The following is a 144,179-nucleotide window of genomic DNA, read 5'->3' on the forward strand; positions in this document are numbered from 1 at the left end:
TGGTTTGGTGCTGCTGAATTCCCTTAGCTTTTGCTTGTCTGTAAAGCTTTTGATTTCTCCATTGAATCTGAATGAGATCTTTGCCAGGTAGAGTAATCTTGGTTGTAGGTTCTTCCCTTTCATTACTTTAAATATATCACGCCACTCCCTTCTGGCTTGTAGAGTTTCTGCTGAGAAATCAGCTGTTAACCTTATGGGAGTTCCTTGTATGTTATTTGTCGTTCTTCCCTTGTTGTTTTTAATAATTTTTCTTTGCTTTTAATTTTTGTCAATTTGATTACTATGTGTCTCGTCATGTTTCTCCTTGGGTTTATCCTGTCTGGGACTCTCTGCACTTCCTGGACTTGGGTGGCTACTTCCTTTCCCATGTTAGGGAACTTTTTGACTATAATCTCTTCAAATATTTTCTCAGGTCCTTCCTCTCTCTCTTCTCCTTCTGGGACCCCTGTAATGTGAACGTTGATGCACTTAATGCTGCCCCAGAGGTCCCTTAGGCTGCCTTCATTTCTTTTCATTCTTTTTTCTTTATTCTGTTCTGTGGCAGTGAACTCCACCATTCTGTCTTCCACTTCACTTATCCGTTCTTCTGCCTCAGTTATTCTGCTATGGATTCCTTCTAGTGTATTTTTCATTTCAGTTATTGTATTGTTCATCTCTGTTTGTTTGTTCTTTAATTCTTCTAGGTTTTTGTTCTTTAATTCTTCTAGGTCTTTGTTAAACATTTCTTGTATCTTCTCGATCTTTGCCTCCATTCTTTTTCCGAGGTCCTGGATCATCTTCACTATCATTATTCTGAATTCTTTTTCTGGAATGTTGCCTATCTCCACTCCATTTAGTTGTTTTTCTGGGGTTTTATCTTATTCCTTCATCTGGTACATAGTCTTTTGCCTTTTCATTTTGTCTATCTTTCTGTGAATGTGGTTTTCATTCCACAGGCTGCAAGATTGTAGTTCTTCTTGCTTCTACTGTCTGCCCTCTGGTGGATGAGGCTATCTGTGCAAGCTTGTGCAAGCTTCCTGATGGGAGGGACTGGTGGTGGGTAGAGCTGGGTGTCGCTCTGGTGGGCAGAGCTCAGTAAAACTTTAATCTGATTGTCTGCTGATGGGTGGGGCTGAGTTCCCTCCTTGTTGGTTGTTTGGCCTGAAGCGACCCAGCAATGGAGCCTACAGGCGTTTTGGTGGGACTAATGGCAGACTCGGGACTCCAGGAGGGCTCACACCAAGGAGTACTTCCCAGAACTTCTGCTGCCACCGTCCTTGTCCCCGTGTGAGCCACAGCCACCCCCCACCTCTGCAGGAGACCCTCCAACACTAGCAGGTAGGTCTGGTTCAGTCTCCTATGTGGTCACTGCTCCTTCTCCTGGGTCCTGATGCGCACACTACTGTGTGCCCTCCAAGAGTGGAGTCTCTGTTTCCCCAAGTCCTGTCGAAGTCCTGCAATCAAATCCCACTAGTCTTCAAAGTCTGATTCTCTGGGAATTCCTCCTCCCGTTGCTGGACCCCCAGGTTGGGAAGCCTGACGTGGGGCTCAGAACCTTCACTCCAGGGGGTGAACTTCTGTGGTATAAGTGTTCTCCGGTCTGTGAGTCACCCACCTAGTGGTTATGGGACTTGATTTTATTGTGATTGCGCCCCTCCCACTGTGTCATTGAGGCTTCTCCTTTGTCTTTGGATGTGGGGTATCTGTTTTGGTGAGTTCCAGTGTCTTCCTGTCGATGACTGTTCAGCAGTTAGTTGTGATTCGGTGGTCTCGCAAGAGGGAGTGAGCACATGTCCCTCTACTCCACTATTTTGAACCCAACATCGGGACATTTTAATTTTAATTTTGTATTTAGGTTATACATTCATAGGTTCCAAATTCAAAAACTACAAAAGGGCAATGAGAAGTGTTCCAGCCCTGCCCTTGTTTATCTCCCTAAAGACAACTAAATGTTTCTAGATTTTTTAATACCCTTAAAGAATATCCTGTGAAAATAAGAAAAAAAAATATATATATATATATATCTGTATGTGTATTACCCCATTAGAAGCGCACCAAAAACTCTTTGAAAAGATATCATTATTACTCTCATTGTACATGATGAAATTGAGACTTGGAGCAATTAAGTGACTTATGTAAGGTCACACAGGTGGTAAATAGCAAAACTCAGGTTTAAATCGCCTAACCACTACAAGTATTGTCCCAAATTTTGAAAAAGAGGAAGTGGAATTAACCTACTAAAAAGAAGGCATATTTCAGGTATCAAAGAAGCAGGCACCCACATTCCCAGCTCATCTGGAAAGCTCAACTTGCCCCAAAATATCTCCCCTTGTCATAAGAAATTCCACCTTTTCAGATTTTTACTTAGGAGCTTAGAGTGCTCACCTCTTCTCCTAGGGCTCCCTAATTAAAACAGAAATAGAAATCCTGGAAGGCTAAATATATGCTAACACTTGGAAATTTGTTGGCTCTCCTTCCTAAGGCAAGGCACTGAAAGGGAGAGTCAGATGGGGTGGGCAGGGGGCATCCTTGAGGAGTGGGGACAGGAAACTGAAAGGCAAGACAGGACGTGACAAAGAAAACCACCTCATGGTTTCTCCTTGAACCTGCCCTAACTTAGGTTTACTAGGTTCAGCCACTGATCACCATCAGAAGACCAGTCAATCTGAGTTGTTTTTAATATGATGACGAACATCAGTTTCATCCTTTCATCCAACATTCTCATCTGGCTCTTCTTTCGACCAAGGACATGCAAATTGCCAGGAAGAGTGTGGGCAGTTAGTTCTCCCGCTCAGGAATCTGACGGTTCTGAGTTACCCAGGATCACCCACCTTAACACCTGCCAGTTTGTATCCTGAGTCCTAAGTAGCACTCCCCCTCCCCCCATGCCTCAAGTTCTGGATATAGCACAGCCTTGAACACAGCAACATCCAGCCCTCCAGCAGGAAAGTCCCAGGTATCCAGAGGCAAGAAAATGCGAAGATGAACTCAGGAACGATGAGCCGAATTGTGTTTCTGTTTGAACAAGGATATTAAGGGCTGCACTCAGGTTACATCAGAGCCAATCCTCAGAATCAAGAGGAAGCTCATCCCTAATACACAGAAGTTATAAGACGGAGGGAAAGGAGAGGTCAGGCCTCACCTTGGTAAGTGCTGATGACTGGCTCAGTATGGTATAAAATATTTGTTCTGAAGCCAGATATTTGCCTGATCATTTGGACACTGCTTGCACAACCAGAAAAATCAGTTAGGAAAATGTGTTGCTGTGTGAGGCTTAGAACTCAGTTATCTAAAATTGCAAGGCAAGGCAAAATTTTCATCCAAAGTGAGTGCCTTTGTTTGTCTTGACTGATTATTCTAACATCAACAGCCTCTAAATAAAGTGTTGAAGATCATGACATAACTCCATCTTTCTCATCCCTCCCATACGGTTTCAGTTGCCCAAAGTCCACCATTAACAACTCTTCCTGCTGAAATCTGGCTCTCTGAGGAAGAGCATCCAGAAACAGAAGACACAGATCAGGGAGTTTCCTCCTACTAGAACTGCTGCTTTAGTTTAACTTGAAAAAACCCACACCCAGTTCCTAATGTAAAACATCTGAACCACCAGGTCTTCCACAAGCAAGACGGTGCTTATGCTCTCAGCGCGCTCCATCCTACATGCAACCAACAGATTGCTTGCCGAGAAACAGAGCCTGGCTGCCAGGAGAGCAACATTCCACCAGACCCTGATTTAGCAGGACATTTCTATATCATACCCCCAACCAGCTGGAAATCTTCCACTGCTTTTGTGCAAAGATCTAACTCATCTCGCTGAATTTGCTGATTTAAAAGTCTAATTCATTGCACAAAAAGTGTGACAGAAGGAAACCAAGCATACCAGCCTTCTCCTGCCAGATTGCCCCAGACTAAAGCTCTTGCATGTTCATTCTGTAAAAAATGGTCCAAATATGCTCTGCAGGAGATGCTGGTCCATTGGTCATCCTCCTATTCTTGCTGCAGAACCTTGGCTGACGGCACTGGAGGAAAAACAAGTTTATCAATTACAAGAGCAACTAAGCTCACTCCTCCGTGAAAAATATTAACAAGCCTAATGTCTCTTAAGCTTATGAAATAAGCACTGAAAATCACAAAGGACTCACAGTTTTAAAATGTGACATACTTTCTCTAAGCAGTAAGCTACCTAGAGATGCAATGTTTACATTGCAAACCCTCCCAGAGCAGGGGTCATGAGGCTCAGCTGTCCTTCAGTGTTCAGGAATGAGCCATTAAGTGCAATGGAGCCTGCCAGGGGACAGTAACTTGGAGAAGAAGCCCAGGGAAAAAAACGAAGTGAATCCATCTGCTAATTATAAAAATAACACACACATACATGTAGCTATACACACACATTTTTTTTAAATATGGCTTTTACACACGTAATCGGCCCATAATGACTTCTCCTGGCTAATCATCAAGGCAAAAGTCTTCTCTTTTTTCCTGCACCTTTCTAGGCTCCTTTTAAAAAAAATCTTCTTCTATATATAAATGATCAATTCATTTTCTGTAATTTGTAGTCCCCTCCCCATTTCCCCCACACTATCTATTTACACCATTGTCTGCCACAGCTCCTGCGCATCCTCAAACCCCACAGCTTCTCTCTTAGGTTAGGACAGGCGTGTCCGGTAGGCACCAAAACCTCATCCCTACTGCTTTAGTTTTTTTATTGCCTCTAAGAGAAATCTCAGGATCGCAAACTAGAAGGAGGCAGAGCTGTCTCCACATATCTCAGTAGGAAGAGAATATCATATGAAAAAAGATTATACTACGAGTCAAAAGGAACAATCCTTCTGATAACAAATCATCCTCTAAATGCACTTAGGTACCGATTGGAAGTGTACATGGGAAAATGATCCAACAGCACCACTTACAGTAAGAGCTGTTAAGTGCAACACTGTTGGTCCATGTCAGCAAAGAAAAGCAAGCCAGCTCATCAGAAAGGTTGACCTCCCCCATTCTCTGCAGAAAGACTGTGCATGGGACAGGAAGCCAGTGCAATTAGTTTGTCATCATTTGAAGGGAACACACAGATTCCAGCAAATCCTGGGGAGGAAATGTTCTTATCAGGCTCTGCTGAAATGACTCCCACCTGAGACAAAGTGATTTTCACCAAAGGCTCCTAGTTCCTGGAAAGATAGACCAGGGAATCCTCTATTACATCTGGTATATATAAATAAAGCATTTCTTCCTTTGTAATCAAGGCTCTCCCCAAAACTCAAACCAATCCAGACTTTATGAACTGCCTCTTCCAACTTGCTTTCAGGGTCTCCAGTTCAAAAAGAAATATAGCACAAAGATGCTTTCTCCTGAAGGATCATACATAAATTCACTCAGTCTGTTTCTTTTCCACATAGAGCAACAAAGCCATAAAGACTTCCATCCACTCTTTGGCTCCTTCTTGGTTAAGGTAAGATAAATCTTAGACCTCTGTCTGCATATGGCAGGTTACAGGCGAGTGAGGCTTGGCTAGGGAGATTTGACTTGGAAAAGTCCTCTCTAGGCCTCTGTATGCAAGCAAGCTGGCGTGGAGAGGTGCAAGCAATTATGGCTGCATTTCAATTCCCCAAACCCTACAATTAAGAAGAGGGAGGAGATATGGGGATATAGGTATATGTATAGCTGATTCACTTTGTTATAAAGCAGAAACTAACACACCATTGTAAAGCAATTTATACTCCAATAAAGATGTTAAAAAAATTTTTAAATAAAATAAAAAATCAATTTGATAAATAATAAATTATATTGTTATTCTTAAAAAAAAAAGAATGGAAAATTTTGTCTGTCCCTTCATATATGTGTGTTGATGAAAGAGAGAGTTCCAACTATCCTTTTTATTGACTACATTGTTTAAATTCACCAGACAGTGACTCCATCTTCACTTTGCCTGGATAGACCCAATTCAGGACACATTTTCAACAGCTTTAACCTCCTCAAATCAAAGAGAAGAATCAGCAGTATTATTAAGTTCAAAGTTCAGATAAGGTCTTTTCTTATCTCATTTTTATTTGTAATGCGCCCATTCCTCCAAATGCCATAATCAGGTAAGATCACAAACCCTGACTGGGCAACCATATTATTAGAAAATGCAATTCTTACAATTCAGTGTGTAACTACACTTTTAATAAGCCCTCCACTCTTCCCCATGTATTCTCCATTAGACACCCCTTCTCAAATTTAAAGTCATAGATACGAAAATGTTATGCCTTTAGAGAGTCTAGTGACTGCCCAATCCTGTAATTTGATGGGTGAGAACACTGAAGCCCAGAGGAGGTTGTCATTTGTTCCCAAAGCCTTAAATAAATAAAAGGGAAGATGATCAGTTGACAATTCCCATTTGTGTCCAAGGGCAGAGGCCTGCCCTTGGACATGAGTCCAAGGAGAGACTTAAGAAATACTGATACCTGGGCTCCACCTCCCAGAGATTCTGGCATAAGTGTCTAGGGTTTGACTTGGCCCTAGGTATTTTTTTCAAAAGTCCTCAGCTTATAAAAAGCTGGCAGGTTGGGCTTCCCTTGTGGCACAGTGGTTAAGAATCCGCCTGCCAATGCAGGGGACACAGGTTCGAGGCCTGGTCCGGGAAGATGCCACATGCCACAGAGCAAATAAGCCCGTGTGCCACAACTACTGAGCCTGCGCTCTAGAGCCCGCGAGCCACAGCTACTGAAGCCCGCATGTCTAGAGCCCATGCTCTGCAACAAGAGAAGCCACCGCAATGAGAAGACCGCGCACCGCAACAAAGAGTAGCCTCCGCTCGCCGCAACTAGAGAAAGCCCACACACAGCAATGAAGACCCAACGCAGCCAAAAATAAATAAAAATAATAATTTTTAAAAAGCTGGCAGGTTATAAGCGAGCAAAGCCTGTACAGCCTGGTTTAAGAAAGAGGAGTCTAGATCAGTGGTTCTAGAACTTTAACTGCCTCAGAACTATCTGGAGGGCTTGTTAAACTACAGATGGCCTGGCCCCACCTCCAGAGTCTCTGGTTCAGGGGATCCTGGTGGGGCCTGAGTATTTGTATTTCTAACAAGCTCCATGCTAATGCTGCTGTTCCAGGGACCACATTTTGGGAATCCCTGCTAGTTAGACCATACGAGATCAAAGCTCAAACTCATTCCAAGAAATTTTCTGGACCCATAAACAAGCTGGAGTTAAAGCAAGCACCTTAAATATGAAAAAAGTTTAATTATGAACACTTAAAGTATTTCGTCTGTTCCCTCATATACTCATATTTTTCTCAATGTATAATACTCCCAGCTTGCTTGTTTTCAGCCTCATAAATAACTTTTCCATCAGAACAAGTTCTAAACATAAGCTGTAAAAATATCTTGGGATACAGCCCCTGGAAAAACCCTGAGGGAGTCTGGCTCTCGGTTCCAGTCCAGATGGGCGGGTTGCAGCCATCCCTGCTTGTGTGAAGGGCGCCCCCTGGAGTTCTGCCACAGATGGTGCCCGGCATCTGACAGATGGCGGAAAACACAGCCTCTTTGCTTTCCCCTCAGGAAGCCACCCCAAACTGCTCTGAGGAATCCCTTGAAACCCATGTTACCTCTAGGACAGCAGGTTTTCCCAAAAGCACTTTGCCTTTGCATCAGATTTATTATACAGCAACAAAGAAAAGAGCAACGCCTAAAAGATTTCTCTCTTTTTAAATTCATACTCAATTCGTAGCACACTGTCGTTATCAGTCTGTGCAAAGCCTCTCTCGTTTTATTTTTTCCCTCTTATTTCTGATCCTCACACTCATCCTCCCTAGTTTTTAGGCAACCTCTCTAATATGTTAGAGATATGTCCTTCAATATGCATGTATCCCTGTAGAAATGAGTAGGGCTGCTTTGTATGTGTATGTGGCTTTAAATTACATAATGGCATCGTAATAGAAATCTCATTTCTTATCGTTACACTCAACGTCATGTTTTTAAGACCTACCCATGTTGCTTTGTGTCCACCTAAGATGCACCCAACCACATTTTGCTTATTGAGAAGTTGCCTTTACACATGTGTTTCTCACAGTGAAATCAGGATGCTGTTGAGTCCGAGCGTTTCAGACCAAGCGAGATCGTCTGCTGGGGTTAATCTAACACCAGATGCATTTATCCCTGTTTTAGGACTGTAACTAATTCCTTTCCGCTCCATGTGGTCCTGCTCTCTAGCTGGCATCACAGGTGTCTTCTTTGAAAAGAAAAAGATTGTGTCCCTTGGTTTCCTGTCAGTCTCTCACTTTTTTTTTGGACGGGGGCTCTTTTTCAAAGAGTTTACACCAAAAAGCATAGAGATGGACTCCTCCGAGGGAAACGTCTCTATCATCTACAACTTATCCTTGCTTAAACAAGATCACTCCAGCCTATGGAAATCGTTTTCTTTAAATAAGAAAAGTTGCCTCAATTTTGGATTACAGGTTTCAGATCAGAATGAAAAAAGAGTCAAATAGCTAATCAGAGAGTCTTCTGTTCTTACTCTGCTTACTTACTCCTCTTGCAGATGTAAGTAGTAAATCCAAAACCAAATTCTCTCTCTCGAGATGTGAACTCCCACCAACACCCATGAGGAGGCAACTGGGCTCACACAATAGCACTTAATTAAAGTCTATAATTTCCACATGTACGTGAGAGATTAAAAAGAACGCATCTTTGGGCCTAGTTCCAGCCCAGGCCTTCAGAATACGTGAACTTGTACTTCTTTATCAACTGGACCCCATAAAGTGATAAATATAAAGTACCAAGATTTAAAATGCCAGTAATACTTTCCTCAAGACTCTGAGATGAGCCCTTCACAAGTTTGTAGTAAAAAATATTGAAAATAACTACCCTATATTACGTGTTTATAACGTGCCAGGCACCGTACTAAACATTACTCGTGTGTTTTCCCATTTACTCCTCATAAGCCTATGACATAGATTCTTTTTAATCCCCATTTTCAAGATGAAAGACCTAAGATTCAGAGATGAAAGAAAAAGAAAACTTTAATCCCATTATGCGAGATTAACTCATTCCCCTGAGCCAAAAAATACATCTCCCTTCTCCTAAAGAAATATTGTTTAACTTGTTTCTCTCTCAAGCACCCATCCTGTCTCTCCTCCCTGACTTCAGCCAGCATCTGGAATCATTTGGGGCGCCCATCTCCTCCGTGTTCTCTCCTCCCTTGCAGTCTGGGTGCCTCTCACGCAGTGACACAGAAAACCATTTCCTTGGTCCACAACTAACTCAGACTCTGAATCTCTTTGAACCCTTGGCCGCCCCGTGTTTTCAATCCTCTCCTGCCTTGATTTCTCTGGCGCTAGATGGTCTCAGTTTCTTGTGTCTCTTTTCACATCTTCTGACCATTTTGCCAATTCTTCTTCCTTTGCCACCCTCATGCAACAAGGCACAGCACAACTCCTGCCTCTGCCTGTTTCCTTAGTCCCTGCTGGTGTCCCAGGAGCTCCCCTTGCCCCCAGACTGGAGCCTGTGTCTGGGGTAGTTCCCCTCCCCACCCAAGAACCCTCAGCCCCTGCCCGCCCGTGGTTACCCCAAGAGCCTGCCAATTCCTCAAACTCTGCCCCTTCCACAATTTCCCTGTGTTGGCCGTTTATTGCCTGTGTGAACCTAGGCCTCAGTTTCCTCCCATATAAAACAAAGAGCGTGAACTCAATGATCTCTAGTGTCCTTTCTAGGTGTGCCCTTCTTGCATAGTTCCTCTCCATAAACAGAGCAAACTCAAGCCTCTTCAGCCTGGCATTCAATGCCCTCCACTCTCTGCCCTCTCCTCACCTGTAATACCCTAAAGGTCTCTCAGCCTTTCCCTGAAACAGACCCAGAGGTGCTTCTCTGCCGGTAAGCTCCCTTCTTTATCTCCAATATCTGCTTGCCAAAGTCCCGGGTCAGCTCCAAAAATCTTCAATCCTCGAGCAGTTCTCCTGGTTGAAAACCATTCTGCTCGCACTGCACCTGAGAGTCCACCGCAGCACTTGTGACGGTGTACGTAGTTTCAGAGCCCGGTGAATGCGTGCATGGCCCCGCCATCTACCTGCAAAGCTCCGAAGGCAGATTAGTCTCCAGACCTGGAGCCAGACAGCTTAGGTTTGTTTTGTATTTGCTCTTTATTTTCTGAATATTATGATGTTTTGACATCTTCAAACACCTTTCTAGTTGAGGAGAGACTGCTCCTCCCAGGGTCAGCCAGTTCTTAGAGATGACAAAGGGCCCAGCCAGAGCACACTTTTGATAGGCACACTAACCAATCCAGAGCCATCCTTTTTCTGTCTGGCCCTTACAACCCAGGAAACAATATTCCTCTGGCTTAATCATCCCAGGGCCAAGTACCAGGCAACTGGAGACCCTCTAGAGCCCAAAGCCCACCAAAACTTCTCCAAGTAGCCAGTCATAGATGGGAACCCCAATAAAAGCTGTGGCCTAAGCTCTCCCCTCGCAGCTGCCTTCTGCTTCTCTGTACTATGGAGGCCGGTGAAAGCCTCTCTCATAAGGGGATTTTTGACAGAGATTTGAAGAAAGTAAAGGAATGCCACTTGGATATCCAGGCAGAGGGATCAGCAAGTGCAAGGGTCCTGAGGAAGAAGAGAGCTTGGCATGAATGAGGGACAGCAAGGATAGCCTGGAGTCTTAAGAGATGAGGTTTCTGGTGCCCTTTGACTGCTGCAGAGAGCCGTGCCCTCTATCACACAGCCCCGGCAATGCTAAAACATACCTATGCTAGGGATTTGTCCCCAGATTTCCTTTCATCACGACTTATCTTCCGGTATCCTACCTCAGAAAGCAAACATTTCCTGCTTTCTCCTAATAATTACTAATCCAGCTCCTTCCCAAAATGTAAGGCTAGTGAGGACACAGACTACAGCTCCTATTTCAGGGCTGGAAACCAAACAGGCCCTCAATAAATATTTATTATACAGATGAACTGGAAAACCTAGCCCTGTGACATGGTAACGAGGCAGCTGACCCTCTTGAAGGCAGGAGATTTAAGTTCTAGACGTGTTGACACAAAGCAATAAGGAGACGACCTCTAAAAATCACACATGTCTCTGAGCCTCACTTTCCCCCGTAGAACTAGAACTGGGCCTGGCAAAATCCTGCTGCAGGTATGACCACGCCCATCCATGTGCCCTCCCATGCCCAGCAGACTCTCCAGTGGACCATGGCTCTCTCTCTGTCTAGACAAGACATCGGAGTCTTTTCTAACCCAATGCTCTTAGCAGCCACTACCAATTGGCCAGAGACGATCCTTACAATGAACCCAATTTGCCATCCTTCATAAGATTCCTTTCAGCTTTAACATCCTATGATTCACATTTAAGCAAGTCCCTTTCTTTGGCCACACGGAGGCACACGTTACTGCAAACACAACCAGTCCTGTACTGCAAGAAATCACACTGCTCAGGGTCAGGTGAGCCCTGCTGGCTCCCTACCAAGGCTCTTCTCAAGCAGAAGCAACCAACTGGTAGTGCTTGCTTTAATTCTAGCAAATATTTTTCACCCAAAAATTCATTCAATGCTAGCTTTTTCAGACTCTTTCAAGGCTGCCAGGATTGATCCTTTGAGTAAACTGAGCGCTGTGGTTCCCCTCAAATCCTATCCGATAGGGATTCATAAATACTCCACTCATAAATACTCAAGCCCTAAGGCTGAAAACCAGAATAGCCATCTTTGAGCCTTTAAATAACTCTGTATCTCTGGCCAATAAGAGGGAGTTGCTGGGCTTCCCTGGTGGCGCAGTGGTTGAGAGTCCGCCTGCCGATGCGGGGCACGCGGGTTCGTGCCCCGGTCTGGGAGGATCCCACATGCCGCGGAGCGGCTGGGCCCGTGAACCGTGGCCGCTGAGCCTGCACGTCCGGAGCCTGTGCTCCGCAACGAGAGAGGCCACAACAGTGAGAGGCCCGCGTACCGCAAAAAAAAAGAGGGAGTTGCTGAGGTCCTTGATTTGGTTGTGATCTTCTGGGTCCCAAACCCTTTGGCCTGACCTCTCCTCCTCAGGCATCCATTCCTGACCTGCCCCTGACCTCTCTTCCTGTGCCCTAAGTTTCCTCGCCTCTCATCTGACTTGGATGTTCCTCTTTCTTACAGCATGCACTTGCCTCTCAGGATATGTCATCTTTCAGCCACTCCGGGTGACAAGTCCAGCCCAATCCATCCTGACCTCATGCAGACCCATGACGATGGCATTTCTGCTGAGGGAGAGAAATACACAAATATCCAGATACAGAGCAGGACCATGAAGGTCCCCAAAGTCACATAGAGGAACGTGGAAGGCAGAGCACACCTCTTTGTCTCAACTTCCTCCCAAAACCACCGAGGAAAGTGTTTTAATGACTCAGACCCATAAGGACAAAGAAAATTGGAGAAGAATCAGCAGCAGAGACATTAACAAAATTTTAAAAGCTGAAGATGGATGAACGATAGCTGTCTTAGTCAGCCAGAGAACATCAGGTAAAATAAAGCTTTATTACATGGGCCCTGTAACAGGGGACTTATAAACATTATGGAAAATGTCTTCAACTCTGTTTTCTAAAAAGTCACCAAGACCTTGGTCAGATACTTGTTATCAAAACAACTTCCTTTTCATTTGTTCTACCAAAATGTCTCCATGTCATCATCAATGACTCTATACTCTTCTTCTTACTCCATTTCTCACAATGAGGGTGCCTTGGGTGCCTGAGGGGCTCTAAACCCCTATAAACTCCAGGGACCCACTGCCAAAGCCATCTCAAATAAACACACAATGGAAATGAAAATGGTGTGCTTGCTTTGCAAGCACTGCTCCAAGACAACTCCCAACCCTCCAACCCTTCACCCCAAATCACCATCCTAAACATTTCTTCCTTCTGTACAAGTTTTGAGCTGACTGCTGGGGCCTCAGCCACTGATTCTTACCCCTTATTATTCTGCCTCAAGATTGCATTCTTTCCTCCTTTGAAAATAATTCTCATGCCTATTCTGAGGAATCATGCTTTCATTCTTTTTTTTTTGTCCCTGGACCTTGTTAAAAGCTGTTCCTCAAGCTCCCAGCCCTTTGTGCTACTTGCTGCTACCTGGTAATACACTTTCAGAGCTAGCTCTCGATAAAATGGAGGGCGTAACCATAATAGTTATTCTTATGAAGGCTTTTCTGGAGTAATACGTAAGATAACCTCAGCAGAGATACAACTTCTGAGGCTATAGTTTAGCAGAGACAGGGTTTAGGGAAGCTTGAGCCCTTGAAAGTTAATATACCCATGAGAGGGTCTTTCTCAAGAGAGTGGTGGCTGAGGGCTTGATGCCATCAAAAAGCCTAAATGCTGCTGCTGTAGGGTAAAGAGGAAGCCATGAACATTATTCTCAGATACATATATGTCACAGCTGATATTTTGGGAGTAAAGTCTTGACTCCAAATTGTACTGATTGCCCTGAGTTTATGCTGTGTGATGTAATAAAAAGAGCAAGAGTTGTGAATTTTTGATAGGGGTTTGAAGCCCAAGTTTACAAATTACAACTTGTGTGATCGTCCTTAGTCTTTCTGGACCTCAGTCTCCTCAGCTGCAAAAGAGAGGTGATGGTAATACCAGCCTCACATGCTCGTGTCAAGAACTGCAAGTTCTCATCAGGAGAAAAAAGAATTGGTAACTACGTGTGGTGATGGATGTTAACTGGACTTACTGTGGCGATCATTTTGCAATATATACAAATATCAAATCATTATGTCGTACACCTGAAACTAATATAATGTTATGTCTCAATAAAAAATCTAAAATAAATTAAAAATGGAAAATATATATTGGTCTTAGGGGAAAAAATGTTCCACATTTAATAGCAAGGTAAAATAAAAGCTTTCTCTTACTTTTATGTGGCTTCCATGTAAATTGTCACACTGATAATGGGTTCAAACTGAAACTTTAAAGAAAAGAATTTTAAATAATGTACGTAAAAGTGTTTCCTATGATGCTCGTTACACAGTTGCCCTTCAGTAAGTGATGAGTATTGCTTTTATTCTCAGTTGGACAAAGGCCCATTTCATTTCCACGTGGATGTGAGCCTCAAGAGCACCTCTGCTAAGGGCAAGGTTTTCCTCATAATTAGTTTAAAATCTTCCCATACACTTGAGTAAATTTTGATTCAATTGAGGTCCTCTGTTATAACAGAGAAAAGACAAAACGTTTGAAGAACAGGAGTTACTAATCAATGCCTTATCAGATCAGAGAATCTGATTTCTATGTCTTCATGGGACCAACCAGGATGAGTTTCATGCAAAATGTGCTCCAACAGAAAAGATAAAACGATGATTTTTCAACCCTGGCTGCACATAAAAAATCCAAACAATTAATTTAGAATTGCTTGAAATGGAGCCCGGCCTCAGAGTATTTTCAAGGGCCCTCCAGTGACTCTAGTGTATAGCCAGGATGAAAAACCACCAGGATTTTTTTTTTAATGACCTATTGGATGGAGGGCAAGAGTTTACTCATGTAAATATTTGAAATGTTTTCCAAACCACCTGAATCTCAGCATAGTTGCCGTTAATCATTTTCTGAAAAGTGGCCAACAACCTGGAAGCAACCAAGATGTACTTCAGTAGGATGGAGGAATAAACTGTGGTACATCCAGACGATACAATATTATTCAGCACTGAAAAGAAATGAGCTATCAAGCCATGAATGCGTATTACTAAGTGAAAGAAGCCAATCTGAAAAGGTTATTTACTGTATGATTCTAACTATATGACGTTCTGGGGAAGGCAAAACCATGGAGACAGTAAAAAGATTAGTGGTTGCCAGGGTTTAGGGGGAGGGAGAGATGAACAGGCAGAACACAGAGATTTTCGGGCAGTGAAACTACTCTGCATTACACTATTGATATAATGGTGGATACATGTCATTATAGAGTTGTCCAAAACTATAAAATATACAACACCAAGAGTGACCCCTAATGTAAACTATGGACTTTAGGAGACAATAATGTGTCAATGTAGGTTTGTCAGTTGTAACACAGGTACCTCTCTGGTGGGGATGTTGATAATGGAGGAGGCTATGCATGGGGAGGGGAGGGGGTATGTGAGAAATATATGTACTTTCCACTCAATTTTGCTGAGACCCTAAAACTGCCTTAAAAAATAAAGTCTGTTAAAAAAAAAGAAAGAAGAAACCAACAGTCCGATGCAAGAGCCTTTAGGTCAAAGTCATGAAGATTGAGATCCCAGGAAGTACCAGGATGCCCCAGGCATAGTTGCTCATTACCTGAGCCCAAAAGAAGAAGTGGGTTTGCAGGTGAAGAAGCAGGTAGACTAAAGCTCCAAAAAGGAGATGGAGGAGAAGCAACAGGAAATCTGGAAGTGGAGCAGCAGCCAATGTGACAGCAAGACTTGAAGATGCAGAGCAAGGTCGTCACTGCATGACCCTAGTGGGTGCACGTGCAGCCACAGCTTCCCTTGACCTTCAGCCTGAGCCCTCCTGCTGGAAGGCTTTCTCTGGATACCAGCACGTCAAGCAGATGCTGACACCATGAGGGTTATTTTTTTTTTAACATCTTTATTGGAGTATAATTGCTTTACGGTGCTGTGTTAGTTTCTGCTTTATAACAAAGTGAATCAGCTATACGTATACATATGTTCCCATATCTCTTCCCTCTTGCGTCTCCCTCCCACCCTCTCTATCCCACCCCTCTAGGTGGTCACAAAGCACCGAGCTGATCTCCCTGTGCTATGCGGCTGCTTCCCACAAGCTATCTACTTTACATTTGGTAGTGTATATAGGTCCATGCCACTCTCTCACTTCGTCCCAGCTTACCCTTCCCCCTCCCCGTGTCCTCAAGTCCATGCTCTATGTCTGTGTCTTTATTCCTGTCCTGCCATTAGGTTCTTCAGAACCAATTTTTTTAGATTCTATGTATGTGTGTTAGCATACGGTATTTGTTTTTCTCTTTCTGACTTACTTCATTCTGTATGACAGACTCTAGGTCCATCCACCTCACTACAAATAATTCAGTTTCGTTTCTTTCTATGGCTGAGTAATATTCAATTGTATATATGTGCCACATCTTCTTTATCCATTCATCTGTCGATGGACACTTAGGTTGCTTCCATGTCCTGGCTATTGTAAATAGAGCTGCAATGAACATTGTGGTACATGACTCTCTTTGAATTATGGTTTTCTCAGGGTATATGCCCAGTAGTGGGATTGCTGGGTCATATGGTAGTTCTATTTTTAGTTTTTTAAGGAACCTCCATACTGTTCTCCATAGTGGCTGTATCAATTTACATTCCCACCAACAGTGCAAGAGGGTTCCCTTCATGAGGGTTTTTTGGGGTTTTGGGGGGGTTTTTTTGCGGAACGCGGGCCTCTCACTGTTGTGGCCTCTCCCGTTGCAGAGCACAGGCTCCGGATGCGCAGGCTCAGCGGCCATGACTCACGGTCCCAGCCGCTCCGTGGCATGTGGGATCTTCCCAGACTGGGGCACGAACCCATGTCCCCTGCGTCAGCAGGCGGACTCTCGACCACTGCGCCACCAGGGAAGCCCCATGAGGGTTATTTTTAATTGCTATGTGTTGGTTGCCTTTCTAACAGGCATAGAGGACAAAGGTACTTCCTCACTCCCTTTGAAGCGAGGCATGGGCATGTGATTTGATCCGGGCAATAAGATGTAAATGAAAGTGAGTGGGCTCTTCCAATGGAAGCTTTCAAAGCCATCACACACTTACCATGCCTCAGTCAGTGACTAAGGGTACCTCGTGTTAGAGCTAAAATTAAACTTTTTTAGATTAAATCACAGAGATTTGGAGGTTGGTTATTACTGTGGTATGACCTGTATCTATTGATTAATATGCCACAGTCTGGGTTTATGAACGCAGCTCTTCCAGCTCAGGGTTTCTCAACCTCAGCACAATTGATGCTTGGGGTTGGATGGTGTATTGTGGGGGTTATTCTGTGCACTGTAGGGTGTTGAGCAGCACCCCTGGCACCCCGTCCCCAGCCGTGACAATCCAAAATGCCCCCAGACAGTGTGACTCCACTTTCGGGAGGTACCTAGTCAGATACATAGAGACAGACAGTAGAATGGTGGTTGTCAGGGGCTGGAGGGAGGAAGGCATGGGGAGTCATCGTTTAATGGGTACAGAGTTCCAGTTTTACAAGATGAAAAGAGCGCTGGAGCTGGATGGTGTGGCTTTAACCACAACAGTGTGAATGTACTTAAAGCCACTCAACTGTACACTTAAAAATGGTACCTTTATGTGTGTTTTGCCACAATTTTTTTTAAATGGAGGGAAAAAAATGTCTCCGGATATTGCCACATGTCCCCTTGAAGGCAAAATCACCCCTGGTTAAGAACCACTGTTCTAGCTGCAGGGGCACCTCATTGAAATGTCTGTGTGAAAACGCAGGGCTAGGGCTCAGCTTGGTTTTACACCATAAAGGGTTAGAATTTCAGCCCTCCTCAACTGGCTTTTATCTGCTCTGATTTTCAGCCAGGATCTCCACAACAATTAAATAGTTTGATCCAGAAAAGGCTCCTCCCTATAGACCCAAAAGTGATGTGAAAGAAATAAGCCCTGTGAAAACTCTTACACTGTTTTAAGCTTTCCCCTCCGTTTGATAAATCTTAGGGATTTTATTTGGACTAATTCTTCCTAAAACCTACTGGTTCCTCACGCAGACTCTAAGGTTAAAGGGCAAAGGGACATCGAAGCAAAAGAATGGGGAGACTGGAGGGCCTCCCCAGCAGGTGTGTGACTGTCATTCGGAAGTGCTCATGGGTTTCCCTTCTCGAGTTCACCTTGAGCAGTAGTCCTCACGTCTGAGAATAAACTAAGGCCAACACAGGGGTCCAAATGGTGATTGGCTCTGCTCTCCGTGAACTGAATTCCATCTGACACTGAAGCAGCAGAGGGCTTCTTATGTCCACCCACACTGCCACCACCCTGCCTGATTACCACGGAGAATCCTCTTTGTATCTCAGCACTGGGACTTCATTCTTACCCCTCCATCCTTTTCCATAATGACTCCCCCCACATTGCTACAGTCTAGAGCCATGACATAGAGGGCAACCTCAGGGCCGGGCGAAGACTTCATGTCAAAGTCAGGAGTGGGCACCCTTGATGGCAGGGCTTCTCTCTCCGGCCTTCAAGGACATTGTCCAGGTTGACACTGAAACCGCTCCCCCAAAGCTCTCTAATAGGCATGAACAGATTACCCTCCTCTTCTTGGTTCCCATGGCCAGAATCCTTAACTAATCCTCTACCCACAAAGTAGGGCTAGTTTCACAAGCTGTTGTTTCAGCTGCTTACTTGGACATCTGCTCCTCATTTGCTTACTGAACACCTCCTACACGCACGGAGCCACAGCGTCCCGCTGCGTCCCGCTCAGCTTTTTGCCCCCTCCATCCTCGAACACATCTGCATGTGCACACGCCTGCCCCACTCGCTCCCACCCCAGGGCTGCACACCATTGATCCATCCCCTCAGGGGCTTGCACCATCAACTCCTTGCTCTCAGTCCGGAATCTAACCTTCCCATCCCCAGGGCGCCTTCATTTATTCAACACAGGTACATGTTTAAGCCTCTCTCATCTTGGAAAAAAAAAAACATCCTCCCTTTATCGCCATCTCTCTCTCTCCAGCTTTTTTTAAAATTGTTTTATTTCATTCATTTTATTAAAAATATTGAAGCAATCATAGCAAAGTGTAAACTATCAATAAAGTAGTAATCGAATTTTTTCATTTCTCAAAATAAAAGAAAAAACTTTCATTAAGAATGCTTCAACATGCCGTTCCTAGCTATATTACATCATTTTTATAGGGAAAACCCATAAAATTCATTTCTTCATTACTTCCACGGAATACAAAAGTCCCGAAGGACTTTGTCTAAGTTCATGCTAAATATCAGAGAAACAGTTCCCTCTCTAGGTTCTGAAAGCAGAGTCTGTAATATTCTTTGCTACTCATTTACCCCTGTACTGAGTTGATCAGTGCTCCCCACAAAATTCATGTCCTTCCCAGGAACCTCAGAATGTGATCTCAGTTGGAAATAGGGTTGTTACAGATTTAATTAGTTAAGTAAAGGATCCAGTGTGACCAGTGTTTTTATGAGAAGAGTCGTCACAGACAGCACACAGGGAGAAAGTTGCACGACAGTGGAGGCACAGATTGGGGTGATGTGCCCCCAAGCCAAGGAAGGCCAAGGGTTGCGGGCAGCACTGAAAGCTAAGAGAACGGCATGGAACAGATCCTTTCTCAGAGCCTTCAGAGAGAGCACGGCCCTTCTGACACCTTGACTTCAGACTTCTAGCCTCCAGAACTAGAGAAGATAAATGTCTGCTGTTTTAAGCCACTCAGTTTGAGGCACTTTGTTAATGGCAGTCCTAGGAAACGAAGACACCCCTTAAGTCACCGTGGTTTTCCTTCTGGCTTCAGGATTCTTCTGCACGTGACCTGCTAGGGCCAAATCCAGTCTTCATTGTATGTGACCTTCCTGGACTCAGGCTACTCATTTATCCCCTGCCGGTGCTCTTCCACATCTGTAACATCGCTGGCCCTTGGCTCTCCGCTGCATCCTTCTCAGCCCCTCGCTGCCTCCTACTCACTGACGAGGGGCATCCCTGGGTTCACCCCCTCTCTCTTCCACTCACCCCCTGTTGCGATCTCATCCAAATGCCAGCTCTCCTCCCGCCTACAAGCTGAGGACGCTGCACCCCTGCCTGCCAAACCGCTCTCCTGAGATCTAGCTTTTAATTTCCTACTGCCTCCTGGACATTTCCACCTGGCACTTGTAAACGTACCTCAAATACTACACAGCTAAGATGGAAGTCATCGTCTAGAACTCCCTTCTCAAACAAGCCTGTTTCTCCTCCTCCAATGTGTCCACGCAGGGGCACAGGTCGGACATCAGACGTCTTCCTGGACCCCTACTGCACCCTTCACTGTGGTCATCAAGGCCAAAGGATGTTGCCCGTGAGGGTTTGGGGACTCCATGCCCTCTGTCCATCCCTGCCGCTGCTTCGGCTCTAGCTCAGACTGCCACCATCTCTGTGACCAAATCCCCCTTTAAGGCTGCTCACTGGAACTGCTTTCTTATGCCACCTTGAGGTAAGTCACTTCCCTGGTCAAATGCTTCAGAGGCTCCTGGTTACCTGCAGGACAATGCCTTCAGCACACCTCGGCTTGGAAAAATAAGGCTTCTTAGCACTTGGCTCTCAGAAGTTAGAGTGAAAGGACTCTAGATTCAATTCCAAAATGCACCACGTGCTTGCTGTGTGGCCTTGGGCAAGGTATTTAACCTCTTTGTGCCTCAGATTAGATTTCTCATCTGTAAAATGGGTATAATAATAGTACCTATCTCATTGCGTTGTCGTTGTCGTAAAGATTAAATGAGCTATGCTTAAAGTGCCAGAACTGTTTCCAGCACGTGGGAAGTGAGCACTGAACATTAACTGCCGTTGCTATGGAAACTGCGTTCTTCCTCCTTTCCTCCCAGCTCTGCATGTACCTTGTTCTCCAGCCAATCAGAATCACTCCCTCATCAGTCCCTCATGTGTTCCTCTGTCAGAGCACAGATCATACTCAATCATAACAAACTGTCTCCTGCCTCTCGGTTAAGTCCTCAGGCAAGGCCTGTGCCTTATTGATCTTGGCAATGCCAGCACCAGGCATAAAGCAGCTCGATAAAAGCTGTAGAATTAAGTAATGAGTAGTGCAAGGCGGAGTAGAGGTGCGGTACACATATGTCCTAGGCCTCCTGGGATGGTCCAATTTAGGCGATGGTCCTGACATAATTATTAAAGCACCCCCTTTAACGCTTAACAGTGTCTCCACATGCATAATAAATTATAAAGTCATTCTAGGTATTAGAGCTGAGATTCTCTATCTGACCCAGTACTCCCTTTGTCTAACGACTATTCTGGAATGCCCCACGTACTATCCTTAAATAAAATTGATAGATAATAGAATCTGAATAGAATTTCCAAATAATTGATGCAATGCCCTAGATAGCAGGTAAAGAAGACTTAAAATGAAAGTAGCTTAAAATAAAATTATATGTATTTTGATGTAATGTAATGATATATGTAATGATATAATTTTATATGTATTTATAAAGTACATACAAATATGTATTTATAAAATACATAAATAAATACGTATTTTATACATATAAATATGTATTTTATTTATACATATTTGGGTAAATGACTTGCTTCTGGCCAAGACAGTAACAGAGACCAAAATTACCCTCCCACCTCAAAAAACTAAAAAACTGGACAAAAGGCATGAAACAATGGTCTTCAAGACACTGGAATTAAGCAACAAAGGACACTAATCCCCCAGATTCAGTAAACAAATGAGGTGAGCTCTTCCATTGTCCCCGTTTACTGCCTTGTGGGGCTCCCTGGCCACAGCCCAGGGAGGGGGATGCAGACAGAGCCCAGGGGTCTCCCTGAGGGCGGAGGGCAGACCTGGGGATCTGGGAAGGCCAAGGTGGCTAGAATTCACAGAGCAGGGTACTGTGGAGAAGAGCGCTGCACAGAACTGCAGGGAACACTCATCCCCCTGTGCACCTAGCAGAGTACTGACTAGAGCATCCATGGGAGAAAACTACCTGAAACTGGAGAAAGAATGACCCATGAGGGAAAAGCACTGAGTGCTCACATGCGGCCATGAAGAGTGCCTGGTGCCATCAGTTAGAGTAGGAAACCTCAATTCATGAGGCAAGAGTAGAGGATGCAGATGGGTTTTGCCTCAGTAGGGGGCAAACAAGCCCTAGACTAAATGCTGTTCTTACCACCTAATAAAGCCAGATCTGAAAGGATCACACCCTTTCCAAGTAGCTTAACGCTGTGACAGAACAAAGCTTAAGAATATTTATAGGAATACACATTTATCACATACCCAACAAGGTAAAATTCACGATGTCTGTTATCCAATCAAAAATTCTCAGGGCTGTGAAGAGGCAAGAAACTATGACACACAAAGATCAATCAAAACCAATCCAGAAATGACACAAATGATACAATTAGTATACAAATATATTTGAACAGTTACTGTAACTGGATTCTATATGTTCTAGAAGCTAAAGATTTAGCATTTTAACCAGAGAAATGGAAGATATAGGAAAAGACTCAAATTGACTTCTAAAGATGAAGACTATAATGTATGAGATTTTAAAAAATACACTGGATGGGATTAATAGCGGATTAGACACTGCAGAACAAAAGACAGGTAAATTTTAAAACACAGCAACAGAAATTACCCAAAATGAAACAGAGAGAAAAAAATACTAAAATAAATTAACAGAGCAGCAGTGAGCTGTGGACAACTTTAAGTAGCCTAATATATGTGTATCTGGAATCTCTGGGGGGGAGAAAGGACAGAAAGAATAGTTACAGAAATAAAGGTTAATAATTGTCCAAATGCTCAGGTAAGACCGTGAACTAGTTACACGCTTACGTTTAAACACGTAGATTACCATGACAGCAACAGCTACAAATGCAGACCATTGCAGAAGGTGATTCAAACTCAAATACCATGAATGGTTTTTTGCCTTGGGTGGGACCCTCCGGTATATTTCAGGATGTTCATCAACCCTAAACCTCACCCGAAAAAATGTCAGTAATGCCTCCCAATCACTGCACCCAAAACACAAGAATCCCTCCCTAGAGTGAGGTGGCACTTCTCTGAGGGCCATTGGGCTACAGTAGACAAGGACCAGCAAACTATGGGCTGCATTTGTATGGCCTGTGACCTAAGAATGATTTCACATTTTTTAAAGATTGTGAAGAGAAGGAGAAGTACGAACAATAGTAGAAGGAGGAAGAGATGAAATAAAGGGAAAGAGACAGATTATAAGTGGCCCAAGAAGCCAAATATAAGATTTTGCTGACCCCTGGTCTAGACTCCAGAGGGAAAAGGACATCACATGGCCCATTCCTGCAAGGCGTTTATAACCTAATGGGGAACGCATCTGTTAGGATTCAATCCAAGAAGCAGAACCATGATAAGCAATATGCAATAAGGGATTTAGTACAAGGATTAGACTTTGTGCAACTGTGGGAGCTGGTGAAGAAGCCCATAGCAGGCTGATGCCTTCGTGCCCAGTGAAGGCCGGAGGTCACTGCAGGTAGACAATGCATCCATCTGGAAGAAAATCTACACGCGATGTTGGGGAAAGCAAGGACAAACGGGAACCCACCAGAGCCAACTGCAACCGATGCAGACAAACTAGAATCTGCGTCTGTCTCTCTACATGTGCTAATTCTATTTTTTTTTTTTTTTTTTTTTGGAATGGCTCACGGGCCCAGCCGCTCCGCGGCATGTGGGATCTTCCTGGACTGGGTCACGAACCCGCGTACCCTGCATCAGCAGGCGGACTCTCAACCACTGCACCACCAGGGAAGCCCGCTAATTCTAATTTTTAACGTGTTGTGATGACGCCGTGTTATTATGCGGGGCTTCATTGACAGGCAAGAGCATTTCTCGTTGTAAACAAGGAGAGTTTGCCCAAAGGCTATGTACTTCACTATGCTGGTCCTTGGGAAGCAATGGTGTACATGCTTGTCCCTCACACCAGAAGGCTGAGCTAAGCTAGCAGGAGACCTACACTGGGAACCTTCCAGCAGGAAAGAAACCGCATGCCTTGTACATCACCCATATGAGGCAGGAACTACAGGACGCCCACCATGTAAAGACTGACCAGGACTCAAGAAAGAGGGTATCAGGGAAGGTTCCACCGATACTTAGGGACACATTACAGTTATTATCATCACTAAATAATAGCTGACATTTATAGAGCACTTAGTCCGTGCCAGGCTAACCATTCACATGCATTATTTCATGTAGTCTTTACAATGAAATCTATAATTATCACCATTGGATAGATGGGGAAATCGAGACTTTGAGAGGTTGTTTGTCCAAGATTGCAGCAGTAGTAAGAGACAGAACTGGAATGCAAACCAACACACTTTTCATCCAGAGACCCAATTCCTCACTACCATCTATCCTTGGAAACTGGGCCAGTCCCTGAGAAAACTTGAGTCTAAGTTTTATTTTAACAAACAGAAGCTGTTTCCCTACAGTAGGTACTTTTTTTAAATTGGGGTATAGTTGCTTTACAATGTTGTGTAGGTTCTGCTGTACAATGAAGTGGATCAGCTGTATGTGTACATATATCCCCTCCCTCTGGGACCTCCCTCCCACCCCACCCTCATCCCACCCATCTAGGTCATCACAGAGCACCGAACTGAGCTCCCTGTGCTATACAGCAGGTTCCCACTAGCTATCTATTTCATACATGGGGGTGTATATATATCAATACCAATCTCCCAATTCATCCCACCTGCCACCGCCCGTGTCCACATGTCCATTCTCTCCCTACAGTAGGTGTTTAAATGGTTTTAGTAAACATGGGAAATCTACTCCAGGATTAAAGTTTCAAAGCTATTGAATATAAAATATATACATATATTTGTATATGTCATATACAGATATGATATGTGATATCATATTAATTAAGTGCTGAATGCTGTGAATCTGGAAATTCAGACAAACAAGAAATACCTAACAGCATCATATAAAACACCAGCTGCTTACCAAACAGGTGTTGAATGGTTAAGAATGTGACCTATTCACAGGGATATGAGCTGGGTGCTTTGTGACCGCCTGGAGGGGTGGGATAGGGAGGGTGGGAGGGAGGGAGACGCAAGAGGGAAGAGATATGGGAACATATGTATATGTATAACTGATTCACTTTGTTATAAAGCAGAAACTAACACACCATTGTAAAGCAATTATACCCCAATAAAGATGTTAAAAAAAAAAAAGAATGTGACCTATTAATTAAGGTATTAGAATATCCAAATCTAGTTTTACCTAAAATCTCTATTTGTTCTAGGCAAATAATACTTTTTGAACAACTATAATTTGAATAATATTTACATCAATCTAAACTTAAAGCAGAGCCCAATATATGTACCCCCCTTTTACCCACATCAATATTATAGATACAATAGATTCAAATTAATTTCACGTGTAGTTTTGAAAACGTGCTGGGAATTGTTTGAGATACAAAGATGACTAGAATTTGGTCTCTACCTACATAGGATTCCAGAGATTGGGGGACACAGAAACTTCTGCAAAGAACTGCAGAATGAGACAAATGGTAATAAAAGCCCAATGTACAATGGAAGAATGGAAATGGAAATTGAATTTAGTACGCATACTCATTAAAAAAATAAGGAGCCCCCAAAGTCGGCTACTTTTAACTTTTATTAAACATGGTTCTTACATTAAAGTGAATTTTTTTTCTGTTCAGTCTAATTTCTTTCATATCCTAAGTCTGTGCGATTTAGCGTTATCCTAAAATGAATTTTCTTCTCATGAGCACATTTATGAGATTTAATGTTACCACTTTTCGTTCTCAAATATGTAACAATATAAAACATAAATTTTTTTTTTTTTTTTTTTTTTTGGCCATGCGGTATGCAGGATTTTAGTTCCCCGACCGGGGTTTGACCAGGCATCAAACCCGTGCCCCCTGCATTGGGACCACAGAGTCTTAACCACTGGAGCACCACGGAAGTTCCTAAAACATAAAATTTTGCAACATAAAATGTCTTTGGAACTTCAATTAATATTTTAAAGGTGTAAAGAGCTTCATTCATGCCAAAATAAGACTAGATTTAAATTTTTAGATGAAGTATTTGATTGGTAATTTTATATTTCTATAGATACATGGGAAATAATCTCATTTTTAAAGTTGTAAGAAAATGTGATCTCTACATTTAGGAAAAAATTACAAAGCTTTCCCAGATCCATGCTTACCCTAATAATATAATATTTTCTCAACAGCTGACTCTTAAAGGTATCTTAACTAAGCCCTGCCCCTCTACAAACAATATTATTATCAATATTTGCTAGTATTCAGAAGTCTAAATAAATTATCCCCGGTAATATCTTTAAATATCATAAAAATATTGCTTGTAACCACAAGATCAAGAAAGTCAAATTCTTCCACCTAGAGGGGTGGGATACCGAGGGTGGGAGGGAGACACAAGAGGGAGGAGATATAGGGATGTAGGTATATGTATGGCTGATTCACTTTGTTATAGATATAGTTATATAACACACCATTGTAAAGCAATTATACTCCAATAAAGATGTTTTAAAAAAAAGTCAAATTCTTGAAGATAGTCCAGTTTCTTCAACAAAAACAAAAATACAATTTTAAAAAGAGGATTGATGAAACCTAAAAGGAAGAGACTATAAGAGACTATATCAGCCAAATATAATGTGTACCCCTTATTTTCATCTTAATTCAAACAAGCCAACTAATCAAAAACAGTTTTGAGAGAATTGAGGATATTTAAGTATAGCCTGGATAACTTGATCCTATTAATGAATTACTTAGGCGTGGTGATTACTTAGGTATGGTGATATTGTGGTTACATCAATGGAATTCTTATCTTTTAGAGAATTGTTCAAAAATATTTGTGGATGGAATGATAAGATATCTGGGATTTGATTCAAAATAATCCAGTGGGAGAGGACTGTCAGAGGGTAAAGATGAAACAAGATTGGCCTAACCAAGGGGTACACAGAGGTTACTTATATTAATCTCTTTACCTGTATATATGTTTGGAAGTTTCCATTATAGTAAACTTTTTAATAAAGGAAAAAATAATCATTGCTTGAAATATAGCACAATATCTCTTATACAACAGATACCTTGAATAACATAATAATACAGTCACCGTCATTTTAAGAACAAATGGTCGTAAGCATGGCTTTGAATACAAACATAGCTATAGGTATCAAAATGACAGTACCTGAAGAAAAGGAACTCTCTCATGCTTAATTTAATCTCATTGTTCTCTTTGCCTGGAATTGGGAATAGAAACTGCTTCGCTGGCTGAATAAATCATAACTATCCCCAAATAGTCTTCATTACTGATTTCAATAAGCATACCCCTGCATTCTAAGGACAAACAAGTAAAGGAAGTTTATAACCAAGTACTTCTTTTATAAGCATTCATTTTAACATATAAATCTTGATTATGTTAAGGTAGCTGAGCAGCAGGAAACCGGTGTTAAACTGATTTTCAGACTGGGTCTTCAAAACCTTTTTCTTTTCTGTCACCTAATTTTCCTGGGTTTTTATTGGGGGGGGGCAAATTTTGGTATTAATAGATAAAAGCTATTTAAGTTCTTTGCACCTAGTGATGTATATGACATCAATGAATGTTTAAACCAGAGAATAATTTCAGTGCTGATATGAAAATTAGGCCATTAAGACTAACCAATTTTTGTAGAAATTACAAGAAGGTGACATTAGCAATTAGAGTAGGATTACAGTTTAGACTGGAATAATATGTTAACGTGGGAAGACATTTCTGAACATTCTTACTAAGTGCTGGGGGGAATGAGAGCTAGGAGTTCCCCACACAATAAAATGTGAAGGACGGGTGCAAATTCTTAGAAAACAAAACTTGCTCTACCTCCCTCCCCCAGCCTTAGTTAAATCTTATCATCGTTTTGATTCTATTTATCCTAGCGTCTGCTGTGTCTCTAGATTTTCTGCTGTCAGTTATGGCATCCAAGTCAAAATGAAAGACAGGGGGTGTCCGGTTTAGGCAGACAGGAGATGAGAGAGGTTCCTGAATCACTGGCTACACTCCACTGAATACACAAGAACCATACAGCCGATGTACGCAGGAACAGGGCCAAAGTCGTGTTACCGCGGTGCCAGATCGCACCTGCGCGGGGCGTGCAAGCCACCGACAAGCGCCCAGGCTTGCAGCCTTCGACCACCTCGGGGGACTCCAGTCCGCCCGACCCACAGACGCCCTCCCTTCTTCTCTGCGAGGGTCCGCACCTGCACTCCAATTCCTGCCGGCTGGGACCTTCTAACCAGATGGTGACTGAGGGCTGGTCGTTCCTCAGTCCGGCGTCCCCCACCCCTCCCTCGCCTCTCCCCAGGCCGGTGGCGCCCAACAACCTGGGCACATCAGGGCCCCTTTCGCGCCGCCAGGATCCAGTGCCCTCACGGGGCGCGAAGCAGAGCGCAGGGTCCAGATTCCGGAGAGGAACTGTGGTTGGGCGCTTCGCGGGGCAGGAGGGAGCCCACCTCCACCGCCAAGGGCGGACGGCAGGGAGGAGGCAGCGGCTCTGGGCCTGCAGGCGGTCGGGGTTCGTGGTACCGCCGACGCCTATGCGCAGGGGTGCCTGGGCTGCTGGCGACCACGAGGGGAAAGAGCGAAAGAGGGAGGAAAAACTCACTCTCAGGACTCTGCTGACTCCTCACGGGCGACCTTGGGTTAAGCGAAGTCCTCGAGTTTGGCGAGGGCCGGTGCACTTGCCAGGGCCGGGCCGGCCGTGACCTTCCCGTCGCTCCGCTCAGGCGCTTCCTAGGGAAACGCAGAGCGGAGCCGGAGCGCTGGGCTGAGGATATGACCGTGCGCGGCCTTGGGGCGTCCGAGTCTTGCGGAGAGAAACGCGCTTCCTGGCGCGCGAGGCTGGATCCGGGAGCCCGGATGTACGATCTGTGACCGCGGCCCTCTTCCTGCCTCAGCCTCGGCGACCCACTGGAAGCCCAGGCATAAGAAGGTTGCTGACGCCCAGGGGGCTAGTAGTTGAGAAACCCGACAGAGCCCGGTGCCACCGCCCAAGGTCCTCGGGCGAGTTTCTTAATTTCTCCAAATCGCAAATTTCTTATCTGTGTAATGGAGATTCCATAGTGTCTTCTTCATTGGGTGCTGGGAGGGTTAAAGGGGAATCCATTGCCCCGCAGAGAGCAGGAGATAAGGATTAGCCGCTATTGTTACTATTATTAGTGTTATTATTAGCGGGCTGGACCTGAGGGACAGTCACTGTTCTTTGTTTCTCCTTCTGCCCTCGCCCGGCCTGTCTGCGCCTCCCAGCTCCTTCGCACTCCGCTCGAGCCCTTTAGCTCCACTACTCAGGCAGCTCTGGACGCTTCCAGTCAACCCGTCCTCAGGAAGACGATCCCGAGCGTAGGAGACGACCCCTGACCCTCTAGTCCTTTGCGTAACTCGGAAGCGCCGTGCACGCGGGGGTTTAAAATGGACCAGCGTTCTTATCCAAGCCTGGGGCCGAGGCCAACCGCGGGGCGGACAGAAGCCCCAGACCCGGAAGGTGTCCTGACGCCCCTACTCCGACCCCCCGGGGCCTGGGAACCAGAGCTGCGACCTCGAGCTCGACGCGGTACAGGACGCGGCCCGACCTGCTCACCGTGCCGAGCACCACGCGCCCTCGGCCCATTCCCGCTCCCGGCCGCCCCTGACCCGGGCGCTGCGCCGCCACAAGGCCGGCCTGAACGCGCTAGCCCGGCCCCGTAGTAGCAGCGGCACCAGGCGCCGGTCCGTTCGGGCGAGCCCCAGTGAAGGCCGGAGCCCTCTGCGCGGTCGCGGCGCTTCGTGCAGGTGGACCCGAGCGCCACGTGCGCTAGGAGAAGAACGTTTAATTTATTCTTCGACGGAATCGATATTTTTCTTGAAGATTGATCGTTCGATATGGTTTCATTCGGTAATAATTAGGAGCTTAGGGGCCGGCTGGGGCCGGATTCCGGGCCGCAGTCACCCACGTTTGTGGCTTCGCTGGTCTGGCCTGGGATCAAGGGAAGGAAGTAAACGGCGTCTCCTGCAGGGGGCGCGGGAGAGAGAGCCTCAGGGTCGGCTCTGGGCTCATCCGCGGCTGTACCCGGCGCTCAGACGTTTGTTGATCGAATAAATGAACGAATGTAGGCCTGGAGAGTTTCCACACAAAGGGCAAGAGGAAATTGGAATGTGAACGGGTGTGTTGTTGTCATGAAATAGGCTCCCGTTATATTATCCCTTGTTTCCAAACTCTTAGGTGAGCCCCAACCCGCAGAATTTGCTAAAAGGATCTTAAAGCTGAGGTGATGAGGGCGAGACAGACTGAGTTCACGATTTGGCAAAGCCTAAGGAGGGAGAGGGGGATGAAGGAGATGAAGTGGGTTTGGAGGATAGCCTATAAGCCGAGGATAGGGGTCGACGTAGTCAACCGGTGGTGCTTGCCCTGCGGGCGAAGGCTGCAGGTGCAGAGCGAGGACAATTGAATCGGAAGCTCGAGAATGGCGGCTACCAAGGGTTGGGCTTGGGAACTTTCCAGAACACCCTCGGAACGAACTACTGCAAGCCAGGAGTCAGTGGGGGTCGTAGGCAGAAGTTCCGAGTGATGGGATGGAGATGAGAAGCTGGAATAAAAATGGGCCAATTAAACGGCTGTAAAAATGTGTGTTTCTATATGTTCCCTCCCTCCTGGAATGAGAAATTCAAAACTGGGGCTGAGGACCTTGAGAGCTGCAGGGTCTCTAGAAATTTGCGTTCTCTGGCAGGAGTATTTCTTGATGGACATCTTCGTCTTGTTTGCCTCCCACCCAGTCACCTGAAACCGAATACAGTGAAACCTTTCTGGTTGCAAAGTCTTTTCAGAAATTTTTTTGAAAGAGAGAGAAAGTTCTTTCTGTTCTAAAGAAAAGGAATAGAAGTTCCTAGAAGGTACCTGACCTGGGAGTTTTTAAATTGCAAATGTCCGGGATCCGAGTGCTTCATTTGATATTCCCCTTTTCTCTGGGCCCTAGTTTTGACATTTCTAATTTTTTAAATTGCCTTTTATTTTTCCCGAATAAACTTTGGCCATTACATCTAAGATTCATGTCAAATCGCCCTTCAGCTTATTCAGGAGAAAAATCAACGCTTTAGAAAGATGGAAAGTAAATGGAGGATATATTTAGATGACCTCTAATTATTTTTCACTTATAGATTTCATACATACTAAATCCCATATTTTAAAAGCCAGAATTTTTCAACTTCAAATATTCGGAAGTTTTAAAAAACATTTTGAAAATGGATTGTTTCTGACGTCTATAATAAATATGAATTGTAAAACAATTGTTTAACTGGGAGGAAAAAACTAAGTTTTAAAATAAGTTCCATTTAGAAGGCGAAATAATATAAAATAAACAATGTTGTGTAATGATTTAGCACTTTATTTAGTCCATATAGTTAGCTTTAATTTTAACACCTCTCCACGGAAGATGGCACATCAGACATACAGATCAGAAATAAATCCTCTGAAATTAAAATTCTACTCATATTACACATTGATTTCAGGAAGACAAAAAGGGCACAAGGATTCTGCACTGGATTTGGGAATACTTGCAGTTCCTAGGGAGTGAAGATGGGGGAAACGTTGTGCATTGGACGATTTATTTTCTTTGTTTTTCTTTTAACAACAGAACAAAATGCCCCACTCACGTTCATAGTTCCTCTGGAAATGTGCAAATCGGAAAAGCCTTGGAAGTCACGACTGGAGGCTGGAAAAGAAATGTTCGACGCTGACGCCATCGAACATTTACGTTCAGGTTGTCTTAAGGGAACAATAACCACTTTTCCTTTGTAAGTATTTCGCTGCGAACCGAAATTAGTGGTTGCTCCGCTGTAGGATGCAGGTACACACTCTTGGTCCCGGCTGTGGAAGGTGGAGTGCGCCAGGGCAGGCGGCGAGGAAAGCGTGACCCCGGGTGGCTCCGCCCTCCAGGATGGCTCCCTGTCCGCCCCAAGGAGTCGGGTCCAGGGCAGGTGTGGGTGCTATTCAAAAGGCCGGTGAGGTCCCCTCTCCGCCCGAAAGGGCGACCAGCGACGTCAGCCTAGAGCCCTCTACTCCAGGCTGACACCCCAGGAGCGCCGCGGTGGCGGACAGGTGCCGGCCCAGCAGAGCGCCCTTGCTGGGAGCGCAGCCGCTGGCAGAGTCCTGCTGCTGCTCCTGCTGCTGCTGCTGCTGCTGCAAAATCGTCCGGGCAGCGGATGCGGCGGCGGCGGAGACATGGAGCAAGGGGGCAGCGGCCTGAGGATGCAACAGGCACGACGGGCGCTGCAGCAGGTGGCGGTAACCCCACGGGGTCGGGGGCAGACTCTGAGCGGCGCCTGTACCAGCTCCCCGGACCCCTTGCAGGATACTCTCGATGCTAAAGGAGGTGCATCCGCCTGCTGGCCGCGACGCCGGCCCCTTGCCCTCCTCCCAAGGCTGGGAGCCTAGCGTGGGCTGCAGCGCCGGAAGGGCGCTGGGGGTCACCAGATCCGCGCCTTGCGCTTTCCTGGGCACCTCAGCGTAGGCGGGGGCAGAGAACAGCAGGTAGCGGAGGGGATGAGGATGCAGCAGCGCGCACGGGCGGCTCCCGGGAGTGGAGGCGGGATAGGCCCCCGGGACAGGCTGCGGCGGGGCCGGGGGCCCGAGCAGCATGCCCGGGTAGGGGACATGCAGGGCGGCGGGCGCAGCGGGCAGGGGGAAGGGGTGGTGCAGGTGGGCTCCCGGAGGCGGGTGGTGGCGCTTGAAGCGCTTCCTGCGCCGAAGGAAGCTGCCGTTGTCGAACATGTCCTGGGAGGCGGGGTCCAGGCTCCAGTAGTTGCCCTTGCCAGGGTGTCCCGGCTCCCGGGGGATTTTGACGAAGCAGTCGTTGAGCGAGAGGTTGTGGCGGATGCTGTTTTGCCAGGCGGGGAACTTGCGACGGTAGTAAGGGAAGCGGCCACTGATGAAGGCGCAGATGCCGCTGAGCGTGAGGCGCTTGTGTGGGCTCTGCAGAATGGCCATGGTGATGAGCGCGATGTATGAGTACGGGGGCTTCGCCGGCTGCGGGGCGCCCGCAGAGGCCGCCGCAGACCCCATCGGTGCCCCGAACTTGGGGCCAAACTCGGAGGAGTCGCTTGGGCCGCCGCCGCCGCTCTCGGTGCGCTCTCCGGGAAGCGCACCCGCGCCCGCGCCCCGCCGCGCCTTCTGCGGCTCCGGCTGGTGCAGCGGCTCTAGGAGCCGCTGGCTTCCCTCGGGTTCCTCGTCTTCCTCTTCCTCCTCCTCTTCTTCATCTTCCTCCTCTCCCAGGATATCGATCGCACCGTCTTCCCTATCGGAGCCCCGGAGGCTGCGCGGAGGTGTGGAGCGAAGGCGCTCCGCTCTTGGCAAGTTCATGAAGGAGCAGGTCTTGCAGATGCCGGAGAGGTGGCGGCCGCTCACCTGGCTCTGGGTGGGTTGGGCTGGAAGCCTGTGTTAAGAGCGTTCCAAGAAGCAGAGACGCTCGAGGTTACCCTTTTAGGTGGTGTTCTTTTTCTTCTGCCGATTTCTCCTTTCCTATACCATCCGGCAAAGATGCACTTTGCCTTTTATTGAGGCTTCTTCTGAGTCCTTGTGTGGTGGACTCCCCCGTCCCCCTTTATACCCTTTCTTGCCCTACCTCAGAGCGCTCTTCCTTCCTCCCGACGCCGTCCAGTGATGAGGGTCCTTTGAGCATTACCCGACGCGGCAAGAGCCTTCAGCTGGCCCCCTCCTTAGCCAGCAAGGAAGGTGCTTCACTCCTCAGGCTCAGCCAGCCAATTGCGCCAGGAGTTGCATAGGCTCTGTTAACGCACTTTGAAAACCGCGCAGATGAAAAAGGGGGTAGGAAAATATGTACCCGACAATCTAAGGCCACCTCCATATTCAGGCCTCTCCTGAAGGATAAAAATAGGAGGTGGGAGAGGGCACTAAAATATACACGGTGTTTGGCTGTAAAAGAATGTGTAACAGTAAATATGTTTTTGTGTTTCATAGCTGGTTAGTTACCCACTTTCACTGGCGGATTGTGTCCTCCACTCAGAATGAGGGGCTGAAATATTTTTAATGTTCTCACTACTTTCCGGAGCTCAGAGTGGAGTGTGAGAGGGTGTGGCCTTGTCCCTCCTACCCGCCACCTCAGCTTCCCAAAATGCTTTCCCTGACCCAAGTTTTCAGAAAAGACTGAAATGTCCTGTCATGAGGTTGTGGAAGTTCAGGGTGGAGAGAAAGCAGGAGGGCTAGAGAGAAGTCCCCTTCCGGCAGTGATTCCCAACTTCTTTGAACATTTAACCTCAGTATGAAGTAAATTTTACACCACGATCTTGCATAGACTTATGTAACTAAAATGAGTTTCATAAAACAAGTGATCACTGATATTCTTTCATTTCTTTTTTAATGGCCATGACCAACTAAACTGATTTTGCTGCATACCAACCAGTACAAACCCAGTTTGAAATATCCTTTTCACAAAAATGGCCCAACAACTCAAGTATACACCCAGTCTGAGACTCCATCTTTCTCTCTCTCCCTTCTTCCTTCTTAAAAAAAAAAAAGCCAACATTAAGCATTTTTTCCTATAATAATAAATTCTAATCTTGAAACTTATAGGAGGCAAAAAAGGGCTGCAGTTTCAGTGTCTTAAACTAATTCACCAGGTCATCATTCCTTTCTCACACTAGAGAAGAACAAGATGACAGAGACGCTCTGTGTAAGTCACTTGACATCCTTGGAAGTAACATGATTTTTAGATTGGCTTCAGTTAAATTAGTTCAGAGAATAAAGTAGCAGTGCAGTGCAATATCATTTAATGTGTGTTATATCACTAGGTATCCTATGGTAAAATACTAACAGTATATACTCATAATTTAGTACCTACCTACTTGTGAAAAGAATTTGAGGTGGCATCTAATAAAAATTCAGCATAAAAATATTGTATTATGCCATTGATTGTTACATAGTAAATCTTCTATTAGAGTTTGTAAAATGACAACAAATTTTCAGTGAGAAATCAGAAGCCAGCTAATATAACAAAAAATAGCTTAAAGGAGTTAGTTTCTTCAGGATAAAATTTTGAAAACAGCTTTCTTACAAGTCTTTTTAAAGTCTTATCCTCTATTTCTGAGGTGTTTACCCTCTAAGGCTTCTCAGTTGTATGTAGTTTGTTGAAGTAGAACAAATAACAGAAGTTTTCGAGCCTAACAGATTTGTGTTTGAATCCCAAATTAACCAATTACTACTTGTGTGACCTATTAAACTGAGCTTCAGGAGGGCTGGGACAGGTGTCTTATTCAGCCTTAGATTCCCAGATGCCTCCCCCTCAACCCCCTGTAGGTAAGGCACATTTCTTCCATCAGCATAGGAATCCGATTACCTGGGAAAGGGAGCATTGTTAGTTTTCCTACAGTCAACTTCTATGGGGATTTGGGTTATTTAAAAATGAAAGGAGAAAAGTAAGGGCACTAAATAAAAAAAAAAAAAAAGGCAAAACCACCCCCAATGATGGAAGTATGTCAAAGAGGGCACTGGGAGACAAGAAAGAGCTGCCAATGGCCAAAGCTGGGGCAATTAGAGCATCAAAATATAGTATTAGATTATTAACCAAAGCATAAAATATTCATGTGTCTATATTGATAAAAAATAGATGACTGAGTAAATTAATACATGGGGGAAAGAGGCAAATCTCCCTTGCAGAAAACTTCCAAATACATTATGTAGATATTCCACCCGCTAGGAGGTAGAGCATAACCCCCCAGTCTCTTACTGTGGGCAATGCACAATGACTTCCTTCCAAAGAGAACCATATGAAGTGGGGGAAGGGGGAATAAGTTACCGTGGAGAAACTTGACAAAGGTTTCAGCCAGGTGTCAGGTAATCAATGTCAACATCAACAGTCATAAATCAGGTTGATAGTATGTACCCTTGATATGAGGTGATAAAAATGGGAGACATGACTACCCATGTAGTCATGGTGGGGGGGTGGAGGAGGGTGGATGGATATGGGAATTCCCTTCTACTATCTGCTCTGCTCCATTTTTCTGTAAATGTAAAACTGTTCTGAAAATTCTATTTTATCAAAAAATTAAATGGGAGAAAAAGGGCCTAGTAGCCAAAAAGTAGAAACTCAAATGTCTATCAACTGATGAGTAGATGAACAAAATGTGGTATATAAATAGAATTTTATTCAGCAATAAAATGAAACAAAATGCTGATACATGCAACAACATGGATGAACCTTGAAAACATTACAGTAGAAGAAAGGAGTCCAAATAGGCAAATCTAGAGACAGAAAGTAGACAAGTAGCTGCTGGGGAACAGGGGCAGGGAGAAATGGGGGTTAACTGCTAATGGGTACAGAGTTTGAGAGCTATGAAAATGTTCTGGAATTACTGATAGATAGTGGTACTGGTTGCCACTACCTGTGGATATACTAAAGCCATGAATTGTATACTTTAAAGGGTAAATTTTTTTGCTAATTATATCTAAATAATATTAATATACAAAATATATCAATGTAAAAATAAATAGCTGTATCAAGGAAAACTAAGTTGAGTTCTTTGGAGATACTCCATTATGGCAAGTAATTCCTTAAGGAAAAAAAAAGGGTGGGGGGACTCTTTCTGTCCCACCTGATTAATTCTTTAATGTTGTGTTACTTTGTGCTCATGAAACACTAAAACATTTAACATGGGGTCCGGTGCATAGTGGGCACTCAGTAATATTTGGAGATTACTTCTTTCCTAACACTGAATAGGTTTTTTTTTCCTGAACAAATCTATCAGGGGGTCATAAATGCCATCCATCCCACTTTGAAAAACCAACCTCTCTAAACTACTGTACAGTAAAGAGGATGTCTGATCTCTCTCCATTTTGCTCTGAAAGTTAAAGGCAATTCAGTTATCAACCAAGTTGATTCTAATTTTAAATAAGTTGATTCTAATATTAAGACTAATTCTGAGAAAAAAGTCTAGTTCTTCTTTCTCATCAAAGTAGGGCAAGTTGCTAGACATTCAAAGACAGAATTCACTTCTTTCAGTATCACCTCCACAATGTATGGCATTTCTAGAACTGGGAAAGTCCTTTCAAAGAAATCTTAAAATATAATTTTCCACCTATATTACTAATCCAAAGGAGACATTTATTCAATTTGTAGCAAGCAACCAAGCCCACAAATGTTTAAAAGCCTTTTAGCTTTATTTTGTTGATAATTCCCTTCAAACTTCATAATCTATTAGGAATTAGAGACCCTTTCAATCCCTGGCCTTCCCTCACCCCCTGGGCTGACCCTTCCCACAGCTATCTCACACTCAGTACTAATGTTCTTGCCCCTTTCACTAAAAGCTGGAAAAGCCTAGGAAAGAATCATGTAAGAAGCTGTGCAGAAGCTTGAATGTATTATCAAGTCTTGCTGGAAAAGGAGAATTTACATTTACTGAAACTCGATAGTCAGGGTACTTTAAATTTAATCCCTGAGAGATTTGCACCTGAACTTTATGAATAAGGAAGCAAAGGTTTAGAGAGACTTAGTAATTTATCCTACATATTACTCAGTAAACTATAAACTTACAGATGAACTATGCCTAAACCCTGATTATCATCATTACCATAATCATAATACCCTGAAAATTTTCTATGCTTAGCAGAATAATGGCCCATGTTATTTATTTGTTAGTGATCTCCATTATAAAAATAAAATCTTCTCTCGAGGATATCTATTGGAGGTTCCAAACCCCTCTGAAGTACAGGTTAAACTGGTAATGTCTCTGATCACTGAAAAATACTTCATTTTGGGAAAAATAAGAACGAAGAACAGGGCAATGCATATTTAAAAGAACTTATAAATAACATAAAAATACAGTAAAAAAAAATCTAAAGTAAAACAGTGAGATGCCATTCCATCCAGAATGGCAAAGGTTAAAATGTGTTAGCTGGGTTTGGAAAAAAGGGTACTTTCATACACTCCTGTTTTACGGCAAGAAGGTACAGCCATTTGGGAAGGCAATTTATCAGTATCTGTTAAGAACTTTAAATGTGCATATCCTGGAAGCCAGTGATTCCACCCTTACATATCTCTTCCAGAGAAACATTCTCACATAAAAACAAAGAGGCGCACATAATGATGTTCACTGCAGCACTGTCTGCAATTTCAAAAACAGGAAACAACTAGTTCATCTGCCACGGTGATCACAACCACATCACTTGTCCAGCTCAAAGCCCTTCAGCCACTTCCCAGGGCTTTCAGAATAAACCAAATATTTTGCTCTGTCCTGTAAGCAAAAAGCCCGGCCCTGGCTCACAACTCCAATCCCACCTCCTACCCTGGCTTTCAAACCTTCCACCACACTTGCCTTCTTCCTGGTCTTCCAGCACACTATACGGGTTCCCACCTAAAGGCCCTCTCCACTGCTTGCTCCCTCTGTGTAGAATCTTCTCTCTGACTTTGCATCAATGACTCCTTTTAACTCTGTTCTCAACTTAAAAGCCACCTCTGGCAACCTGGATGAACCTTGAGGTTCATTATGCTAAGTGAAATAAGTTAGAGAAAGACAAATACTGTAGGATTTCACTCATCTGTGGAATATAAAAAAACAAACTAACAAAACAAATAAATGAGCAAAACAAAACAAACCAAAACACATGGATACAGAGAGCAGAGCAATGGTTACCAGAGGGGAAGGGGAAGGAAACTAAACTGTATGAAGAAGGATGGAAACTAAATTTTTGGTGGTGAGCACACTGTAGTGTATACAGAAGTAAAAATATAATGTTGTACACATGAAACTTATATAATGTTAAAAGCTAACGTCACCTCAATAAGAAATAAAGTTTTTTTAAAAATGACAATTTTCACCAAATTGTACTATAGATTGAATTCAATTCAGTTAAAATCCTAGCAGCCTTTTTGAAGAAACTGACATGTTAATGATAAAATTTATATTGAAAACAAAAATACCTAAAATAGCTGTAACAACTCTGAAAAAGATAAACAAGATTGGAATATTTACACTACCTAATTTCAAAACTTACTCTAAGGCTAAAGTTATCAGGACAGTGTGGTAGTGCCATAAGGACAGACAAATGAAAATAATGTCCATGAAAACACACACACACACACACACACACACACACACACACACACACGCCACGTGATTTTCAGCAAAGGTGCAAAAAGCTCATTCAAAGGGCAAAAGAGTTTTCAAGACATAACGATGGAACAATTAACTTGAAATGGATCATGATGCTAAATGTTAAGAGCTAAAATTATTAAGTTCCTAAAAGAAAACATAGGAAAGATCTTTGTGACATTGGGATTATCAAAAAGTTCTACAACAGCCCCAACCCACCAAAAACAAAAAAGCCACTTCTCCTCAGAAAGGCTTTTCATGCCCACTCATTCTAAACTCAGTTTTGATTTTTATCAGCCTTCTTCAGGCACCTCGTATTTTCTCACTTATTTATATCCCTCCATTAGAATGTAAGCAATACAAACCTGGCTTTTAACCATCATGTGCAGTTTCAGCCCCAGCACTAATACTGGGCAAACTTGGAAGCTCTCAATGAATGTTTTTTTAAAGAAATGTATTCTATGCTATACTATGAATTTCTGTCCAGCAGTTAAAGACATATTTATATGCATTGTCATGGAAAGATCTAAGAGTAATAGTTTTTTTTAAAGAGCAAACTGCATTATAATATGTAAAGAATGATTTTTTATTTAAAACACACATTATAAAAATCTTTCCTTGAGGATATTTATGGCAAGTTTGTAAGTTTCCCAAAGAAATTCCTTAAATGATAGCTTTATTATTGGAATATAATTCACTTTGGGAAACAATGTAAACCATAATGTGTGCATAAGTGAAAAGAAACATCTAAAAGGATAGACATTAAACTGACAACACTGCTTACCCAGAAGTGACAGTGACTGAAGGAGAAAGGTCAGGAGAGACTGACTTCATCTGTAATGCTTGTGTTTTACAACACAAATGTAGTCATGCAATACTTTTGTAAAGAAAAATATTTAAAGATTAATACATTATAAAGAAAAAAACCAAATATTTATCAGTTTAAAACAGATTTTTAGGAGTTTAGATTAATATTACTTCAAACATGTCTCCCACAACAGTACCATTAATTATAAGCCCTTTCTCATGGCCTAGAACAGATGAATCTAAATACTTATTATTTGCCAATAAACATTATGAAGTATTATCGTGACTACATTAATTATAAAACAAATTGAAATTGTTAGGAAGGAGAAAACATTTATGCTCTGTTGTGGGCCAGGAGCTGAGCTGGGTGTATTACAAACCTATTTAACCGTCACAACAAGCTTGAATGTTTGATATTATCACTGTCCACTTTAAAGTAAGAAAACTAATCTCAGAGAAATACTTTGCCCAAGATCATACAGCCAAGAAGCAGCAGAGCTGGAATTAAAGCCCTAGAATTAAAGATCTGACTCAAAAACCATCTGACTTTCTATCAGGCAATTGGCTGCCACAAAATAAGCGTATTCTCTCAACCACAAGTTAAGAGAATAGATTCAGGAGGCAAATGGATGAACATAGAGAAGTTATATTAAAAAGGTACAGAACACAGGGGACGGGAGATAGATAATCTAATCAATTAGCCTGCCTCCAACTACTGGAACCATTCAAGATACATAGATGTAATTTTGACTTAAAGTTCTGAAAAAATATTCCAAAAGCCATTCTGACAGCCTTCTGATATTTAACAACCATTAACTCTTCTTTAAATTCCATTTAATGCCTTTCTCTTACAATCTGAATATAGTTAAGCTGACCTGGCCTTTAGCAGGAAGAAGAGAAAAGTAATCCATTGTATACTTACACACCTACCATTTATATAAAGATTGTTAAATTATCAAAAGTTAAATGCATTTACATCTGAAGTTTTATACCTTGTCACTTTTTAGTTTATATTGAAAAATAAAGAAGTTTAAAAAAAAAGATGAATTTAATACCAGTAGTAAAATCTACTTTAAAACTAAAATCTACTCTAAAATTAAAAGCTCTACAATTGAAATCTTTGAAATATATTACAAAGTGAATGGCTGAAGTTCCATTACACTGACTACCAGTAAGGCTTAGAATCTGACTAAGAATAAGAGAAAGTTTCAGTTAATTTCTTTGATTTAGGTTTCTTCCACTTACAAGTCTCTACCACTGTAAACCCTTTATTTCCTTTAATAAAAATGGCGACATTGTTTTTAAAAATGTTTGTTATTAACAATAAAATTACATCCACGCAATCAGCTGAAGTTCTAAGGGAAAATGACAATGTTGAAGTAAGTTTTCCCATTATTATTATTATAACTTCCATGAGTGAGAAATTCAGCATATGTAAACTCCAAAGCCAATTCTGCAAGATATGTTTATGAATCATCTGTCCACAAAAAAAAGTCAGAGGACAGTGTATTTTATTGTATGAATAACAAATGTTTTATAATACTGATTTACTATGTTGTATGTATTCTATAAAATAAATACTATTTTAAAGTTTACATTGGAATTCGTAAGAGAAGTAATGCAAAGAACAGATGCTTGAAATACATCCAATAGGAAACTTATTCCCAATTTTATCATCCAATCCTTTTGGTGATGCTTCTTGTGTTAAGGACAAACTTGATCTTCTTTGAAATGTGTTGTTCATTGATTTTCTGTTTCAGTCACAGTAGCTATAAATAGTTGTTTAAGAATATCCTTATCTAAATTCCTGCCTGCAAACAGAACAAAACATGGTATGAGTATATGATGCTTATTAAAATGACACAGTTTACCTATCAAGTCCAGATCATTAAATGCTTCATGAGCTTCAGAAATGTATAAAAACAACAGTAATTAATGATTCCTTCCTTAACTTTCTAATTAAGTCCCTTAGAACCAAGTTGGCATTTGGATTAATCACTTTTCTAAAATTATTTGAAGAAGAGTAAAAGGCTTAACAAGTTCTTATGATGTTATCTCATAATTAAGACAAATACATTAACCACAAGCTTATTCAGATTTACAAAAGAGGTTCAGATTGGTTAGTACTGCTTACGTAGCACATTATATCCCTTTCTCTCTCTCTCTCTCTCTCTCTCTCTTTTGCTTTAAAAATTTAACTGTCTATAAGGGAAAAGAATCTGAAAAAAATAGATATATATGTATGTATAACTAAATCACTTTGCTGTACACCTGAAAATAACACAACATTGTAAATCAACTATACTTCAATTAAAAAAAAAGTTAACTGTTTGTCACTTACCAATAAGGACCAATCGATTTGTTCTCTCACTGTCATCTTCCCAGCTCACTGGTGTCTCCTCCAGATCATACAGCTCATGGACACCCTGGACAATCACTTGTTGTGGTTTGTCTTTGATTGACACCAGCCCCTGCTCAGAGGAGAATGAGCAGTCAGCCACAGTTTGAATTTAAAAGCAGAAACCGAGCATCAATGTTCATGGATTAATTACTCCCATTTCTTTTTAAAATACAAACTCATAAAGGAGATGCTGTTAAAATTACTTAATTCCAGTTATTTGTGCATTAAAGTGTTTCCTAAATCCTCCAATTTTTGAAAAAGGCTTCTGCACACATTTTTTTAAAACAATCCCTATTTTTAATGCTAAAATTAATATATGTAATTAGGATGTTTATTCAGTGTTACCACAATGAAAACTGAAACAACCAAATGATAAAACATGTTATATCTCAAATTCTACCAATTATTCTACTTTTAAGGATTTTATACTTGTTTCACAGTTTTAGTGGGAAAATTTGAGAAGTTAAAGGATTTTGGTGATAATCTGTTTTTGAATGGGTTGTAATAAATGGAGTAGATAATGATGAAATAAAGGTAAAGAAAAACTATTATATTCATCTGAATAAAATTCATTTAACATTGCTTTGCAGAAATGAGGAACAAATTATCTGATGAACTGGCCTATGGGGATGAAATAATTTCTCTGAAATAATGTTTGTTATACATATTTATTATAAAAATAATATATATATTGAAAAATAGTAAGAGACAAACCACTGTCATTCCCACCACATAATTTTTGATGTATTCATGTATTGGGGGTACATGTTCTTCCAGTTTTCTTTTCTTGTGCAGAGTTTTGTTTTCTGCTTTTCAAATCTGAGTTTTAATATGTAACAACAAACTCCATGGACAGAATTACCTAAGCATCAATTTTATACTTGTATAAAGACTTTGAAGTTGTCAGCTGTTATTAGAGTTAACAGTTTAAACATGTTGATTATTTTCAGACTAGTATAATACTTTGTAACAGCAAAGAGAAGGAGGTCTATGAAGAGAAAGGCTGTGGTGCCTCAGATGTCCCAGCGTTGCTGTGATGAGAGGAAGGCCAAAAGAAGAACCAAGGAGGACAGCTGCAGAACAACTGTCATACACGAAGGACAAAATCCAGACTGGGATGGTGCAAGATGAGCCACTGAACTCTATACAGAGGTCTCGTTGCTGCATTAGTATAAACGCCCAAAGGGTTGCTTTTCTAGGTAACCACCCCCCATTCAGTACTAGGGGATAAAAGCAGTTACAGAATGAAATATGATCTTCCAATTAGGATCACAGAATGTAGATGGGGACACAGTCATAAAGAAGCAGCAGGATCTGGCTTAGTTCCTCTGCGGGGGAACGACTGGGGAATAGATTCAGCTGTGCTGCTCTGCAGCACCAATCCCAGGTGGAACCAGCACAGGGAGTGAAGAAATCTAAGCCAAAATAGTTTCCCGGTCACTCTAGTGGCCCTAGGAAGTCGGCTGCTAGCCAGAGAATCTAGCTACTAACAGTAATGATAATAAACAGTAATAATAAAACCTTATGCACACTTCTGGAAACACAGGAGTAGACACTCAAATGACTGTTGATTCGTTAAGCACACAGCCTAGAACCCACTGCTCCATGGAAAAAACACCTTTTGTAACATAATACCCAAATATCAAGTAATATGAAGGGATTTCCAAACAGAGCAAGAATTCTTCTAGTCCTCTGTAACACTGTCTCACAGTATAACAAATGTTTAGTGTCTGCTAAATTCATCAAGAAACATAAGGTTCAGCTGCAGCAAGATTTCTAATATTACTCCTCTGTTAATGAAGCTCTCTTAGAAAAATCAACACAAGAAAACTTTCCGTTTTCTCTGACTAACCAAGCTGTGTGCCAAGGGGAGGAGAGTTTTAACAAGTCAAGCTCATTAGCCAGATAACTGCTCTGAGCACCGGGCAGTAGAGAGCAGGGGGTAACGTTTCAAAGCACACAGGTTGTTTTAGCTGCAACACTCAATGAAGCTGTACAAATAAATCATGCTTTATGCAATGACTTCCAAAGCTTCTTTTCAGAAATGGAAATAAGGAAAAACAGACAAAGGTTATTTGGACTAAAACTAGTCCTTGTGTTTAAGACTAAATATGGTTTTGTGTAACAGCAAAGAAAGGGACTTTGTCCAAAAGTATAAAGCTGTAAGCTATGTACTGCACCTTTAGTCGTATGACCTCCATGCAGTCGTCATCCCTGTTTCTCACATTCTTTTCCCACAGAAGATTCTGTATCAAGTGACATATTTTAATAAGATCAACCACTGCTCATAGGAACAACTACATAACAAAACAATTGATAAATCATTAATCATTTAAAATTGCATTCACCTGAATATAGACATTTAGACTTTCTTCCTTTGCATTTCCTGGTACTTCGAATGTGACTGTAATAATACTCTGTAAATCAAGAGATAGTCAATAATGATTTTTTTATAGCAATGTCAAAATATTTTTTTAAATCACAAGTTTTAAGATGAAAAGTAAGGAAACATTCATGGGCATTTGTGTTGCCTTAACAACTATATTAGGTATATCTTTTTCACTATATTTGCTGATTTTTGGTATCAGCAACTCCATGTTCTATATTCTGCAGAGTTAGTCAATGGCTTAGTATTTACACAGAGAAACTCTTATGAAAGGATACTCATTGTTTAATTCATTCTTTACAAGATTCTCAGCACTAAGAGGGAGGGTAATATAGAGAGCGTATCAACTATGTACTGGACGAGGTACTTTTGCCTGGGTCACTTTATTTCATCTTTTCATTTACTCATGACAGCAATCCTGTGGATTAAAGAGAACTATTTCCATTTTATAAATTGGGGAAGATGAGGCTTAGAAAAAATAAACTACAAAATGCAAACATTTTCTGGGAAAAATAAATATAAGTTAAAAGATTCAGTTTCTCTCTGACCAAACATGTACCATGGGAAGAAGAGTTCCTAGAGATGAGAATGATAATATAATGTCATCTTTGGTTTTAGAAGGTTGACATCAACATTTATAGAATGTTAACTCTGAGATTTATTTTTCCTCCTGAACTTGATAAACCTCTCACTGTCCACTCTAAGGAATCAGAAGCTTAAGATTTCCTCTAGCTGAGCACATAATTAAAATCCAAACCTCCGTTTGCCACAGTAACCCAAAATTTCAAAATTAATGATAAAAATACACAAGGGCTAAGCATAACACAATAAAAGCGCAAACACCACCTTGGATAATAACATGCTGAAACCAAGCTTTAAAACAGGCAGGACGAACACACTAATGCACAGCTTTGCATAACTGTCCAGAACCACATATCTTAACAAATAATACTTAAAATTCCATACCAAAATGTATAGCAAGTCATACAGCATATCAAAATATACAGCAAAAGGTTGCCAAATGAAACATAAGTTGTCAGTTTCAAAAGACAGTAGTAATTCAACTTTCAAAAATGCTTAAAATGTATTTTATTCAAGTTGGATAACTTGGCTTTTAACGTTGGGAATGTCTCAGTATAGGACTCAATATAGTCTTATTCTTAGCTTAAAGAATTTTGTATCAGGAATGATTTTTGCTTTTGGCAAGTTAGAGATATGACAATATCTCTAAGGGGTACAATTAACTGCAATGTGAAATTTTAAAAATGGTTTTAAAAATTAAGACAATGCATCCTGGGGCTCAAGGAGGGAGAGATACTTTTAGAACAAGATGTTTTTCTGTACCAATAAACTCTTCTCATATTAGACAAACCCTAAAGAAAACGAAACCCATAAATGCCCAGTGCATAAGATAAGGGTCACAATGCATAGTTCACAACTGGCTCTACTAATAAGTATACATAGAATTCCACCTGGGTTTTCTCATCTACCTTACCACCTTCCAAACCCAGGTCCTCTTTATCAGGATGACCAAGAAAACCATGAAAAATAGAGAAATGCATTAAACATCACTCAGTGATAAAACTGTAATGACATACATAATATGTCCTAGGTATTACCCATTTCAAACTTCTTTTTGAACCTAAAAAATGTTTATTTTGAACCTAAAATTAACTCTCCTTTCCCCAGACACAGAAAGAAGCAGAAACCTGAGGCAATAATTCAGAAAACTGAAGCAAAATAAGGTACTGCACCTAAAATAAAATTTAGGAATAACTCCCAAATTTTTGTAGTTTGCTGTGTTTTTTCTCTAACCTACCAGGTTATTTCCCTCAGTTTTCTACTCTTTTACAAACAATACCTAATATGCAATAATTTCTATATATTTTTTCATCTGGAAAACTAAGCCCACTAACACGCTTGAACACAAAACCTCTGTCACCACACTCCACTCCTCTGCTCCTCTTTCCCTGTATCACCTCTGCTGTGATATCTTGCCATCAGGTACATAGCTAAATATTTGGTGTTTTCATCCAAATCAGTTTACCTTCTAAATTTCCCTATTTCTAGTAGGTTCCTCTTGTCTATCTAGGCTTGTTTCCCATCACTTCTCTCTCTCCTTACTGCTCACCATCAGTTACTCAGGCTATTCATGCAAGCCTGCCTGTGCTCGTTTTATACCATTTCCATTCTCACTGTAACCAGCATGGATCAGGCCCTAATCACAGGGTATCTGGACTTCTGCAATATCTTCCTGCTTGGTCTCCTGACTCCACACTCCAATCCAGCTCACCGGACACTGTCCAATAGCAGAGCATGAGTTCTCTTTGTCTGGCAAATCAAAGCCTAATCCCTTAGGTCAGGATTCCAATACCAAGCATTCACCAGGACTTCTGCACTAGAATACTGCTCTTCTAGAGCACTGTCACTTTCCCACTTTTAAAGATCTGGATTGCTCTTTCCAGTCTAAAAAACACAAAAAACAAAAAACCTCCTAGTTTAAGGCTACTTTTTAGTGTATAAATCAGAATAGCAGTTACATCTTTGGAAGAAGAAGGGTTACCAACTGGGAAGGGACACAAGGGAACTCTCTTAACAATTTTGGAAATCTTTATCTTGATCTGAGTGAGAATTACAGAGATATGTGTTCATGTGTACATATGGACAGCTATATAGGCACAAATGTAAGTAAAGATACATTGACTTGTACTCTAAAACCCTGTATGCTTTATGTTAAAAAGAAAAAAGAAAAAACTATCTTTCATGAAGCTTCAGATCCACTAAACCAAATGAGACTGTTCATGCTTCTGAAACCCATAGTCCTTGATCTGCAATATTATATTATACTCTGCCCTAGGTTTATATATCTAAAGCAGGAAAGTGCATCAGAATCTCCTGCAGAGCTTTTTTTAAAAAAATAGACATGCCCTATTTACTGGTAAAATAACTTGGTAAAATAACTTAATGTCTGGGATTTGCTTTAATACATACCAGCAAAGGTGATGGGTATTTGCAGATTCATTATACTATTCCACTTTTATTTATGCTTGAAATTTTCCATTAAAATTTTTTTTAAAACACTCCAGCAAAAGAAATGTTAGGAAGACGGATAAAATAAAATCGGCAAAATGGTAAAAGCCATTGCAACTGGGTCATCTGCACAGGGGATTGATTCATTTTAATATTCTCTCTACTTTTGTATATCTTTGAAAATTTCCATAATAAAATGTTAAAAATATACATACACATTAATTTGCACATACCCAAGGTCTACTCCTGGAGATGTGAGAGATGGGGGCCACTGAATGTCCAATATTTTTTAAAAGCCTACAAGTGATTCTGACCTACATCCCCATTTGAGAATCACAGCTTTTCATTCTTCACTGAGCACCCACCATATACCACATCCTGTGCTAAGCAATGAGGAATGTATATTTAGGAATTTATAGACTACCATAAGGGAAAAGCACTTCAACCCAAACTACAAGACATTATAAATGCCACGACAGGGGTACATTCAAGATACTGTGGGTATATATAATGGCCATGATACAGGTTCTTGAAAGTAAATACTACATATTCTTCATCTTCTACTCCTATGACTCCTAGTATGATGTCCTTCACCTAGAAGAATGTGATGTGCTTCAATTTCTTCTTTATGACTAATACTGAGTACCATAAAGAATTTTTCTAAAAATTCTACCTCTAGGGACTTGTAACTTCTCTCGTTCACTCATTTGAAAGATAAGTAAGATATACTGTGCTCACGGATTTGAAGAATTAATATTGTTAAAATGTCCATACCACCCAAAGCAATCTACAGATTCAATGCAATCCCTATCAAAATACCCTTGGCATTTTTTTTACAAAACTAGAACAAATGACCCTAAAATTTGTATAGAACCAGAAAAGACCCAAAAAGCCAAAGCAATCTTGAGAAAAAACAAAGAGGGAGGTATCACACGCCTTGATTTCAAACTATATTATAAAGCTATAGCAATCTAAACAGTATGGTACTGGCACATAGACAGACACACAGATCATTGAAATAGGATACAGGGCCCAGAAATAAACCTACACTCATATGGTCAATTAATCTATGACAAAGGAGGCAAGAATATACAATGAGGAAAAGACAGTCTCTTCAGTAAATGGTACTAGGAAAACAGGACAGCTACATGGAAAAGAATGAAACTAGACCACTTTCTTAAACCGTATAAAAAATAAACCTGAAATGGATTAAAGACTTAAATGTAAGAACTGAAACCAAAAAACTCCTAGAAGAAAACAGAAGCACTACACTCTTTGACACAGGTCTTAGCAATATTTTCTTGGATCTGTTTCCTCAGATAAGAGCAACTAAAGCAAAAATAAACTACTGTGACTACATCAAACCAAAAAGCTTTTGCACAGCAAATGAAACCATCAGTAAAATGAAAAGGCAACCTACTGAATGGGAGAAGATATTTGCAACTGAGTTGTCTAATACATGATTAATATCCAAAATATACAAAGAAATCACACAATTCAGTATCACAAAAAACCCAAACAATCTGATTAAAAAATGGGCAGAAGGTATGAAGAGACATTTTTCCAAGACATACAGATGGCCAACAGACACATGAAAAGATGCTCAATATCACTAAGCATCAGGGAAAAGCAAATCAATCACAATGAGATATGACCTCACACCTGTCAAAATGGCTATTCTCAAAAAGACAACAAATAAAAAGTGTTGCTGGAGATGTAGAGAAAAGGGAACTCTCATGCACTGTTGGTAGGAATGAAAATTGGTACAGCCACTATGGAAAACAATAATGAAGCTTCCTCAAAAAATTCAAAATAGGACTACCATACAATCCAACAATTCCACTTCTGGGCATTTATCCAAAGAAAATGAAAACACTAAATTGAAAATATATATGCCCCCCAATGTTCATTGAAGCATTATGTATTTACAATAGCCACAATATGGAAACAGTAAGTGTTCACCGACTGATGAATGCATAAAGAAGATGTGGTATATGTGTTGTGTGTGTGTGTGTATGTGTGTGTGTGTGTGTGTGTGTGTATGTATACCAACAATGATTACTCAGCCATAAAAAGACTGAAATCTTGCCATTTGTGACAGTATGGATGGGCCTAGAAGTATTATGCTAAGTAAAATAAATCACACAGAGAAAGACAAATATCTTATGATTTCACTTATATGTAAAAACTAAAAAGCACAACAAACAAGCATACATAGCAAAACAGAAACAGACTCATAGATAACAGAACAAACTGGTAGTTGCCAAAGGGAAGGGGCAGGGGGATAGGCAAAACAGGTGAAGGAGACTAAGAGATACAAAGTTCCAAACTGTAAAATAAATAAGTCACAGGGATGTAATGTACAGCAGAGGGAATATAGTCAACAATACTGAAGTAACTTTGTATGGTGACAGATGGTAACTAGACTTACTATGGTGATCATTTCGTAATGTATAAAAATACTGAATCATTACGTTGTACACCTGAAACTAGTAATATCTTATTCTGTAATAACACTGTAGGTCAATTACACTTCAATAAAATAGATAAATGAAGATGAATATTCTATTAAAAGTTTTGCAGAGAAAAATGCCACAAACATGGTAGTATAGTTTCCATAAATATGAGCCAAAATGAAGACAAATGAACAAGTATGCTATTATCTTGGCCCTATTACAATTAATGACTCAAAAAATAAGTAACAGTCTCAAGATAAAGGAGAGAATGCCAGGCACACTGCTCACTCATATGCCCCTTTTTCACCGTGTTTTAAGAAGTTACCCTTTTTTTTTTCCTTCGATTCCATATATATGTGTTAGCATACGATATTTGTTTTCCTCTTTCTTCTTTTGCAGTACGCAGGCCTCTCACTGTTGTGGCCTCTCCCATTGCGGAGCACAGGCTCCGGACGGACAGGCTCAGCGGCCATGGCTCACGGGACTAGCCGCTCCACGGCATGTGGGATATTCCCGGACCAGGGCACGAACCCGTGTCCCCTGCATCGGCAGGCGGACTCTCAACAACTGCGCCACCAGGGAAGCCCTGTTTTCCTCTTTCTGACTTACTTCACTCTGTATGACAGACTCTAGGTCCATATACCTCACTACAAATAACTCAATTTCGTTTCTTTTTATGGCCGAGTAATATTCCATTGTATATATGTGCCACATCTTTATCCATTCATCTGTTGATGGACACTTAGGTTGCTTCCATGTCCTGGCTATTGTAAATAGAGCTGCAATGAACATTTTGGTACATGACTCTTTTTGAATTATGGTTTTCTCAGGGTATATGCCCAGTAGTGGGATTGCTGGGTCGTGAAGAACCTAGGGGTAAGACAGGAATGAAGACACAGACCTACTAGAGCATGGACTTGAGGATATGGGGAGGGGGAAGGGTAAGCTGTGACGAAGTGAGAGAGTGGCATGGACATATATACACTACCAAACGTAAAACAGATAGCTAGTGGGAAGGAGCTGCATAGCACAGGGAGATCAGCTAGGTGGTTTGTGACCACCTAGAGGAGTGGGATAGGGAGGGTGGGAGGGAGGGAGACACAAGAGGGAAGAGATATGGGAACATATGTATAACTGATTCACTTTGTTATAAAGCAGAAACTAACACACTATTGTAAAGCAATTATACTCCAATAAAGATGTTAAAAAAAAAAAAAGTTACACTTAAGCTCCACCATCCACAACTTGCTTAAAAGAAAGATGGTTACAGTGAAAATATACTTTCTTTGTTCCCAGCATCTGCAATATCTACCTCAGGAATTATAGTTTTAGAACATGAAAAACACCTTAAAGAGTTCAAATTTACAGTGCTACCTGAAGGTGAAATCAAAGTCAATTTTTATTTAAATTAGCCATGGATGCCCGTACTAGACTTTTCCTTAATCAGTTAGTTAAATATAGTTAAAAATAGGCTGCATAAAGAACCCCCAGGCTGCTTTTATATAGTAATTCCCTTCAGAAGAACTAATCAAAATATGTTGACTGACCTGTGGAATGGAGAAGCTAAAAAGCACGATTTTCTAAGATTCTAAATAACTCTGGTTTGATGAACTCCTATTACGCATTTAAATTCTGAAAACTGTCAAAATAGTTCAAAAATGCTTTATAAAAAAGAATTCTAATAAAACAATCCTAAACAGAACAATTTAGTTAAAGAGATACTTTAAAAACATTTTTTAAAGATTTTTTTACCTGATCAAGGTGAGGTTGTGTTGTTGGCACATTCTGAAGTTTTCTCTGCAAACTAAGAATAACTGATTATAAATTCAGAGCTCAATACACTTCTGATTTAACCTTATATATTACTGAGAGATACAAAGCTAAGCAAGGGAGAGACTTTCCACAACTGAATCTATTACACAGCTCTAATTTTACATGCTGTTTACATATTCTAATAGACAAACACTGGCAGACTGTTTAAAAACTTTTCTTAAAAATGTATATACATTTACATACATATATATACACATAATAGAGATAAAAACTAACCTTTAGCAACACTATTTGGTGTGGTTAAATATGTTAAATAAATTTCTTTTTTATTTCCAAAAGATCTAATACAGGCCTAGGAAAATATATATAAGCATTTTACAATTGCTCAAAATTTCATCAACTCTCCACATGCTTCCTCAGATGAAAATAATGCTGAACCTAAAGAAAATTAGAAGGGTAAATTTTTCCTTTATCAATGTTTTCCCTTGAATATACCTACTTAAAAAAAAACAAAAAACAGTATCCGTAAATGTAAGCCTTCTATACAGTTACCAGTAGTTGAGAGAAAACAAAAGGTCAGAATCCTAAAAATGCATTGTTCTGATCTGGAAAGAGCAAAAGATCAATATGCCATAGATTATAACTATAACAACTGCAGCATACCTTTAGAGACTGATGGGGGTAGGTCGGGAGGAGGAAAAGGACTTAAAACCTTGCAGATGTTTTGCCTTGAAGAACAGTGAGGGGTAAATTAGTAACAGCAAGTTTAGGAAAGAGAAAAGGCTCGTAGGAACTGTTGGAGGGAATGAGTCTCCTTGGGGGGTCTTAATAGGGAAAGTGTCAAATTAAATCCTTCCCAGCTGGTTGCTCAGGAAAGGATTCTCTTGTTGAGCATCTAAGCACAAAGAAAAGTTATGCAGAGGCGTTATCCAGAACAAGGCTTCACCTTAAACAGCTGCTTCTTTAAGTGTCACTAATGCACTAAGTGTGGAATGAAATGACCTTAGAAAATGTTTGAAAAATTCTATGTTCTTTCCCTGTGTTCAATATTTAATGTTGGACAGTGACTGCCTACAACTTCCACAGGGAAGGAAAAAGTTTTCCTCTACCTCTTGAGTCCCTGGCTGGGTCTGAAAATTAGACTGACGAAGATTAACAACAGAAAAGCATATACATTTATTTAATAAAGGTTTTATTTGACAAAGGAACCTTCATAGGGAAATGAAGACCTGAAGAAATGGTTAAACCTGAGTGTTTTTGTGCTAGGTTTGATGAAGAGTGAAAAGTCACAGAAAGATATGACAGGACAGAGGATGAGCCAAGTGTAGCAAACTAGGGGAAACTCAGAGAGGCCTATGCCTTCAGATTCCTCGTGTCTCCCTTTGTCTTCAGAGATAGGATGCTCTTTTCCTCTGGGTGGAGAGAGGTTACCTTTCACATAAGGGTGTTATGACTCATCTTACTTCAGAGGAAATGGGAGAACATATTTGCAAATCATATATCTGATGAGGGGTTAATACCTAGATTATTTAAGAACACCTACAATTCAGCCACAACAACAAAAAAAACCAAATAATCCAACTAAAATATGGGGAAAGTACTTGAACAGACATTTCTCCAAAGATAATATACAAATGGCCAACAAGTAAATGAAAAGATGCACAATATCTAATTGTTAGAGAAATGCAAATCAAAACCACAGTGAGCTATCACCTCACATCCACTGGGACAGCTACTACCAAAAACAACAGAAAATGGCAAGGATGTGGAAAAACTGGAACACTTGTGCACTGTTTGTGGGAATGTAAAATGGTGCAGCTGCTATGGAAAACAATATGGTGATTCCTCAAAATATTAAAAACAGAATTACCATATGATCCAGCAATCTCACTTCTGGGCATATATCCAGAAGAATTTAAAGCAGGATCTTGAAGAGAGATTTGCACACCCAACCCATGTTCATAGCAGAATTATTCACAATAGCCAAGAGGAAGAAGCAACCTAAATGTCCATCAATGAATAAACAGATAAAGAAAAAATGGTATATACATAAAATGGAATATTATTTAGCCTTTAAAAAGACAATGTTGTCACATGCTACAAAATGGATGAAACTTGAGAACTATGTGAAATAAGCCAGTCATGATAAGACCAAAAATGTATGATTTCACTTATTTGAGGTACCTAAAGTAGTCAAATTCTTAGAAACGGATAACAGAATGGTGGTTCCCAGGGGCTGCAGGGAGGGGAACACCAGGAGTTGTGATCTGATTGGTATAGGGTTACAGTTTTGCAAGATGAGAAAGTTCTGTAGATCCACTGCAAACAATGTGAATATACTTAACACTACTGAACTGTACACTTAAAAATGGGTAAGGATGATTAAAAAAGATATCAATGTCCAGGGAAAAACCATTTGTTCTTCTTTCCCTATCAAAAGGATTCTCTCTGGGGAAAGAGGCAGGAAACTGATCCATCACTACAGGAAAGGGAGTATCTGTGGGAACATGCCGAACTAAAATTTTCTATGTATTTCATACATTTTCTCATGGAAAGAATTACACATAGTGGTTGGTAAAGAAATATTAACAATAAGTTTCTAAAGTTAACTACCATTTACACTATAATTTCTGTAGGAGAATACACGTGATTTCCGAACATACATTTAGCAAAACTTTCAAGAATGTAATCATTAGGAATGGTCGTGTATGCCAAAGAAATGACAGGAAGCATAAATCAAATGTGCATCTGTGTAAATCATTCCTGTAACTCCTATAACTGTGGAATAAAAAGTACATTATAATAAAAGTGACCAAAATACAGGAAACATACCTTATTCCAGAGAGACTGTCAAAGGCATGAAGATCTAATATACTTGAGAGATCAACTCTATAAGAAAGAAAACCATTTTGAAGTGTTAATTTCTGTAAAATATGTTCAATTAATCAAGAAAAAAATCTCTATTCTGCTAGAAATGCAGACATAAATGTTAATCAGTATATACTATTTTGGGAAAAATAAAATGACAGGCAAGGAACAAAAAGCTGTTGTAAAAAATTTTTATGCAATTTATAAAATTTTAAAAATTGAATAAATGGTTTAAGACCAAGGCAGAAAATTACTTGGTTATTGCTTCAATAAATTGTAGTGGTTTTTTTGGTTTGTTTTTACCTTCAATTATCTTTTCAATCCTGAAAATTTGAGCTTTTCAAACTATATTTTTATAACCAAAAAAAAAAATCAGTTAAAGAACTGAAATTTTTCAAAAGTAGCAGTTTATTACTCAAAAGATGAAATGAGGGAAATTGAACAAATGGAAATAACACAGTAGTATAGGTACATTGGAATTTCTGTATTTCTTTTACTCCACCTCCCTGCTTTCATGATACAACAGGTAGTATCATAAGAATATGAGGAGTCAAACAATCAATGTATAAATATTCACTCTAGGACCCTTATCTACATCTAAAGAATGTGGTTTGATTTTATTTCCTTCAGATGGGGTTGCATATAGACTGAAACTTCTCAGTTAGTGCTCTGTCTGAATAAACATTATTTCTATAATAATTATTTGGTGGTAATTAAGCCTAATTTATTAGGAAAGCAGAGATTAAAATCAGAAGAGATTATATCACAATTAGCATTAGGTTTGGTTTAAATCATAAAAGTAAATTTATAAAGACTAGTGATTTGAGTTCCAAATTTTACGTCAGCCTATGAAACAGTAAAGGACAGTGATTTCTCCATAATCAAAGCTATAACGAAGGGATGTTTGAAGAAAATGACAACTATAATTAAGTCTCAAAATCATACTCCAGGGATTTGCCAAACATTTATTAAATTTTCTCACAAGGAAAACAAAACCTTGCAAATTCAAAACTTTTTCAAATACAAAAACATGTAAAAGCCATCCCCTTTAACTTAGGGCTGACCAGCTGTGTCTGCTTTGTTCATTCTCAACAGGCTGCCATATATTCATACTTGTGGCAACGATACTGTTAGATTGTGAACACCTCTCCTGGCACAAGGCAGACAAATTCCCATCTTATTAAAAGAAGAATACTCCAGAGTTCTATATTAACAGACTGTAACATTTCAAATTCTGGACATTCTAGATGAACAGAATTAGGAAAATAATCAAGCAAAGAAGTAAATGTTCCATGAAGAAATTTTTGAATATCAATTTACATAAGAGACCAAAGCCTTAACATTAAACCTATTTCCTTTCACACCATCACAGTTGAACAAATATTTATACTGACAGGTGCCAAATGGATGAAGTTTTCCACCAAGTTTATCACCTTTAACTTAGGAAATAGCTTAAAGTTTAAAAAGTTTACACATGCTAATTGTGTAAATACCAAAATTCAGGTCAACTGTGTGAATACCAAAAGTCAGTTTGAAACACAAGTTTCTAAATACACTACAATTTTCACTGCAACAGTGTCCCTGAGAATACATATCATAGATTTAGAAATAATTCTGCTCTGTACCCAGATTCTTTTGATATTTTCAAAACAGATAGGATCAACAAAAGACCTATACAGGTTAAATTCTACAGAGAATAATAAAATAGCAAAGTCTCTCAGTGTATCTCACCAGATTCTCAATGGAGAATAAAAGAGGAAAAAGTCTAAGGTTCCAGATAAAAGTTGCCATGGACTTTAGTACCACCATCAAAAATAAATTCCTTCACTCATGCAAGGCATATAACTAGAAAACTAATTTTCATGGCATCAAATTTTATTTAACTTCCCCCTTCAGAGATAAAAACACCATGTAAAAACTGAATGGGAGAATGAAGCAAACAGAGGGGAAGGAAAAAAGTTCCAAAGCTCATCTTTTCTTCTAATTTCTTGAACTATCCATGCCAGGAGTATCTAATCTTTTCTCTATGAGGAGCTTTCAATTATCCGTATGTCTAAAGACTGCTTTAAGTCGCTTAAGACCAAGGACAGGAGAATGAAAAAGGAAGAGGGCTCTGGCTGTCTCAGGGGAGCGGAGTTCAGCTACTACTCCAGAGATATAGTCGTCTTTTCAAAGTTCAGTGAGTCTCAGAAACAGGGGCCACCAGACCACCCCAGACCTACGAGTTGTTGATACCATCCAATAGTAAGTCTTGAACTCTAGAGCTAAATTTCCAAATGCCCTCCCTAGTGGCATCTCAAACTCAATGTTTACAAAACGGAACTAATCCCCTTTACCAAACCCACTGCTATCACTACCCTACCCCAAAGTTGCCCCTCCTTCCTGTATTTCCTAACTTGGAGAATAGCACCACATTCAATCCACCTCCCAAGAGTCATACTGCTTTTTTTTTTTTTTTTCTGGTACGCGGGCCTCACTGTTGTGGCCTCTCCCGTTGCGGAGCACAAGCTCCGGACGTGCAGGCTCAGTGGCCATGGCTCATGGGCCAAGCCGCTCCACGACATGTGGGATCTTCCCGGACCAGGGCACGAACCCGTGTCCCCTGCATCGGCAGGCGGACTCTCAACCACTGCGCTACCAGGGAAGCCCTCATACTGCTTTTAAAATCCTTCATTAATTCCTTGCTGCCTACAGGAGAAAATCCAAACCACATGTCATGGTGTTCAAGACCCTTTGTGGTAATTTCTCCATCTCCACAGTCATACCTCTTTTTCTCTCCACAATATAACACAATGTGTTCTAGCCATTCTAAAACATTCACAGGTTCTGGAATACAAAATCTTCCTTATGTCAAGAAAGCCACTGCTACTCTTGTCCATCTGAAAAACTCCTATTCATTCTTCAAGATTCAAGTCAATGATAACCTTACCAGTCAAAATAGTCTGACTCTTCATCAAGAAGAGTTGAACAGTTGTTCCTCTATCTTCCTGATCTTATAGGATCCTGTGCATTTAATGTTACTGTTATATTGATAATATTTAATATATTGATTTTTGCTTGTTTTCTTGTCTCTCCCAAATGAGTAATTTTAAAGGCAGAGTTTTTACCTTATACATTGCTTAAATCCTCAACATTCCATGAAATTCCTAGCAACTAGTAGAATGATCAGTAAACTGTTGAATTGATTAACTTATTATTGATCAACTGGACTTTGGTTTTCCTCTATCCAGTCCACTTAATCTCCAAGATTCAAAAAAAAAGTCTGGAAAAGATAAGAATGGCACTTCTTCTAATCTTCTACTCCTGAAGTCCATCAGAACTTCCATTTGCCTCAAAATCAACTTAAGTCTCACCAATGAGACCATACTACGCCATTCTTATTTCTTAACTTAAATACTCAAGGTAAGCCTTTTCTACACGTTTATAGCAGTTTTATGACTGTCATTTTACTATTGTAAGCGTTTGCCAAACACAAGATGCTTAAGAGATTAAAATTTTTTTAAGAAAGAAAATTAAAATTTTTTCTTTATTTAAGAAAGCTCCTAGATTCTCAGATGTACTGGCAAGAAAACTGATTTACAATATTTGTAAATACAAACTGAACAAATGCTATTACAACAAAACCACAGCTATTTATGGGTATGATTTTTAAAAACTTAATTAAGCATTATGTGGCTGTCTTTGTGTCATTTTGTAAAAAGCAGAAAATTTAAGAAGAAAGAAAATGGTAACGCAACAGGAAGAAGACAGATACCAAGGAATGGCTCATGGTATGAGTTAGGTTATCACAGACCTTCTACACTGGAATTTGAAATGAAGGGAGCACATGTGGTATATGCTTATAGAGGACTTAACACTAAGGCATTCTTCTGCTACCTCTACCAGCAGAGTGGCTTCTGAGAATGCATGCCAAATTAATTCCCCAGCTGTTCACATGCATATAAGCAGCTGCTGCTGTTACTGCCTAACATCATGGTAGTCTGTCAGCACCTCTAATCTCTACCATGGCAGACAAGCCACTCAACTAAGGCCTTTGCTGTACTTCCGAGGACAGAATCTCTGAATTGAGAACTGGGTGGCACTAGACTGCCAGCTGTGAGCCTCAGAGCTTCTAGCTGCATGTTGCTGGGTCTATCAGCTGCTAAGCCATTCTTGCTAAAAAATAAGGTTAATAAAAATACCTCTGTACAGAAATCTTCTGAAATCATGATAGCACTCAATGCAAAATAGAGTTCAATCTACAGAAATTCACTTTACAGATGTTTTAAGAACACATCTGTTTTATAAAGTAAGGCACATCTGTACGAACAAAATTAAAAAGAGAGAAGGACCTATAGGAAATCAAAATCAAAATATTTAAAAAGAATGCATCAGGAACTTAAATGTAAAGGTTCCATGTATTTTTACATGACATTATTTTTGCAACTATTAAACACTCAGAAAGTTTTAAAAATATTAAAAAGCCATCTAAATATCTCAAATTAAGATAAGATTCCTAATAGTATACTTTTTCAGATTTCTATATTAATTACTTCCTTGAGTGGTTCAAAATCCTATGTTTTCTTCCTCATTAAAGCAAAAGCACAGTTACAGTGTAATCATGGCTCTGAGGTCTTAGTTACAAGACCTCAGTTACCATATATTAACTAAATATGCCAAACTAATTTATAAAGAGCATTCAAAACAACCTTTTGGGCCTAATTTTTTTTAAATGCACATGTATCTTCCTTATATTAGAATCAAACATAGTTATCAATTACTTAATATTTATTAACTAAAATTATTTATTGCTAATATTAGTAACAGGCTTTAAAATTACCTTGATTTTTGTGTTTCTAAAATTTTTCCCAGTCCATTTGTTGATCTGAAATAAATATAAAAATGAGGAAAGTAAAAAAATGTTAACTTTTTAAAAAACCATTCTATCACATTATTTCTAAAACATGAAGTAAACATATACAAATATATCCTAAAGCTAGAGAACAATAAACAATAAAAAACAAACTTACATTTTTCATAGTTTAGTTTTTCCTTCTAATCATAAATCAGGTACATTCCACTTATGCATTAAAACATGATATGCAAAAATCTACTGCACAACTGAAAGATTAGGGGCTACTTTGTGATTTATATAAGGACCCTTCACTTTAGAAAAAATGATTTATAAATAGCCAGTAATTCTAATATTCTTAAAATGAGTAGATAAACTTTTAACTGACACCTAATTGTCCTCAACACACACTGTGGAAATGGCTATACACACACCAGATATAAAAACCTAGTTACGAGTGGCTTTGACCCCAGCCTGTCCTCAGTATTCAGCCATACATCCAGTTTTTTTTTGGTTTGGTTTTGTTTTGTTTCTGCGGTACGCGGGCCTCTCACTGTTGTGGCCTCTCCCGTTGCGGAGCACAGGCTCCGGACGCGCAGGCTCAGCGGCCATGGCTCACGGGCCTAGGCGCTCCACGGCATGTGGGATCTTCCCGGACCAGGGCACGAACCCGTGTCCCCTGCATCGGCAGGTGGACTCTCAACAACTGCGACACCAGGGAAGCCCCACATCCAGTTTTTTAATAGAATACCTCTTCAGTTCTCTCGCTAGGATCTCTACCTACTCTGCCAGGCCTCCCCTTTCTGATACAAAGATAATGAAATACGGCTCCCTTTTGTATGGCGCCAAAAATACTTATTAAATCCTTTGCAGTAAACTGTACACCTCATCTATTTATATCATCAGTTCCATTGCCTTTAGGGTTACTTGATGAAGATATGTGCTATTTGTTCAAGCTTGTTCTCATGGGTAAGGCTTCCCAATGATTCTGAGGCAAGTCTCTCTATTAATTCACAAAACTCTTAAATCTTCTCTTTTGAATATACTCTATAACCTGAAGGCTATTTCCTCTCAAACATGTTTATCTTCTTCCAACTCTTCAAATCTAGTTCTGAGTAAGTCGCAAGTCTGAGGTACAATGGAGGGTAAAAAGCCCAAAGGGTCTGTAATTTATCAAAGTGCTTTGTCAAATTCTTTTCTGGTATTGCTATACAGTACAGGCTGGCAACAAGCTGGCTAATGTCAATACTACTCGTGTTAGAGATCCAGCTTACATAGTCAGTATGGGGATAGAAATGTCCAGTAGTAACAATTTCTCTTTTTATGCCAGAAATGTTTGTGACATAGATTATGTTCCCCGTTCGACATAGATTATGTTCCCCGTTCAACAATCACAATGATGCATAGGATTTTGAAAAGAGAAACAAAATTTAGGAGACTAGTGTCAAAAGGGGTAAAAGAAATAATCTCCATTCACCACTTTCATCTTTCTAGACTTTTCAAAAATATCAACCATCTTTCTATTTCTTTCATTTTTTTATTCACTGTAATGGAAATTACTATGTAAACTAAGAAAAAAATCTACAATCTAATAATGATAATAATAGCTAACAGAGCACTTACTATGTATCAGGCACTGTGTGAAGATTACCAACAATGCCTCAAACCAAAGGCAGATTCCAAAGTCCATGATTTTAAACATTATTCAATACTACACAGCACTACCTACCCTCCACATGGAGACATTCTTACAGCTTTTTATAGTAAAATCTAAGAGGATATTACTACTAAAATAAGCCAAATAAGAAGAAAAATATGAATTCTTTCTTCTGCAATCATTAACCACTGCAGCCAAAATCCTAATGAGCTTTACCTTTACTGATTCAATTCATAACATATATTATATGAACTGGCACTGACAAACTCAAAATCTGATGTCAGCAGATTGTACGCACTGAAGATGACCAATAATAAAAGCTATCAAACGTTTCTCTGTAGATGGCTTTTATCAGTTTAGGTCTTACAAAATAATTAAAAGTCCCTGAACTCTAACCTCATTTGAAAAGTCCAAATGACTGTTGGATCTTTTAACACATATCTGAGTACCATTCATATTGTCCTATGTTGATTGGCCTTGGCCACGGACACTGAAGACATTAAAGCTAGCTGGAAAACAGGCATGGTTAGATGACAGTTAAGGAAGACCAAAGTCAATGAGGGTTCAGGGAAAAGTGAAACCACCTGAGACAGGGAAGACTTCGCAGGAAGGAGAGAGAAAGAGGTGGGAGGAAGGGATAAGTTCCAGAGAATGGCTAAAATAGCTTAAAAAAATAAAAGAAAAACAGAGAAAAAGAAGGAATTCAAGGACTGACAGAGTGAGAGTTGAGAATACATTAAGAGTAAAGAAAGGATTTGGTAACATACCTCCATGAGAAAATAAGTAAACCGTCCTGGGTAAAGTTAGGGCACTTCATGTAGGGAAAGAGTCAAAGAGAAGACAGGAAAATGAGGAGGGAGTCAGAAGACCCTGAATATCAGTCATGAACTTTGAACTGTAGTTGACCATGGAACAACTTAGGGGTTAGAGGCACCAAGCCCCCTCACCATCGAAAATCCTCATACTGCTATCTCTGCCTCAAAAACAAAGGAATTGATAAATGACTTACCCAAGGGCAAGAAGCTGAAAGGGTTTGAACAGAATCAGGACTCAAACCCTAGTTCTTTTAATTCCACATATTATGATCTCTAATTGAACACAAACTTTTCCCCATACTTAGTTAACTTAAAGATCTGTACAATGAAAACACGGATACTATGTTTATTGGAAAAAAATCCACGTATAAGTGGACCTGGGCAGTTCAAACCCTGTGTTGTTCAAGGTTCAACTGTATATTCTGTAAGCAATGGGGAACAATTTTATATATCACTATTTACATAACAGCCAATTAGGGAACAACAAAATATGTGATTCCCTAATGATACCTGAAGCAAGTCAACCTTGAACCTTAAATTTCTACAGGGCAATAGTCATGGTAAAAATATTCCGTACAGCACATTTTGAATTTGTAGGTACTTAACAAACATTTCTAATTTTGTACCTAACAGTTGTTCTTAATTTGCTTAAATCCTCTTCTGAAACCAAGTCTGTTTTATTGAGGATGATGATATCCGCCAAAGCAACTTGCCTAAAGTAGCAAACAAATAACAGATGTCAAGAGAAATGTTAAGAAATTAAAAATAAATAAGAAACACCTCCTCAAGATCAATTAGCAGCTAAGAAGGATATAGTACTCTATGTAATGATTTAATTTACTCCTAAACTATTTATCATCCTTCAAATAGTAAGGATGAATTATATTCATCACTATATAAACTCAGATTTCAAATTATTCATTCAAAAAATATTTACTAAGTGCTCTTACTTGCTACTCTGAAACTACAAAGATAAGCCTCAAAAAGTTTACAATCAAGGATAGTTTACAATTAGGATGATTTTCAACTCATGATTTTCTTTGTAAAGAAATGCATAAAATTCTGATATCCAATGTGGTACGAACAAAGACACTCTACTTACTAAAATATTCCACGTAATAATTACCATAATTTTCAAAGAAATACAAAGAACAAGTTCACTTAACATTAATACTACATTGAACAGTTTTTTTAAAAAAACTACACTTGGATCTTGAACAATTATCTTCATCACTACGAATATTTATTTTCTCTGTAAAACAGATAAACTACAGAAATTCAAGTTAAAGAATCCAGTTGACACGATGCTGGATAACAAAATAGCTTACTATAATTAGAAACTCTATTTTCTATTAACAGGAGTAGTAAAGCTGAGGATTCTTTAAAATTTCCTCAATTCTTCAGGAAAGTTTAATCACCAGACTATTTGTTCCCAATACTGGTTTTATGCTACCTGAAGGTATAGCTAATTATTTCAAAGAACAACCAAATTCTCAAAAATAAATCAACTTCAGTTCACTGAAAAGCGGGTTTCAACAGTATGTACATCACAATCCCATTTTTATTTAAGTAAATTTCGTAAGAATAAAGATTGAATGTGCACATCTCAAAATATAGACAGTTGCAATCTTCAAATTGGAGGGCTCCTATATTTAACTTTTTTTTGGCTTTTATAACATTTTGCTCTTTTCTATTTGGCTTATATTTTCTATAACAAACATATTTTAATAAGGAAAAAGTTACAAAAATATTTAAGTTCAGTCTAATGTGAATCATAGCTAAATATCAAATGAAGTGTTCAGGCAGGATTACAAAACAACAGAGTACCATATTCTAAAATGATAGGGAATCAATCACCTCCTTGCAGTCTATTGTTTACGTCAAGATCATCTGTAGCAAATCTTGGAGTGGAGGGAGACCTCCCTTTTAAACCCAAGAGCATATTTAGTGACTGTTGTCTATCCCAAAACTCTTTTCCCATTAGCAAGAATATGCTTAGGGTAGGCAAACCAATTTAAATATTCATAAGTCTAAAGAGAAACCAATTAGGAACATACAGGTATTTAAACAAAAAATGTTCTAAATGCCAAATTGCAACTATTTCCATATTTATTCCTCTGTTGCTCTGAGTAACAGTGAACAGTTGAATCAACTGAATTACTGTTAAAGAAGACAGGAAGTGAATAAACTCTTTTTTTTTTTTTTTTTTTGCGGTACGTGGGCCTCTCACTGCTGTGGCCCGGACCGGGGCACGAAACTGCATCCCCTGCATCAGCAGGCGGACTCTCAACCACTGTGCCACCAGGGAAGCCCTCAACTCTTTTTTAATAATCATTTTCAATCCCAAAGAAATTGTATGAGAACAAGAAAATATTTTTAAACGTGAACATCTTCCAAGTTCCTCACAAAAAACTCCTGTGCTCAGCACTCACTTTATGCTATAATATAGTTTTAAATAGAGAAAAGATCTTCCTTGACTATGTTTTTATGTTTCTCAGCTTGTTTTGTTTTTCATATCAATCATTTTCTTTTTCCATTTAGCCAGTAATCAATATATACTTTAAATAAATGAATACCTAGAAGCTTCATTGATAAGGCCATCAGGTTTTTCTTCTGCTAAATGCTAAATAAAAACAAAGTTTGAACAAAAGTTACTGTGGTGTAACACATAACCTAATGTCAACACAAAGGATTTTACTTTAGGGACTCCTTGCTTGCCTCTAATAAAAACTTAAACAAGTTCTATTACTGAATACCCAAATTTAGGACTAACTTTTCTATCTGAACGCATTTTCCTCCTCATTTGTAATTTTCTCCCTACAGTGAACCTGTGAGGTGTGAGGGCTTAAACTTTGTCCCCTGACCTCTTTTTTTTCGTAAATGGAAAACCCTCCAGATTTAAATAATGTCATAAAAACACAGCACATTATAGTTCAGATTCTAGGCAATTTCCTTTTTACAAAACTGTCTTTGTTCTAAATATTCATTATTACTTATTTTAAAAAAAGAGATAACCACTGAAATTGTACTTTTAAAAAGTCTACTAGACTTTCCTTCATCCTACCCCACCCCCCAGCCCCCACCGCAGAACCATACACACTATGAACTCATACTGGGCCCTTCCAATTCCCTAGAAACAAATTAGCTGTGGGAAGGACACAGCCCTATACCCAGCATAAAGCAGGTTATCATTTTGAAACCCACACTTGAATGATTTGGCCTCTCTGGGCAACTGTTTAGTTTGCACCCTGCCAGAGTCAAGGTAGTGCCAAAAAATACTTTGATGTTGGCTTAGAAGCCCACGAGGTCATTTTGATCTCTCTGGAAGTAGTTATTATTTTTCCATAATCTTATTTATATCCCTAAAGTCACCAGTGTCATAAGGTTCTTCTCTGAAAAATGTTCCATCTTCATTACCTTAACCCTCAATAGATGTTTCCTGTCACAATAAAAAGCTGCCTACTGATGTCAGAGGCAATTTGATTATATAATACTTTTTGTATTTGAATTGAACTCCACAAATTATTAAATCCTTTTAAAAACATTATCTCATTTAGCCTTCATAACGATTATGGGAAATGGCTATTCTCAATTTATAAAAAAGAAGCTAAATCTAACACTGTCACCATCATGGGATACCTTACCATAGGGTGATTTTTCAAAAATGAAAATGGCCTCAATAGAAGGAAAATGAATATAATTTTAAAATCTTTGTGAAAGTTTTTTTTTTTTTTTTTTTTTTTATTTTTTTTTGCAGTACGTGGGTCTCTCACTGTTGTGGCCTCTCCCGTTGCGGAGCAAAGGCTCCGGACACGCAGGCTCAGCAGCCACGGCTCACAGGCCCAGCCGCTCTGCGGCATGTGGGATCTTCCCGGACCAGGGCATGAACCCGTGTCCCCTGCATCGGCAGGCGGACTCTCAACCACTGCGCCACCAGGGAAGCCCTGAGAGCTTTTGATGTCATATAAAATCAGTCTTGCAAACAGCGTTACACAAATGTTAATAACTGCATAAAAGTATATGTATAAAGATTACCTAAAAGTTATATTCAAAATTATTTCATCAAATCAGTTTTACAATTCATGAAGAGGTAGATAATTAAGGTATTTGGATAGTTTGGGACCTAAGAGCAAGTTGGTAATCATTTTATTTAGTAGTCTTGGTAAAATCCATAGAGAAAACCTTTTTTCTTCTAAAAGTTTGCCAAATTTTATTTTTGGGGAAGCTAGCCTAAACTAAAACTAGAGTAATGATGTACTGATCTCCACTTTAGGTACAACCTTATAAATTCAACTGCAGACCCACTCTGAAATTATGGAAATCACAGAACTTTAAGAATATTGTATTAAAAATTGTTTCTTATCAAAAGACCAAGTTTACTATTTTTGCTAATTACTGTTGGCCTGAGGCTATAACAAATCCTTTCATTACATGCTCTAGAGAATAAGGGCTATTACCATCCCAGGAATAGTACCTGGCACCCAGGTTCAACAAATACTTATTGAATGAATTCTAGTTAACACCTCCCATTTGTTGACATAGATACATGGATGTTGTTATCTGAAAAGTTCTACATAATGTGCAGCAACAACTCCCTTTCTTTTCAGCAGTAAATCTGTTTAGTAAAGATGGATTTTTAGCAAGGTATCTGTCTCTGAATGATCCTATAATATGGAAGTTCTTTTACATTTTTGAAATATTTGCAAAATATTGTATTTTTGACCTTTTGGAAGATTTATTTATATATGAATTTGGGACTTTTTGGCTGTGAGCTGGAGATGTATAAAAAGATATGGTAAGAAAATTAGAAATTTGTTTTTGAATATCCATACCTAAATGTAACTAATAAAATAGTATTAATATTTCACAAAGTAACTCATGTTTTTAATGCATCTAATCTAATCTCCAGAAGATTAGAAATTTTCACTCAAAGCTAACGGGGATGGACTAACATTTCATGACCTCTAGGAAGTCAAGAAGTATCAAATATAAAAACACATTAAAAGTCCCCATAATAAAAACCTGCCAATAGGTACAACTCTATTAAGAACATGATACGTAATAAACATATAAAAAAGCAGAAGAGATAAATGTCCCTGGTTCTATGCACATATGAAGGCTATACAAACATAAACAAATAATAAATGCACACTAACATTTCTTTTCTCTGGATATCAGCCCATTTCCCTTATGCAACTTCTTACCTTCCCAAATCAAACTTTGCAAAAAGACTAAAACCAATGTCTTCTATTCAAAAGGACATTCTCCAGTTGCACATTATACACCATTAGTCATTAAGTCAGATGACTCCCATTTACAAAGTGAAAAAATGGAAATTGTGACATTCTATTTTACCTGTACAGGCAATGAAGGAAAAAATTTTTTCAAAATAGTGTGTGTGTGTGTGTGTGTGTGTGCGTGTGTGTGTGTATATGTGTGTATCCCCAACGGATTCCTCATCTCTGCTTAGAGACTGTGGCTTTTGCTTATATATCAAGAAAAAGACCAGAAAAATTTTGGTACTAATTAATCCAACGTATCAAAAAGCTTAAGGTTCCACCCTCTAACTTAGCACAGCATAAGAAAGAAAGGAATCCTTTGAAATAACACCATCATATGACACAACTTCATTAAGGGCTTTTCTGCAGAAACAGAAACAAGCTAGAAAGAAAGAAAGAAAAGAAAGAAAAGAAAAGAAAGAAAGAAAGAAAGAAAGAAAGAAAGAAAGAAAGAAAGAAAGAAAGAAAGAGAGAAAGAAAGAAAGAAAGGAAGAAGGAAAGAAAGAAAAAAACACTGTTGTTGACCAAAGTGGAAAGAAATCTAGTGTCAAAGATGTCAGTGACATTTTAAAAAAAAGAAGCAGCAGCTATTTCTTTCCAATGGATTGGTTATAGATCTAACACTATTTTAGCTTTTAAGAAAAGATTATTGCATAATGTCAGTCTATTTATTTTCTTGTCTTTTCCAAGCCAAACTGTTTTCTGACTGAACTGTTTCAACAGCTTGTGCAATATAACAGAAGAACCAAAAAGAAACCTCTGACTTGACCTTTTCTGTGTAACTTCATTCATTGATTCTATTGCATTAAATGCTGTCACTTTTGTAGAACTGAAAAGGACAATGTCAGTAGCCTGGGTGTCAAGTCCTGAGAATAGAGAGCTGTCATTTGAAGTTGTCCTATTATTTGCCCATGATTAAAAAATGAATATTTCAGATCAATGGGTGACAATCCCATTAGAGTGATAGCCCATGATATCAATTACCACTTCAGTTTCAATTTGGCTGGCTGGCCACAAGGTACCATTTCTCAGCTTTACTTCTGATGGGCTGGCTCTGTGAAGCATGACACCCTTAAATTGCTGCCCATTATCCAAGTGTCATTACTTGTACTGCCTCAGAATTCTCTGAATCACAAGCAGCTACTGACGCCAAGCTTTGCAACCAGAGGAATTAGACAAGTTGGCAAATCCTTTATATAAAGGAAAAGTTATTTATTTGGCACCTGACTTAGAAAATCTAAAGTTTCCATTATCCTGACAGTATGTCAGTTTTGTGTAGGTATATTGATTTAATAATTTAAGATGTTTTATCAAGGTGGGAGGGGGTTAAACGTTTGCTGTGTCTGCATTATTCAGAATGTTGGTTTGGGTTTTTTTTGGCCTCTATCACACTCATGGTAGATTCTATTTAACTCCTTTCCACATCCAAATATACATATAAAATTATTCCCATAATCATAAATACATAGAGTTTGATTTTGGGTCTGGTACTGTAAGTCTATCAAAAAAAAAAGATCTTACTATCCATCCTGAAGATATCCCAAATTTGGCAATAAATCTATATAGGAGATGGATTCAAACATGCCCTTTAATAAACATTCAGAGTAGAGAATTTGACTTTTTTTTTTTTTGCTTCCTTTGTAAACATTTTGCTAGAAATATCATGATTTCAGAACAGTTGGAATATTTCTGAGTAAAAACTGTAACATCTGGGGTCTTTCTTTGGTTCTTAAGACTATTAATAAATTTTGACTTAAAAATCTAAAAAGGAATCATCTCCCAAACTTCTCAAATTAGGGTGCTCTATCCCTGAGGGAACTGAAGGGCCAATGAAGGGGTATTGGTAACCATTTGACAAGCTTGCCATACTAATTAAAGGTTTGGAAGAAAAACAAACTTGTTCAAATTAAGAAATTCAGATATATTGTCGGGTAGAATACAAAATGGACATGAATTTTTAAACATTAAATTTAAACTTCTAAGAAATGATTACTTTGGGCACTATTCATATCACCAGACTAGGTCAGGAGATGGAGGATAATTTCACTCTTCTGCCTCTAGTAATTTTTCACTTGGAAAGTTGAGAAACACCACTTTACTTTATGCGGCAACATGCATTTTAAAATCTTACTAAGTGCATTTTGTGAACTGAAATTCATTTAAATGCATTTCAGGACCTTGCTAGTCGCAAAACATTCACAGCAAGATGCCTTTTAAAGGAGAGTTTCTCCTCCCTAAACCTAGGCACAAATCCTGATTTCTTCAAAATATGGGAAAGCAATATATTTTTTAAAAACTCAATCAACTGCAGCTTGTGTCTGACAGCAGTTTAACAAGAAAAATAAGCTCTCATATGCTTTATCAAGCTCAATTTCCTCTATCAAACAGAAAAACTTATCAACATTGGGACTGAATCCTAGTGAGGGGTTACACATACCCAAACTTTATCCTGTATTACCCTTATTACAAAATATTACACTTCAAACTTTTATCACATCAAGCCAGAGAAGCAGAAAATAAACATTTAACTTAGAAACACAAAATAATAATTAACACACACAAATTTCATCTATTGATCAGGATACTTTAAAAAAAAACTTTTTTTTAACCGTAAGTATTTGCTTTATTATTCTTCATGCTTTTTAAACTTCCAAAATATGATATATTAAATTAAAAATGTAACTCACTGGCTTAAGACACACAGTTTCTGACAATATTACTGCCACTTTAAAAAGTACTATCTTTTACATTTACAGTAGAAAAATATTTTTGTTAAGGATATTTCAAACAGACACAAACATAGAAAAACTAATATAATCAATCCCCATGCAACCAGCTCTTAACAATTAGTAACTCATAGCAATCTTTCAACTTACATTTAATCCATATTTTGCATCCACAACAGTTATGATACCTACAAAGGAATAAATCTTTTAATCATCTTTATTTTTAAGAATTAAAACTAGTCTATTTCAGTTCACAAATGTCACTCAATAAAATACTGTTTTTTTTCCTCTTGCCAGCACAGCAATTTAATTCAATTCCATTAGTAAGCAGATGCATTTCAAACATGAACCTAGCACTATTTTAAGGCACTAGATGGGACATAATAAAAACAAATATTTAAAATTAAACAAACAAATAAAAAGGAAAATAAGATTTCTCTGGCCTTTAAAAAGCTTACAATCCAAAACATGAGACAAATTTCATAATATAAAGTGGAATGTGATAAATTACACAAGACAGCTTATCTTTATTTTCACATAATCAAAATCGAGACTTTTCTTATTTAAATTATTGCTTAACAAATCTGAGGCATCTTAGAATATCTCTCACCAATCTAACTCACACAACTGTTTTATCTAAGGTGTACCTAAGTTTCCAAATGATCAATTCGTTTGGCAATCTCCGAATTTATATGCTAAATAATTTTTTCGAAGGACAACAGCAGAATGAGTTTGATGACACCTAAGGAATTTAACCAGCTACATTCCATACATATTAGGGCAAAATGATGAGGCCCAGCTTCAAACATTCTTAAAGTTCACCCCTTAGTCTATGAAAAATGTGATCTACAGAAAGGTGAAGAATCAGGTGTGGGGTGTTGCAGGGAACATATTTGCCTAATCCAGAAGGTTTCTAATGTGTCTTAAATGAAGTCTACGAATAAGATTGCCCAAAAGTGTTATGGTAAAGAGAGCAAGGGGTAGGGGGCTTTGTTTCATTCTTATTTTTAATGGAAAATGAAAGCAGAAATTTGATCCTCATACTACATATGTTATTTAAAATAAAAAGCTCTAATATATACTAAGCACATAAATTAAACAACAGGGAATATAGAAAATCTACATAGTATTTTAAAAGGAAAACCTTAATGGAAGCACTAAACTGGTAGTTGAGATTATGACTGATATCTAGTTCTACTACTGTCTGGGGCTTTAGAATCAGTATGAACAAAGACTTATTTCATCATCAAACTAAACAAGCTTAAAAAGAGTACCAATACAAGGAATTAAAAGTATAATATGAATAAACAAAAATGATCTTAACCATAACATTAACATTTTACTTGAAAATTTTTTTTAAAATTCATTTCTAAACTTACCATCAAGATAAATATCAACCCCTAATTCAGCATCAACCCAAAACATAGAAGCTACAGCACCTGAAAATATATGATAATATTCATCAAATAAAAATATTTCTTCAAACTAGGAAACAAAATTCTATCCATAATGTTTTAATTTGCCCCAATGGAATTAGCAGGCAAACACATATATGAATTAAATATGGGTTTTCAATCTTCTTAAGGAAATTACAGTGATAGAACCATTTACTATTTTATACCCATTTCTTCCCCTCTCTCTACTTCAATAAACAAAAAAAAACAACTCTTATTACATACAAACCCAATATCAAGCTTTCACCAATGCCATAATAATTTACCAATAAATAATATCAAATAATTTGGGCAGAATGGCTGTGTGCACACAGGTCTTATTTTTATTTTCTCCCTCCTGAATATAATAATCATACAGTTCACAAATAATTATCTCCCTAAAGTAAAGCAAAGCAAAACATAAATCCAAAATCACTTGTCCAAAAATTTTTTAATTTTTTAAAATTTACTTGTAAGTTTTACAGAAGAATAAAAGTAAAATTATACACTCTACGTCCTTACTAATAAATCCTTATACTATTTATTAGTACTGATATAAAATTTGGAAATTTTTTTAACTGAGGAAAAATAATTTCTAAATAAGATATTAAAACTTGTTTTTGACAAAAACTGGTTCAATACCAAACCACACACCCTGATTAATATGCCACAACACAAGAAAAAAGAAAACTGACAGTAAAGAAAGAATTTGATTTTTCAAAGCATCACAGGTCCAGTTAGTGACAGAGCTGTCTAAAAGGATGAGTCCTGGGGAAAAACAAGGATAACTGAACTCATTCCAATGTCTAAAGCTGTCCACCTACCCTGATGAGATGTGGTCTCCCAAGCATCACTCTGTGTCAACAATGAAATACCTGTCAGCAGTTTACAGTGATTACTCATGCAGGATATAGCAAGGGCCACAAGATCTAATGGTTTCCTGATATGTATTGATTTTTTTCCCAAAAACTTAATAGTTTTCCAATTTGACTGAAATAGGATTCGTGAGTAACAGGGGCTGAATCAATGCCTGTCCTTTTCAAGGAAATTACTTTACCATGACAATTATTTAGCTTAGAACTGGAGAGTGTCAGTCTTCTAAACAGGAAACAACTGAATTGTCAGTAAGAATTTTCTTCACTTACTTGGCTAACAACATGATTTTAATTAATGGAGAAAAGTAAATCTATTGTGAGTATCATTACTCCAAACAATAAGTTATTTTTTAAAAGTATTAATTTTTTTCACTCAGTAAAATTCCCAGCACTGTACATAAATCTTTTTTTAAATTCATTGATTTCTATTCGGAGAGCTTATAAGTCCGATAGTTAACATTTGCCTAGCATTAAGTTGAACTGTAAGAGTGTATTAGAGCTTTTATTCTAAATCTGATGTGTATCTTTGGCTTAATACTTACTTACCAGACTACAAAAGAAAGAACTACTTAAAATTTGGATGCAGGTGTTTAACAGGGGGAGTAAAGACGAGAGAATGAAGTTAATTAGTGATTCTAAACCCAGGGTAATTTTTCTCCCCAGGGAATATTTGGCAATGCCTGGAGAAATTTCTGGTCATCTAAACTACACGAATGCTACTGGCCTGTAGTAGGTAGAAGCCAGGGATTCTCTTAAACATCCTACAATACACAAGACGGCCTCCTAAAATAAAGAATTATTCAACCCAAAATGTCATTTGTACCAAGGTTAAAAAACCCTGAGCTAAATTATAGAATCTCCCTTCTTCAAAACCTAACAAAACAAAAAATAAAAATAAACAAAATAAAAATTTGAAAGCCAAATTTTATCAGCAGCAACCAAATATACAACTTCCTGCCATAATTTCTGAATGATAGTAAAAAGAAAAAACACAAAGTTCTATGTGATGTATGACAGTTGTTAATTCTACCCCAATATTCAACAAGAGGTTATAGATAAGTAGTTTACAAAATCCTAATATTTATCAGAAATAGCTTTCAAAATGGTGAGAAGTAGAACTGAGGGAGAAATAAGCAATACAGGAGAAAGCCAACAAAGAAACTTCAAGGGTAAAATTTTCTAACCATCTCCACACTTTCACGGGAGGGGGTCACTTTCTAGGGCTCAGAGCAAAATGAAGAGAGAAGTATGAAGCTCAAGGATGTCCCTGCAAAAGGTACGGGAAATCTATTCATGAGTAGTTTGAGCTAAAACAGGAGGGGAACACTTGGTATTGTAGGAGAGCAGAGCCTAAAAATCATATTGCCCATCTGGCTCTCTCAATCACTTCATTTCTCTCTGCTTCCCCATCCCCGCTCCCAGCTATACCCAGCTTTCAAACTAAGGCTCAAGAGAAAAACAAGTTTAGGTAACATGGGTAGGGTATTTAAAAAATTCATGAACACCACATCTAAGTAGACAGTTCTCTGAGCCTCCTACATCAAGCATAAACATGGTGAAAAAACTATGCACGTTACTACAGATTAAAAGAAGCAAAAAGCAGATAAAAGGAGGGACAGAATAAAATGAACAAATGAATGGGGAATACAGATGGCAAAGAACCTGTTCTGGAAGGAAACATAATTGAAGAAACCAAAGAAAATTCCTAAGGGCTTCTTTATAATAAGAAAGATAAAAACAATATAATCTTAATTAAAAACAAGCTTTAGGGAATTCCATAGCAGTCCAGTGGTTAGGACTTGGCGCTTTCACTGCTGTGGCCCAGGTTCAATCCCTGGTCAGGGAACTAAGATCCCGCACGATGTGGCCAATAAATAAATAAAAATTTTTTTAAAAGATGAAAAAGAAACAAGTAAAACTATTTTTTTAAAAAAAGGAAAGAGCTTAAAAAAAAGTCTCCAAAGCAAAATAAAACAGAATAATATGAAAAGGTAGTTTATAATGCTGAAGAAATAAAACTTAGGGCCAATGTACCATTACTTAATCAATTAATTCATTTAAAACATCAACAGACATTGGTGGAAACAATTACAGGCAAAAAGGAAGATTTGAGATGATTACAGTAAATGCAGAGGCAAAAGACATATCAAAACAATTAGAAGATAATAAATATGGAGAACAAAAGAAAATTCAATATATGAAAAATTCGTGTCATAAAGAAGAGAACCCAATAATTTGACAGAAAAATTCTTCATGGTAATAAATAAGGAAAATATCCCTAAATGAAGCACTAACCCTACAGACTAAAGAGTATATTGTAATCCAGGAAAACATGATTATGAATGACACCTAGATGTATCTTGGTTATATTACTGAACTTTAAAAAGAAAGAAAAAATTTTTCAGGCATTTTAGATGAAAAAGCAAGTCACTTTCAAGGAGGCAGGAAAAAAATCAGATTTTTCTCTAGTAAAATTCATTGCTCCAATATAATAAAATGACCACAAAGTTCTAACAAAGGTGTTCTCTGAGGATATTATGTCCTGCCAAGTTGTTTTTCAAGAATGAAAACCACAGGCAGACATTCTCAAACACTAAAGGAAACAACAGCATTGAAACTCAAAGAATAAAGCACTCAACAAATCCTTCCCGATGAAAAGAGAAAAATACTGCACAAGGAAATCCAGCCAATCAAAAATACTATGAAATCATGATGCAACATTTTCAAAGTTCTGAAGGAAAGAAATTGTGATACGAAAATTTTATACCTAGCCAAGTAATCCTTCAAGTATAAAAAAAAAAAAAAAAGACAAGCATTCTCAAGCAATGAAATATGCGAGATCTAAAGGAATACAGCACTGAAAGCTTGAAAAGATTACCTGACCATGAAATTCAGTCAATCAAGAGATTGATCAACTCAGGAATGGAGGAGCCATAGTGCTGGTAAAACAGTTTAAACACAGGACTAAACAAAGTATGACAGAATATAAATGTAGAAACCTTGACAACATAGCAAAGAATACAATGAACCAAAACCAAATGGGAGAAGGCGGAAGTGTTTTAATTCCCTCATCCTTTATGCCAGAGAGTCAATAGGTACTACCCTGAAAATTTAAACACGTAATTTAAAAAATAACTTGTCCAATTTACGTTCTTTATAATTTTTTTTCCTTAACTCATATCTCTTACAGTGAAGAAGCATTTATCTGACATTCAGCAATTCTTTCACTTCTTTCAAGTTCTCTTCTTTTAGGTTCAAGTAGAACTACATTAATAATTATTTAGAATAGCACAAAGAATGTGATCCTATTTTATAAAATTACTTCTGCATATTTACACATGGAGTGGGGTTTCCCAAACTTATGTATGTGTAAGAATCACCTGGGGGGCTTATTAAAACAGATTGCTGGGTCCCACCCTTAGAGATTCTGATTCCATAGATCTCAGATGAGGCCCAAGAATCTGTATTTTTCCCAAGCTACCAGCTGAGGCTGATGCTGTCATTCAACATACCACAGCAAGTAGCCCTGGCACGGAGAAATCCTTGGAATAAAATTTACCTGCTTGTATTTTACAGTAGTGAGATATAGGACAACATTTTTTTTAACTTTCTTCTTTGTATTTTCTTAGTTACTGTTTAAATTTTTTTTAATGATCAATGTTTCATTTCTACCCAAACAACAAAAATCATTATTCTAAAGAAAGAAGAAACATCAAACTGTTTATACCACAAAAGCTTTTTGTACAAAAGCTTTCTCTGAGATTTTTAATTTTTACTTCCTCTGAAAAGCTACACTGTGTTTTAGTAAATTCACCTACTCTCAAAATTACAAGAATTTTTCTCTATGCAGTGGCTACAATAAAAGAAACTGATATTTTCTCTTTCAAAAAGAGGCACACAATATCCTTTCCCATCTTACCAGATTTAAATTAATATTTAACATCAATGTAATGGTCCAAGTCCTATCATCAGTCAGACCTCTTGGAAATGTACGAAAATGTATGAAAAATTCACGCCTACTGTAAGGACCAAAAGAGCCTAACTCAATCCTAATCTGAAAACATAGGGACAATGTTATTACATAATACTTCAAAATAAAGTAACAATTGATTACATTTGAACCTTCAGTACACTCCAATATTTCTTTTAAACAATTATGACCCCTTCAATAAATTATTCCCAAACAGTTCTTTAATACGGTTTTATGGTGCAATGCCATAGACCCAGATCAAAAAACAAATAATGGTATGGGTCAGCCTTACAAAACTAAATGTTCTGCATACTTGGAATAAAGATGTTAAGGAACAGAAACCCATTGTTAGAAACAGGTAGACTTTGTGTAGCTTTCAACAGGGAAGTTTGGATGTAATTCCATTCAGAGGTAAAAATTTCATAATCATTATTAATTGCACACCAGAAAAAAAGGCTTGATTTAACTCTCTACCTTATGACAATATTTACAAACAAAATTATTTCAAGTTTAATAGTAGAAAAACAAAATGCTAACAATTAATTTAAAGGGAATAAGTATTTCTGGGATTTAACTCCAAAAGTCCTTAGGTATCTCTAAATGACCCTCTATGAAAACTGGATTAAAAAGCTATCAGGGGCTTCCCTGGTGGTGCAGTGGTTGAGAGTCCGCCTGCCAATGCAGGGGACACGGGTTCGTGCCCCGGTCCGAGAAGATCCCACATGCTGCGGAGCGGCTGGGCCCGTAAGCCATGGCCACTGAGCCTGCGCGTCCGGAGCCTGTGCTCCGCAATGGGAGAGGCCACGACAGTGAGAGGCCCACGTACAGAAAAAAAAAAAAAAAGGCAATCAGAATTAAGATCTCTGTAGAGCAGAACCAACCAAATATATACTAGAGGTAGAATGTCTCCTTTTTCCCTAAATTTTATTAGATTTTCCTAATATTTTTAACAACTTTTGTTCATGCCAATAACCCTAAATTAATCGATAGAACTTCAAATTTTATTAGCATGTTAAAATTACCAAACACTTTGATCATCATTCATCTGCCAAAGAAACATGACAACTCAGTATTTTTTCTCCTTTAAAGCAAAATAACAAATTTTTAATCTAGAGTAAAGCTTTAATACTCATTTTAGATATTCCTCTAGTCCATTTATTTTTAAATGTTTAAGAACTATATTCTGGTTATTAATAATGACATTTCTTACCAGGATCTGCTAATCCAGTGGTCTCTAACAGTATGTAATCAAATTTCCCTTTCTTCTGCATCAAATTCTCAATAGCTTTAAGGCCACTGTCCCTGGAGAATGCCAAAACATGATATACATTGATTGCCTGAATATTTTAAAGTGATCATCACAAACATTTAAAAATATATTTAGCAACCAGGGATAAAGATCTCTTTAGGCATGTGGAAATTTACCTCAGTCCCAAGCTTCTAACATGTCCATCCAGTATTTACCAGTTTGGGGGAGGGGAGGGAAATGGATGCATATATGCTGACAGGTAACAAGAAGTCAGATACTTGATGAGTTAATACTTTAATTTTATTAAAATTAAAAGCAGAGGGAATTTTAATATACCTGACTAAAGTAAATCAGAACCTGTTATTTTTATAGCTTTATGAAAGAAAAAAATCCATACAGAAAACGACAAAATTTAGGAATTACAGTAGCTTAATACAACAGCTAAAGGGACACTATAATTAAATACCTTTCAATTCTGTTCTGAATTAGAGTAGCAGGCTTTAATTTCCTTTTTTTCTTAATAATATCAAAAGTGCAAGAAAATATTTAATTTTAATTGTCTAAGAAAATCTGTTAAGTTTTAGCCTTGTTAATACACTTGACTCAAACACCTAAGATAGTAAATGATGTAGAAGAAATTTAATTCACTAGAATATACAAAATCAACCATATGGGTATTAATTTTCCTAATTTGCTCAACAAACATTTGAGTGACTACTATGTGTCAACTCCTTTTCTAAGAGCTGTTATATTGGTGAATAAAACACTGTCCTTGGAAACAACTGTAACTGGTGGAACAGGATGTGAGGTTTTTCTCTTTTTTCATGGTCATTTATTTTTGTTTTTAGAGGTTGAATTCTTGGAAATAAGACCAATGACTTATTAAATTCAGAATCATTTTTTACACATTAAATGAGACTTTCATTCATCACAGGGATTATTAATTAAACCCTGACATCAAAAACAACAACAAAAAACTCAATAAAAGGAACCACAGCATTAGAGCAGATAGAAAAACAAGGCATCAAGAAATGCTTTAAGAAAATGCATACTAATAAGTCGTTTACTTGAAAATACAGTGAAGAAGATTATGTAGATTCAGTTAATTTACATAAGGAAATCAAAGCTAGAAATATAACCAATAAACATTTCCAGAAGCCAACAAGCACACAGTAAAAACATTCCTCACTTTACGGAACAGCAGAGGCAACCGTTTCTAAGTTCCAGCCATTCTTCGTAGAGTTCTCCATCTTGGCTGACAGCTAAGGATTTCTCCAATGCACTTCCTAGAATGATTAACAAGAAGCACTCTTTAGATTATGTCCACTAGTCAACCAAAAACAAAGATGAATATACTCAATAATGGAGCAGATTTCAAAGCAGACAATACACTTCGTAACTTTTATTCTTTTATTCTATTCAGGCTGCCTCAATATTTTAAACTATACTACTCTAGATTATTTTAGCTTTTCTTTCTTTTAGAGAATTTAAACCCCTAAAGAGGCAAATGTAAAATCTACTTCCTCTTTAGGCCTCTTACTAGCCTGCTCCCATTTCCTAATAAAGTAGCTATTTTAAAGGTGTTCTTTCTTGTCCATGGCCAACTCTCTAGATAGACCAGTATGTTTATATATTGGTTTTTATATGCCCTTCAATCTCTTACCTATGTTTTCTTTTCATTCTTCCTCTGAATTGTTTCTGTGTCTACTAGACAGACTGTTCAGTATTCCCCATGAGTTATACCCTTAGTTCATTTTGAGGAAATTTTGCTTGGCCAGGGTACCAATGTGCTCACTTAAAAATTAAATTTTAATCAAATACACATACGTTTCCTAGCAATGCTTACTTGAGAAAGGATAAAGTATATTTGAGAGCCTGAGATGCTTGTTATCAAATAAGAATTATTTAAAAGTCTTACTTTTCCTCCAGTAAAGAAACATACCCAAGCCAGGAAAGAGTTCTAAATATCCAGTAAAGCAAATGACCAACAACAACAACAAAAACCTGAATAATTTTTCACTTACATATATTTTTTGTTTATACTTCAGTTAGGCAATGATAAAGAGTTTTGAAAGGGGCTGCTACAGAATTCAGGGTGTAGAGAACGTTAATAAAATGAAAAGGAAAGTATTACAAATGCTGTAAAGGACAAAGTTGTGAAAAAGGTCCAGAAAGAGTGAAGAAAGATAGTAAGAAATAATAATAAATGTAATCAGTGTCCAACAGAAGATCAGTTAATAAGAAGTTAGAATTAAAAACTATGATTAAAAAAATCTTAGGATTTTTATTTTTGTCTAACAAGACTCTTTGGTTTACTGAAACTATCTTCAGTTTACTAAAACCAGAAATAAAGTTCAACTAACAGGCCTCCCATCCTGTTAATAATCCTAGCTCCTTTACCAATTTGTAACTGAAAAAAAAGTATAATTTAAGAAATACCCTAACTGAAGTTATATTTTTTGGCTAAACATGAGATTTATTAAAATTCACACTTGAGCAGAAAAGCTTATAAAAGAAATCAGAGAATTGTGTCTAACACTGCTGTATACATTTTTTTTAAACACAGTTCAATATTAAAGACAAAAAAACTGGAATGTTAAATATACACGTTTTCACAGATAAAGGAAGTTGCTTGAGGATGGAGACCACATGTTTAACTTATTTTTTAAATCTTCTGTTTTAACTGTTTTGCAGAATAATAAACGTTCAACAGGATAAACTTATAAGCCTGAAGCATTTTCAAATATATTTCAAAAGTTGCAATTATACAATACAATCAGTACAAAAGGACCTTCCTAGTTGGTACAAAAATCTTCCTGAAAGATATTCTTTCATATCCTTAGATTTTTATTTCTGGAGATATTTATTTTATGCAAAAATCTAATTTAATTCTGTTGGTATGAATTCTAAAGTTAAACAAAATAAAATTTTAAAGAAATTATCTTATTTCAGTATCTCGAATCCACACAAAATAAAGCTTAACATAAATGAATCTAATTTTTCCAAAATTATCTACAGCAATGTGTTCACATTATCATGTCTTGCCTTTTCATTTTAAAATATGGAATATCAATTCACCAGTTGAATTAACTGTCCAATAAATTCTAGCAGCATGGCATTTACTGAACTTTACTTACCTTCCCCGAATTCATTTAAAATCACTGCTATTCTTTTACTATGTTGCTCTGTCAGAATATAGTTCAGAAGTGTTGTCTTCCCAGCACCTATAAAATATGTTTTAAATAACAAAATTCAAAGACTAATTTTAGAGACACAAAAAAAGATATAAAGGGACTTCCCTGATGGTCCAGTGGTAAAGAATCCGCCTTACAATGCAGGGGACGCAGGTTTGATCCCTGGTCAGGGAACTGACCCATATGCCGCGGGGCAACTAAGCCCGAGTGCCACAACTACTGAGCTTGCGGGCCTCAACTAGAGAGCCTGCGTGCTGCAAACTACAGAGCCCACGCGCCCTGGAGGCCGCGTGCCACAACCAGAGAGAGAAAACCCGCACACCACAACTAGAGAGAAGCCCGAGCGCTGCAATGAAGAGCCCATGCACCGCAAAGAAAGATCCCGCGTGCCTCAACAAAGATCCCACATGCCACAACTAAGACCCGATGCAGCCAAAATAAATTAATAAATTAAAGTCTTAAAAAAAAGATATAAAGAGTCCTAACACTCTTTAAAATTTGCATGCTATTCAAATATTATTTAACAATGGTAAAAGAAGATTCTAGAGGAAAAGATTAAAGTATCCTTTGAAAGCTATTAAAAATGCTTTATGCTAACATAAAATTTTATAAATATTTACAAATAATCCAACAAGGTGCGTCACATAGATTTCTTTGACCTCATATGACAAAAAAATATACCTTCTATATAACTTACACAATTAATGTAAGGGCATCTAAATTTTCTATTAAATAAGGAATTATTGAAGTAAGGGCTCCTAAGGAATAAAGTATTTGTGTAGTTTATAAAACATAAAATATTTAAATCCCTTCACACGATGACAATGTTTCTTAGTCAAGAATATATGGTTTACTTCCCCAGAATTTACACATAAAGACCTTTCTTTTATTTTGACATTCACCATTAACCAGACACAAATTCAGAATATCTATATGGCTACTTTTAGTATGCTTAAAGCAATCTATAAAATTGATTACACACACACACACACACACACACACAAAATGGAGAATGGATCTAGGAAATGTTAACAAAAGACACAATAATCAGTATTAGGAAAGAAAAGTTCATAAAGCTATGCTAACTCTATCCAGTAGGTGGCATATTACACCTAATACATTCAGCTCAAGCAGAAGAAAAACTTGTCTTGTGAACCATACATACCAAAGTCCATGGAGGGGAAAACAAACAAACAAACAAAAAACCCTAACTGCATGCACATACTAGTGCAGTTCAACTGTATAAATATGTCATTTATTTACCTATTTTTCTGCTGGTGCGCATTTGGGTTGTTTCTAGTGTTTTGCTATTACAAATAATGGTGCTAAGAACTTTTATAGGTAAGCTTGTACACATCTTCTGAAGTACATTTACAAGATTTCTAGGGTATAACTAGGAGGGATTTCCTGAGTAATAGGGTATTAATATCTTCAACTTTTTTGGGTCACATTCGTATAAAGCTATCAAAGGGATGGAAGGCTTGTATTTAGCGGGCTTTAGGAAGCTCAGTATCACTAAAGGTTGACATTTAGAATGGAAGGGACAGACCTTAAGGACACAGGGCAATGAGAAAATTCTTAAAACCAGTCCAAGTGTGAGACAGGTGCCCTGAGCATGAGTGCTGCACTAAGCAGTGGCAGTGAAAATGGAAAGGAAGGGGTGGATGTAGGAGACCTAACAGAATTACTAGAGCTTCATAATTAACCATATTATGAAGCAAAAGACCTTAAGACACAGTTCCGTCACTCAAAAGTCTCCTATGGACCAGATTTTATACTGAGCCTTGGTGAAAAGTGTACAAGACACAGACAAACTCTCTCTACCTTCAGGAAGCTTAGAAACATTAAAGGAAGTGGGAGAAGGAGGGGAATTCAGAGCAATAAAGAAGCAGTTATGTCACGGGATGACACATTCAATAGATATACAAGATGTCAGGGAGCACCTAAAAGGGACATCTAGCCAGAGGACTAACAGAAGAAAGAATTCCTGGGGCCAAGACACTTGGCACATTGTAGAAGTAAAAGTCGTTCAGTGTGGCTGGGCCACAGTTTCGCAGGCTAAAGAGGTGGTCAAGAACCAGATTGTAAAGCTCTTGTAATTCATGTTAAGGAATTTGAACTTTAACCCAAATAGAAACCACTGAAGGGTATGACAAAATTGATTGACATTCATAAAGATCATTAAGGCTCAAATACAGAGAATATATCAAAGGGCAGCATGACTCAAGACCAGTTAGGAAGCTTTTAGAATATTCCAGATGGTTGGGCTCACAGAAGCAACCATCATTCATGATGGGATGGTAACATGAAGTTTTAGACATGCTGAGTTTGACATGTCTGTGGGACATCAAAATAAAAACCAGCTGGGTATGAAGTTAAAAGGATGGACAGAGAGGGAAAAAAATAAACTTTATAGGAGAAGCCAGAGAAGTAGGTGGAAAATCTGATGAAAAATGTGATGGGGAACAAGAGTTCAAGAAAGAGAAAATGGTCAAGAATAAGTAAGGAAACTATCCCCTAGATTCAGCAACAAAGTTGCTGGCATTAGTCCTCACTCCTAAGCTTCAGACCATTATCTCCAATGCTCTTCTGATCTACCAGTGAGCAAAATGGGGAAAGACAGGAGGGCAAGTCTAAACTATACTGTTTCAGAAAAGAAATCTGCTCAACTTCGCAGTAGAGCAGCCTCTGAATAACAGTGGGAAATTCCTTTATTAATAAATAAACTCCTTTATAAAATTAATCCTGAGTAAAAATGAAAATAAACTTAGTCTACAAAGCAACAAAAGAGAAATGCCAGTGATTTAATTCCTATTTTTATATAAAAGGCCCTCAGGTGCACCAAGTTTGTACTTGTCTGCAGCAGCATCTAGAAGTGGTACTATTTTCCCCAGATCGTTTCACTTTATCTACATTTCTTAACTTTTTCCACACTTTTAATATGGTATTTATTCTAGCCCTTCTAGTTAACTGTAAAGTTTTAAAATAATACTTCTCAAACTTTTCCAGGAAAGTACCTCTAGTGTAAGGGCATAAACTGTCCTTCAGGAAATTGTACTATGTTTATAAAGCTATGAATTCAAGTGATCCCATGAACTGAAAGTCCTCACTTTGAGAAATATAGCCTTTGAGGGCACAGTAATTTTATTCTTACTCTTTCTCCTACAGTACTTCACAAATAGACCTCAAAAAAAAAAAGTTTGAGATAGAAGTACTTTACACGAAAGGCTGGAAGAGACTGGCTCATGAGGAAGAGAAATATACTGAGGAATGATCCTCCGGTGTCGGGCATTTCCAGAAAGGTCACACTTTAATTGGAACAGGGTTATACGGTAGGTATTTCTTGCCCCACTAAGCTGAAGAGAAAAGCAAAGTCAGACAGGTGACTGAAACTATTTCCGTTTTCAAGTGAGGCAGGTGAACTTTAGAAATACAAGGTAACTTGTTAGAGGTCACATGCATAATGAGGGGTGGGTCCGTGCTTCACACTGCAAAGCCAGAACTAGTTTCAAAAATGCGAGGCGAGGCTAATTTTCAATCTCACTTGATAAATGTGACCCTAACTTAGAGGGGTCTGAGCATAACCTCTGAGATGAAAAGCAACCCAGTCGGAGAGCAAGTGACCCAGCCCCCACCTCAGAGACATCTGCTGTCGGCCAGAAGGCCCCGATGCCTAAGGAGAACAGGCACCGTCAGCCTCAAACTCACAGGACAGCAGCGTTCACTGCATTTTCTGACCGGGACTGCTAGTTACCTAAATACCCGGTGATAATTGTGACTGGGATCTTAGCGCCGGGACGAGACGTTTCCTCCTTCTCCTCTCTTTGCTTCGTCTTAATGGGGACCAATTCAGGACAATCCTCCTCCGCCTTCTCCTCTTCCCCATCCGCAGAGCCAATAGCATGAAACATCCTGGCAAACAGCACAGCACACCTCTACCTAAGAGAAACACCTGGAATCAAGACGCCGGCCCACAGCTGCGCATGGTAAGCGCGCGGCGCGTGCTTGACGTCATCATGCCGCGACGCGTGGCGCCTCCTGATGCCGCCCACGGTTATCACCTGGTCTCCGGCTGAGGACCGCCTCCCCTCTTAGACACGCCCCCAGGGGAACTGGGCAGGTCCCTGGGGCGTGTTCTCTGAACCGCACCCGAGCGAGGCGGACTTGTTGGGCCCAGACCTGACGTCGTCTCTGTGTGCGCCTTTATCCTTAAAAGCTAATGGCTGGTTGATGGTAGAGTTGAGTCACGGGTGGTTGGAACCTGGAGTGAGTAGCCTGTCCTAAACAGCTCTCATGAGGAATAGGCTTTATCAACTTGACATTTCTTAGTATCATTAAAAATTTTTTTTAATTCATAGGAGAAAGAATGGGAAGCTGTTAACACTGCAAAGGTAATTGTAATTTTTCTGCCTGAACTAGTGAAACTTTTTTCTTTTTTGTAACTGCAGATTTTACATGTATATCCAGATTTTTACTACGTACATGCATTATTTTTATTTATTTTGTCTTCTCATTTTTTTATTTGGACTCAGGTACCCTGAGTTCATTTATTATATTCTTTAGTGCATGACACTCTCATCAATAATCCATGGATAGTCTGGACAAAGAATGTCACCTGCCATATCAGTAAACAAAGGCTGTTGCAGCCATCAAGCCGTTAGCCTCTGCAGCCAAACCAACAGTGCACCTGAGGGGACTCAGGATGGAGAAAAACAGGATATGGGCCCTAGATAGTTAAGGTGCATATCAAAGGAATGATTTCATTAAGCCCAGACTCTTTCATCTTCCCATACACAGAAGAGCACTAAATTCATTAACTTGAGATGTCTGGCTTTCTTTAATTAACAGTAATCTTTTGACGTTCTAACTACCTGGTTTTGGTTTTTTGGTTTGTTTTTTTCTTTGTTTTGCAAAAACTCCTAGATCCTGGCTCCTCCCTTACATCTTCGGAACAGTCCCTTAGAGCTATCGGAGAGGCTGCTCCTGGGCTTAATTCCTCATGAATAAAACATAATTCTCAACTTTTAGTTTGTGCACTTTTTTTAGTCTACGGTAGTTCTCCTTTATATTTACATATATATTTATGTATATTTACAATGAACTCCTTTGACCTCACCTCTAACCCAAGAACATTACCAATAAGTTACACCTATTCATGTGGCTGTCTCCTATTCCAACCCTCTGCCTCTCCTCTGAGATAGTAAGCACTCTCATAGTGGTTGATCATAGGTGACTTACTTCCTCTTTTCTTTTTAGTTCTATCACACTTATATATGAACTTAGACAACATGATGTTTAATTTTGCTTGTCTTTGAATTTCATAAAAAGAGTATCGTACAATATATAATCTCCTAGGGTTAGCTAGTTTTCCAACTCCACTGTTGTATTTTATCATTATATGACTCTGCAGCAACTTATTTATCCATTTCCTGTCAATCATTTTCAGGTTTTGCTCTTATGAACAGCATTGAGTGACGCTTCAGCATTACTGCCTGAACAGAAGCTGTTACAGCTGTGACTTCCTTCTCTTACATACTTCTCAGGCAAGTTCTTGCAGATTCCCTTACATGACTCTGGCTGAACATTATACTAACATCTCTTATCTCTCACCAGGAACAACGTGTGCCCTTTAGCAGCTCAGTCAAGAGGATGGACAAATACTGCTGTAACAGTGTGTAGCCTCAGTCAGGAGCAAAAAGAGTTTTATACAGTGGTCAAAAGTTAAAGGCACCCCAAATGTCCATCAGCTGATGAATGGATGAACAAAATATGGTATAATGGAAAAGTATCTCACAATAAACAGAAATAGAGTACTGATACCTGCTACAAGATGAATGAACCTCAAAAGCATTATGCTGAATGAAAGAAGGCGTTCACAGAACACCACATATTGTATGATTCCATTTACATGAAATGTCCAGAATAGGCTGATCTATAGAAACAAAGTAGATTATTTATTATCAGGGACTAGGGGACTGAAGAGTGACTGTAAATGGGTACATTTGGGGGGTGACGAAAATGTTCTAAAACTGACTGTTGATCATGGTAGCACAACTCTCTGAACACACTAAAAACCACTCAACTGTACACTTTAAATAGGTGTATTGTACCGTATGTGAATTTTATCCCAAAAGAGCTGCTATTTAAAAAAGCCTCCCAGGAGTTCCCTGGTGGTCCAGTGGTTAAGAGTCCAAGCTTCCACTGCAGGGGTTCCAGGTTCAATCCCTGATCAGGGAACTAAGATAAATAAATAAATAAAAATTAAAAAAAAAATAAAATAAAAGAGTCTCCTCTGTGCATCAAAATGTGGTGGTGACAGTGTGCATTTGCATAGAAACACTGCCTTCAGGTCTTGCCTCCAGCAGTTTCAAGTTCTGGCCTTCTGAGTAGAGTTATCATTTGTGGTAATTTCCTAATTGAGACATACCTAGGTATGAGTGTAAAGATTAGAGCTTAAAATTTTTCCTTTAGTCTTTTTCCATAGTATTCTTCAGCAAGATGTCTATCCATGAATTCTATGGAGTTCTACCATTTTCTTTTCCGACTCTAGTAACTGGACAGAATTTAGGAAGCACGTGTCTGAAGAGGTGAGGGATTTGATTTATTTAGTTATATGGCTTTCAATCTCAGCTCTTCTTGCATGTCTGAGTATGACCGTATTTACTTCTATCTTAACACAGGACACCAATTTTATCCATTCTATTCTGAGTGAGACGTTGTTGTTGTTGTTGTTTTTATTTAATCCAAAATGCCTTTTAAAGTAAGTTTTTAAATGTCCTAAGTATAATATTGTAGAATCTATCACAATCTCTTCTATTCTATTCTGCAATCTATTACAATCTATTCCAATGTAACTTTAACATTTCCTCATTTTTGCGTTTTATTTAATCACAGTTGCTTTAGGGTAAAATGATAACAATAATAATAATGTGTGGTTCCCTTACTAAGTGATAGGCATTATGTTGAACATATTAAATGCATTATCTCATTTAACTCTGCAAGATAAATATTATTTGTATACCCATTTATAAGCAAGGAAACTGAGGCTTAGAAAAGTTAGATATCTTGCTCAAAGTTGTACATTCAGTAAATTCAGCCCTGCAGCTCAATGCAGATCTTCCTGACACTAAGTCCCACGCACTTCTAAACCAGAGATCTGCAAACTTTTTCTGTAAAGGGCCAGGCAGTAAGTACTTTAGTCAATAGGAAAATTCAAGGATTTTATGTAGGTACTCGTAAGAGAGAAAACAAATGTCCACACGTTTTGAAATTTGAGCCTCATATAATTTTCATGTCATGAAATATTATTCTTTTAATTTTTTTCAACCTACAAAAAAATATAAAAATCATTCTGAGCTTGCAGGCTGTACAGAAAGAAGCAGCAAGCCATAGTTGGCCAACTACTGATCTAATAATGCACTGCCTTGTTACACTGAGTTTTGCAAAAACAGATCACCCTTGCTATTTTAAACTCAGTTTGTAAATCATTCACCATTGCAACCACTCCCCATCCTCAAAGGGTTAGGTGCCATAGTATACTACCATACTAATATTCAGAGGAAGGTAGGTCTGAAACTGAGAAGTCTAAACTATTTCTCCAAGGACACTGATACCCAATTTAAAGAGCACCTGACTCTTTGCATTGTGGTAAGAGCCCTCTGTTGGCGCAGAGCTGGATTCCAGCAGCTCAGCTTTGTGGCAATAACCCTGCTATATGTCCTTTGGCATAATTCCCTGCTCCTCCCTTTTGCCTCATTTTTCTCCTTTGAATAATTATGATAGTTGCCACGAGAAAAAGTAAGGACTGTAGCTACATCCAAATCAGGGGAAAGCTAAAAACAATGCCAACTTGGTATTGTTTTTTTCTCTCAATTTTGCAACTTCCTGCAAAGGAAAGAACAACACATCAGTGACCAGCAATAACTATTGGCTTAGAGAAAAGGAAACTGAGGGTTTCAAAATTAACCCAGTTCCTCTTATCTAGCTGTGGTTGGTAAATAAATAAATATTTCTTAAATGCTAATATTTATTGATTTATTTGCTATTTTTCATTAGATGCACATGAACTTAGTGGGAATATCTCTGAAAGGCCAGAGGCCAGTAGTTTTTATTCTTGTAACTGCCTTAGTTAAGACAGAATAACAATATTCAAGTATCATATAGTCCTCTGTTAAGATATAAAACCATTTTATGCACATGAAATAATATTCCTTCCCCAAAATATTGAAGGTGACTGGCAGGTGAAATAAGTACATTTCTGTGTTTTTAGGGAGCGTGACTTTCATTTAAGGCTGTCAGTAATATTATTTGAATTCATTATCTTAGGCTGTTAAACTATGCTACTTATAAGGCTTAGTTTATAGTCCAGTCACTTTTAAATCAGCTTCCCACAAAATCTTTAAAAAAGAGAAAAGCACCATTCAAAGCCTGCAGGCTGGCCAACTTGAGTGGTGCACTATTCTCTCTAAAATATACTATCGGGCAAAGAATGGGTGTTGAGCAAAACTAGAAAAATGTTGTGCAATGATTTATATTGTAATGGTTTAGGAGACAGTCTAAATAATATCCTCTTCTACTGTCGATAGAAATTTAGAAGTGACATTTGTGGCTTTATTTAAGTTTCACTTTCTAACTTCTATGGTTTTAAAGAAGTGTATGCCAAAATCCATAGGCACCTGCTCGTGATTGCTTAAATGTAAATAAAAGACACAGAAACAAAAGTGAAAGATCTCCATTCTTCCTTCCTCTTACTAATCCTCCAAATTTCCTCAAAGACTGTTTAATTGCACTTAACTGAAATACTGTGCTATCAGCAAAGCCAGGGCTTCCTGGTTTCAAGACCAGTGTCTTTGGAGTCCCATAGCTCTGTCTCTCAATTAAGCATTACGACTTCACTTATGGAGGAAGATTCATGAACTTTCTTCAGATTGACTTACTTACTTTCCTCTTATTATTTTAATGTTTTTGTTCTGCCCTTGAGTCTCAGTGTAGGCTGCTCCAAATACATAGCAGCAAATATTTTCAAGCCACGCAGCCACTTCCGTATCTCTGTCTCAATCACATAATCTTTCTATGGGAACTTCCTTCACATCAGCACCCTTACTCCTTCTGCAAGCTACCTTTATTTTAGTGGTCCTTCCAAACTTCTGTGCATAATAATTTGAAATTTCCTGAATTAGGTACTGTATGTTAGGTACATCCCCCTCTTCTTTAATAATAGCAGACCCCCTGAATTTTAAGCTAGGTACATGGCCTCTTAGGATAAAGATTACCCTTCCTAGTCTACCTTGCAACTAAGAATGGTCATGTGACGAAGTTCTGGCTCATGGACTGGATGAGAAGTAGTGTGTGGCAGTTTTGTAGAACCTAGTGTCCTTCATTTCTTCTTTCTCTTGCTGCCTGGGATACAGAAGTGATGGCTGGAGCGATTCTTGGTTACTAAGAATGGGAGCCACACCCCAGAGATGTGGGAGCAGAGACCTGGAAGCAGCCCACACCCTGGCGTGGAGCTGCAAGAGAGGAAAATGAACTTTCGTGCTGTTTAAATTTCTGTTCATGCTACTGAAACCAACTCTAACCAATAGAAGGTTTTACTTGTTTGTCTTTAAAATAATATAAATAACACCTGAATGTATTCTAATTAGAAAAAATTCAGTGCCTGTATATATGAGATTGTACTTATTTACAGGTGTGTGTATGATGACATTCATGCAGTATGTTTGAAAGGATACACATCACTGTACTAATAGACAGGGGCAATGGGGGAAGAGGAGAAATGGTTACATTTTATTTTTTAATACATCTTTGTATCATATTACTGGTTACAAAAGACAAAAGGCATCTATAATTTTTAACACAAATACTAAACATTTTTAAATAAATAAGATATATATCAACAACCTTTTTATGGAAGGCAAAATTTTAAATAGCTATCAAACTCTTAATTTTATATGCCTTTTGACCTAGGAATTCTATGGCTAGAAGTTTGTCCTACATATATACATATGCACACATTTATGACATTTATAGTAGGTGTGTTGTAGGTAAAATGTTGGGAAAATCCTAACTATCCACCTGTAGGGGAGTAGCTAAATAAATTTGGCACATCCATACATTGGAATACTATGGTAAAGCTTTGCATTGTATTTACATATGAAACGGCTAGAAGCATCTTTGTTTTGGACAGCCCCCAAGAAAAAGACAGAAAGAAGAGTCTGAATGAAGCTTTCTGAATAACAAGAGAATCTATACTATACACGATGGATTTCTTTCTGATCACAGGTGTGGTAAATTCGTGTACAGCTTAATTGAACAAATTTAATCTCCCATAACACTTGTATTCTATAGATTAAATAACCAATTATGATTTCCTTTAACAAACATGTTTATAAGCTTTATGGTCATTACATGCTTTAAAGTTGAAGGTGACATTCCTAGGAGATTAAATTAAAACTTTGAAGCTAACAATTGACTCACCTGGAGAGCTACTTGCTCTTTTTCAGTAAACATTGAAGAGAAAAATTAATGTAACAGGGACTAACATATACACACTACTATATATAAAACAGATAACCAACAAGGACTTATTGTGTAGCACAGAGAGCTATACTCAATATTTTGTAATAACCTATAAGGGAAAAAGAGTCTGAAAAAGTATATATATATGACCGAATCACTTTACTATACACCTGATACTAACACAACATTGTAAATCAATGATACTTCAATAAAAAATTAAAATTAATTTAAAATTTAAAAAGAAAGACCATACTCATAAGCACACATATGATAAATATGTCACAATAGCCATAGCGCACACATAGACCTTTGCCCTACCTGGCCAGTGCTCCTTGTTTCCTTGTTCATTGTGCTTCTGTGGTCACCAGAATACAAAACATTCGCTTTATTATCTTAACTGAACAGAATAGTAACCAGATGAGTACTTCGAATTCTAAAAACTCTTGTGTCGATAAGATTCTGCCTTTCCAAGTTTTGCATCAAGTATCATTGTGACCCATAATTTCTCTTTTAATATTAAGCAAAGCAGAATCAAGTTTTTAGTTTAAAATATTTTCTTTTGGGCTTCCCTGGTGGCGCGGTGGTTGAGAGTCCGCCTGCCAATGCAGGGGACACGGGTTCGTGCCCCGATCCGGGAAGATCCCACATGCCGCGGAGCGGCTGGGCCTGTGAGCCATGGCCGCTGAGCCTGCGCGTCCGGAGCCTGTGCTCCGCAGCGGGAGAGGCCACAATAATGAGAGGCCCGCGTACCGGAAAAAAAAAAAAGTTTTCTTTCACTAGTACAGGAGTCACTAAAAAGATATATTCTTAAGAAGGAAAAGAAAAGTACAGAATAGTGCAGTTCCACTGGGAAGGGAAGAGCAGGAAAGAGAATGGTTAATATAATAATATTTAGTTTTAGTACTTCATTTAAAAATGTCTCTACCTCACCTTGTTTTCCTGCTTACCGCTTTCTGAGCAATGGGTAAAATTCTGGTCACTACTTCACCATTAATTTCTTATCAATCCATTGCCACTTTCCCAGCTGAAAGGTAAAACATCTTTTTAACTTTTCATTTTGAAACTACTTCAAAATAACTTACAAAAGTTACAAAAATAGTACAGAGATTCCCACATATACCCTTCATCCTGTTTCCCCTAATTTTAATATCTCACACAATCGCACCACAGTTATCAAAAGCAGGAAATTAACATTGACACAATGCTGTTAACTAATCTACAGACCTTATTCAAATGTTGCTCGCTGTCTTCTGTTTGCCCGCTAACATGTGTTTTCTGGACCGGGATCCAGCGTACGATCTCACATTGCACTTAACTGTCACATGCCCTACCTTAATCAGGAGTATTTCTCCGTCTGTCATTCCTGAACTTGACAGTTTTGAAGAGTGTTTGTCAGTAATTTTGTAGAATGTCCCTCAACTTGGGGTTGTCATATGCTTCCTCAGGATTAAATTCAGGTTATGCATTTTGGGCAGGAGTACCACAAACCGATGGTATATTCTTCTCTGTGTATCACTTCAGAAGGCATGTGATATCCATCCATCCCTTTACTGGTGATGTTAACTCTGGTCATTTAAAAGTACTGTCTGCCAGGTTTCTCCACCATAAAGTTACTGTTTTCCCCATTGCAGTTAATAAGTATCTAGTGGGAGATACTTTGAGACTATGTAAATATCTTGTTTTTCATCATACTTGTACTTTAGCCCACTAATTTTATCATCCATTATTCTTTTTTTTTAATTACAGCCTTTTTAGGGTATAATTTACCTAGCACAAAATTCACCCATTTTAAGTGTACAATTCAAGAGTTTTAATACATTTATCCAGTTGTACAACAATCACCACAATCTAGTTTTAGAACGCTTCCATTATCCCCTAAAGTTCCTTTGTGTCTGTTTACAATCAGTCTTCTCTCCACCTTGGGCCCCAGGTAACCATTGATCTGCTTTGCGTCTTTGTTTATACAATACACTAATCTTTTTCTCATTATTCATTTGCTTGACTTTCTACCCTGTTCATCTGCATAGGAGCAGATATAGGTAGTTTACGAATGAGAAAACTTCAATCTAACACATTGTTTGGTATTTGACACGGGACATTGATCAGCCTGAAAGTCAAGAGAAATGATGAATCATTCACTGACGTCAAACTAAACATGGCCTTTGGAAATTCTATATATTAGTAGGAGCTGAATGATCCAGATGCTTTAGATCTTCAATTAATTCATAAGTCTTCTCAATTAAGTTCCCTTTCTGAATATGCTAAGTCAAAGGCACAACATTTGATATCTTACAAGTGTTCAGTAATTCTGATTTTATCACATCAGCGTGACTTGGAAAAATATTAAGGTCCGGAGGTTTTGTTTCTTCGTTTTGTTTTGTTTGGCTTTGGTTTCTTAGTGTTATAGGTCTTCACTCCTTGGTTTGCTGTTTAAAAGTGTTTTCATAAGAGCCAGTTTAACTAACTCGATGCAATATAATTTCTGGGCTAGTATGTCTTTCCCACACCCTCCAAGTGAGTATGAAAAAGCTTCATCATTTTAGAACTGCCAGCTTGAACTATATAGACCAAATGTAGCTCACAGTTTTTGTTTTTTTTTTTGTATTAAGCAATGTTTAAAAAATCAGGACATTTCCATTTGTAAACATTTACGTATTTGGCTTTTCTCGAGAAATCCTTAAATCTTGTGATACAAGGCTCATGTTTCCATAGCTAGAGCTAAGCAGTAGCAGTCCACTTGAGGAACAGAGCACGTGTTCAGAGCACATGCTCTTCAGTTTGTCACATACCACCAGTTCCTTATTCAAACTTACCAAGACTGCTTCCCTCAGTTAAGCTCCTTGCCCAACCCCGTTCAGCATTTGAGTTTGCAATCCTAGGTTGAAACCTGAACAATAATTGTTGGATTTTTTTTTTAATTGAGCCAAAACAGACAGAATAAAGCTCACTAATCTTTTTTTTTTTTTTTTTGTGGTACGCGGGCCTCTCACCGCTGTGGCCTCTCCTGTTGTGGAGCACAGGCTCCGGATGCGCAGGCTCAGCGGCCATGGCTCACGGGCCCAGCAGCTCGGCGGCATGTGTGATCTTCCCGGACCTGGACACAAACCCGTGTCCCCTGCATCGACAGGCGGACTCTCAACCACTGCGCCACCAGGGAAGCCCAAAGCTCACTAATCTTAAGTGTACAGATTAATGATTTTTTTTTCATATAACCACAGATATTGGAAAATTTAAATTTTTTTCATCCTTCACCTACACCTACACCTAGTACAAACACTATTTCTATCTCCCCACACTTTCAATATGTTTATGATGGCTAAATTAATATTTATTTTAACATTGTTATGACTGTGTACATGATATCACAGTTGAGCCTCAGGGTGTCCTATGAATATATTTTTCTTTCTTACTCAACTTTTTGTTTTCCCTGAAATTAATAGCTTTTTTTGTTTTTGTTCTTGTAGTTTTGTTTGTTTGCTTACTATTATGTACTTATCACTAATTTATCTCAAACTCTTAAACACTTTAAATATCTTTTTCTTATGTTCAAAAGGATCAGGTATTCCTTTAATTTCACATTCTTTACAAAATCTATCCTGGGGTCATATGACACCTTGATCTTGGACTTCCAACCTCCAAAACTGTGAGAATAAATTTCTGTAGTCTAAGCTACCTAGTCTGTTTTATCTTTTTATGGCAGATCTAGCAAATGAATACACCAGTGTTTTGAAATTGCACAATAATATACCTTGAAGTGCGTCTAATTTCACTTATTATCTAGGCACTCAGTAGCTCTTACAGTATGTAAATGCGTGTCCTCTCCTTGAACTTTCTAGAATTATTTTATTGATTATTTCCTTTCTTTCATTTTTCTCTGTCTCTCTCTTTGTGGGACTGCTCTAATGCAGCTTTTGAACTTCTTATTCTGGTCCTATCACTTTTTTTTTAAACTCTTATTTTCCACCCCTTTGTCTTTTTGCTCTACTTTCTGGGAGATTTGCTCAACTTTATCATTCAAACTTTCTTTGACTTTTTTATTCTGCTAATCCCCAGGTCCCCTTTTTTATTCCCCTAATGTTCCTTTAAAAAATAACATAATATTCTTGTTTCATGGGTTCAAAATCACCTCTTATCCCTCTGTGGATATTTATAATAGTTTTCTGATCCCATCATAGGCTTGGTTTCTTCCAGTTGCTTTTTTGTTTGTTTGTTTTGGTCTCTACCTTTCAAGTTGGTTCTCCTTAGGTGTCTGACAATCTTTGGTTGTCTACTCAAATCTAGGAATGAGGTACTAAAAAAGCTTCTTGGAAGTTCTGACCCCATGGGTAAGCCTTGTTGACTGTCAGCTTCAGTTTTGAGTCATCTGGCTAGGTCATTTATTGGGGGCACTCTTGATGTCTTTCCTCTCAAGGTGGTCAGATACCGGAGAGAAATTACCACAGTGCTCTGAAATTAGAACAGAGGTAAAAGACTTGGGATTTTATTGGGTTGTAAATGTTTCCAAAAATGTGTCTGTTTATGGTATTGAATCTCATCTCCAAATGTGCCAAGTGTTCCCTGAAAGTAATTCTATTTTACCATATGCAGCCTCTGACAGGCTGGGAGAGGGACAGTTATCTGGCTATACAGGGTTGAATAGAAGGTCTATGGATCTAACCACTTCTTAAACACACTTACAAACCAATCCCACTGTTTTTAACCCAACCTTTATCCACATTTCCAGAGGTACTTGATATTCCCAGTCTTTTGGGAGGTCTTTGATGTAATCAGGTACTTCCTAGCTTTTTCCAAGGCAAGGTAAGGGATCATCTTTCTCAGGTCTATTAAATTGGATACCTCTTGTCTACATGGCTTCTAAATCCCAAAATTTTATTGTTCTTATCTTCCCTCCTAATCTCATTGTCATTGTAGATTTCTGCCTTAAAAAGCAATTCCTTTACTGTCATTTTACTTAGGTTTCAAGTAAAACCCAAAGTAAATGCATATATTCAATGGATCACCCCAAATCAGAAGTCAGTTTTGCATTTTTACAAGGGAACTAAAAGCTGGCTCAGGAGTGTTTGAAGACAAACAGGCCTGCTTTATAATTTTGCTACTGGCCATCCCCACATTCAGTGTATCTGGTTGACAACTGTATCCACAGAGCAGAAACTACAACTCTGACTCATGCTTTTATCTGAGCAGCCACAAGTTCATTCACTTTTATAGTTCACTTGTCAATTGAAAAGGAAACTCTAATTCTAGTAGCTTTAATTTTGGCCAAAGGAATCCTGCAAAATTTCAGATCTTCCTGGCTTTAGTCAAAAGTATTAATCTTCCCCCAACCCCTGGTTTTCTTCTGAAATAACACAGCCTCCAATTTTTGAGTGCTCAGTATGTGCTAGGCACTGGGCTAGCATGCATAATTATCCCATAAATGGGATAATTTACATGCATTATCCCATTTAATCGTCCCTACAACCCTGCAATGTCCACATTATTGTCCCCATTTTGCACAGTGGTCAATTGAGGCTCTGAAAAGTTAAAGGGTTTGTTCAGCTTCACACGTCTGTTAAGTGATGAAACGAGGGTTTAAATTCAAGTCAGCCTGAGTCCTGACCCCCTTTCACTCCACTATGCTATCTTAATGATGATTTCTTTCTGGGATTCTTGTGGGTTCATTTTCATGTCCCCAGGTCATTTAATTATGTTCCCTTCTCCTTTTCCAATCCAATTCCCATACTATATGCCCTATGTCAGTGAATGGCATCCAGCTGCTTCTGTTTTTCCAAATGTCTAGACCACTCTTCTAACCTGTATCTGGCTACCTTCTTACCCACCTTACACATCACTTCCTTGGGAAAGATTTCATGACTTTCCAAGGATCGATTTGGTGTCTTTCGTGTGCTTCTGTGACGCATACAGAATCCTGTTTGCCTGATTAAAGCAGTGAGTATCCTGTCTAGAAATTATTTATTTACTTATCTATATCTCAACTCCACTAAACTATAGGCTTCTGAGGACAGCGGCAACATCATCTTATTTGTGTGACATGTCTATAGCCTAGTGCAATGCCTGGCACATAGCAGGTGCTCATTAAATATCTTGTTGAATGAATAAACAAATGAAGTTATACATACACCTCAGTCTGAATGAAAAAAACATTTTCATTTAAAATAATGTTCTAATGACATTTTAACATATGTCAAACAGGATTTCATAAAACACACATCTTTAACACTTTACATTTACTATTCAGAATACAGATAATATTTCAACTCCCACATTTAAAACTGTAGTGTGGATGTTAATCCATGAAGTAAATGCTAACAAGTTTGCAAAATACTTATTGAATTTCATTGTAGAATTTTAAAATATGAATTTTAATTTATATATAAATTAAATGTCATCTTATTCTCAGATAGAAATCTGTCATGCTTTGAAGCCTTCTGTTTTAATTGGGGGAAAAAATTCCATTATATAATGGTAAAGTAAAATGCAAGGAATAATCAGAAAAGTATTTATGATCTCCAGTTGTTACTGTGAATGGATCTGTTGTTATTTTTCTTGAGGCCTATGTGATAAACCTCTTATCATAATTCCTGAGGAAATAGAAATTCATACAACTGTTATCAGAATTCATGCAAAATGTTTCTCAGAAGATGTGATTTTCCAGCTTAGATATTCTATGATTCAAAATCAGCCAAATTAAAAGAGCAGATTGATGGGATAAAATACAAAGAATGGGAAGAAGCAATAAACTCTTTCCCTGAAAGAATATAACCTTTTACACAGTCTTTTAAAAATTGTAAAGGGGCTTCCCTGGTGGCACAGTGGTTGAGAGTCCACCTGCCGATGCAGGGGACACGGGTGCCCCGGTCCGGGAGGATCCCACATGCTGTGGAGCGGCTGGGCCCACGAGCATGGCCGCTGAGCCTGCGCGTCCCAAGCCTGTGCTCCGCAACGGGAGAGGCCACAGCAGTGAGAGGCCGGCATACCGCAAAAAAAAAAAAAAAAATTGTAAACAATTCAACTGCTTTGTCATGGCACCCCATACAAATCTTTACAGTGATTTTGAGAATCCACCTGTGGATTCTATTTAGAATCCGGGAAGGTCTAGGAAGCCACAGTCAACCTCTAAGCTACCCTTGAGGGAAAAGAGTCATTGACCAAATATTAACTGTCCAGATATATTCATAGCATGGCCACACAGTAATGAGAATGAATGGTCTCCAACTGAAGACAACAGTATGGATGAATCCACAAACAAAATGTTGACCAGGCAGAAAAGCTTCCATTTACACAAACTTCAAAAGCAGATAAAACTGATATACGGTGTTAATAGGATATTAGTTGCCCTTGTGAGAACTCAGCTAGGAAAGGGTAAGATGGGCGCTTCTGGAAGCTAGTAATATTCTCTTTCTTGAGCTGGGTGATTATTACATGAATGTGTTTACTTTGTACATTTATTGCTGTGTACTTATCTCTACATCTATTATACATTGAAAAAATTACTAGCAAAATAAAGCATCATCTGTAGCATTTTCCAGTAATCTACTGCAGTCTCCAAGAGCTCCTAACCTAGGGAAGAGAATGCCCTGAACTATGGCCTTCCTAAATGTGGCTTAATGGCAGGATATCTAAGACTATAGTAACAATATGCTGAAATGTAAGTTCCACTGGGATAAACAAATACAACAAATAAGATATTCCACAACCAGATCAGATGGTAATATGCAGAATTTACCAAGGAAGTTCTGAGAACCATTTCCATGATTCTTGGATCCCACAGGATTTCTAAAGTGTTTTTGTTTGTTTGTTTGTTTGTTTTGTTTTTGAGAAGATTTTGCCAAGGAGAGTTCCCATTTCTGCCTGTGGGGACAGGAGACATAAATGAGGGAGGGCTGCAGCTTCCTTCCAAGGCTTCCAAGACACATTTTAGAGCTTGAAATGACAATTTTATTGCATCTGGGAGACACACAAGTATGCTGCCTGATGCCTGACTAAGGATGTTAAAGTGGCCTGGGACACAAAGGTAGAGGTTGTGTTGGGATCAGCCAGGATTGTCAAGCCAAGGAGTTGATGAGCAGTTTCAATGAATCGGGTGTGGGTCACATGGAAAAGATCCAACCAAGGGTCATTTGGGGACCCATCAAGTAGGGTCACTTAAGAGAGTGGAGGACCCTAGCAGCAGGAAATTGGAGGGGAGCTGCAAAGGAGTCACAAGTAAACAGGAGGCATAGAAATGAACAAACAAAGTAAAATGACTTATAGGAGAGAAGTCTCTAGGAAAACAATTTTCCAAAAGACCTAAAAAGATCCAAGGAAAGAGTCAGCTTTGAATAATAAGAGCTTTCTTATACTCACCATTCCTCCAACCCCCAGAGGTCAGAAACTAGCTAGCCAGCTGTGGTGGGAGAAGAAAAGAAAGGAAAAATAGTACAAAGCGGAGGGAAGAAGGCAACCATGCATGCTTCCCCTCCTTTGCCTCTGCAGGCTGCCAGGCTCAAGCATTCCCCAGCTGGGGGAATATTTGCCATTAAATTTAAGGTGGAGTTTTGATCAGTATCGGGCTGGACATTCTGGTCTCAGACTTGAAACTATGTTTGCAGCCAAGAAATTTGACCTAAGAGTAAGAGAAAAGTCATGGGACCTGCCCACATTCCCATATGGGATTGGCAAGGATTATCCCTGCTGAATGCACTTTTGAAGAGGCAGTGGGAAACCATAATAAAGATGTGTTTTGTTTCCACTTATCAGTCATATATTCACTGGATGGGTTACATGGACATTTACATTAGTATACTCAGTTTTTATTTTTTTAATCTGTTTTTTAATTTTTTAATGAGGTATAGTTGATGTACACTATTATATAAGTTTCAGGTGTACAACATAGTGATTCACAATTTTTAAAAGTGTACTGAATTTTTTAAAAGTTTATTGCTGAATGATGATCTGGTCCTGGACAGAGAACCATGTCAGGATTCTAAATTCACGGTATGCCTGCTGATACAGGTTGCCTATACTAACTGATGTTTCTTCAAGCTATCCCTCTCAACTATGTTAAAATAATCCAAGCTAAAACTTCATCTGATCATGGTTTTTAATCTTATACCCTTTGAGGATATTTGCATTTTATTTGGTAAGTCTCAAGCAGCTTTGGTATATAACAGAATCATCTGGAGACCTTGGCAGACTTATAGAGGTCTATGCTTCATCCTATTTCAATGAGTCTGGGCCCCTGTGTTTGTTCTTAGTTCTCCAGGTGATTCTAATCTTCTCAAAGTTTGAGAACTTTTGTCTTAAAAGACATAAATTGTTAGCGGTTGGGACATAGGTTTGCGGGCATGGCAGACATAGCACCTGAATTTAACATCTATATTCTGCATATTACTCTCCACCAGCACCGTGCTGCTACGCTGTTATAAGAATTGCAAAGATCACATGGTTGAATTGTACCATAGTATGGCATCCAGTCTGTGGTCCTGCCCAGTCAGTGGTGTGCGAGGACCAGGGGACACTGAGTCAGGAAAATTTGGACAAAGAATCACCAAAAAAATTTTCCATCTTTTGAAAGTGTCCTGGTGCTTGTCATGCTACCTGAATCCTTCTGGTAATATGTGGGGCTATAGGGTGGAGTGAAGTGACTGGGAGGATATTGAAGAACGCTGAAATGGGAAAAAAGCATTTCAAAAATGCATATTAAATTCGGTCTCATGTTGACAGTCACCCAGGGCCAACAAAATTTCTAAAATTCTGTAAACTTGTCTGGTTTCCATTTTTCTCCAAATAGCTCAAGGTATTTAGGGAGATCATAGTTCCTTAAAGAGAGATAACCTACAATGATAACATATTACTCAAAAGGGTGGACACAAACCAACAAGAAAAACTCTAAGGCTTTAATAGGCAAGTGGGACAAGATACAAATAGACACACAAGAAAAATACAACTCTATAATGAAATAACATGGAAAAATATTCAACTCGTTTAACTAATAAACACATAATTTAAAATTTATTTTTAGTTGAGTAAACTTGCAAAAATTAAAAATGAATGCCAGTGTTAGTGAGCGTATAATGAAAGAGCCTCTTATACATTGCTTATAAGTTGCCACAAACTTACAAAAGCCAAAATTATGTTTGTAATTTTTATATCTTTAACTTTTTATTTTGAAATTTTTTCAAATTTACAGAGCAGAAACTTCTACATACTCTTCATCTAGATTGATTTAGTTAATTTATTATTATTTACAATTTTATTTTAGTATTATAAACATTATTATCATTATCATTGTCATCATCATTGATGACCATCTGAGAGTAAGTTGCAGACATCATACCATTCTGCCCTTTAGCATAAATACTTCAGTGTACATCTCCTAAGAATAAAGCTATTGTCTTTATTTTCTTATGCAACCACGATGTAAGTATCAAATTTAGAAAATGTAATTTTGGTAGAGTCAAATACAGAGTCAATTGGCACATCTTGCCAATTGCCTCAGTAATTTTCTTTATGATGTTCTTTTCTTGATCCACGATCCGCTCCAGCATCCCTCATTGCCTTTAGTTGCTCGGGCTGTTTAGTTACTTTTAAGCTGTACCAGTTCCTCAGCCTTTCTTTGTCTTTCATGGCACTGACATTTTTTAAAAGATCGGCGGTTGTTCAGCAGAATGTCCCTCAATTTAAGTTTGTCTACTATTTCCTCATGATTACATGCAGGCATTTCTGGCATGAGATTATAACTTTGACCTAACAATTTCCACTTCTGGGACTCTATTATGAGGAAATAATAGTAAATATGTAAAAAACAATTTAAAAAACAATTTTAATGTTGTATCTACATGAGATGATGGATGTCCTCCATCCCCTAAACCTGTTCTGGTAATCATTTTGTGATGAGTGTAAGTCAAATCATTACGTTGTACACCTTGAATGTATACAGTTCTGTATGTCAATTATCTTGCAATAAAACTGGGGGAAAACCCCAATTTATATGGCTCCAGAGCAATACAAATGTCAAATAATAATAAAATCACAGCCCACATGTTCTGAGAGTGCATACTCGATAACCAGCAGTATGTTCTGTCCTTTATGTGTTTCGTCTTATTTAATCTCAATGAAATGAGTCTGGCAGCCTCTGTTCACTGCCTATCCTACAGCTACTCTCCCCTTTGTCCCTCTTCTGTTTTTGCAGCTCAAGAGAATGAATCAGAGTAATTCTAAGCCAAACATGATCACCCACTTCTGTTTCTAGGTACTCTTTCCCCGCTTCCCATGCAGTCGAGGAGCAGCCTCTGAGCCATCTCTGGCTAGTGAGTTCTCAGGGCAGATTTCCTGGAGGACTTCTGGGAAAGGCAGAGTTTCTCATGGAGAAAGCCAACTCTTTCTTTCTCTCTTCTTGGGGTGATGGTGTGTGCTGTGGCTGATCGGAGTCCTGACCTCATGGCTACAAGTCCAGCTTGTAGCCATGAGGTCATAAGCGGGATGACCAACAGGACGAATGGACTGAGTATGGCAGAGTGCAGGGATGGAAAGAACCTGGGCGCTTGATGGTGTTGTTGAGTTGCTGACCTAGTTCCTTCCTCCGGTTTACTAGGGTAATAAACTTAAACATTAAACTACTTTTATTTAGACTTTTAGTAATCTGCTTCTGTAGACATTTCAAATAGTGATAATAATAGGAATAATTATATGTCACTTATTATGAGCGCTTTAGATTATTTAATCTTTGTAACAATCCTGGAATTGGTACCACTATTAACCACATTTTACACATGAAAAATGTCAGCTGCAGCCTAGAATAGAAGCCCACCACTAAACCCCCCCAGGCGTGGATCAGAACCCAACTTTTCCCCTGTAGGGACAGTGGAAACTAGGGGAAGGAGAAAGTGCAACATTTAGTGGATGCCTGGGAAATTGCCTAGACATAACAACAAACCAAGGGATGGGTAACTGATTCTTTAGGGAGAAGATGGTAGATTGATGGGAAAGTGGCTAAATAAAGAGGCAGTAACCATACACATGTGGGGCACTCCAGTGAGGGGCAGAGGTAACCAGACCAGAGGACCAGCACCTGACTTTCTGTCCCCCATAAATCCTCCCTCTCTCCATGCGATATGACTTTGGGAAAATTGCCTAAATCCTGCTGTAAAGAGCAATTTATTTCTTCATTAGTGTCCAGTGTATGTGTGCTCAGGCTGAGGAAGACGGGGATGGCAATGCCAGATCTGGGAGACATAATCCTTACCACCCTGTGTCTATACTCTATGGGACAGTCCTTATCATGGATTGCCAGGTGGCAATGACCTTTATAGAAACAGCAGTCCCTTTCTGGTGGTTTTCACAGCCTTTGGGATAATGTCTGAATTCTTTAACAGGACCCTCACATTCAGGTCCCGCCCACCTTCCAAGCTTCATTTCTCGCCACTTCTCTCTGCACCGCTGGACTCCATCCTACTTTTGACTCCTGGGATGGGCACTGGTGTCTCCTGGCTCCCTGCCTTTGCATGTAGTGCTCCTTCTGCCTGGAATATCCTGAATGAGCTCTTCTCTGCCTGGTGAATGCTTACTTGTCATTTAAGACCAGTTTCCATGTCACTGGGTCAGTAAAGTCATTCTTCCTCAGCGTCAATTTCTCTGCCAACACCCTGTCCACAAGAATAAATCATTTCCTGTCTGTGCTTCCTCACTCTCACAGAGTTCTGTGCAGGAAAACATTCCTGCATTGTCCCACGGAATAAGTCTCTTCTTTCCTTGGTAACGTGTATCTTGTACCTAGATCGTGAATTCTGGGAAGTCAGGGAACAAGTATTGTTAATGATTTTGCCCCTAGTATCATTTAGTTCAGAACCTGACATATGGGAACCACTTGGTAAATGTTTGGGGGATTAATGGAAGGCACATAAATGATAATGAGAGAATTTATTCATTCATTCATGAATTAATCCAAGGTCCTTCTAGGTATAAAATGCTATAGTATGAATATTCCTATTGAATATGAAATGGCATTGTACATTAGAATATGGCCTAACTCCTACATTTAAAATACTAATATACATACTAAAGTAACCATATAAGATACATGTATGTAATATGTGTGTATACAGTAGCACCCCGTTATCCAAAGGGGATATGTTCCAAGACCCTCAGCGGATGCCTGAAACTGTGGATAGTATTGAAGCATATACATACTATTTTTCCTAAACATACATACCTGTGGTACAGTTTAATTTATAAATTAGGCCCAGTAAGAGATTAACAATGACTAACAATAAAATAGGACAATTATAACAATATACTGTAATAAGTTATGTGAATGCAGTCTCTCTCTCTCTCTAAATATCTTATTGCACAAATTCAATGCCTTTTCCATATTAATAAGCACATATCACATACCGTGGTCATAACTTCTGCAGTCTGAAGTGTGATAGCAAAACTAGTATGAATTTCTTTGTCCTTCTTCACAATTTCATGGAGAGAAGATTCATTCTCACCATAGATCTTAGCAAACTCAACATACGATATTTTTTCTTTCCTTATTAATTTAGGAACTTTCACCTTTTCCCTTAAAAGAAGCACTTTACAGCTTCTCTTTGGCATATCCGGATTCCAGATCACTACTGTTGCCCTTTGTGGCCATTATTAAGTAAAAAACATTGCTTGAACACAAGCACTGTGATACTGCATGTATAACCAAGATGGTTATATATATGCATATATATAACTGACTACTGGGCAGATACACTGGACAAAGGGATGATTCATGTCTGTGGTGGGATGGAGCAGGACAGCGGGAGATTTCATCACGCTACTCAGAACAGTGTGCATTTTAAAACTTACATTTATTTCTTGAGTTTTTCATTTCATATTTTCAGACTGGTTGACCGAGGGTAACTGAAACCGTGGAAAGTGAAACCATGAATAAGGGGGACTAATATATACATATTAAGGGAAAGTTTCTTAGTTTTATTCTTTTCATATTTACAGATCTCTTATGACAATATGAGGAATGAAGTGGAGAAAACTAGAAACTCCGAATTCTAATATCTGAGCTATGGCTGGATTTAAATACTAGCAAACAAATCTTTCTATATCTGTCCTCAATTACAAGATGATAATAAAGAGATCTACTTGCTAGTAGTAACCTATGTGCTAGTTTGATTTCTCAACCCAAGACATAACTACAAAACAGTGCTGGAAGATATTCATAAAAAGGCACAACTGAAAAACTCAAGAGAGTAAAAAAGGCTCTAACTTCCTTCTGAAAGACGCATGAACTTGGCCACTCCCATTCAAGTTCAATTTAACAAATATTTATTGTCTGCTTTTTTTTCATTCATTTATTCAACAAGAACTTATTGAACACTTACTTTGTACCAGGCATTACTCTAGGTAATAGAGATAGAGAAAGGAATAAAACAAAAATCCCTGCACTCATGGAACTTATAGTCTAGAAGCATGAGCGATAATAAACTTGCAAATAAATAAAATATGTAGTATGTCAGATAGTGACAAGTGCTATGGAGAAAAACTATGCTATGAAAGTTGGAAAAGGAGCTAGGGAGGGTCAGGATTAGGGAAAGGGGCACTGCAATGTTAAGTAGATGGTCATGGAAGGTGACATTTGAGTGAAAGCTGATGGAGGCCGGCTTGCAAAATAAGGAAGGAAATGCACAAATGTCACCCTTTTCTCTATAGTCCTATGGACCTTGCATTCCACTAGGCTGTGTTTATTGGTAACGACCTATTTAACTAAACAAAGGGTGCTGTCAGACTGAATGAGACACTCCTTTAGGTAGAGGTGGAAACTGACAACTTGACTCAAACTTTAAAGGATGGGGAGGGACTGGATGTGATGTCTGGTGGGGATGGCAGAAGAATGACAGAAGCAAAGGAGGCCCCAGGCAGGAAGAACACGGATTTCTCTAGCTGAAGATCTTGCTTCCACAAAGAGGTAAGGGATAGAGTTACTTACATGACACGGAGAAGCCACTATAAGCCAGTTGGAGAAGGTCACACTTGGTCATAGAGGCTATAGGAAGCCACCAAAGTTAATTGAGCAGGGAAGTAACATGATGAAACGGTATTTTAGTAAAATTAATACAGTGGTAGAGTCAGAGTGGATTGGAATAAGGAGAAGTTATAGGCAGGGAGCCATTTAAAATCCTATTTTTGTCATCCACACATTAATTTATAAGGGCTGGGTCAGAATGGAAGCAGTGAGAACAGTGATATTTATGAAGGAGTGATGTTTATATAGAATAAATGACAGGCCTTGTTAGCTGATTAGATCTGAAGGGTAAAGAAGAGGAAGAAGTAGAGCTGACACATTATAAAGAGAAGAGCAGATGGGGTCATTCTATGACTGAGAATTCTGTGGTCCAAACAGGGTGTGACTCGCTCAGGATCACATAGTTAGTGAAAACCTGAAGCCAGAACCCAGATTTCCTGCTTTCCCCTCCATTAAATGATTCCAAAGCTTTTAACTGGCAAGTGGGAAATAGTGCCACCAACAGAAATGAGTGATTATGGAGGGACAGCAAGCTTATACAACTGGGTAGAGGAGATGGAGAGTTTCAGTTTTTTGTTTGTGAAGTTTGAAGATATTTAAGTGGAAATATCTAGGGGGTTGGAAATGCCCCGTACTAGTCTGTGATCTTGGGCCAGTCACTTAACCTCTCTGAGCCTTGGTTTCCCCAGCTGCAAAGTGAGGATAATGTTATTACTTAAGGGTTGTTATTAATTAATTAATATTTGAAAAGGGCTTGATACAGGCCGTGGTACAAGGTAAGTGTTATTTGTCTGTTGTAAAAAATAAGTAAGATGCAATGTAAAGAAAGAGATTGGCTTTCTGAGGAGGTAAGAAGAAGATATGGAGAAAACTACAGGAGAATTTGGGATAATTGATATAAGGTCTGTCATAGAAGGGAGGAATTTTATAAAGGTGAGAAACAAAATCAAATGACACAAAGATGCAGAGAAAGAGGAAGGCCTAGAGACGTCACATGGTGTGGAAAGAAGGAAGCCTTTCAGAGTGGGCTTTGGACAGAGTGGCAATTAGGAAAGAAGCCCTAGAGGGAAATAGGAGGGAGTGAGAAATGAAGCAAGGCACTTAGCTATTTTTGAAGTTTGCCAGAGATCTGTGACTGTACCCAAGAGCAGATAGAATATTTAAAAATAGGCATTTGCCTAATTTAGTGGATAACACACTCATGGTGAATTACCAAAAGGCTGTTAAGGAAATCTGGAGTCATTTCTAACCATCATTTCTAACTAAGGAATTGATGGGATGGAGGATAATGATGCTGGCTTTACTTTCATAGTTACGTACCAAATGCTAAGGTGAATGAGTTGAATGCAGCATGAGCTGACATAAGATGGGAGATTTTGACCCACCTCCTAGAGTAATGGAAATAAAAACAAAAATAAACAAATGGGACCTAATGAAACTTCAAAGCTTTTGCACAGCAAAGGAAACCATAACCAAGACCAAAAGACAACCCTCAGAATGGGAGAAAACATTTGCAAATGAAGCAACTGACAAAGGATTAATCTCCAAAATTTACAAGCAGCTCATGCAGCTCAATAACAAAAAAACAAACAACCCCATCCAAAAATGGGCAGAAGACCTAAATAGACATTTCTCCAAAGAAGATATACAGAATGCCAACAAACACATGAAAGAATGCTCAACATCATTAATCATTAGAGAAATGCAAATCAAAACTACAATGAGATATCATCTCACACCAGTCAGAATGGCCATCATCAAAAAATCTAGAAACAATAAATGCTGGAGAGGGTGTGGAGAAAAGGGGACACTCTTGCACTGCTGGTGGGAATGTGAATTGGTTCAGCCACTATGGAGAACAGTATGGAGGTTCCTTAAAAAACTACAAATAGAATTACCATATGACCCAGCAATCCCACTACTGGGCATATACCCTGAGAAAACCAAAATTCAAAAAGAGTCATGTACCAAAATGTTCATGGCAGCTCTATTTACAATAGCCCGGAGATGGAAACAACCTAAGCGCCCATCATCGGATGAATGGATAAAGAAGATGTGGCACATATACACAATGGAATATTACTCAGCCTTAAAAAGAAATGAAATTGAGCTATTTGTAATGAGATGGATAGACCTAGAGTCTGTCATACAGAGTGAAGTAAGTCAGAAAGAAAAAGACAAATACCGTATGCTAACACATATATATGGAATTTAAGGGAAAAAAAATGTCATGAAGAACCTAGGGGTAAGACAGGAATAAAGACGCAGACCTACTGGAGAACGGACTTGAGGATATGGGGAGGGGGAAGGGTGAGTTTTGACAGGGCGAGAGAGAGTCATGGACATATACACACTAACAAACGTAGTAAGGTAGATAGCTGGGGGGAAGCAGCCGCAAGGCACAGGGATATTAGCTCGGTGCTTTGTGACAGCCTGGAGGGGTGGGATGGGGAGAGTGGGAGGGAGGGAGACGCAAGAGGGAAGACATATGTGTATTTATACTGATTCACTTTGTTATAAAGCAGAAACTAACACACCATTGTAAAGCAATTATACCCCAATAAAGATGTTTTAAAAAAAAAAAAAAATGGGAGATTTTAAGATTCCTCTCCCCCTCCCCCCCCACAAAAGTTTTCCTTAATTGCAAATTCTGAAAATTTGAGATACTCTCATTACATTTTATTTATGTTTGTGTGGACAACAATATATTTTGCTCTATATGAAAGTGTATGTCACCATCATTCAGAAACTAAGAGAAGCCCATCCGAAAGGCTGACTTAGTACACGGTAGACTGAAGATTCTACTGTAAAACAATTTTCTACAAATCATCTATTTGTTCCCAGTTTGAAGAGGTATTGAATTGTTATTATTGAATTGTTCTCTTAGTATTTTTCTATGTACATCTTTGCTTATAAATTCCAGTGTGGTAAACATACCTGGGAGAATTTTGAAAGTCAGAAACTCCACATTTCAAAAAGTTTTCTTTTCTTTGGGTCTCGTTTCATAGTCTATGTAATGTCTCACTTATGACCCGTGTCTTATACTATGCTTAAAGCCATTGATATTTGAAGTGGGGAGGGGGAGAAGAGTTACCTAACCAGCTCTGAAGAATTACTAAACTACCTGAGCTAGCTGAAACCAGAGAAAGAAAGGCAGTCTGTACTGTGTTCAAAGTTCGGTACGAATTTTACACAGCACATCTCAATTCAGACTAACTATAATTTCAAGTGGTCCATAGCCACATGTGGGTAGTGGCTACCTACTGGACAGTAATGCAGCTTTGAACCAAACGTATCTCGATTTCGTATTTTTTTTAAGGGTCAGTTGACAAACAGAGGCATTACATACGGAGTGCTCTAGCAGAGTAAAACTTAGAGCAAGTCGGTAAACACAGACTTTTCCACTCCAGTGAGCACTGGGACTTTACCGATATTTTTCTTGAATTTGGGGCTGGACTTCATACACTTCTCGGTCTGAAGCTGAAATAAACAGGGTTGCAGCATATGCTTGAATCACAGGAAAGTGCTGTGCACTGCTTCTCCAGAGAAAAGCATTTATCTCCAGGTTTTAAAAAACTGTTTATTCCTTGCATGGATTCGTATTTATTTAAAGTCACCCCAATAAGGATGACGGACATACCGTTTGCGAAAGTTGGTATGTCTCCTGAAGTTTCCACCAACGTTTTTTTTCTTCTTCTTGTTAAATTTAAGCTGCCTGCTCCAGGGTATGGTGCGAACACTTAACAAGGCCTGGCGCAAAGAATTCCAGGGTTGGTTTCCCGACCTCGCGCCAGCTGTGCGGGGCGGGCGGAAGGCGCGCGTTCCCAGCTCTTGCCCACAGGCCTTTGGCAGCCTCGCAGCTTCGGGCAGATGGAGTTTCCGGCCTCGCTCAGTGGTCGCCGGGTCATCCGCCCGAGCTCCTTTCTGCCTGAGGTCAGGGCCCCGGGAAGAAGCGCGCCGGCGGTCCGAGCATCCGGAGGGCAATTCCGCGGTGGGTCCACACCCTCCTCGCGCTCCGCTCCCTGCGCGCCGGGCCGGGCGCCGGGTGGCAGGGCTGGCCGCCGCAGCTCTGAGGTTGGGCCCTCCCCCGGGGTGATTTCAGCGCTGAAGGTGGAAATGCGGAAGTTTCCAGCTGCGACTGACAGATGAGGCTCGCGTCCCGCTCGGCACGTGCTGCTGCAGCCCTGCGGCGCACCGGGCCCCCGCTGGGCGCCTCACGAGACCCTAGAGGCCGAAGAGCCGCCGGCGCGCCATGGCCACGCTGCCGAGCGCAGAGCGCCGCGCGTTCGCGCTCAAGATCAACAGGTAAGAGGCGCCCCGCGGCGGACTCGCGGCCGCACCGCCCCAGCTGGTGGAGTGCGGCGCCTGGGCAGCTCCATGGGGTGGGGGTGGAGGTTGCCGCCGCCAGAGTCCCAGGGAGTCCGCGGGGAGGGGTGGCGCCCGAGACACGGCGGGGGGCCCGGGGCCCCGAGGCGGCTGCGGTGGGGCCGTTGAGCGCGGGATGGCCCGAGGGCTGGGCTCAGCCAGCTCCTCCCCGAGAATCCCAGTCCCCCTGATGGTCCTGTCACCAGTGCCTCTTCCCAGAGCCACGTCCCCAGCCCCGCCTCGCCCGCGCCGCCCTCGGGGTTGACAGGTGGCCGGACCCGGGTAGTGGGAAGGACGCCCGGTTAGCAGTGCTGGGCACGCCACGGAGTTTCTCATAAACTGCACCTTGCTTTGAGGCTGCTCCGAGAAGGGGCGAGAGAAGAAGTGGTTGAAATGAGGAGAGTTTTGCTTTGAGGCAGCTGCTTCAAGATTTCGGTTGTTCTGAGGAGGACGCTTTCCCCTCTCGTTTTATTTTTCCAGAAAAAAGTTTGGCTCCTACTGACATCGCTATTTTTATTCTCTGGTCCAAAGGAGCCATGAAGTGGAAAAAGTGATTTTTTTAATTCTCCGTTTAAATAAACAAAAAGGAATGGCCTGTGGCTGACATTTTTACATTTCTAGCACTCCAGCAAAGAACTAAGGACATAGATCCAACCCACCATCCAATGCATAATCAAAATTGCACAAACTAAATGCAAGCACGTCTACTGCTCTCACTAAAGGTGCTTTAACTGCAGTTTTTCCTCCACCGAAAACTGCCGAGAAGTGTTTGGAGACATTTTTGTCGTGCCCTGAGAAATCTAGACTGTCTGGTTAAAAGATAATATGAAATTCATCCTGAAGGGTCAACTTATTATTTTACTTCCCTCATTGCTCTAGGATTAGTTAGTCTTCTTTTAGCTGAGCCTGTGAAAGGCTAGTTCCACAGTCCATTTTTGTGCTGCTAGACTGTGAAGAGGTTTCAGCCACGGGGAATTAGAAGCCCAGAATAATAAGGTGGTAAGGTCTTGCAGAGGGCATATTGAGCTTTACTGGCCTTTTTATTTCCATCTGTTGTGTAGCTGTGAGCAAACCACTTCTCTTACCTTACTATTTCTTCATCTTTAAAATGAGTTTAATTATTATTGTGTACTGTGTATTAATGTTGGAGGCCGAAAGGTAGTAGTCAAAAGGCATAAAGTATATCAGGGATTTCCCTATGGGGATTTTTTTCTGCATCGGGATTTTTGCCTGTTGCCATGCAGGAGGGGCAGTTCGTTTTGGGGGCTGAGGGAAATCAAACTGAAGTTCCTGATGGATGTACCACTTGTCATAGCTGCTGCTCTTCTGTCTCTGTGAATTTCAGGTCAGGTGGTATGACTGACAGAAATATGTTAGAGCCTTGGGGTTGGGTGGAATTAATCTGAGGAGAGCAGTAGAACCTGCACTGATCCCTACAAGGCAGTTTTGAAAGCAGCAGTGGGGTTGGTGTAGCCTGGGGTTTCAGAATAAAGGCCCTTTCTGACTTACTTAAAATGGTATGGATGATCCTATTTGCAAAGCAGAAATAGACACATAGAGAACAAATGTATGGATACCGAGGGGTAAGTGGGAGGGTGGGAGGAATTGGGAGATTGGGATTGACACATATACACTGTTGATACTATGTATAAAATAGATAACGAACGAGGACATACTGTATAGCACAGGGAACTCTACTTAGTGCTCTGTGGTGACCTGGATGGGAAGGAAGTCCAAAAAAGGGGGGATATATGTGTATGTATGGCTGATTCATTTTGCTGTACAGTAGAAACTAACACAACATTGTAAAGCAGCTATACTCCAATAAAAATTAATTTAAAAAACCAATAATACCTGTGTAACCATGACAAATACTAGTCTATTAATCCAACGAAAGAAGATAATAAAAACAAAGATTCTAAAAAAAAAAAAAAAAAAAAAAAAAAAGGCCATTCATGAAATAATATTTGAAAAAAAAAAAGAATAAAGGCCCTGGCTGGAATCACATCTGCTTACCGATTGGCTCTCTGCACCAGACTAACTGTGTGACACTGGGCATGCTATTTAACCTCTCTAAACTTTGAGTTTTTATATGTTGAATGGAGATATTCATCGTATCAATACCTACCTTGCATGACTGTTGAGAGGATTAAGTGAAATAATATATACAAAGTGCTTAGAGTGCCTGGCTCAGAATAAATGTTAAATAAATGCTAGCTGGCTTCATCCGCATTACTATCAGCTTCATCATTGTTGTCGTCATCTCCATTGCCACCAACTTGAAGATTCTAAGAAAGAAAGGTAGGAAGGAGAGCTGAAGCTGGAGAACTTCCTGTGCAGGGACCAATGGGCTGGGAACAATGATGCCAGTAGCAGATTGGATCCCCCTTGGGGTTGAAGTTCTTGCTCATACGTCTTCCATCTCTGTGCTGAGGATACCAGACACACCCAGTGGAACAGAATGCATGATGCAATCTGACCAAGAAAGGCCCCCCTCAAGTTAAATAAAATTTAAAATGTTCCCTAATCCTCAGGCAAAAATAAGGATTGGATATTCCTGTTTAGGGGGTTCTGTTTTCCCTTTGGAAGCGTTTTGTGTACTGGGTAGAGAGTTATGCAGAGGAGCTTGGCAGAAATTATTGTTCAAAGGAATGGATTAATAAGGGCATACCTAGTATTAAGATAATATCAAAATGCACCATTTATTGATCATTTAGTATGTCCCAGACACTGTATTATGTGCTTAACAGATTATATTGTTAGATTCTTACAAAAACCCTATGAGACTCACCTGATGTCTCATACAGAAGAAGAAAATGAAGCTTGGAGATGTAGTTGCACAGGCCATGTAATTTGTTCAAGGCCATGCAAACATCAGAGGCAGAGCTGGGATTACAAACTGCTCCAAAGACTGTTCTTAATTCGGCATGTGCTATTTTGATCCACATTTCTTAAGAATTTCCTTTAAAAATAAGTATAATTAAAAAAAAAAACCTTTCAGTAGCAGCATTGCAGATTGTTCTGATCAGTGTTTAACATGTAAACAAACTGTGATGTTTTGCAGTTTTGAAGTTGGAAAATAAAATATTTTCCCTTGCATGCCTATGTACTATTCTTTTTTTAAAATAGATCAACTTAAAAAAGTAAGGCAATGTGGCAAATATGGCCATCAGGACATTCAGCATATTTTTCACCTTTCTACCCTGAATGATACAAACTATCATTAAAAAATGTTTGTGGGGTTAAATCCATGTGTTCCCTATAAAGGAAATACTCATATCTGATATATTAAAATTTTACTTGTAAAAAGCTGAGTTCTGCCCATACCAGCCTAAAGAAAGAGTGAGCAGACTACCTCACAGTAGGAAAAGAATGTTCCTCATTGTTCCCAAATTCTTTGGCTTCCTGCAAGCAGCTTTGCCCAGTCTAGGGGCAGGACCAAAGTGAAGGAGGAACCTGGGAATGCCCACCAGTGCCCATTCCCCCATGATTGCCCTGGCTCTTTCATATTCTTATGAAACCTAAATTTCCATGTGTTGGAAATCATCATAGGATTTTTTTGTTGTTGCATTTTGACCACCAAGTGTAATTGTATGATGTGATCGTATGATGTGTTACAGTTGAACATCTCTCTAGAACCCACAGCTTGGGGAGATACAAGAGAAAAGATCTACCACTGAATTTTTCTAAGCTGGAAGAGTAAAGTTTAATTTCTTATAAGCGTTAGATATTTGTCTTCGTTTCAGTTTAATTGTCACTAACTTCCTGTGCGCAAAGGAAAGACTACATCTGAATTAAGCAGTTCATAATTATGTTTGCATTGGGGAATTCAGGCACTGCTGCATTGTGTCATAATACATTCCTTGTATGAGCGCCAAGTCTTATCAACTACCTTTCTTTCTTAGTAGCGTTTAGGGCTTTCGTGTGTTATAAAAATTATTATTACTATTCTGGAAATTCGTTAAACAGAATCTTAGTTTCTTTCAAACACAGGATATAGAACTAGATCAAATATTAAAGTAATGTAAGGACGTTGGGTAAAGAGAGGAAAAATGCACAATGTAGAAAAAATATTAATGAACCTCTGGACATTAAGGATTGAAAGGGGTAAATAATAATGACTTATGCTTGTATAATTCTTACTGTATGGCAGGTATGGGTCTATGCATATCATAACTCATTCACCCCTGTGATGTAGGAACAATTACTATCTCCATTTTACAGATGGAAAAACTGGGCACCAAGGACTTATGAAAATTGTCCAAAGTCACAAACAGCTAAGACCAGAGCTGTTATTCAAATGCAGGCAGCCTTGCTTCAGAATCCTCTCCCTAAACCACTATACACCATGCTACTGTCTCAGTTTTTTTTTTTGCGGTATGCGGGCCTCTCACTGTTGTGGCCTCTCCCGTTGCGGAGCACAGGCTCCGGATGCGCAGGCTCAGCGGCCATGGCTCACGGGCCCAGCCGCTCCGCGCGGCATGTGGAATCTTCCCAGGCCAGGGCACGAACCCGCGTCTCCAATGTACAAAGTGACATTGACATTGACAATGTAATGAGATCATAACATGACATTGTAAATCAAGTATACTTCAATAAAAAAAGAACAATCCCAATAATTTTCGGCATAAAGACCAGAACAAGAAGAAGGCACTGAGCTGTTCCTGAGACGTGTTTGCTAATTTTGTCTGCAAAAATGATGCAAGCATAAAATATATGTATTCATATGTCTAAATGCACGTCTGCAGTGAAACGGTGCTATTCTTCAGTAGTGACGGCAGAGCAGGTGTGGTTGCTTTCAGAAATGGCTTCATTCATCGGACGTGTTCTAGACCAAAAACCACAAGAAGAGGCTTCAGGCAATCGAACTCAGAATTTTGGTCTTTCACACTCAGAATCATTTTATTTTTGGATTCTTGGAAAAGCTCCACTTGAACTTCAGTCATCTAGTACAATAGAAGGAACCTTCTGCCAGGGTGAGCTTTTCAGTTGGAGTTCTTTGAGCTCTGACAATTCACATGTACATGTAAAGTCAGTGTTTACTTCTGCATGGCAAAGAAAATATAATTATGTCATGTGGTTACCTAGGGAGAGAGGAAGAGTTCAGGGGACCAGGTCTCACATCTTCACTCCCCACACAGAGCTAGTGATGGAATGAGATGATGTTAAAAACACCTCAACCTTCCATCCTCTGTAACAGACAGGGATGTGACTACCCAGACTTCTTGCTGGAGGAAGCTAAGAAAAAAGAGTGCTTAGTGCTTTTCAGTGGTAAACACCAGGTGCTTATTCATGTTTTGGTCAATAATCAGTGGCTAAAGCAACAGGAATGTGCTATTCCTTTTCCCAAGAATGTTCAGTCTAATTTATTACCAATCAGCAGCTATAAAGGTTCTCTAGGCTCTAGGAAATTACAACAGAGTTTATGCAGTTGTGGTTAAGTGTGGTCCCTGTGCTTCTAGAGTTTGCACTTTTGTAGTATAGTTTGCTATATTGACAACTTGGGGGTACGCAGAATAAAAACAGAATGATATCTCTGAAAGTATATAGGAAGGCATCTGTATGCAGGGTGTGCTGAAATCAAACAAACTGGCAAAGCTGGCCTAGGGTATAAGACCATTATGTTTTGTCCCACTGTGTTTAAATCAGATGCAGTATCAGAAATGGCAATGGCAGAACCAGTGTTTCATCCACATTCTGTTCTTTCATCCATGTTCATCATTAAAAGTAGGAAAGTACAACAAGCAAAAATTTCTGTTACCCATAAGTTATAGCTCTTAATATTTGGATGTACATCTTTCCACTTTTAGAAAAATGAGATCACATTGCACATGTTTTATGCTGTATTTTTTAAATTTAAAAATATGAACTCTCCATGTTCATCCATGTAGAGCTACATTATAATTTACATAGGCTGTATAAAATTGTGTTGATTAGATATACAGTGATTTATTGAATTAATTCTCTATGATTGGGCCTTAAGATAGTTCCTAATATTTTTATAATAATATACAGAGCTTGATGAACAGTTTTATGTATATATCTTTATGTGTTAGTGCAAATACTCCCTTAAAATTTCTAGAAGTGGCATTGCTTGCTTAAAGGAAAGAAACATTTTTCAGGCTTTTGCTACACATGGCCAAGTTGCTTCCCAGAAAAGTTATACCTATTTACACTCCTGCCAGTGGCCCTACGAGTTCTCATTTCCTCACATTCACACCCCCGCCTGGTTTTATCATTCTTTTAAGACTGTATTAGAAATCTTGACCCCGTCTCTTCAATGTCTCTTACGTCTTCCTATTCAGCTTCTCTCCCAGATCCCTGTATGACCTCTGAAGTCATTCTTTAGGGATTAAAATAGTTGTGCAATATATATACTACCAAATGTAAAATCCTTATGGGGATATTTGGGACTCGGTAAAACTGAATGGTTGGGCTGATTCTCCCCTGTTTGACCAGGGAGATGTTGTTCCTCTATTGTACCATACCTCAAATTAGACAAACTGGGAAGAAAGGCCATGGATAGAAATGTTTTTCCCCAAATCTCTGCTTTGCCTTGTTGCTACACAGGGCAATACTCAGCACACAGCAGACGTCTTCTTTGTTGGAGTTGTTTGAGTTCTCCGTAGTCAGTTCTGTGCTGTGTCCTCTGAACACTCAAGAGAACTTGGGGTCTCATCAAGAAGTTACCCCCCTGAGGCCCTGGGTTGTTAGGGTTAGGGGTGCTTTTTGTCCTCATGCAGTAATTTACACCAGAATGACCATCCCCTTTCCCTTTTGCTCATAGAAAAACTTGGGTTCAAAGTCCACTAAAAATGCACTTTAACCTACTATTTACCGTAAACGTTGTTTCAAGGCAATGCTGGCCATCTGTTCTCTATGGGAACAGGATTGCCTCTGGTTTGCTTTACCTACTGGTATTTTACTCTTTCATTCTGAATCACTACCTGTTCTCACAGTGTCCCTTTAGAAGGGGTATCCAATTTGCCTATTTTTTAAAATTAATCTTTATTGGAATATAGTTGATTTACAATGTTGTGTTAGTTTCTGCTGTACGGCAAAGTGAATCAGTTATACGTATACATATATCCACCCTTTTCTGGATTCTTTTCCCATATAGGCCATTACAGAGTATTGGGTAGAGTTCCCTATGTTCTGCAATAGGTTATTATTAGTTATCTATTTTATATATAGTAGTGTGTATATGTCTCCAATTTGCCTACTGTATCTTGTTCTCTACCCAATAATTTCATTCAACTCACATGAATTTTTTGATTGCCTATGATTCTCTCTAGGCATTATAAGAAACAAACAAAAAAACCCAAACCCCCCCAAACAACAAGTTTATGCCCCCAGAATTCAGCTGGAGTGAGCAGATTCACATAAGTGAACGCAAGAGATGGTGTTTGGTTGCATGGCCAGGTGAGGGTTAAGGGCAGGAATGAAATGTTGACATAACTCAGAGGGGAAGAAAGGAGTAGCAGCCCTAGAGGGTGACGGGGTGAGGCCTCAGCCAGGCCTGAAGGACAGGGAGGTGATTGACAGATGAAACTGGTATAGTGCGAAGAATGGGTTGGAAGGGGCTCCACGAGATGGGTAAGGAGGCAGCTGCAGTCATTCCGATGTGAGGTGATGTCTGGGATTAGGCTGGCGTAATGAGCATGGAAAGCAAAGGGTCTGCGTCAACAGATACTTCAAGGGGAATCAGCTGGACTTGAGAAACAACTAAATATTTATTCATTGGCTCATTTCACGAATATTGATTGTAGTCATCTATGTGCCTGGCAGTGTGTGTTCTAAGAGGTGAGGATAGAGCAGTGAATAAGTAGACAAGGTTCTTGTCCTGAAAGAAGTCATTTTTCCAATGGGAAGACAATAAAGAAATAAACCAGGAAATGAAAAGGAAATAGCAGGTAAGATATGGTGCTATGTATTTAGAGAATGTAAAAAGGGCCATGTCAGGTGTGTGGATATTTTAAGATGGAATGGTCAAGGAAGGCATCCCTAAGGAGATGAGCTCTGGCCAGGACCAGGCAGGGGAGTTAGTTAGCAAGTGCCATACCCAGGGCAAAAGTAAGGCTGATGTGTTGGAAGAAAAGAGAGCCAGTGTGTCTGGATAGAGTGAGTGAGGGGACTTGGGGGTGGGGAGTGGTAGAGATGAAGAGAAAAGTAGGCAGAAACGAAATCATAAAAAGTCCTTAGGGCTTCCCTGGTGGCTGTTGCTCCGCAACGGGAGAGGCCACAACAGTGAGAGGCCCGCGTACCGCAAAAAAAAAAAAGTCCTTAGAAGCCGAGGAAAATGTTCAAATGTTATTCCAAGTGCAATGGGAAGGTTTTGAGAGCAGAGGCATGATGTGATTGACCTCTGTGTTTAGAAGATCACTCTGGCTCCGCTATGGAGAAGAAAAGAGCAGAAGCAAGGCCAGGTGAGAGGTAGTACAGGGTCCAGGGGAAAGGTGACAGTGGCAGGACTGGAGAGCCGAGAATAGAGGGAGAGAAGCCGTCAGCTCTGAGACATATTTGGAAATTGGGTTGATGGATTAGATGTGGCATGGAGGACAATGAGAGAAAAAGAGGAATCAAAATGTCTCTCAGGTTAGAGTTATGTGTGGATGTTGATGCTTTTAACAGATAAAAAAGGCTGGATGAAGAATAGGCTTTCAGGCTGAATCAGGAGTTTAATTGGGAACATACTAAGATGCATATTAGAAATTCAACTGGAATTACCTATTACATAGTTTTGTTTTTTTGCGGTACGCGGGCCTCTCACTGCTGTGGCCTCTCCCGTTGCAGAGCACAGGCTCCGGCCGCGCAGACTCAGCGGCCATGGCTCACGGGCGCAGCCACTCCACGACATGTGGGATCTTCCCGGACCGGGGCACGAACCCGTGTCCCCTGCATCGGCAGGTGGACTCTCAACCACTGCGCCACCAGGGAAGCCCTGGAATTACCTACTACGTAGTTTTATTTGGGAATCTGGGGCTCAGGGGAGAGGTCAAAGCTGGATATTTAAATTTGCACATCATTACCACATAGAGGATATTTTAAAATAATGGGGAGAAAGAAACTATTAGAGTAATCTTGGTAAGTTTTCTAACAGCCACAAACCTATTTGTATAGTATGGTATCATTTTTATGGAAAAGTAAATATGTGTGTGTCTCCCTACAGAGATTAAATAGATTGATACATGTGGATAGGGAGGTGAGCAGAGGGACATGTGCTAACATGTGATAAGTGTTGGATAATACCTGGGTGTTAGGATTATTGGTGATTTTTTGTTTCCTTGTATGCGACGTGTGTGGATGTATGTTTGACAAGTTTTCTTCAAAGAGTGTTTTTGTAATTGGGAAAACTAAAGTTTATAAAAGAGGTAACACAAAGATTTCCCTCCTGGGGAAATTGGATAAAGAGGATGCCAATGAGAAATTATGAAAATTAGGACCTTGAGTTGGTTTAAGGAGGATGATTTTGTACTTCTCTTGTAGAGTTTTGTTTAAGAGAATATAGTAGATTTCACATTTCCACATATTTGCTCTCCCTCCCTGTCAGAGGAATTTACTTTTCACCTTGTTGAAAGTGATGTGGTCACTTTGAGGTGGGCTTTCAGAGCTGGCCTGCCCTTTGTCATATCATTGCTTCCTATTCTATACAACCAGCAATGTTCCAGACAGAGGCTGATCTGTCAACCTGTGTCCTAGAGTAGAGACAGAGCAGAGCCACAATTGCTCTCTGGAAGTCTTTGTTTTTATAAGCCACTAAGATTTTTGGATTATTTGTTATCACAGCAAAACCAAGCCTACCCTGACTAGTACAGATGAGCATAAAATATACAACATTTCTAGTGGGCAGTTTGAGATACAAGCTTGCGGCTTAAATGATAGGTCAGGATGGAAAATATTGATTAGGAAGTCATTGATAAGATGGGGCTGGGAATGAAGAATGGACACATTTTCTAAGTAGGGACGTAGCCTGGGAAGAGAAAAGGAATGGGCCTAGAGGGTCACTGCTAGTTGGTGCAAGAGAAGAGCTATACGGAGAGGAGGAAGAATTTGACTAAGATGTGGCAGACTGGGGTGGTATCAGAAAAGGGAGGTAACAGGGCAGTTAAACAGGTCAGATGCAAAATTATGAGGACAAAGAAAGAGGCATCCGATTTGACTCGATGGTGATCAGTGTGAACCTCTGAGACAGCAGTTTTAGTGGAGCTGTGGGGAAGGAAGTCAGATTTCACAGGTTATGAAGGGAGTCAATGCAGAGGAAATGGAGGAAGTTGGTAGAGACCACTCCTTTCAAAAGTTTGGATCAAGCAGAGGAGAAGTGGGGCAGCGGTAACCAGAGGCTCTAACAAGGCTTTGACTTTCACACGAATATCACACGTGATGCTAACAGAGGATTCTTTCATCTCAGGGAGAAAGCACGCAGTTGGTTTTTTTTTCCCCCTATAAAATGTCTTACATGTGACTAAAGATATTTAAAATACCTGATACTGTCTAATATGTCATAAATTTTGCTTGGCACTAACAGTAATTAAGATAGTCAACTTAGATATTTTCTTCCTGGGAGGTTTTGAAACTCAGTGGCACTGTCATATATTATCCTTAAGAACATGGTTATCCTTTCTGTTTTATTTTCTTTACATTTATCTTCATACGTTTGAAGTACAAAAATGATAGGAAAGAGTACAAATATTAGCTACATGTTAAACAAACCACATGTTTTGCGTTGAGTTGTGTCCCCTCGAAAAGATTCCTAAGTCTTTGAGAACGTCATCTTATTTTGTAAATAAGGTTTTTGCAAATGTAATCAAGTTAAGATGAGGTCACACTGGATTAGGGTGGACCCTAAATCCAATCACTGGTGTCCTTATGAGAAGAGACACAGAGCCACACAGAGAGGAGGCCATGTGAAGACAGGCAGAGAATGCAGTTATGTCACCACAAGCCAAGGAACACAGAGGTCTGCCAGCAACCACCAGAAGCTAGAAGAGGCAAGGAAAGATTCTTCCCTAGAGCCTTTAGAGGGAGCAGGTCCTGCTGACACCTTGATTTTGGACCTCTGGCTTCCAGAACAGCGTGAGAATAAATTTCTGTTGTTTTAGGCCACCAGGCTCATGACAATTTGTTATGGCATCCCTAGGAAACTAATAGAGTACCTCAAAGTTTATTCACTTAAAGCAACAGCAGTTCAGTGTCTCTCATGATTCTGTGGGTTGGCAGTTTGGGTTGGGCTCAGCAGTTTGGTTCTGCTGGTCCTGCTGTGGGCATCACGTGGCTGCAATTCCCTGGTGGCTGGACTGAAGCTGGAGCATCTACGATGGCCTTAATCACAAGTCCAGGGCCCTGGGGGGCTGGCTGTCTCTCTGCACATGGTCTCTTTTCCTTCAGAAGTCAGCTCCATATTCCTTACATGGTAGAGAGGACATTCTAAGAGGATGAAAATGGAAGCTGCAAGGCTCCTTGAAGCTTAGTCTAGAGCTCCTACAACATTACTTACACCACATTCCTTGGTCAAAGCAAGTCACAAGGCAACCCAGCTTCAAGGGATAGGGAAGTAGACTAAGTCTCTTGATGGGAGGAGCTGCAAAATATTTGTCCATTTTAATCTATTACAGCCCCCAGCAAAAAAAACTGATCATATCCCATTTCAAATTACACGTATTTAAGCCAAAGGTCTTGTCATTCTCTGTTCAGATCACAATACCCATTTCACTGGCAGAGAAACTGAGAACAGATTAAATCAACTCCTTCAAAGTTACCAATGAGTCATGCTTTGTGAGAGACTTTTTTGGCCCGTGGAAGACAGCTATATATCTGCAAGAGCTAATCACAGTCCTGCCTGGAGGCAAGTGAATAAACAATAACTTCTTGGGTTTCTCTTAAATCCCATAATGACGTTGATGGAGCCCAGATTGCAGAGCTCTCTAGTCCAGAGATGAAGCAGCAGTTTGAGGATATCAGAGAAGGAAGGTGCTTGAAAATTGCTATGTGTCATTCAAAGGAGCAGGATTTGAGACTAAATTAAATGACTAGGAAAAGGGCCAGTGAGCTCTTTATCCTCAAGAGTGTCCAAATGGGCTTAGAAATTCAGTGACTGCCCTGGTTCAGTGTATGTTCTGGGCTGGGAAGAATTAATGAGAGTAGAAGAAAAGAATGGTGCAGAGAAGCAGAGAGATCAACCTGTTAGGAAGGTATGTGCTGTGGTCTTTCTTAGAAGGTTCTCCCTTTTATGAGTTAGGATTGCTTTTAGCTGCTGCAAGGAACAGACAATCCTACTAAACAGTGGCTTAAATAAATCAGGGGTTTACTTCTTTTTCTTGAGTAGGAAGAATTCCAGTGGTTGGCAGTCTAGGCTTGGTGTGATAGTCCAAAATACCACTGGAGACCCAGGCTCCTTGTGTCTTTGTGTTCCACCATCTTTAGTCTGTAGCTCTCATCCTCATGGTCAGAAGATGGCTCTTGAAATTATATGCATTGAAAGAATATTGAAGACAGAAAGAAGAGGAAAGGCCAAAGAGGCGTGTCAGCTAACTTTGCTCTCTTTTCAGGAATTTTCCCAGAAACTCCCACAGTGACATTTGCTATATACCTCATTGATCAGGTCTGTTACTCTACCTATAAGAGAGGTTGGCAAATGTAGTTTTTATTAGCCAGGCACATTGCCACCTCCAACAGAACTAGGGTTGAGTTAGAAGGAAGGGGATAATGTCTATTGATGGGCAACTTAATGGTCTTTGCCATTGCTCCCAACAGTTGCTCTGGGGACAAATTAGTGATAGAACTTCCATTGTGGCAACATGGTGTTTCCATCCCGTTAATATTTATAGCAGATTCAAGCTCATCTAATTCCAGGACCCTGGCCTAATGAGGAGGGATATCCAGGCTTATAAGTCTAGTATTAAATTAGCTGTTGTAACAAATAATCCCAAGACCTCAGTGGATTAACCCAACCAAATCTTATTTCATATTCATGTCACAGTCTGATGCGGGTCAGGTGGCTCTCCTCCAAGCAGTGTCTCAGGAACCCAGGCTGCTTCCACCTTATGGCTCTGCCATCAGAAAAACCTTCAGGTTTTTCTGATAACATTCAGCTGTTGGCCAGGAGGAAAAGAGAGTGAAAGATTGTGCCTCCAGTTCTTAAATACCTCAACTCAAAAGTGGTACACATCACTTCCACTCACATCCCATTGATAAGGACTACTTACAAATCCATTGATGTGCAAGGAAGGCTGGGGAAGAGAGTTCTTGTCCAGCAGCTGCTTTCCAGCAACAAATCTTCACTGCAAAAGGGGAGCATGAATCTTTGGGGGTCAACTAGCCATCTCTGCTACAGGGTCCCAATCACAAAGGAGGAGCCATTAACAAAATATCAATAAATGTATGTGTAGGCCTGGTTTGCTGTGTGTTTGGTGGATAGATAAAAGCCATTTAAGCAAATGCTGAAAGCACCTGAGATTCTAGGAGGCGATAATAAGGCTACAAGGCATAATTATCATTTTAAGGCAGGTGACTGATAGTTAAAAAAACTATTTTAAGTCTAATTGCAGTCAAGGACACCAGAAGTGCTATGTACAGCTGTACACTTATTGGAAACTCTGCAGATTGACAAGGAGCCAAGTTGCTCAGCCATTTTTTTTTTCCTGAGAACAATCAGTTTTAACACACTTTAGGAAAAACCACAAGATGAAGATATTTTAAAAGCTTTTGAGTGGTTAACTTAGAATTAATATTTCACTTGACAGGAAATAAGATGTTTCGGATGTCAGAGAAAGAAGCATTCTAAAACTTTGCATTCCCACTGAGGAGTAACAATGTCATAGTCCAATCTCCCCTCTGTGACAGGAGAGCTTTGATGAAAAGCTGAGTCACTTTACTTTCCGTGACTGGTTCCCTTTGGGTCGGTTGAATTCTCTTGTTTTTTTTTGCCTTTTAATCGTTTTAATAATCTGTGAAATCAGTCTTCCTTATTCATGTTAACAGTTGTAGTGATAATAATAATAACAACAACCCACAGAGCTCTCACCGCAGAGAGAAAACGGGTTAAACCTTTGAGTCAGGCTAGGAGGAGGCAAACAAGTCAGATTCCTGTCCCAACCCCACTGATTCCCAACAGGAGCATTTTTCAGAAGTTCTTTAACTTCCCCGAGTCTTAGTTTTCTCATCTGTAAGACAGAAATATGAATAATACCAACATCAACAGGGTCAAATGAAATAGTATCTGTGAAAATGCCACATAAATCAGAGAGCACTGCGCGCATTTTAATAAAACATCTGTAAAATGGGAATAGGTGTCGTGTTTCTGTGATCAGTCGATGAGGTGACGTATGTCATACGCCTGGCACAGGGTCTCACACTTGGTCACACAGGGCCCCAGAAAAGGAAAATAAAACACATATGGACGAAGTAAAATACACTGGAAACGAGAGATGGAGAAATGTTAAAAACAGCCGCAACAACATAAAGTAAGGGTTCAACTCATTTACATGTACTTTTTCCCAAAAAAGTAACTCTTTATAGAAAATCTTGGAAGTTGTATAAGACAGTAGAGGGAATTTGGTAGAGTCACTTAGGTAAAGCATGTCATGTGATCACCAGGAATGTTTATATGAGAGATGGGAAAGAAATAAAATGTTGAAAAATCAGAACCATTGAGGAGAAGTGATTCATCCTGAAAAGTAGCAACGGCAGTTAGAGACTGGAGACCTACAGACATGCTTCTATCCTTTCCTAAAATGAAAAATGGCTTTTTATTACAAAAGCTATATTTGTGAATTATGGAAAAAGCAGAAGTGCACATAGCAAACAATTCTTTTTTTTAAAAAATTAATTAATTTATTTTTTGGCTGCATTGGGTCTTCGTTGCTGCGCGCGGGCTTTTTCTAGCTGCGGTGAGCAGGGGGCTACTCTTCGCTGCGGTGCGTGGACTTCTCATTGCAGTGGCTTCTCTTGTTGCGGAGCACGGGCTCTAGGTGCACGGGCTCAGTATTTGTGGCTCTCAGGCTCTAGAGCGCAGGCTCAGCAGTTGTGGCGCACGGGCCTAGTTGCTCCGTGGCATGTGGGATATTCCCGGACCAGGGCTTGAACCCGTGTCCCCTGCATTGGCAGGCGGATTCTTAACCACTGCGCCACCAGGGAAGTCCCACAAACAATTCTTAAATGAAAATTATTTCTAGATTTTTAATCTAAAGTTAATCACTTTTAATAGCTTGATATATGTAGTTTTCAGATACACACAAATACATGCATCTTTTTTACGGAGTTGGAAGCATGCTTATATACTGCTTTTTTATTTAAAAATATATAATGAACAACTTTTCGTGTCACTAAATATTTTTGCATTACACTTCTAAATGAATGCATAATATTCCATTGTGAGGCTAGTTCATAATTTATTTAACTAATTCTCTTTTGATCTACATTTATTTCCAGTTATTCACCACTAGAAACAGCACTTCAATAAATAAATTTATGCATTCAAATTTACTTACAACTGTAATTATTCCTCAGGATAAATGCTAGCAATCAAATCACAGACTCACAGGTATCCATTTATATATATATATATATATATATAGAGAGAGAGAGAGAGAGAGAGAAATAGTTCCCTTTATATTGTTGTCCTTCTGGAAGGTTTTGTGTGACATCTGTCTTTAAAATGAAGTTTAAAAATATTTGAAAAACATAGCATCCCTGAACTTTGCCTTAATTCGTGGGGAAAGTTATTGAAAGATGGTTTGTTTTCAAATAAGTATAACTGGTAAGGTCAGTCTTTTATAGATGACATAAAAAAAAATCAACCTTGAAAGATTGAACTGAAGCCATTATTATGGTTGAGTCAGTGAACCTGCAGGTAAATCTGATTTGGACAAATACTATTAATTCATTAGGTTTCCCTGTGGCCTCAGTTTTTAAAAATAAATGCTTTTCTGGATAATCTTAATCCTATTTGAGGCTCTCCTCATAATAAATACCAACATTTCCAGCTATAACCAGGAATCTATAAACTATCCCTTTTAAGGCAGTTAAATGTATATTTTCTCAAAGAGAGTAAAGTTATATAGAAGTGTAAGTTCACCTAGAAAAACTATTAATTTATTACGTACAAATTCTTTCTTATTGCCAGAGTTATGTACTATTTACATTTATCTATTTAATTTTCTATTGTGTCCCCTTATTAAGTCATTAATAACTAATTCATCCATTCATCCATCCATTCATATGAAAAATATTTCTTGAGCACTTACTATGTGCCAGACTCTATTTTAGACTTTGGGGCTGTTGAAAGACCCTACCCTCATAGAAGTTAGGTTCTAATGGTGGAAACAGATAATAAATGCTCAGATCAATACATAATATAACGTCAGGTGGTGTTAATTGCTGTTAAGAAGAATAACACAAGGTGAGGGTTTATGAAGACACTAAGTCATTTTGAAACGAACCTGAATATTTGAGTCACACCAGCCTCCAAATGCCCATTTTACCACTTCCTAACTAGTGTGAGCAAGCTACTTAACTTCTCTGGGCCTCAACTTCTTTATCTGTTACAAATAAAGATAATGTACTATCCTATAGGGTTGTTATGAGAATTAAATGAGACTATGCAGAAATTACCATAGAGTTGTTTGATAAATGTTAATTTCTCTTTCCTCTTCTCCTTTGGAAAAGGAAAGTGATTTGGTATAAATAGTTGAATTCTCATTTGTGATTAAGAAATAAGCAAATTATTTATTCCATATTAAAGGAATTGTTTTGTTTTCTGAGCAAAGTTAAATAGCAACTGCTCCTCTGCAGTTTAAAAAAAAATTTTTAACATTTAAAAATAATTGTTTTGTTTTGTTTTCTGAGCAAACTTAAATAGCAACTGCTCCTCTGCAGAGAAAGGCAGCCTGAGCCTTCATATCAAGTAGTCCTGATGATTCAGGTTTTCTTTTGCCTGAACACAGCTGTCCTGGGCTGCTACACACACCCCACACGGCCTTAGAAGAATTCATACATTTCAACTTTCTGGGTCTCAGTTTCTTCAAGATGGAGTTATAATAGATGATTTCTAAAATCCCTTTCAGAGCTAACATGACTTTGTTTGTTTATAAATGCTTCCCCCACTAAATCCACTCAAAAAGATGAATGCCAGGTCCCAGACTGTCCTTGAGAAGAAATTTGGGACCCAAGCCAATAACAAATAAAGCAACTTAACTATGACTTTTTCAAAATTCTGTTTTACTGAGAAGTAGACAGATCAACTGTATAATTTGTCTTCACTGACAGAGGAAGACTGTCAATGAGAAACTGAGAAATCAGTGGTATATTTCTTGTCACATCAGAAGGAAAGAGATAGACACAATATGATCAATGACTATTATTTTTAAAAATGAATTCTTGCATTTTTTGAGCACTTCTACCATGTCCTTCACATGTGTTACCTTGTATAATTCTCATAACAGCCTAAAAGGTTCAGGGTGTTCTTATTATCCCAAGGATGTAGATTTGGAAACTGAGGCGGTGAGGTTATACAGTTTTCCCAAGGATATAAATAGTAAAGCTGTGGTGGAAACACAGGTCTAGCTGAGACCAAACCCATGTTCTTCACCGCTTGCTTCTTGTTACTGCCAAGCATTGTTGCCAGCAAGCCAACTTTCTTGCTGAAATAAGTTTTCATTGTGACCTTGCCGTGGAATTTGTCAAGATTGTTTTTTCCATATGCCATAATGTGTTTCGTTTCGCCTCAGACGAGTCAGAGGATTAACTTCCAAGAGAGACGGACTGTGTCCACTCCAAACACAACTAGACGTAGCCTTACAGCGTCTGAAAATCCTGTGCTGGTGTCTCTTCATCACAACTTGAATACAATTTTATGGACTTTTTTCTATCTTTCCATTAGCGTGGACCAAAATAGACTTGATTTTTTTTCTCTGAAATTAGCTATGAACAAAGGTGCATTTTCAAACTGAAGAGTCTTTTTTGTTTTTTCCTTCTCCATGTTATCAAAACTAGAAACAGGGCTTCCCTGGTGGCGCAGTGGTTGAGAGTCCACCTGCCGATGCAGGGGACACGGGTTCATACCCCGGTCCGGGAAGATCCCATGTGCCGTGGAGCGGCTGGGCCCGTGAGCCATGGCCGCTGAGCCTGCGCGTCCAGAGCCTGTGCTCCGCAACGGGAGATGCCACGACAGTGAGAGGCCCGTGTACCGCAAAAAAAAACCAAAAAAAAACCAACTGGAAACAATCCACTAAAAGCACTGCCCAGACTCAGGGGCTTAATTAGCTCAGTGGTATAATGGATGAAACTTGACTTTTAGATGGAGGAGAGAATGTCTGGGGTGTTGGGAGGTGTGGGGAGACCTCTTTATGTTTCGGTGTAACAAACACAGCTCCATTCACATCTGGCCCCTTCAAACCAGTGCCCATTCCCATCCCCAGGTGCTGCTGACGTATGAACTGCACCACACCCACAGATGGAGAGTCAACTGCTGTGTTCATTCTCTGGGAAAATGTCATAGTGTGGAGAAAGAGATGCCACCCTGGGGATCAGACTTGGGTTCTAGTCTCTACTACCAGTGAAATTCAAGTTTCAGATACAAAGAAGAAAGATCTGATTGATCCCCTGACAATTCAATATTTACTAGTTGATGTGTGCTTTGTTTAATGTCAAGATTCTCAGGGTGCCCTAGTTTGAACAACAGCTGTGTTCCCAACTGCAGAGCTATTTTTCTTTCTTCCCTACCCTTCCCCGGAGGCCTCAAGTGGCTCCAGATGAAATGGGGTGTGTGGAGGGAGCAGGGGAGGGGGATGGAGTTATTTCATTTATCTCATTGCCCAAATCTAGACAACTCTGACAGCAAAAGTATTTTCCATCTTACCCTCTGGAAGAGTATGTCAGTGAAAGGGACTGCTTGGTCCACAGCCCTCCTTTCTCTCCAGAACTCCATCATCCATCCTCAAAGATGATCTGTGGTACCTACTACTCCAAAATCTTAACTTGGTCTTTAATGTTAGCTTTCAAAGTTTTTTCCTCACCGTCCACAGATAGAAATACATGGGGGCTTCCCTTGTGGCCCAGTGGTTGAGAGTCCGCCTGCCGACGCAGGGGACACGGGTTCGTGCCCCGGTCCGGGAAGATCCCACATGCCGCGGAGTGGCTGGGCCCGTGAGCCATGGCCGCTGAGCCTGCGCGTCCGGAGCCTGTGCTCCGCAACAGGAGAGGCCACAACACTAAGAGGCCCGCGTACCACCAAAAAAAAAAAAAAAGAGAAAGAAATACACGGTACATCACAATCTCCCCCTTTCATACACACAGAACACTCTCTTCTTTCTAGCATTTGTAATCCTAAATTTGTATGATTGTTTATTTCGTGCCCCTGCTGCCCCACCTGCCCCTAGTAGACTGGAGGCTTCAGAAAGGTAGGTTTTGCTAACTTTCCAACGTTTAGAGCTTAGCATAACTCCTAGCATATAGTAGATGTTTAATAAATATTTATTAAAGAATTAATAAACTAATTTATGTGGCCAGCCGTTCCCAGGTCTTCAGGGTTCCTCCACAGAATTCCATCACTCCTCTCAAGTCTAATGTTAGCTACTAGCTGTGGAGGTTTGAAGTTCAAAATTATTGGAGGTGCTTCCCCACCACAGCCCCTGAAGGCCCTACTCGTGTTTTCTTCCCAGTCCATCTATGGTCACTTATGACAGGTGGGCCAGTGAATTTTGAAGATGGCTGGCTGCTGCCTCACTGAGTTCTTGGGGGCAGGTGCATCCCTCCAAGGGAGCTGATGGAAGGGCTGTCCAGGGGCAGGGCAGACCTCTGGATCCAAGTCATAAGACACCTGGGTTTTCTGACTGCTGACCATTTGTTTTGCCCACATCAGATTATCATTCTAGGTCACCCACCTTCTAAGGCTGCTTTGCTGATGGCTGACTTCAGGTCCTAGGCCCCTAAGGCCTCACTCAGCCTGCTGTGTACAGCGTAGTAGGCCATCTTCAGCTAACAGCATGGGTAATTTAGCCTTCCAGGGTACTTGCTTTTTTAAAAAAGGTGGCTCTCAAAGTATTTATAATACATCTCTAATGATGAAATCATTAAGCATCTTGAAAAACAGTGAAGAAACTGAAGGGTTCTCTCCATAGGACCCCAGTGAGGCTGACCCTACCCTACTCCCTACCATAGGTTGGCTCCATTTGCTGTACTGCTGTGACTAAAGAAAGAAACTGATATCTTGAAGCATCTACTCCATTGCAAAGTATGAGGCATTTTCCCAAATATCTCTGATACCTACACAATTCCAGGTCATTGGCAGAGAAGCCAATATTCGTTGGCTAGCACCAAGATGTGGATGTTAAAACTTCAAACTCACTAGACCAAGGGATATGGGACTTTGAGATGATTTTTCAGACAATTTAGGCAAGCAAACAAAACAACTAAAAAGGGCACACAAAAAAATGTGGTTTCTTGACCTACTTTTTATCTGACAGAGGCAGGAGAGGCAGAGGAAATGGACTGTAGGAATACTTAAGGGATTCTTTCTTATGGTGGAAGAAAGGACAAATATATATTTGAAACATTTAGAATATACCTATAAAATGATTCCACTTTTCTAAGTGGTCTTGCTGTGGAATCCCAAGATTGTGGACATGTAATTCACAGGTAATTTACCAGTTTTAAAATAAGACCTTCAACAAGTCCAAGTAAGTTAGATAAACTAGATGGAGGTGCCACAGAAAAAAATGAAATTTACCAGTATTTTTTCTCTTTGAGCATTCAATTTAGTGTCTCCTAATTGGCATTGAAGATCACATGTGAATATTGAGTGTTTAAAAGGTTTTATATGAAAAAAAAAAAAAAAAAGGTTTTATATGACCTGAATATTTTCCTTTCGATGCTTAATAAAAATATTTTTATACTTACAACCAAAATAGAATATAATACTGCATAAATTGTCATTCACACCTGATGTATAGAAAGAAGTACATTTCCTTATTTATCATACTGTTAATTTGAATTTGCTGTTTGTTTTATATTTTCTCTCTTTCTTTCTTTTTAACATCTTTATCAGAGTATAATTGCTTTACAATGGTATGTTAGTTTCTGCTTTATAACAAAGTAAATCAGTTATACATATACATATATCCCCATATCTCTTCCCTCTTGCATCTCCCTCCCTCTCACCCTCCCTATCCCACCCCTTTAGGTGGTCACAAAGCTGATCTCCCTGTGCTATGCAGCTGCTTCCCACTAGCTATCGGTTTTACATTTGGTAGTGTATATATGTACATGCCACTCTCTCACTTTGTCTCAGCTTACCCTTCCCCCTCCCTGTGTCCTCAAGTCCATTCTCTAGTAGGTCTGCGTCTTTATTCCTGTTCTTCATGACCATTTTTTTTTTTAGATTCCATATGTATGTGTTAGCATACGGTATTTGTTTTTCTCTTTCTGACTTACTTTACTCTGTATGACAGACTCTAGGTCCATCCACCTCACTACAAATAACTCAATTTCGTTTCTTTTTATGGCTGAGTAATATTCCATTGTATATATGTGCCACATCTTCTTTATCCATTTATCTGTCGATGGACACTTGGGTTGCTTCCATGTCCTGGCTATGCTGTTTGTTTGTTAATGTCTCTTTGTCAGCTGGAGAAACATTATGAATTGCTATTTTATGTCTTTTCACTGCTTCCACAATTTGAAAATTAATCAAATACGGCAAGTTAATGAGCCTGTAGAATTTACATGAATTTTTTAATCTTTTAATCAAGAAGGGTATTTTTTAAAAATTTATTTAATTAATTTATTTTTGGCTGCTTTGGTTCTTCGTTGCTACACGCGGGGTTTCTCTAGTTGCAGCGAGCGGGGGCTACTCTTCGTTGCAGTGCGCGGGCTTCTCATTGCAGTGACTTCTCTTGTTTTGGAGCTCGGGCTCTAGGCACATGGGCTTCAGTACTTGTGGCACACGGGCTCAGTAGTTGTGCCTTGTGGGCTCTAGAGCGCAGGCTCAGTAGTTACGGTGCATGGGCTTAGTTGCTCCACGGCATGTGGGATCTTCCCGGACCAGGGCTTGAACCCGTGTCCCCTGCACTGGCAGGCGGATTCTTAACCACTGTGCCACCAGGGAAGCCCAAGAAGGGTATTTTTGACAGGGGATCTTTTATGGTGCCTATTTGTCATTTTTAAAATATTCAAATTTGTTTTATGGCAGAGAAATCGTTGTTTCAAAAGTGTGGCAGTCTCTGGGGAAATAAATATTTCCAAGCTTAACTTCTGTTGATAGTATTATTGTTTATAAATAAACTGAAATATTTCTAATTCCATTCTGTCGCCTCCATGTAAAGTATATCAAAAAGTTATTTTCTGTTCCTCTATAAATTAAAAAAAGAAACAGAGTTGAACAAGCAATCTGTGCAAACTTTGTGTTGAAGTTCTTCCATACCTTCAAGAAAGAGAGTCTTGTGTTTGGTATAGTAATCTGGTGGGCTGGGGCCTCACGTGAGGTGGCTTTTCTGGGGGACACTGACACTGAGGTGTTACATGCTGCCACACTCACTCTCCCCTCTGGACTTGTGTCCCTAGAGCCCCAGAGGGAGCCCTTGGTTCTCTTGCTTGGCTATTTTTCCCCATGCTTTCCTTGACCTGTGCCTTTTATACAAAACACTAGCATTGCCCCTTCTGTCATCTTATGGCCTGACTCATTACCAGATTTACTTGGTCAATTTTATATTTCTTCCTTTCAAAGAAATACCATTCACTTACATCGGGTGCTCTTTTTTCCCCCTTTTCTCTGATTCAGTTATCAAGGGCCTGGGGAAAATTGAGACATAAGTGATGTTGGTTTAGATTCTCCAGCTTCCTATTCCATCCGTCCCTGGCTCCACCCACTTCTAGCATGTTCTGAGATTCTGATCCAGACATGGTCTGCAAGGGCTCTCTCTATCTGTACCTGTCTTTCTTCTTCTCCCCCAGCCACCTTCAAAACCTCCCCTTACCTGATCCGTCCTTCAATGTGAATTGGTTTGTGGCTGGTAAGCATGCAGTGGGTTATTGCTCATAGAGCTAGTTGCATTTTTACTGAGATAAAGTTATTACCAAATGCAGGGTCACTGTCTGGGGAAGCAGAACTAACTCTGGAAAATGGGACTTTCCAGAAACATCATAATCTTATGGATGGGCATTTGTAGCCTGATACTGTTACTTCATTCTAAAGGACAGAATGAGGTGAGGGCAGAACTGAATGCAGTTTATACCTCCACTCTAGGCAGGTAGCAGGGAGGTCATGCCTTCCCAGGTTGGACCCAATGCCCCATCTTCTCATTTCTCTCTTTGTACCTGGTTGTGTTTGTAACTGTTGTCACTGCTGTATACACTTCTGTTACCTGGGACCTCACAGGATGGGGTGAAGCTGGAGGCAAAGGACTGCTGGGAAGTTGCCCAGGATCTTGGGCCAGTGCCAGGAAATGGCAAGCTTTCATGTCCAGAAATAGCTCTATGGCATGACTTTGGGGGATAGAACTGCCTACACCAGAGTATTCACATCCCAAATTTGTCACGCTGAGTTTTACTCTCCGACAGTAGCCTCTTTAAAGCAGTACAAAGATAAGTCACCATCCAAGTCTTAGCCTGCCTCTGACTGCCATCTATTTTTCCAGGCAGGTAAATGAAAAAAGAGCAGTCAGTGATGTTTTATATACTGTCAGCACCAATCTGACAGCCTCAATAAACATCCCTTCAAAAACAATATATAACATCAAACCTTTCTTCTCTGTTCCTGGCTGGTTACAGTGTATCACATCTGCCATGCCATTTTTGGCCTTTCTACGTATATTCTGTTACTTTTAATTATAGCATCAAAACAATTCATAACACCCTGAAAGCTTCATAAAGTTGCCATTGGCCCAAAGGCCCTCTTTCTTATTTTAGAACATCGGCTTTGTAAGGAGAAACCACAGCTTGTCATCATCTGATCTTCCTGACTGTATTCCACACACTAAGGATCTTTTAAGTTGTCATTATGTCCTGACACAAGCATTTACCATATCTTTAGGAGCATGTGCGGTTCAAGATGAGAGGGCAAGAGAGGGCTGGGTTGTTTATTATTAAACTGACAGGAAACAGTCAAGGCTCATGCGCTGCTGCTTTCAGTTGGGCAAAAGAGGATAAATTGATTGCTTTATAGAAATTCCATTCTGCATTCTTTAGGGAAAAATTTTCCATGTGGGCCAGATGATCAAACTGGGCAATTTTGAGCTCAACAACTTTGACATTGGCTCTTGAAGGAATGAAACAATTAACTGATTTCCTTTGAGAAAAGACCATTTAGTATAATTTATCTGCTCTGCAGAAAATATTCCCAATAGACTCATCACAGCAGGACCCTCTAATACCACATAACATTGGGGTTTTCACTGCTGGGATTCTCCCCTGTTTTTCTTCAATTTAATGCTTCCCCGTATTTGAGGAATAAGATTTACTTACCTGGATCAGCTGCTGATCCTTTTCCTCTCAATCCCAAATTTATTCAAGTACTACCAGTTGGGAATTAACAACATCTAAAGGACAGAAAGGGGGAGGAAAACCAGTTTAAAAAACTAAGGACATTTGACTCGGAGAGTTGGTAGTATGTGTATAATTCCAGGGAGGGTTTTCATGAAGGATGGAGAAGGTCAACAGTGTGTGATGCAACTGAAAGGTCAAGTTAGAACAGGACTGGAAAGAGGTCACTGGCTGCCCAGTGTATCAAGGGCAGCTTCTGCACGGAAGCCTGAGAGCACTGGATTAAGGATGGGAGGGGGTGGCGGAAGGGGAGGCTGGGTGGTCAGGGGAAGGGGAGAGATAGGCAGCTTGAGGATGAAGGGAAGGTTTTCTTTTCTGATGGAACTGAGTTGAGCAAGTTTCTAGGAAGTAGTGAGGAGTCTGGAGATGGAGAGTGCTGGTTAAGATCATATATGAATCACTGATGAGGAAAGATCTTGAATAACATCTCTGTTCCAGGTACCTTTTCTGCCTTCTCCATTCCACATCCCCCACAATATTTAGTGCATTAACAGATTTTGGATTTCAAAGGGCTTCACTTTTCATGTGTTTGAGATTTGTTCCTTGGTGAAACATGAAGAGACAAAACTCTACACAAAAAAAGAGAATCATAGTTGATGAAAAATCAACCTTCAGTAGTTGATCTTAAATCTTTTACCATTGCTAAATGTATTTGAATTACCTTTGGAACGTATTCCAAGACTGCTTACTGTGGAAGGATTAATGATGTTGGAGCTGGGTTCAAAGTCTCAATGACAAGCTAAAACCTGTTCTCTTCCATAGTCAGGTGTAAGGTTTAATATCCCTTCTTCAGAAAGCTTTCACATGCTGGGCTTTCCATTGCTAAGCTGCTGGAACAGGAAAATGCCAGAAATTTAACTCTTAGAGCAATTATGTTATGCAAGTTTCTTAACCTTTGTTGGCCTCAGTTTTCTAATTTGTAAGGTGAAGATAATACCTATCTCATAGGGTTGTTGTGAGGATTAAGTGGGTTAATTAAAGCAGTTCCTGTCAAACAGTAAGCACTCAATAAGTGTGAGCTAGCCTTACAATTGTAGCAATTGTAAGCTTTTCTAGGTTACAAGGATTATGGATACTAATTACCTCTGGTAATGGTAAATGACCAAGTTACCTGTTAATAGTGAATTATTTTAAGGATACGACACAAAGTAAGGAGAACAGGAAACTACTTAGCACATTAGGTCAGCAGATCCAAGGGAAATGTTTTGTTTTTTTTCTCTTGCCAATACTTACAAACTGTAGATTTCATATGAAAATTCAGATTTCCAGTAACACTAGGCATGTTACTCCGATGATGGCCTGGAGCAAAGTAGTCCCTCACTTCTCCAGATGGGTCTGCGATCTCAGGTTTGCCAAGGTTAGTGCCAATCCCTACTACTAGTTACGGGCCCAGGGCCTCCGTGTAAGGCTGTTCAGGTTGCTCACTGCACAAGGCACCCAGCTATGGAGCCAAATAGGGGCTGAATTCCTACAACCTGCAAATGGCATTTCTTGTAGCCTGACAGATTTGGGACTCAGGGTATCCCTCTTTCCTTCTTTTCTTTATCCACTCCTCCTTCCTTCTCTACTAGAACCATTGACATCTTTTCATTTCATGGCTTCTGCTCACCTATGGCTTCTACTGCTTTACAATTTCTGCTTTTGGCGTCCTCTTTGTCTCTATACGTCTGCCGACACCACCATGTTTAGAAGGTCAACTAATTTGCCCCAAATCACACAATTAATAGGTGATGCAGCAGGATTTGATCCAAGGTTATCACTTGTTAGAAAATGATTACTATATAAGTTAGCATCAGGATATTGAAGGTAAATTTCTTATTTGATTTTTTTTATTTAAAAAAATCCTGGGCTTCCCTGGTGGCGCAGTGGTTGAGAGTCCGCCTGCCGATGCAGGGAACACAGGTTCATGCCCCGGTCCGGGAAGATCCCACATGTCGCAGAGCGACTGGGCCCGTGAGCCATGGCCACTGAGCCTGCGCGTCCGGAGCCTGTGCTCCGCAACGGGAGACGCCACAACAGTGAGAGGCCCGCGTACTGCAAAAAAAAAAAAAAAAATCCTATGTAGACTTACTTACAAAAATTAGGGCAAGGCTTATCATTGACTTTTATTCCTAGCCAACATGCATTTAAACTACCTTGTTATTTCCTAATCTAAGGAAAACTGGAAAATGGACAAAGTTGATCCTAGAGTGCCCCCAAGGTCTTAGAGTGTCCCTGTGTGCTTTGTTCTGTCCCTGGGATGAGGGTTTGATTTAAAATGCATTAGTCTGAGACTAGCCTTGAAAACCTGATTTTTACCTTCTTTACTCTCCATCCCTCCTGGAAGAGGACTGGACCCCCCAGTCCCACCATTGCTTTTTGGGACTCGTTATCTTCCTCAGTCCCCTAGGCCAGCGGTCCCCAACCTTTTTGGCACCAGGGACTGGTTTCCTAGAAGACAGTTTTTCCGCAGGCAGGAGATAGGGGGGAAGATGGTTCAGGCGGGAATGCGAGCGATAGTTCAGGTGGTCATGCGAGCGGTGGGGAGTGCTGGGGAGCGGCAGATGAAGCTTCGCTGGCACTCCTGCTTTGCGGCCCGGTTCCTAACGGCCCTGGGGCTGGGGACCCCTGCCCTAGGCCCCCGTGGGATGGTCTGGGCTCCATTTCCTCAGTGTCCCTGTATGAGAGTAGAGGAACTAGATTAAGCCAATATAGGGACCTGACGTAATAGTAGGTTTCATTGATATATTATTCTCTCAAGTGACTAATCAGTTCAACCCAATGAAACACTTCCTATAATGCTTTAGAAGTGGCGGAAGTTACAAGTACAGCAAGTTACAGTTAGTTGGTCAGGTATTTTTGCCCCCTTTAAATCATAACACATTGATGTATGCCCGTTGTGCCTCCTTAAAGCAACTTTCTTAAGAAGAAAACGACCGCAGCTGACTTTCTTGAGCACTAAGAGAACTGAATTCCCGTCCCAGCTTTGCTGCTTGCAAGGCTTGTTAGCTTTAGCCAGTGGATCAACCTCGCTGCTTGCTGACTTGTCCCTTGACTCCCTGAGTGTTGTCGACTGCTCGTGCCTATAGGCAGTGAGGCTTTGGACAGGGAAGGTGAGCCTTAGTAAGGCTCTAAAAGTTGTGCCAAAATAAGATATTAGCAGAGCTGGAGACATGTTCAGCAGCCTTCTTGTGGGAACACCTTGCCCTTGACTAAAAGGATGGGCTGTGTGAATTTGGCTACAGGATGGGCTGTGTGAATTTGGCTCTCTGCCCATTACGTGGCCTCTCCGCTAGGTGTGGTGGCTTCATGTCAGAAACTTGTTTTAGATTTTTTTGTTTCCGAAATCTCATTCATGTTAATACCATGTAGTAACTTCCCCCCTACCATGTTTTGTGCAGTCACCTAGTACAAAGGCATTTGAACATTTTCAGGAATTATAACTGCATACTCATGCTTTGAACAAAGAGGGTGAGTGTGGCCAAGATTTTGAGATGTGTTCAAATGCAAGAGACTTTTTTTTTTTTGGCTGCGTTAGGTCTTCGTTGCTGTGCGCGGGCTTTCTCTAGTTGTGGCGCGCGGGGGTTACTCTTCTTTGGGGTGTACGGGCTTCTCATTGCGGTGGCTTCTCTTGTTGCGGAGCACAGGCTCTAGGTGCACGGGCTTCAGTAGTTGTGGCACGTGGGCTCAGTAGTTGTGGCTCATGGGCTCTAGAGTGCAGGCTCAGTAGTTGTGGCGCACGGGGATAGTTGCTCCGCGGCATGTGGGATCTTCCCAGACCAGGGCTCAAACCTGTGTCCCCTGCATCGGCAGGCAGATGCTTAACCACTGCGCCACCAGGGAAGCCGCAAGAGACTTTTAAAACACAAAGTGTTCTAGAACTGTAGGAAGTTAAAGCTAAGAGTTATTCCTTTGTCAAAGTTCAAAAATAAAGCTATTTTCAGGAAAATGCTTTTCCTTGTGTGTTTAATCACTGGGAACTGCATAGGATAGCAGTTTAATAGGAACCATGGCATCAACAGTAAGATACTTCTTAATGTAATAGCCACACCCAGAGTAGAATTTGCAAACCCTTGGCAGACATAGGGGTGACTGAAGAAGAATTTGGTCCTCAGGAATCTCACTGGGACATGCAATTCCATGCCATCACTTGGTGTGGATTGAGATTTCTGAGCAAGATCGTCCTTTTAAATGCTCATGGACTCTGCAGAAAATATGAGGCCAGAAAATGAATAATTCCCAACTCTTACTGTTTGGTTACTGGCCAATATTCTGGCTTAGCTGAGTACATGCCTTCTGAAGCAGACCCTATAATTATGCAGCATTTACACTGCAGTCCATCCCCTTATGTGAGCCATATAAACTTTTCTGTAAAAAATCCTCCTTTTCCATCGTTCCTCCTTTCTCTTTTCTCTTTCTTAACTTTTGTAATCTAAAGCCCTGAACTTGTTTACGTAGAGTGAGGAGGAAAATATTTACGTAGGTTATCCTGGGAACCTTGACCTTATTGCCTTGTGGATAAAATCATTCCCCTGCTGGAGGAAGTGGGAAATTACAGATTGGACCACAGAGACACACATTCTCCTCCTAGTTCTGTCTGAGTGAGCACCAAGTATGAATTATTACCTGAGATTTAGTGGTTGGTCTAATAGCAAGCTAAGTTTCTCTGTCAGGTTTTCCATTGGCTTTGAGGTCATGAGGCAGTCCTTCCTGTTCTCAAAGTGTGCCTAGAGGGACAGCATCTGAACCCCTGAGGCTGTTGAAAGCGCAGATTCTGGCATTGCTCAGACTCATGAATCGGAATCTCTGGAGGTGGAGCCCAGACACCTGCACTGTTTACCAGTTTCCTAGCTGATTCTTATGTACACTTAAGTTTGAGGCTCACAGCTGGAAGAAAAAGGATTTCAGGACAGAGGCAGCAAAGGAGGTGTTCAGTTTGGTCAAGTTAGCCTTGTTTTTATGTTATTAACTTGAATACCAGAAGATTTTTTATTAAAGTTTTCTAAAAAAAGAAAAAGAAAAAAGTCTCAATACATAAAAGGAAAGATTGTCACACATGTGCCCAATTATAAATATTTTGCATAATTTTCTAGGCATCTAGACAGAATGTCTTTAGGTCATCCTTATTATTTTGAGACTCTTTGGACTGTTTTGATTTTAAGACAAGTAATAAGAAAGGATCATCAATTAATGGAGGAGGAAAGAAATTTCTTTATATACAATCCTTACTTTTCCCATTTGTCTCTTTAAAAAAAGTTCATGTAACTTTACTATGCATGTCCTCTGGTCTCTTCTTATTTCTCAGTATTAAGAATATACCCAGTAGTATAAATTTTGCTATACTTTTATACAGTAATTATAGTATCATTGTTCTAATATTGCACATGGGGGAAACAGCACATAAGAAACCTCTTCCCGGGAATTTCCTGGCCATCCAGTGGTTAGGACTCCATGATTCCTGGTTGGGGAACTAAGATCCTGCATGCCGTGTAGCGTGGCCAAAAAAAATAAAAGAAATCTCTTCCCCCCAAAATTAGATGAGCTAGTGTTTTTAGCCAGTGTTCTTGACTTAAAATACTTCTTGGTCCCTAACTCAGGCTTTGAGATTTTGACAAAGCAAATACTCTAATAACTGTCATCTTAAATAACTCTTTAGTGCACAGAATATGCTCGCAGTTATTAGGAAGTAATTTTTTTTGAGGGTGAATACGAATATTTATTTATTTTTGTAATAACTTTTTTTTAAACATCTTTATTGGAGTGTAATTGCTTTACAATGGTGTGTTAGTTTCTGCTTTATAACAAAACGAATCAGCTATACATATACATACATCCCCAATTAGGAAGTAATTTAAGGGACTTTTACTTCTGCATATATCACACTAACATGACCAAGACTTTAGTAAGGGATGAATAAAAACTTATTTTTCTAACTACATAGAAATTTTATTAAGGATACAGCCTCAGGATTTTTATGGCAAATAGTGGATGGGACACAAGAACAAGGCTCTTTCTACCCGAGGCCAGCAGGAAAGAATATTTGCAAATTGATAAAGGGCATGGTGGTTTCCTGGAAAATGATGGCGGAAGACTGGGCCTTGCTTCCAGAATAGGATGACTGCTAAAGCTAAGTGAGTGTAAATATGCCCATTCAGCAAGAAAAAAAAAAACCTGGGAGAGGAAGACTTGACTTTTTAGGTCAGAACAGGCTCTGCATCAGAACTTGACCCAGTCAGCCAATTCTTCTCTATTTCAGTGTCCTTTTCTGTAAAATGGGGGTATTACTTATCCCATGGGAGATGTGTTATGAGGATGGATTTGGCTTTATAGAATATGCACGATACTAGGAACTTATAGAGAAATAAAATTTAGAAGCCTCCTTTGCTTTCTGAGTGGCTAGATTTGCTTAGTTGAGATGAGATTGGTTGCCTTCCCTTTTTGAACAATTTCCCCTCATCTTGGTCATCTCCTCCCCTCCCATGAAGGCACCCAAAGATTCCCTTGCCTCAGACACCTACTGTCATGAAACCCATGAGCTGAAAAATCACTGAACAGGGCAATGCTTGGTACCCACTAATGGTGCAGAAGCTCAGGTATCACTGCACATTCAAATATCAGCTTCTTAAGGGCAGGGACTTTTGTCTGCTTCCCTCACTGTAGAACCTTGAACAGGTAGGTGCTCAATAAATATTTGTTGAAAGAATAAATCAATGTCGGACTTCTGGGCTTACATCTCATCTTTCCTTTCTACTCTTCTCAACTAAGAGATTCTCTTCATTCTGCATCTTTCCTCACCTTGCTCTTTCTCCAAAACATTCCCCCTTCTAGTCTCTACTGCCCCTCGATTCAGAGCTTTTTCCTAAAGTAAACAATAGTTCACTATTAGTAGCTTAATAACTTAGAAATGGTGCCGTTTCTTTGGTTTAAGAAGCACTGTTCCCATCCTCCAATCTAAAATAATTTTTTTTTTGCGGTACACGGGCCTCTCACTGTTGTGGCCTCTCCCGTTGAGGAGCACAGGCTCTAGATGCGCAGGCTCAGCGGCCATGGCTCACGGGCCCAGCCGCTCCGCGGCATGTGGAATCTTCCCGGACAGGGGCACAAACCCGTATCCCCTGCATCGGCAGGCGAACTCTCAACCACTGCGCCACCAGAGAAGCCCTAAAGTAAAATTTGAGGAGATGGTTTGGGACTGGGGAAGAGGGATTGGGGAAGGTGATTATTTTGGGGTGCGTTAACAATTTGTATAAAGTGGCATGTTTTAGTTAAATCTGGCTATGTAGGAATTTAAGCATCATTAAATGAATGTTTGTTAGAATCTTGATCTTCAAATTAACTAGCTAGGCAGAGTTAGTTAGACTGAGGAAGGGTGATCAGATGGCAAAGTCCAAAGTCTGAGGGAGGGTGAGTACAAGGCAAGGGAAGGCTGGCAGGTAGAGCTGGGATTTGTCTGCTACAAGAGACCTGCGGTTCTCAGACCTGAGGGTGCATCAGAATCACCTGGAGGGCTTGTTAAAACACAGATTGCTGGGCCCCACCCCGGAGTTTAGGATTCAGTAGGTCTGGGATGAGGTCCAAGAATTTGCATTTCTAACAAATTCCCAGGGGAATGTTGTTGGTCTGGGGACCACACTTTGAGAACCATTGCAATGTAGGGCACACAAGAAGATACAACCAATCTTACAGTCCGTTTGTCTAGCACAGATGGAGGCTGTGTTCCAGGGCAAACCAAAACTTTCTCTTTCAGTCACCTCAATAAATTAAACTAAATTCCACTTAATGTAGGAAACTCACAAAAATGGAGGGAGTTAAAATCGCCCCATTTTATCTTATGGTAAAAGGCATTTGAACTTCACAGCTGCAATTACCTTGGGTAGCAGAGGCCAGGGGGCTCTCAGGATCTTTCTGAAGGAACTGGGACAAATAACTTAGATAAATCACAGATCAGAGTGGAGAAATGAGGTGCTTTTTTAAACCAGTGGCACCCAAAAAGGATTGTTGAGTTTAACTGAATCCAGATAGATCAGGAAGTGGATACAAGGGCTTAAACAAAGTGTACTGAGAACACAGTTTTATTTATAAATTGCAGGAGACTTAGAAACAAAATAATAATGGTGAAGGGGGCCCTCAAGAGACTCTTAAGATATTCAGGTTCATTCTTGTGTGTCTCAGCAGAAGAATTTATATTACTCAGTAAGTTGACACATGGGAGGTTAAAAGTGTGTGTGTGTGTACATGATTTGTTATAAGATTATGGCAACTACAGTACAGACACATTGGAAAAAGAAAAGAGAATAGAGGGGAAAAACCTTTATTATCCTGCCTCTCTAACACAACTGTAAATAGTATTTCCTTCTAGTGGTTTTTCTTCTGTATATTTTTTAATAGTGCACTTAAATTTAAATACACTTTTTGAGCTTACATAATCATAGTGACTAAGAGCACAGTCTTTGCAGTCAGATAGCCTTGGTTTCAAATCCTGACTCCAGACATTTCTAGCCCTGAGTTTTGCGTTTGTTAAATTTGAGAAGATAAATTCAGCTTAGAGTGTTGCTGTGTGGATTCAGTGGGATGGTATGCATCAGTGCTCAGCACAAGGCCAGGCATCATGCAAACACTTGATAAATAGTGGCATGGTTTTCTGTTCTCACTAAAAGGCTGTGTCAACTTTCCACAGTCCTAATAACTGGGAAGTTTTTCTCAACATTTAGAACCGTATCTATTTTTATTTCATGAGTTTGGCAAAATTTTATTCCATAAATTCTTCTGTGGTTCAGACACTGCTTTGAGGATCTTTTATGAACAGCTTGTTGAGAGCCCTTATTACCTGGGTTTTCTCAAAGAGTAGAGTCATCAAAGAGGACTCAAAGCTAAAACATAAGGATGACTGTGCTTGAACTGAGAGGTTGGTTCAGTTGCTCTTTAGTTAGGTTATGTGGCTTCGCTCCAGGACCACAGATTCTGACCACACCATTGCAGGTACCACATACAGCCATCTAGGTGATGGGTTGCTAGGGAGATGGGTGAGAAACCGTAGGTGGAGAGGTATTGATCTCTCACTCCTACTGGAAAAACAACCCCTAGCTCAAACCTGGCTAAATTTACATCTGCAACCTGACCTATCATTCTGCTCCAACCTGATTATCCAGCTGCCAACTTGACCACCACTTGAAGTCCTTTTCCTTGGGACCACAAACTCAGTATATCTAGACCAAATCTTCAGCCTGATGGAAGTTAACCAACCATATAGTCCTGAGTTTTACAGTTGCCCTGTAAACGAAGGGATTAACTTTGTTAGATGACACCTTCCTGTCCACAAAAGGCAAAAAAGCTCCTCATTGAAGACCTTG

The 144,179-nt window shown here is 39.6% G+C and overlaps 3 protein-coding genes across 5 annotated transcripts in view; 1 reads left to right on the forward strand and 2 right to left on the reverse strand.

The window, feature by feature from the left end:
- Nucleotides 1–29,959: 29,959 nt before the first annotated feature.
- Nucleotides 29,960–32,953, reverse strand: LOC112392504 (forkhead box protein D4-like 1). Its single transcript, XM_024734248.1, has 3 exons — nt 31,849–32,953; nt 31,666–31,789; nt 29,960–30,185 (listed from the first exon to the last, which is right to left on the reverse strand). The coding sequence occupies exons 1-3, from the start codon at nt 32,951–32,953 to the stop codon at nt 29,960–29,962; spliced, it is 1,455 nt and encodes a 484-aa protein (XP_024590016.1).
- Nucleotides 32,954–40,766: 7,813 nt separating this feature from the next.
- ZNG1A (Zn regulated GTPase metalloprotein activator 1A) lies at nt 40,767–84,447 on the reverse strand. Its single transcript, XM_024734224.1, has 15 exons — nt 84,202–84,447; nt 80,391–80,477; nt 78,443–78,539; nt 77,215–77,306; nt 71,106–71,165; nt 69,877–69,914; nt 64,298–64,344; nt 62,348–62,434; nt 59,238–59,282; nt 54,383–54,439; nt 51,530–51,581; nt 44,254–44,322; nt 44,086–44,151; nt 41,846–41,975; nt 40,767–41,315 (listed from the first exon to the last, which is right to left on the reverse strand). Exons 1-15 carry the CDS (start codon nt 84,356–84,358, stop codon nt 41,245–41,247), a joined length of 1,155 nt encoding a protein of 384 aa, XP_024589992.1. The 5' UTR covers nt 84,359–84,447; the 3' UTR covers nt 40,767–41,244.
- Nucleotides 84,448–104,564: 20,117 nt separating this feature from the next.
- Nucleotides 104,565–144,179, forward strand: part of DOCK8 (dedicator of cytokinesis 8) — a 223,938-nt gene continuing 184,323 nt past the window's right edge. The window contains exon 1 of one of the 3 annotated variants that reach the window (XM_024734221.1): nt 104,565–105,897. Coding sequence is in view for 1 of the 3 variants with exons in the window: in XM_024734220.1 (XP_024589988.1) it covers nt 110,207–110,259 (53 nt within the window). In the remaining 2 variants the exon portion in view is untranslated. Of the gene's footprint in view, nt 105,898–109,881; nt 110,260–144,179 lie in introns of those variants that run through there. The other 2 variants (XM_024734220.1, XM_024734223.1) reach the window with 2 other exon arrangements.

Source organism: Neophocaena asiaeorientalis, unplaced genomic scaffold (genome assembly GCF_003031525.2).
Source record: "Neophocaena asiaeorientalis asiaeorientalis breed wild unplaced genomic scaffold, Neophocaena_asiaeorientalis_V1.1 scaffold256, whole genome shotgun sequence".
NCBI lineage: Eukaryota > Metazoa > Chordata > Mammalia > Artiodactyla > Phocoenidae > Neophocaena > Neophocaena asiaeorientalis.

Excerpts from the sequence above, each read along its gene's own strand:
- LOC112392504 (XM_024734248.1), bottom strand. The coding sequence starts at position 32,953 with ATGAACTTGCCAAGAGCGGAGCGCCTTCGCTCCACACCTCCGCGCAGC. Across the intron at positions 31,790-31,848 it reads GCAGCGCCCGTCGTGCCTGT|CGGACGATTTTGCAGCAGCA; the intron begins TGCATCCTCAGG and ends GCATCCGCTGCC. Across the intron at positions 30,186-31,665 it reads CACCGCGGCGCTCCTGGGGT|CTTCTCATCTCCATCCCATC; the intron begins GTCAGCCTGGAG and ends TTTTTATTCCAG.
- ZNG1A (XM_024734224.1), bottom strand. The coding sequence starts at position 84,358 with ATGTTTCATGCTATTGGCTCTGCGGATGGGGAAGAGGAGAAGGCGGAG. Across the intron at positions 59,283-62,347 it reads AAATTAAGAACAACTGTTAG|ATCAACAAATGGACTGGGAA; the intron begins GTACAAAATTAG and ends TATTTATTTCAG. Across the intron at positions 41,976-44,085 it reads TGGAGGTCATACGACTAAAG|GGGCTGGTGTCAATCAAAGA; the intron begins GTGCAGTACATA and ends TCCTCTGAGCAG.